General features: G+C 41.3%; 2 protein-coding genes across 2 annotated transcripts; both read right to left on the bottom strand.

Moving 5' to 3' along the window:
• Nucleotides 1–2,587: 2,587 nt before the first annotated feature.
• LOC306784055 (uncharacterized protein) lies at nucleotides 2,588–11,361 on the bottom strand. The gene is made up of 4 exons (XM_079277874.1): nucleotides 11,306–11,361; nucleotides 10,620–10,756; nucleotides 9,270–9,354; nucleotides 2,588–5,305 (listed from the first exon to the last, which is right to left on the bottom strand). Exons 3-4 carry the CDS (start codon nucleotides 9,285–9,287, stop codon nucleotides 4,157–4,159), a joined length of 1,167 nt encoding a protein of 388 aa, XP_079134000.1. The 5' UTR covers nucleotides 9,288–9,354; nucleotides 10,620–10,756; nucleotides 11,306–11,361; the 3' UTR covers nucleotides 2,588–4,156.
• A 9,633-nt stretch (nucleotides 11,362–20,994) lies between these two features.
• On the bottom strand, nucleotides 20,995–136,125 carry LOC306784659 (potassium voltage-gated channel subfamily KQT member 5-like; the record flags this gene model as incomplete). The annotated part of the gene is made up of 16 exons (XM_079278720.1): nucleotides 20,995–25,481; nucleotides 25,976–26,102; nucleotides 26,660–26,767; nucleotides 27,029–27,160; nucleotides 29,050–29,158; nucleotides 32,492–32,712; nucleotides 34,648–34,704; nucleotides 49,487–49,513; nucleotides 51,835–51,929; nucleotides 52,880–52,975; nucleotides 53,226–53,336; nucleotides 55,189–55,314; nucleotides 56,419–56,594; nucleotides 60,425–60,551; nucleotides 61,276–61,366; nucleotides 135,797–136,125. The coding sequence occupies 16 exons, from the start codon at nucleotides 136,123–136,125 to the stop codon at nucleotides 24,243–24,245; spliced, it is 3,171 nt and encodes a 1,056-aa protein (XP_079134846.1). The 3' UTR covers nucleotides 20,995–24,242.
• Nucleotides 136,126–141,399: the final 5,274 nt, after the last annotated feature.

The following is a 141,399-nucleotide window of genomic DNA, read 5'->3' as shown; positions in this document are numbered from 1 at the left end:
GTTTGGCAGGAATGACCCACGTGCTTGTGTGCACAATCGTGCTCTTTTCCTAATCTTAATAAATTGCCTAACTTTAAAAATAGTGTGAAGGATAAATGTCTTATTGTCAACAAATTCCCCGATATGGAGCAAAACCAACAACGTTTTGGTGCATCTTTCAACAGCCTCTGACTAACCTGTTGGATTCTCTCAGCTCCGAGCCCATTGCTTCCAACTGAAGGAACCTTTGAAAATGGTGCACAATTTTACAGTGCTTTAAAGAGGCTCATATATTTACAAACATGTAAAGCTGGTTACTGTCATTTTTAATTAAATGTTACTCAAACTGGGACATTTGTTGGGGACTATTTTCAGCAGCGTATTAATACATATTTGGTGCTCTAGTCTAGTGAATATTTGGAGCAGCAAGACTGTGTATGTGGGATTTAAATAAACTACAGTGTGTTCATGATAATGAAGGAATATGTCTCCCAGTGCAACAGTGTGGCTCACTGATGTGTTGCGGATCATTTAAATAACAAGTACAGTGACAACAGTTCGAGGACACAAAAGATATATCACAATAGTTGTTAGTATGATCAATTCATTCAGTTCGTCTGCACACGGAATTTGTGGACAAGATGAAAATGATATAGAATATCTTCGGACTGATACTTTAACCAGTGGTCTATATGCATTTAAGCCAACTGTTTATAATGTGATGGCAAATTGTCAATTTTGAGATAAATACCTTTATTTAAGTTTTTGAAAAGCTTTTATGGAAACAATATACTTAGCCTACAACCGCTATGACCTCTTAAGAATCTGCAATACATGCAATCACCTTGTGTTTGACTGAGAGCGGATAACAGCGGAGATCGCCGGGATCAATTTGGGCCACTATCTCAGGAGGAAGACACCGGCACTGTTGGAGAGAGCAGAAGCAGAGAAAGCGAGCAGGCCTAAAGAACCTCTTCATCGTGTCAGCACGCGCAGTTTGTAAGACAGCAGTCGTGTATCAATTCAACTGTCAAGTTAATGTTAAGATAACTTTTGAAATGTGGATTCGATGTGTTTGGAAGGGGTTTGGAGCAAATAAATTAGGAAACTGTTTGGAAAAAGACAGACATTTTCAAAAGTTCTCTCTGGTTCTGATGTAACTGATGCCATTGAAGCATCGATGCTAACCTCTTTAGGAGCTGCCATTGTTAGGAACAAACAGCCGCCTCTGTAAGAAGTCAAATAAATGTCTGTAAAATAAAACTCAAAACTTGAATTGGCTGACGAGCTAAAAGTTACCTCACAGGCTTCTCAATTTAAACCTTATCCCTGTGTGGTGGGTAATGCTCCTCTAAAGTTAGTCAACACAGCACCATGTGTAGTCTTGGTGAACACAGCCACAGACCTGGCTCCTCCCCCCACCAATTCTCTATTTAGAGCCACATTATATAAGGCACCTGTTGGCCCCTGTCCTCTGTCGTGACTGTAGGTCAAATTGAAGTAGCTAAAGTGACCACTTAACATATCAGGCTTTTCACACTGCATACTTAGTTTACTGCCTTCTGTTCTTGACGTGTTGACTGTGCTGGAACCCCATTGTTATCCTGCCTACCTTTTTGAGTGATCCCATGTGTAATTTAAGGTTGAGAATGAAGTCACAGAGTAAAATTGTATCTTTTCAGCCTGCAGCATGGTTTATTAATTAATATGTTTCCCTTTTGTATAGGTTCACCTAATGGTTCCCTTTTTCTTCAGTGAAGCAGAGCGAATTGTTGAGAGGCTAGAGGTCCCGACACCATTGCATTTTAAAGCACTAGGACATGACTGTCGGCTGCAACGATGTTGCTTACAGGATTGCTGTGCTGCACAGAAGGTGAGCGAATGGGCTCTCAGTGCAGTCTGGCCCCACCACCACCGGCCAAAGCCAGCCAAGTTTCTTGAGACCACATTTTTTGGGGTGTAATTCCCCAGGTGGCGTTGTTCTTATTGCCGTCGCCACAACTGGATTCCTAGGTCTGCAGGATGGGCTTTGCACATCTCCATGGTAGTTGGTCCCCACCCCCACTCGCCACCGTTGAAAGTAATTCCACATAAAGTCATAGCCCTTATGGACACCTGTTGTTTGGCCAGCAAGAAGAGCTGCTCCTTTATCATATTAGCTTTCATTGGAATTATCTTACTTGGTGAGTATTTCATATTTGAGTTGTGCTAAATATTACTCAGAAATCCACCTCAAAATCATATTACCATTCCCTGAATTGAATAGGTTGTCTTCATTATCAGATACTTCTCCACTAAGAAATGTTGATCCAAGTTGAGTAAAATGAAAAGTGCCTCATCGTTAGCAAGTCTTGAATTTACAAGCCAACTTGTAAATTCCAATGAAAAAAATTCTTATGGTCAGACAATGTTTAAGTGTGTGTTTTAATTAAGCATTTAACTGTCAGTAACCTCTATCATGGTCCTATCAGACTTATCAAAAATGTTGGTGTGATGTATTAGTGGTCAGTCATTTACAAATTCAATTGAAACCTTTTATTTCAGACTTCACTCATTAAAACATTTATTTCAGCAAGTATTAATATATTCCATTTATTAGTGACTTACATTTGTTATCCTCCATGGTATCACAGACTAATACTACACATTGTAATATACACAATCTACAAAACAGTCATTAATATTGAACTGTTTTAATTGTTAGTTTCAGTAATTGACCACTTGCAAACTTGAAATGACAAGTATCGCTCTGATGGACAGCAGTCAAGCCGTGACTCCGTCTCACCACAGTCCACACTTTGTTACAGACAACGGTCTCCAACTGTGAAATGAACTGCAATCTTTGTTAAGACCACGACATTCATACAGAGCCCTGTGCACATTCGTTAGTGTTTTTTTTGTTTGTTTTTTAAATCACACATGCAGTGGGTTGGACATGAAACACTGCAGGATATATGATTTGAAGACCTTGCTGTCAACAGTTGAAACTGGAATGGACAATGATACTCAGCACAGTGAGGTCTGACACGTATGTATGTTTTTCAATGCTGTGAGTAAGTCAAGCAGACTTCAGTTCACTGATAAATTGTTCCGTCGGCTGTTGACAGCAGACAGCTAGGCAGATATATTTCTTTCTACACATGATTAAGGTAAAGCCGAGAAGCATGTTTTTTTTTAATTTTTTTTTTTATAAATTGGACAAACCAATCGGTCATACTTTATACTACCATCAGATGGAGCCAAAGTAAGACATATATAGCCTTTAATCTTAAGAGAATTATACAATAACTCAACTAATAATTATTCATACCTCAACTAATAATAATTCATACATATCCTTTACCAGATTGAAGTTTCATAACATGCTTATTATATTATTTTTCATCGAAAATAAAACTTTGAATTAAAGCAAAGTCCTATTTCTCCGGTTTGACTCAGATCACAGTGGACGGGTCTTTGTTCCTCTGTGATGCTGAGAGTTGTTTCACTGAGTCAATAGGATCTTGATGACTGACTTTGGAGCGTCAGCTTCTCTCTGTGACCGGACCTCCAGATTCCTACATATCAAAATGTTGGCCTTAATGGCCTTGATGTCTTCCCTAAAGTAATCACAGTTTCTTTGAGTGATCAATATTAGTCTCGCGTCCTGCTAACAAATGTTAACATGAGCTGTGTGCCGATTAGCAAGCTAGTGTTAAACTTAAACACAGAAAATGGTAAAAAAAATTTAAATAAAAAGCTTTTCACAAAGCTCAAACAAGATAACATGATTCAACTCACTTTGTAACAGTGTCTGTCACTCGGTCTTTGATAAAGTCATAATTTTTTTTTAGGTTTCTTAAAAAGCTCACTTTTTTTTTATTTCAAAGCTCTTTGGGATGAATTTCTTGTAGGAAAGGTGCCATACACATAAAGCTTGTTTGTCCAGCTCCTTTAGATCAGTCAGAAGAGGTTGAATTGTAGGTCTGGTGATATATTCTATATTACTTGAAGAAGAATCCCACGAAAAGACCAAAACCAACAATTAGTGTCCTAACAAGTTGTGTGTGTCCGTCTGTCCAAAGCCTGATATCTTATTCCTCTGCGCAATAAAGCTCCGGTTGTCTAAAAACTATTACGAACACAAAACAAAGCCCCACTGTTGCACTTGACACGTCCCCTAACTACCATGAACACACTAGTTTATTTTGTTGGTTTTTTGTTGGCTGTCGTTTGCTGGTTCTGTTGGTGAGCAACTCAGTTGTGCTTCTTTTTTACACACAATCGAACTCTTATCTACTCTCTCCTCTAAATAGTCGTCGTCTATTGCAATACAGCGGTGTTTCTTCAAGGACTGGGATCGAGTGAACAGTCTCTTGCACTGTGAACACCAGTATGGTTTCTCTCCGGTGTGCACGCGCAAGTGTCGGCTGTAACTATACGAGCTATTGAAAGACTTCCCGCATTGGTCACAGCTGTAAGGTTGCTCTCCAGTGTGAATACGGAGGTGACGCATGTAGTTACTGAGACGACCAAAACCTTTCCCACATTCTTTACACTTGTATGGCTTCTCTCCAGTGTGCGTGCGCACATGTTGTGTATACGTTTTTGAAACGGCGAAGCTTTTCTCGCACAGTTCACAGCGGAACGGTTTTTCTCCGGTGTGGATACGCAAATGTGATTTGTAGTTGCCTAACTGAGAGAAACTCCTCCCACACTGGTTACAGCAGTATGGTTTCTCTCCCGAGTGAACGCGCAGGTGCATCTTGTAACTACTACGGTCACTGAAACTCTTTTCACATTGGTCACACTCGTAGGGTTTCTCTCCAGTGTGGTTACGCAGGTGCAGGCTGAAATGCCCCGACTGCGTGAAACTCTTTCCACAGAAGTCACACTGGTACGGCTTCTCTCCGCTGTGGCTGAGCTGGTGTCGCTTGTATGAACTTAAAAAACTAAAACTTTTTGGACACTGGTCACAGCAGTACGGCTTTTCTTTAGTGTGGACACGCATGTGTATCTTGTAAATACTGAAGTAACTAAACGTCTTTTCACATTGGTCACACTGGTATGGTCCAGTGTGGTCGCGCAGGTGTTTTCTATATGAACTGTGGTCGCTGAAATGCCTCTCGCACTGTCCACAGCAGTATGTCGCTTCTTCAGTGTGCGTCTGCAAGTGTGTATTGTAGGCATTAAGTTGGCCGAAACTGCTACCACATTGTTCACAGTCGTACAGTGTCTCCGCAGTGTGAGTGAGTTCATGTCTCCTTAGACTGCAAACCCGACTGAAAGACTTCCCACACTTGTGACACTGATGGGGTCTGCTGCTGCCAGTGTCCGTCTGTTTCACCTGAGGGAAAAAAAGAGAAATAAAAGTCAGAGCGGAGGACTTGATAAAATACTACGTACTGTTGGAGTCGCATGAACGATGGATTGTAAATTGTCAGATAAATACCGTATTTCACCGATTGGCGAGAGAACCGTGCCTTTATTAAAAGACATGGTTCGTGTCCTAAATTAGACGGCAGAGGAGGCGAGGCAGGTGATCAGAGAAGGGAGATGAAGAAGTAAATGGGCTTCTTTTTTCTTTTAAATGCTTACACGTGTTTGCGATATAATTTTTTGATGAGTAGAAATCCATTTTGTAAATCAGTTAAACTTGTTTAGCTGCTCTTTCTTTTTCCGTCAGCTGACCCTCTTGTCGGATCTTACTCCTTTCTTACTGGCAACGCTCAGCATTGATGAATAGTGGTTGATGCTCCTCTCTGACAGGTTTGTTGTGGTCACTTTCCTTCTTGGTCTTTTTTGTGCTTTATGTTGGCTGGAAAACAATGACGTAATGCAATACCACCGCTCACTGCTGTGGTGCGTGTCTCAGAACATTTGTTAAGACCTCGTTTGAGTTGTTGTTGTTAAAAGAGAAAATCAGCAGCAGATGTGTAAGTAGGAAGTGACTCTGTTGTCATTTCCTACTTACTCTGTCTGCATTGTGCAAATCAGTGATAGATATCATAACTTTATACTACTTATACTGCAACACTCCTGCGTTTCCATTTTATCCAGATCGTCACAATGGAGGAAAAATGTTACAAGATGCCAGTGGTGTATAAAGTACTCAAAAGCCATACTTGAGTAAAAGTAAAGATACCTTACTGGAAAACTACTCCAGTAAAAGTAAAAAGTCACCTATTAGAATACTACTTGAGTAAAAGTCTTAAAGTATCTGATATTTATTGTACTTAAGTACAAAAGTACATAAGTACAAAAGTAATTTTCTGACATTAAATGTACATCATAACCTGAACATTAAATGAACATCATAACCTGTTCATTGAAAGTAAAAGTACAAGTAAATGCTGTTAATAAAAAAGCAAAGGGTCAGAATTGTGAGAATGATGAAGTTTATTCTTTTAAGTGCTGTGGCACCATGACCAAGGACATGGAGCTGTGTTGAACATAATTGGGTTGGCTGTGATCCATCCAGGAGCAACAATGTTCAACATAATATATTGTACATAAGTATACTTTTGCATCTACTATGAACTTATCATTATAATTCTCCGTAAAGCAATATGACTCTATGAAGGAGTTGTAACAGTGCGTTTATAAGTCTGCTCATTAGACTAGAGCAGCGGTTCCCAAACTTTTTAGGCCGCGCACCCCCTTCTACATCCCGACCGGGTTCGCGCACCCCCCCCCCCCCCCTTAATAAAAAAAAAAAAAGAAGACGCAACAGAGCCTTTTAAGCCTTCATAGCCGCATAAGAATCGGCCCAATGAGAGAACAGTTTGCTCGCGCGTGGCATTTGTTTACAAGATTTAGTCCGCTGTTAAATGTTGCAGGCGAACAAAGGAGCAACTGCAACAAAGCAAACAAACTGAAGGTGTGAAAACGCCCTGAAACACTGCAACAAAGTTTCAATAACTTTCAGTGACACAAGGCGTCACTTTTAAAGAGCAATACGGATGCGAGCACACACGCACAGGCTCAGAGGCAGATTATCACACTTAATTTACAATTAATGAGCGACTAATGTAGCCAGGATGTCTTCGGACAAAGCATCGATGCGGCGCGACACAGTGTTGTTGGACACCGGGATCATGTCCAACTTTTTTGCTTCTTTCTCCCCAATCATACATTCCACCATCTCTCTGGCAGCTGGCAAGCTCACGTCTTCGGCGATTGTGTGCGGTAGCCCCTTTCTCGCTATTCTGTAACCAGATATGAAGCCCGTAGTGCGTCATTTATAGACCCAACACATGAATGAGACTCCAGTTGTTTTTGGCTGTTTTGTAACTCCTCCAATTTCGATATAAACAATGTAAGGGGCTTTTGACTTGCACTGGCATGCTTGGTGTTCTGGTGGCGACGTAAATAAGAGCTTCAGACTGTTAGCCAGAACCTCACTGCACACCACGCACTGTGGCTTTGGGGAATCTGCGTTGCCAATCCAAGTGAAGCCCAGACACACATACTTTTCATCATATTTCCTCTTTTTTTTCCCAGTCTGATGCTCACTCTAGTTTCCTCTTTTTTCACCTTGACTCCGCGATGGGCCGATGTGCTCCCGATTTGTCTGCGCTATCCCTTCCTCCTTTTCGGTTTCCTCCGTCTCATCTTCCTCTGACTCTGGCTCGATTTCTTCTCCCGGTCTCTCCCCAACGCACCTCTCCGTTCCCCTCGCCTCCGATTCCTCTCTCTCTCTCTCTGTCCCTCTCCTCTTTTACGACTGATAGCTTCAGATGTCCCACCTGACAGTTTTTAAATTAAAATTACATTTTTTTTTTATATTTAATATTATTACACCATCAGACCGCCGTTACACTTTTCCTCTCGCGCACCCCCTAGAGGCAGCTCGCGCACCCCACTTTGGGAATCCCTGGACTAGAGGATGTGGAGGACAAATGCATAATATTATGTTCAGCAAAACATATCCACTTGATGCATCAGGTCAGTGTTTAGAGAAAGGACGCCTGCCTTGTAAACTCCTGTGGGCCTGATTTGAACACAAAGGTTTTGCTCAAGCTGAATCTGCAATTGGGCGACTGCTGCCATCATAACTCCATCTGATCATCCACAACATGACTCAAATATCAAAACATGATCAATACTAAAGCAGCACCAAAAGTAACAACCCAGTCATTACTTGAAACTGAAACATGTCCTGTTCATCTTCAAAAGAAGTTGGTTTTCAAAATTGCGAGAATTCCGTCGCGCTCTTCTTGGGCTGAAGACTCGTCCTGCGATGCTAAATAGTCTTTCACAGGCCGCTGAGGCAGGTAGAGGTGTGTTCAGCGTCACAGACAGCTTCCACACAGCTGCGAAGGATTTCACTAATGCTAACGCTAATGCTAATGCTAACGCTAATGCTGCGCTCTCTCGGCTCCCGTCAGTCCTATGGTGTCACAACTGTCAACACTTCCTCAGCTCACTAACTCGCTAGCGATCCACTGGTGTTGGTCTTCGTCACCACCGTAGTTTGTTGCGGGAGTAGCAGGTGCTTCCATTTCTGCTTCCATCATGAAATCAGTCATCGTAGAGTGGAATTATACTCAGGTAGTCGCCCGCTAGCTTATAGCATGTAGCATCCTGGGAATCAAAACGCCACGGCTTTGAGAGCACTTGTTTGCAATTGTGCATTAACGTGATGAACCAATGATTTAACTTGCTGCTAGGACCACTGATTCACCAAACCTGCTTGCTTGCAGTCTGTGTTCCACCACAGTCCCCGACGCTGCTCTCAGGATTCATTTTGTTTCTAAAGATAGATTTGATTTTGTAGTGAGTAACGAAGGTTTCAGGGGAAATGTATCGGAGTAAAAGTATCAGTTTTCTTTGCAAAATGTAGTGAAGTAAAAGTAAAAGTCAACAGAAATATAAGTAGTAAAGTAAAGTACAGACACCCAAAAAAACTACTTAAGTACAGTAACGAAGTATTTCTACTTCGTTACTATACACCACTGCAAGATGCAAACAGACCTGCAGTTCGCTGCTGACAGAGTGGCTGAAGACACCGCTAGACTAAGCTTTACTTAAGAAAGAGAAAAGAATAAGTTTGCTTGGGAAGCTTCCGACACCACTGAAATAGTAGGAAGTGTTTAGTTTTGTTAACAGTTTCTCAACAATGAAAGAATGGAAGAGTATACATATTGCATGTATCTGTTAAATAGAGAAACTGAGAGCAGCAGAGTATGACATGAATGTTGTTAAGCTGATTTAATTGGTGCAGCGGCATGATGGCAGACGTGGTAGCTGGGCTTTAGTCTGTGGTGATGACAAAATACTGGATCATGTTCATTTCTATTTGATCTCACCTCTTCTGAAGAACTCATTTCACCGGCTTATTGGTGAAAGTCAATGTCCTCCCAATGCTTTTCCTCCTGTCAGCACGTTCCAGTTCTGAAATCATGAAAAAAAAATAAAAAAAGGACTGGTCAGAGCAGGAACACCCACTAGAACGGCAATAATACTGCGGCTATATTGAGCCCAATCCGATCCTTCGTTTTACGTCAACTGTCGCATAAGTGTTTTTACTCGCAAAACTTTTATAAACGTCAACTATGGAGTGCAGCAGTGGTCTACTCTTTAAAACTCTCTGCTGTGAGTCTCACCTCCACTTCCCTGTGCTCCATGTATACGAGCACGGGGCGAAACACCACACGCCACTGACGACAGCAAAACGCAGTATGAGGCTGTTTATTTGTTATTCACCCAATTTATGTGCACTCATTTCCACTCCACTGCAAAAAAAAAAAAAAACGCAAACAAGGACACTTTTGAAAAGGGAGAGAGACGGTGACGAGGCCAAACAAACTACAGAAAGGATTATTTATTTTGTAAAAGAAAACAAAAAAATACTGAGGAACTGCTTGGATGCAACGTTTTTCTTAATGCAATGCAGACCTATTCAATGGTCATGCATGTACATTGGAGTGATTTTGATAGTTAATGTACTTGAAGTGTGAACTGAGCAGCTGTATTGGAGTATCGGATTGGTACTCTGTATCGGCAAGATGCTCTTTATTAAATGACTTGAATCGGAGGGTATAGTTTTTTCTGAGGCTCAAGCATCAAACCATGCACTTCATTGTCCCTGGTTGGAGTCCAGCCAGGAACCTTTTGTTGTAGATTGTTCCCCATCTCTCTCTACTCATGACCTTAACTTTCTCTACAATCAACTGTCCAACAGAGGCAATAAATGCCTATTAAAATAATGACTTCATACACGTATACATTATTCATGATGTGTGTTGAGGTGGCCTGCCGTAACTAGAAACCACTGCTAAATAAATCCCTGAGTTACTCGCATTAAATGTACCAATGTTGGGCAGAGCCGACAGCTCAACATTGTTTTCATTTATGCAGAAGCAGCATAAACAAATGACCAGATGTGCACTAAACACAATGAAATGACGGACAACAAGATGCAGCTCCAGACTCAATCAAGTAGTGGAAGACAATGTATTTGAGCTAAACTGATACAAATATACTGTCATTCCTCACATAACCCCGATTCCATTTGTCATACTAAGGACTGAATTGATTTGTTTTTTTCTGCATCACATTGTGTCTGAATGGGGCTCTCCCATTAAAATGCAAAGAGGCGAGAAAATGCAGCGTGATTTCCTACAGTGCCGCTGGAAGATGCCACAGTAGAGCCATACCTGCTTATTCAGATCTCGAATGCAATCCAAAGTGTTCTTGGTGATGGTTATATGGCTCGGTTATTAATCAATAATAACAATCAGGGGAAAGCGAGCCAACTGGAACCAGGAGGAGAACCATGTGTTGCAAGAGGAATCTGCGAAAAGAAAACAGATAACGCAAACATAAATACGATGTCAAAGTAGGGATGTTAGTGTGGGTTAATGTTGAGGCTGAGGCAGTTATGCATATCCTTATATCATGCGGGAAATTTACGTTACACCGGAAAGGAAAGACAACTACGGAAAATAAGGCAATTTTTGTGTAAATTGCATATGAATAGTATTTTCAGTTGACAACAGCACGTGCTAATGTAATCAAAACGTAAATAACTGCATTGAACGCATCGTAACGTTACATCATCCATTTAATCATGTGCCACAACGTCCAACTATGTCGATCACGTTAACACGAGATCGACAAAGAAAACTCAACGCTAACGGGCTATGTCCGAGGTTTATACCAACGAACAACCAGGCTCATGCATACGGGGCTAGTTTAGCACAGCAGCGGCCTAGCATTACGCACCCAAGATAACGCAAAATAATGTGCGCGGAGCAGGAAGCAAGTCGCTACAATGAATCCAGTGTGCGATCACTAATCATTGACAGACCCAAACGTACCAAGAAAACAGTGGAACATATACCTTTCGCTCTCCCACAGTCTCTTCTGCTGCTTGATGATGCCACGCAAATATCACCATCTTGGATACTCTTCTTCGTTGGTGTTTTACGGTAGCCGGCATTTGTTATGGTTCACTGCTGCCATCTTCTGGAACTTGTCTGTTACTGTGCCACTTTCATTCTCGATCATTTTCACTAACTTTATTCATTTAATTTACCTCCACACTCTGGAATGCTTGTCAATGTTCTTGATGTTGTTCCCATTTTCCTAATTTTAATGAACATCACTTCTCTTTCGTGTTTATTGATGGCCGGCAGAGCAGCTTAGAGCTGCATGACAGCCATTTAGCAGACTGATTAAAAGCGTGGAGAAGAAAGACACCAGCAGCGGTAAGATCACCAAGTCCGCACAGAAGGCGCAGAAGGTCAAATGAATGTTGTTTTTGGGCTCATCGTGGCCGTAGACCAGTGGCGGGCCGTGCATTTTATACCTGGGACTTCACTGCTGTCTTACTACCTAATAACCTAATAACCTCATGATGGCGCCACAGCTACGGTTATTTGTTTCTAGGGGTGTAACATCACGTATTCGTTTTAAACTGTTCGGTACAATTCTTACAAACCGAACAATAATACTGGTGCATTTGGAACATGCAGAAGCTTAAATTGTGTTCGGTGGAGACACCGGTCTGTCTGTCTGTTTAGTTTCCGGGTAAGCGTCTGACCCCGGAAGCAAAACAAAACTGAGGCGCGTTCTGCGCAACATTCTCCCCGCAACGTTTAGGCAGCTGTTCCCTACTGATTCAAACAGGGCGAAGCAATCACCACACAATCCCCATTTCTCCAGACCATAAGTCTGTATTGTGTCATCATAAGACTGTTGAGGGCCTCTTACACTCTCCGCACTGCAGGAGGAAGCATCGAGCATCCTGTGGTCCCCGGAAATGTCTTCTTGAATTCTGGCAAACTGAGACTAGACTGATGAGTGCTGAAAGCAGTCTGACCAAAGCCGAGCATGAGATGAAATTGCGACCTATATCTGATAAACCTGTTTTGTAATAGCATGGCGGTACCTCTGGGTCCACCTTCAGGACACAATTCACTTTTTGGTTTGGTTTATTTTTTTCCTCCATTTTTCATCCTTCAATGTTTTTTGTTTAATGATCATCACATCTTTACTGCCAGCATGGCCTATTAGTTGTATGTGTGGAGAAAGCATTGCTTTTTCTGTCTCACAAGGCAAGGCAAGTTTATTTGTATAGCACATTTCAACAACAAGGTAATTCAAAGTGCTTCACATGAAACCATTAAAAGCATGAAGGTAAAGGTAAAGGAGATTTAAAACATACATTGAAACAATAATTGATGTCTCCCTGAGACATTACGCTACATGCAATCAACCATACACTGCCGCAATTCTGCAATTACTCGCACACAAACCACGTCTGGAAAAGATCTCTGCCGATCTGCGCTTTATAGTGTACGCCTTGCACAAACTCGGTCCCGGAGGAAATGGCGATATATTGTGCAGTCCTTTTAAAACCATTAAAAGCATCAAAACATAAGGCAAAAGAAAAGGCGATTTAACAGCAATTAAGAACAGTGTAAGAAATAAAATGCAGTAGTAAAATGCAGAAATGCAGGAAATTGATTAATATATGAATTGAATGTGGTTCAATTAAAGGCAGCAGCAAACAGAAAAGTCTTCAATCTTGATTTAAATGAGCTGAGGGTCTCAGCAGACCTGCAGCTTTCTGGGACTTTGTTCCAGATATGTGGAGCAGAAAAACTGAACGCTGCTTCTCCATGTTTAGTTCTGACTCTGGGAACAGAAAGTAGACCGGTCCCAGACGACCTGAGGGGTCGGGATGGTTCATAAGGTAGCAGCAGATCAGAGATGTATTTTGGCCCTAAACCATTCAGTGCTTTGTAAACCAACAGCAGGATTTTAAAGTAAATTCTTTGTTGGACAGGAAGCCAGTGCAAAGACCTCAGAACTGGAGTGATGTGATCCACCCTCCTGGTCTTAGTGAGGACTCGAGCTGCAGCGTTCTGAATCAGCTGCAGCTTTCTGATGGACTTTTTACAGATACCTGTAAACACACCGTTACAGTAGTCCAGTCTGCTGAAGATAAATGCGTGGACAAGTTTTTCCAAATCCTGTTGAGACATAAGTCCTCTAATCCTTGATATATTCTTCAGGTGATAGGAGGCTGATTTTGTAATTGTCTTGATATGGCTGTTCAGGTTGAGGTCTGAATCCATAACTACACCTAGATTTCTGGCTTGGTTTGTGGGTTTTAACATCAGTGATTGAAGCTGAGCGGTGATTTTCAATTGTTTGTCATTGGTACCAAAAACAATTACTTCTGTTTTATCTTTGTTTAATTGAAGAAAATTCTCACAAACCCAACTTCATGCTGAATTACCAAATGAAATACTTAGTATTATTCCTGAAGTGTTTACAATCCATTTTATGTGTTCATCTTCTTACCTCCCTGACCGTTGATGGTTTCTCACAGCTGTTGAATATGTGGCAATGCTTTGATCTGTGTATGGACTGATTTAAAATCCTGTGTTCTACAAAGTAATCCTCATGACTCGGTGTAGCTGCTTGTTGACAGATGCAAAGCTGTTTTAAGCCACTATACATGTTATATTCGCTATTTAAGAAGCTTCACATGAACTCAACATGACTGAAGTTGAACCAAAAAAATCTCACAATACAAACGTGTGACTTTAGATGACTTGAGTGTTTTATGGAATGCAACACCAAACCAGTGAAGTTGAGAAATGAGTCGGAGCAGTTCACACAATCCTGCAGAAGAATGACCAGGAAACATCTGTAAATAAAGAAACGTCCTCATTAATTATCTCAGTGTTTCTGTGTTTACACAATAACACACATTACTTTATATATATATATATATACACACACACAGGTATATATTTATTTATTTCACTAATAAGGACCACGGCAATAACAGTATGAGTTTCGAGAGGTTTATTGCATAGTGGAATGATTGTTTGATTCAAGAAGCGGAAGGGGTCGAGGGATGAATAGATATAGGGTAGGGGTAGAGGGATGAGGGGATGTGGGGTAGGGATGAAGAGATGAAGGGATGTAGGGTAGGGATGAAGAAATTAAGGGATGTAAGGAAGAAGAAACGAGGCCGGTTTGTAGAAAGGAGGTTAGGCGATCGATGGGGGACCGCTGATGTCCGGCGGCAGGCGGGAACGGAGACTGTAGGGTGGGGGCCGTCTCTTCGGAAGCTCCTGCGGTGCAGAGTCCCTTGTTGTTCCTGTAATCCTGCAAGAGAGAGAGAGAGAGAGAGAGAGAGAGAGAGAGAGAGAGAAAACGGGGTTGGGGGAGGGATGTAAAGACAGAGTCGAAGAGTAAGTGAACGGGTTCGTTGTGCTTAAATACTTTGTGCAGAGGAAATGAGCTGTGTTCTGGGCGTGGCCCTGGTCCTGAACTAAGTTTATAAAACGACATATAAGTATATAAGCTCATACTCATCTTTTAGTCCAGCGTGAAAGGTAGCGGCTCAGGAGGTGGAGTGAGAGAGAGAAAAATAAAAATAACGGTAAGACAAATAATATTGTATTCATTGAATCAAAGATACAAAATGATTCATATGGTAAGTAAGACGGACAAATAATCTTTGAATGATTTTGAAAATGAATGAAATTAATTATGAACAAATAGACGTAGCATACAGTTTGTAGGTATGTTACAGAATATGACTTTGTTTTTATATTGTAAACTATTCTAGGTCACTTTCTCAACAAAACAGAAGCAAGAAACACAATGTCAGCCCGTCCCATCGTAGAGTCAATCCGAGTCGCTCTCTTCAGACGACCTCGGCCTCTTCGCAGCAGCCTCCTCCTCGTCGTCCCTCTCTTCCCTGCGTCGTTTTGTGGAGGAGTCCTCAAGGCCGACGACATCGATCTCCGGGTCCTCCTCCTCCTCAGGTAGCCCATACCTGTACCTGTCAATAATACACTCAAAAGCAGCATTAAAAGCGTCACCATCATATGGGTCAGCGTTAGGGAAATCAGGGTCAGCGTGAATAAAAGATAGTAAATGATTAATATATTTTGACGCTCATACAAACCTTTTTTGTCCACGGTGAACAGCAGCAGCTCAGGTGGTGGAGTATTGTAAAAGTTAAGTGTGAGACAGAATGGTTAATAAAACAATATTTCAATTGTAAAATAAACATACTAAAGGCATAAACAGATTAACATTATAATACATTGAGCTATTTCTAACTTTGCCTTTTCATTATAGATTCTAAATCAGAAGCTCTGACTCACCTTTTTTGTCCACGGTGATGGAGTAAGAGAGGGAACAATAAATCATTGTAAGTCAGACGGACAAATAATGTTTGAATGACCAAATAAGAAATGAATTATGAACAAATAGACGTAGCATACACTTTGTAGGTATGTTACAAAATATTACTTTGTTTTTATATTGTACACTATTCTAGGTCACTTTCTCAACAAAACAGAAGCTCCTACTTACTTTTTCCGGCCAAAGGGAAAACAAACATGGTTAGTAACAGAAATGATCTTTGAATTATTGAATAAAGAATTGAATATACTTTAAATGTTACTATACCTTTTTGGGCAATATTATTAAGGCAATTTCAACCCGCAGACTTTAACCAAACAGTCTTTGGGGAGTTTCCCTGGTCCATCCAGCATGCATATACGAGTAGATACTATAGAAAAGCCCCAGTGCAAGACACTACATGGGGTGTCATCAGCCCTGCCAGAGGCAAAGGCCAGCCCTCAAGAATAAAGAAAGGTTGAGCTGTGAAAAAATGAAGAGATACTACAGAAAAGCCCCAGTGCAAGACGCTACATGGGTTTTCTCCAACCTTGAAGACGCAAAGGCCAGCACTCAGGATGAAATAAAGGTTGATCGATCCAGGGTGCAGATATGAGGCCCTCAGGGTTAAAGTGGGTCAATCCAACGGCCCCAGTGCAAGGCGCTACATGGGGTGTCATCAGCCCTGCCAGAGGCAAAGGCTACCATGAGAACCACTGGTCCTGCTTCGATGTGGACTCAGTGGTTGCTCCGATGACGTTTCTGGGAGGATTGTCAGCCCGTCCCATCGTAGAGTCAATCCGAGTCGCTGTCTTCGGACCACCTCTGTCTCTTCATAGCAGCCTCCTCCTCGTCGTTGCTCTCTTCCCTGCATCGTTTTGTGGAGGAGCCGAGGCCAGAAGTTGAGGGAACTGCTACATCCGTGAGCTCTTCTGAATAATCTTCCAAGGAGAGTGGCCCCACGTCTTCAACATCCAGTACAGGGAGCTCAACTGCAAACTCAAAGTCCTCGTCCTCAAGTCCGACGACATCAATCTCAGGGTCCTCCTCCTCTTCAGGTAGCCCATACCTGTACCTGTCAATAATACGCTCAAAAGCAGCATCAAAAGCATTATAATCAAAAGGTTCAGCGCCACGAAAAGCAGGGTCAGCGTTAGGGAAAGCAGGGTCAGGGTCAGCGTGAGGGAATGCAGGGTCAGGGTAAGGGTCAGCGTAGGGAACAGGGTAGTAAACAGGAAGAGGAACATAGCCTTGTTGTTGTCCCTCCATCACAAAGTGTGGTGGTGGGAACTGCAGCTCACCCTCAGCCTCCTGAAGCCCGTCCACATGATCCGCACCAACGCCAACCTCTTCCTCCTCGTCCTCGTAATCAGGAAGGACCGGGTCGTCGGGCACAAGGGCGGCAGCAGGGCGGACTGAGGTAGGAAGACAAACATTTATTTAAAAAAAGTCACATCCACGAGCCACCAACTAACACAAAGCCACCGCTAGTCTGCTTCAAAAGGCAACTTTTTCAGTATTTATCAGGAGCAAATTATAAAAATGCTATTTCCATGTGAGACCATAGCCACGGTCCAAACTTATTCTCTAGGGAAAGGCCAGTGTGCACATTATCACCAGCCGAGCACTTTTAAAAAACGCTCTTACATTTGGAACTGGATTCAGAAAACGTCATTCACATACACTAATACAATCAGACAACATTTGCCCAAACTATTTTCCACTCCTTCATAGTGTATATGCAACCTTGTACTGTAAGATATGTGTCGGTAAAAGCTGTTGTCCTCCATTGTACCATGCTGTACACACTGCAAAATACTACACAAAATACTCCATCATGCTCTTATAGCATCGGTTTCTTCACTTAAAGAACATATTGACTAGGGTGCTGTGCAATAAACACTAAATTATAAATTAATAAACATTAAAAATTAAATTGTGATGAATGGATCAATCGTGGTTAGCATTTCTGCATTAACGGCAATGTTAATATTAGCTTAGAAGCTAGCTAGTCAAACATTCTTACATGTTGGCTATATGCTGGATTGTTGTTTTGTATTCATGTATGTGTATATGGACAGTTTGTAAGGCCATATTTCATATTGTGTTTCCACAGTTTTACAAATTAAGAATGATTCTAACTAAAGCCCTGAAACTCTTAGTTCGTAACACATTACACACCTATTTCGAAGAAGAAAGTCCAGTCTCAACATTTAATTATTGTTTTACACCAGAAACTGTGAGTGGCCTCAAAATCAGATTTTTTCTAATTGCTAGCTTAAATTCTGAATATTCTTTTGCTTAACATTCAACAATTTAACGTAATTAAATGCACGTTTTGTACTGAAATGGCCTTTTATGGAGTCAAGGAACATTAATATACACATTTGGCATGAAATAAAAAATAAAAATAAAAATGTACCTGTAGGTCGGATGATGCACACTGGTCGGCACACCGGGGGTCCACTGGAAGCCATTATATCAGGCATGTCCAAAGTCCGGCCCGCGGGCCAATCACGGCCCGAGGTCAGATTTTATACGGCCCGCGCCTTCTGTCTTAAAATGCATTATTTATGGCCCGCCAGCACAGTCAAAACGGAATGAATAAATCATACAAATTCAACATGCAATTCCTCTTTTTATCTCATGGTGGCAGCACCACTCTGTAACTGTCTGTCTGTTTGAAATTGGCTCTGACCCTTGAACTGTCATGGCTACGGCAAGTAAAAAAAGGAAAGTTGATAATGAGGGCCGCCGCTTCCAGGAGAGGTGGAGATCGCAATATTTTTTTCACCGAAAACCGAAACAACTGTGTGTCCCTAATTTGTCCTGAGACTGTTGCCTTGTTTAAGGAATATAATGTAAAGAGACACTACGAGACCAAACGTGCTAATGCTACAACAAGCTATCAGAGAGCGTCCGTGCTAGAAAAGTGAAGCAACTCCACGATAACTTGGCCACACAGCAGCGGTCCCTTTCACATGAAAACATCATCAAAGTAAGCTGCGGAGTGGCCGTGGTAATTGCTAAACATGACAAACCTTTTACGGAATGTGAGTTTATCAAAGACTGTGTTATGAAAATAGCAGAAAACATAATTGCCCCGAGAAGAAGACAGAGTTTGCTAATGGTTGCCTGGCTCGTAACACTGAAGAGCTATCATCAGATACGAAGAGACAACTTGATTTCTTCCGTGAGCCTGTTTCATGTGTGTTGAATTTAAATGTGAGACAACTTTTCATCACCCTCACTAAGTCATATTTAAGATTGTCTTGAGGTGAGAATATTGATCGGTTCCTATGTAATTAGCTTTTAGATGGCTTGTTCTTTGTTATCTGACTTTCAAGATGTGAAAGAAAGGCAGAATAGTTGTTGAGATGTGTTCACACATGAATGCTTACATTTGGTTACATTGCTATTTGCTGTCATTGAAAATAAAATGATAAAATAACAATGTATGTATAGGCTACTTGTATTGTTTAAAATAATGTCAGCAGGGACTGTTGGCCCTTGGGCATTTTCACATTATCAAATTTGGCCCTCTTTGAAAAAAGTTTGGACACCCCTGCATTATATCCAACAGGTATTGTTTGCTGTAGGTATTCAACTCAGTTCTCCAACAGTTTGTTTTCAAGGTGATCCGATCTCTGAGAGCTCAATCTTGTAGGTTTTGCAGGTAAACTTGTTAGGTTCAAGTGCAACTCAGACAGGCCGTTTTTCGATGACGTCACTATTATGAGGCCACGCCCCCTCCACTAACGCAGGGTTGCGTGCTTGAGATTTCATTTTATAGTAAATTGTGTCAACGTAAATAGTTTGGACTGTGTTTACAACAGGTGTTTCCATAAATCCGTGATGTGTGTGATGATCTGTCATGATACACTTCACATCATCTTGACCCAGAGCATACATACAAGGTTCAACCAAGAATGAAACATATCAGCAGTTTCATTTGTGTTGTTGTTGATTTAGATATGAATATAAAGGCAGTAGACATGAGTAGACATGTACTCAACTAAACTTGAATCACTGCATGCTTCCAACGACATCATGCAAAGATTGCACAATTCATGAATTCCAAATGTATCGCATTTAATTGAGTACCATGTGGGGCTTTTTATTTGTCACTGGATGATACCGAGCAGCCCCACGGTCTGTGATTTCATTGCTTTGTGAATTAATAAAATCACAGTTTTATTTTTGAATTGTCATTAATATTCAACTTTATATGCACATCGTGAGAAGATCACTTTGTGGTGCATTTTGCGACATATTTCTAAAAACAAGGGACACTAATCATGCATGTATGTCATCTGGACAACCTCCACATGATGGCAGTATTGTAACTTCATTCACTTTTTATTCACTGATATATTTTTGCCAACAGATGGCACCACACTCTCACTTGCAGTACTACAAGTAAGACGCCCTCTTTTCTTCTTCCAAACACAATCATCCCATCTCCCCAATGAAGCAAGACAACACTGTGCGGGGTGAAACTGTAACATTAACTCAGACTGCAGACTGTGTTGAAAGTAAGACAGTATTGTTCTCAGCCGTGACCTCATTTTACACGTTTAGTCTGTTGCTCATTATCAGTCGGTGGGATAAGTCTGGGAGCAGGAAGGGTGGGAGAGTCTTCCTCTCGCTTTACTGTCAAACGTCTGTGTGTGATCATAACAATCCAACTGAGAGCTGGACTGAGATTTATATCCAGTACATATCATGCAAATTGAACACTGATTTGAAACAGCGTCTCCCCCCTGAACCAAATGTATTTACAAAACTCTGTTTAGCTGATGTGGTGTTATATTATGAGTTCTGAAAATACTATCAGGTCACTAATGACTGTTGCTCATTGCAGCAGCTTAGTACCACAGTCACATTTATATCATATGAATACAATCAGTGATAGCTGAATACTTGAAATGCTGTAGAAAAGTGAGCCCATATGTGATAATTTTCCCTGATAATAAGTTTCCCTGCGAACTTGTTCGTTGATCTGGAGATCCACTCGGGTCCTTCCAAACGTTTTTAAGAGCACCGTAGCTTGCAAGTGTCCCGCCGTACTTTGGTGTCGTGTAGCGGCTTTGCTCTGGCAGCTCAGGTTACCAAATCCAGCATGGCTCCATACACCAAGTTTGCAATTTAAAGAAACAGCTTCAGAAACTGTCTGATACCTGGAATCTTAATGTCCTGTTGCAGTTTATCTCATGCACTTTAACCACTGTTATTTGTAAGCACTTGTTCATAAAAGTAAAGATGTTGATAAAGAATGTCTTTGTCGCTGGTATCATTGCTAAGCCTGTAGAACCTCACTCTGTTAGTGAATGATGAGAAAGCAAACGACAAACTCCTCATAGAATTTCCTTTATTGATGAATGAGACTCAAAGTCCACTTGCATTTCCATTACATTACATGCTTCATAAATCCAACTGAGATTATTACGAGTGTGTAAATATGTGCTCATAATTTAAATAAATTAAAAGACACGAGACAGAATGTTAACGTGTTGTATGCCCGTGGCAAAATGATCTTGGAATAACAAAAAAAAAAACGACAACGTAAAATTCCGTAAGTCAGTAACATTTACAAAGAGAGAAAATGAAGACAACCGTTTCTGTTCGGAGGAACCTAATGCACTTTTCTGGAAATTGTAGATATGGAGATGAATATCTACCACAAAAGCAAGGCACCGATATATTACACTGTATGTACTGCACTGTACTGAGGTCCTTTTACTTCTGATGCAATCAAGTTGAACCATACATAGTGATTTGTCTTAATGACACGTGGCATTCGTTCTCAGTTATAGATTTGTATACGACAACCTCTTCATGCAAAATAAATGTAAATATCTGAAAGAAAGTAAAATCCACAAAGCAAACTGACCCCAAGCCTCCTTCACATATACTCTGGTTCTGGATATGGGTCTTTGTTGAGGTACTGCGAGCTGAAGTTCATGATTCACCACTGAGGCGTTGGATGCTTTATTGGTAGTATTTACCTGCCACGTGTGGTGCTATAATTATTCACCTGATTCTGTACCATGCAACAGGAATACATTCTGCAGCAAGTACACTTCAAGAAAGCAAAAATAATCCAACATTACACTGTATGAAAAAAAGCAAACATTGACCATGAATTAAATAATATATCTTCATTTCATGTAAAAACAGGGTGGCAAAAAGCCAAATGCAATACACAGTTAGCATTTCTTAACATTTCTTTCAGTGTATCTGTTTCTGAACCAAAACAAAAGTGCTTTGTTTATATTCGGACAAAACATCAAACTGATATTACGAACCAAGAAATGACATTCAAGATGTGTTTCAATCCATGGCTGTCAACAGCTGGAAACCCAACTGGCTGGTGCATAATTGATAAGAGAATAAGCAACAACTCCTCCTTGTTTCTCTGAACTGTACCCAAGATAGTGCTGGGCGGTGTGACCAAAAATCAGTATCACAGTATTTTTTAAGATTCTGGTAGTAGGCCTATCACTGTTTTTTTTTTTTGGTATGACCGGGCCTTTATATAGGTTTATGCAGGCTTGTTCTACAGTCAGCAGTAAATAGAATATATAAAAAATGTATATACTGAAGGCTTTAATTATCATAGAATTTGCTTGGCCCCACAAAATTATACAATATATGAAGACATCAGAATGCATGAAACAGTTACAGAATGTATACTGTTCTTATTGTGCAAACTGCAACATTGTAAAAACCAAAATGTTTTAAGATAGTTGTATAAACACTATAAACTGTTGTGGCGACTGTAGGTCGTGTGGTTGGTATAATGTTGGGATAACAGCTTGGCTGAAGTATTTGCCCGGACAAAACATAGATCGAATGCAGTTTGATAATCATTGATGTCGTCTTTCTTCACTGTCTGTAGCAGGACCACGTCCTTGCATAGGTTGATTGAAATAGTGTTCGTAATGTCGCTCCACCGCTTGCTTTTGCTGTAGTGCTTCAGGCAACTGCCTTTTCAAGCGATGTCTGACCCTTTGGCTTCACTGGCCCTACTGAAAGCCTCAAATCGCACTTTTATTCTTTCAGCACGTTGTGTGCTGGTTGACGGTTGTTGCTAACTACTGCACCACTGGCAACAACAGTGGCTCCGTCAGATCTTTTTTGTATAACCAGTAAACAAACACAGCTCCTCCTCGCAGCTGTTAAAAGTTATGCTACTAGCTAGCAGCATCACATTCACGGCTCTTCTCCTCTGGCGGTATATGAAAATATGATATTGTAAGGGAAATTCAAACCGGTATACCGCCCAGCACAAAGTTACAGTTGGCTGTGTGCGCACATAGCTGTATACATGCATGTGCTTTGAACATGGGGCACCTCATACAGCAGACAGTTGGCAGAAGGGACAGTGAAGCATCCAAATATTTGGCATTTACAGCAACACCAAAAATTCTCTTTTCTGTCTGGTCTTTCCTGCTGTACTCCTCAGTAACAAGTTGTGGTTGTCCAAGAGTTTCAAAATAAGATACCCAACAATTCAGAGTAGGCCTATAACTAGAAAAAAATGAAAGGACCTGTCCTTTATAAGAAATGTGGATGTATTGTGTCTAATGTATTAGGTTTACAGACTTTTCAAACTGGCTTGTTTCAAGTAATTTATATAACATTGACTTTGTTTTTTGTATTTTCAACCACATAACCACACAATGATTATTTTACTGCTAAAATGACCTGATGTTCACTGTGACAGATTACACAACTCAAGTAAATTTGAGGAGTCTCACTGATTTACTGTACAAACATTATTGCCAACCTGAAACTGTAGAATGAATACTTCAAATGTAAAACTGTGTTGCCCGTATTCAGAAATTGTCAAAAATACAAGAGCTGTAGTATACAAGCTAAACTTGCATGTACACTGGGTGTGTGGTATTTTTGAAACGATTGTGGGCAACCAAAGTCATTGGTTGAGGACAGTAATTCATACGATTTGAGGGTAAATTTTTTTTTCTAAAATAGACTCAATATTATAGAAATTAAATAGAAATAGTGATAATAATGGAGAATCTAAAGTGTGGCAATGACAAGGTAACATTACCTTCAATATGGAAGCCTATCATGTGTTTGGAGAGGCAGGAAGTGGATGTTGAATGGTCACATTTAGGAATGAAGTCCCATTTCTTTTCCCATTACTTACAAAATATGTGAGTTGTGTTCTCAAAGTGTTTGATGGCCATGCCTTCCTACTTTAAGTGTAAACTGTTTCTTGCTAATCTCAGTATCTTTGAATAAAAACATGCAATGCTGATGCTCTGTCTCAAGGTCACATATCAACCAACCGTCTTTCAGGAGGTTTAGTTGGCTTTGTCTAATAGCAAATTCTCAGGTTTTGGGGGCCTGTGTTCCTATTATACAAGTCCTCATCTTTTATCTCATTTGTAAATCACACTCTAAAACTAAGAGTAACTCATGCAATGATATGCCATATGATCCGCCTGTATGAAAATACTGTGATTCTTATCAAATGGATCGACATGAAAATAAACAAAAAAGTTCCCACTGTTATAATCCCCCCCTCCAAAAAGGACAAAAACAGTCTCTGTGAGGTGAGATTTGCGTGTCTTCTGAACAAGTAGGCAAGTTTATTTCAGCCGCATGTGCGGCATGTCCAGCAAATCGGTCTTGCCAGCGGAAGGCGAGGATGTGTGACCGCTGGCCAGGCTACGGTTAGAGCCTTGGGACCCTGCCCCTACTCTGCTGTCAGTCTTCAGGAGCTCCGATGAGTGGGAGTGGGCCTCCGTAGTCCCCAGTGACAGGAAGTCAAATTCCTGCGCCTCTAGGTCCCTGTCGCTGATAAAGAGGTCCTCCTCACCCCATCCTCCTCCACCACTCCTTCCAATACCACCACCTCCCCCAGGGTCTTGGCTACAGCTGCGGAAGCCAATGGGGGAGTCACTGCTTGTACTGGGGCTTGGTGATGAGAGGCTGTGGCTGTGGTGGGCATCCTGGACAGTCCCTGGGGGTGACTGCATCAGGTCCTGCACTGACATGGACTTGCCCAAGCAGTCCATCTGGCTGGGACCAGAGCAGCAGTCCAGGGCTGGCGACACCAGGGGCTGCAGCTCCAGGCCCATATGTCTCCTCCAGGAGCCTTCTTCCTTAGTATTAAGCCTGCTGGTGCTCTGCAGCTTCTGGTCCAGCCTGCCAGGCCCCAACCCAAGGTCCTTCCTAAAACTGCTGTCCTCCATCTGCATTCCTAAACTTCCACAAAAGTCCTCCATGTAAGGGGACACCTCTGTGGAGGTCGCACGTGGCAGGTTGCTTGGGCCCCCACTCCGGCTGGGAGGGGGTGGTGGAGGAAGCCTCGCCAGAAGAGGAAACCCTCCATCTCCAACTCCTCCACCCCCACCACTGACGATATTTGGGGTGAGGATGGGTGGAGAGCTCCCCACTGCCTCATCAGTGCCACTTTCAGGCATGGTGGCCTGAGCCTGGGTATGATGATGGTGGAGATGATGAGCATGACGTTGGTGGTGATGATGATGATGTTCAGGCAGCGGTGACGGGCTGAAAGGGGAGGATGCGAGGCCCGCGGATGACGAGGCATTGAGATTGCGGTTTAGCTCGTTGGGAGGCGCCAGAATAAGATGGAGACCTCCCTGGGAGAGGTGGGAGTTGCTACCAGGGGGGAGTGCTCCGCTGCTGCTGGCCTGGGTGGAGCTGGACAGGTCCTTGCCGAAGACAGAGGAGTGGTAGTCAGAGGTTTGCTCCAACTCAAACAGGGGCAGAGAGGAGAGTGTGAGGGCTGAAGACGATCCTTTACGCAAAGCCTGACGATAGATGTCGAGCAGGGAGTCAAGCTTTGACTCAATCGACTGGACCTGTGAGGAGAGAAAGGGAGGATGGGAGATGAGTAAGCAGGGACTTTTATATGTGATTATAACCTTTTCAAACTATTCTGGTGGCATACCGGGTGGGGTTCGGAGACACAGTATCAAACTAAAAAAGTGACCGTTTTAGGCAGATTACATGCTGTTTCTTGTGAAACAGCCGCTGCTTTACTCTTTTAATTCCCATCAAATCATTTTATGGGAATCACACAATGGGCAACGAGATATGTAATTTGCAAGCCAAAACGTATTTCAAAGTTACAAAGAATATATCAGTGCAGTATTTAGCAAAGTATTATTGTGATACATAACTTCACAATACATTTCGTAGGCCTCTGGTGTAATTAACTACTGTGACAATCAGTGACTGGCCACTGCCCTTCAATGAGAGGAATGGGTCTGTGCCAAAAACGCGTAGAGTAAATGCATACTGGTTGTCGGTTATTGAATACATTATTAGAAAATAAAACAAGCAGAACACAGACCTGCCGCTCCACCTTACAGACTCGACCCAACATGCTCATGTCCTCTAAAATATCTCCATCAGACAGCAGCTTTTCTCGAATCTTCTTATCCAAAGGTATCTGGCCTCTCCCGAGGATCTGGTCCACTCTGGAATACACACACACACACACACACACACACACACACACACACACACACAAGCACATGCAAACACAATAAGACATTAATGATGGAAAGAAAAAAAGTGACAAAGTAGAAATCCACAAGGCAGCCCACAGAAATGAAGAAAGGTTGAAACTGCAACAAAAAGAGATTATCATAAGCATATTTTCTTTTTCAACAAATACAGGCAAGTTAGGGGTTAGACTTCCTCACTGGATGAGAAAACATTGCCAAACATGTAAGGATGGCGTGTTGCTAAATGTGTTTCTTATTTATCAAATAGTCAGAGGTTTTCTTTATCCATTTCTGAATACAATATTTTATTCATGACAGCACATATTCAGTTCCTTTATAGAAAGACTATTCCTGCTCAATCCAGTGAGGTTCAGCAGAATATGGTCGGACCGATTTACCGGACAGATAAAAAAAATAGCAAATGCCCAAACAAAACTCGTGTGCGTGCGTGCGTCCAGATCAATCAATTCAAAGAAGAAAGTTCAACTTTGTTTTATAATCCAGATTTTAAAACTACCCATTCTGACCCCTGGGTGGAGTTCTTTCTGCCCTGGCTGTAATAGACGGGCAGGGAGGGGGAGGAAAAGGTCTTGGCTCGGCTGCTCAGGGGTTGTGGGCCTACTATCATGTCCAGCCTGTGAGGGAAGCAAAGGGAACACACACAAGCATGCAAACACACAGAGGTACACGTGTGCCTACACATACATGCAAAGAACAAACATCCGTATAACACACATCATGTGTTATGCATGTATGAGTGCAGGTGCACGCATACACATGTACACGCACATACACACCAAGATGCAGATAAATCAGTTGGTGTGCTCAAACAGCTCTAGATAGACAGCGAAGTCTGACAGCTGTTGTCATGCAGTGTATGCAGTCTGTCATCACACCTGGTCTGCAGGCTCTTGATGCGACACAGCATGTCCAAGTGACCGGCAGAGTACTGTTCAATCACATCCTTGACATCGTAAGGACGCAGGGTCTCCTTAAACTTCTTCTTGGCAACATGGAACTTCATTATCCTGCACAAACCGCAGAAATTCATGAATCAGCCACAAGGAGGAGCTCTTAGACAGTCAGTTTACACATGGCCTGCAGTCACTACCCAGAAGCTGAGAGATATTTTAAAAACTGTCGCAAATGAAAACACACCAAACCGTACCTTTATTTTCCTTGTTTTATTTCAAAGTGTTTCTTCACAAACAGTCAGAACACCTGAACAATCTCTTGAACATTATAAAAACATCCAGTGAGGTTGTGGCTGCTTATTTTAGCTGCGTAAAAGTAAAACTAACATGCTGAAAAAGCAGCTCTGAATTTATGCACCTGCGAAGCCTCAAGGAAAAATTCAAGAGAATTTGACTGAATGTGTGGGGAAGGAATCTGGGTTAGGGTCCTTAAGGACCAAGAGGAATACAACTAAGCCTGGCTTCAAATGTGAAGTATTTCAACAGAACATCAAATATTCAGGATTAATTAAGCAACAGTCAACATTAGGTATTATCGGTTAAGAGTTTAACTCTTCCACCATAATGTAAAATAACATTTATAGTGGTTTATATGAGTATTCACAGTGAAATATAATGCATTCATAATGCTTTGTAACCACACTCATAAACCACAATGCTTTCTGAAGCACAATATCAACAGTGTGGCTCAGAAGATAGAGCGGGTCATCACTCAATCAGAAGATTGGTGGTTCGATCCGCAGCTCCTCTGGTCCTTGTCGATGGGCCCCCCCCCCCCCCCCCAATTGCTCCTCAATCAGTTTATCAATGGGTGAATAGCATTTAGTGTAAAAGAGCTTTGATTGGTCGAAAGACTAGAAAGGCACTGTACAGCTCCATTGAACATAACTATTTACCATAAATATATATTTTGCTATAATCTATAATAAGGCATTCTTCATCATAGCATTTTATTGTTGACGCTAAGTTTCATGCATTTAAAAGAATCTATGCTGCATCATAAGTGATTATTATAGAAGATGCCAAAATGCAGAGACATACAAGTAAGATTTGTATCCTTTAGGAATGGGACCTTAAGCTATAAAATCTACAGTATATTATACATTAAAAGTAAGTGTTTGTTTAATTTTGCAAAGTCATGGAAACAGTGACTTGGGGTGTTCGAATGAACTATTAACAGCTGAATGCCGCCACTGCAATAGTTGTAATATTTACAATCCTTCTCTCTCTCTCACACACACGGAAGATTGTTTTTAAATATGAGTGTCTTTCAAACAATAAAAAAGCATTATGTGATGCCATACTGTGAAGATTATTGTTGCAAACTTTCAAAAAAGCAAGACTTTAAAATAAAATAGCTTTCTTAAAGCAGCTTTTACTTAAACATGTGGTCCTTTGTATGAAAACTGCATCTGTCCCTAACATTAACAGATGAACAATTAGCACTTTGCTGTTTTCATCCCACAGTAAAAACTTGAAAAAAATGTATTTCTTCTTTTTCTAACTTTAAATTTATAAAACACAAGTATGAATTATGATATTATCCCTAAATCAATCTTTTGTTTAGATTTTATCTGGGTCTTTCTTCTTAAAACAGTTGAACCATAATGTAAACATATTTAAGACTTAATTCTTTCATTCTTTCAATTCTTTCAAATGTCCTGCTCCTGCCTGACTATGTTTCACATCATGGTTCTGTCACTTTACATTGCTTTTCATTGTTAATGCTCCCACTAACCATATTTCCTGCCGCAACACTGTATCCAATCACATGAACCCGAGATGAAACATAAAAAATATATGTCCTCCGGTCACTTTAATCCCCTGAGCATGTTCAATCAGGTAAGCTGCTAGCAGGGGGTTGATATTGGGGTTTGTTTGCATGCAAGCTTGGCAGTATAACTAATACAGTATTAGCTGGATCGAATGAGGCTTTGACTCACCTGACGGCTCTAATGACAGACTTTACGGAGGGCAGCAAGTCCTCTACCGAGATCTCGCAGTGACAGCCTTTCTCATCGTAGCCATCCTCCCCTGCCATGTTGGAGTCTGCTGGGAAAGAGGATACAGAAAAGGAGGATGAATTCAATATTGTTCATAGATCAGACTACATTATGTCCCCAGCAACATTTTACATGAATGCATAAAACAGTTTACTGTGAGGCAGGGACTTAGAGAGTGCATTTACTTGTGTTGCATTAGTCTTACTACTCTGAAACCTCAGCCGTAAGTGATCAGATTCGTGCCACTATTATCAGTCCTCCCTGCGTGGTTGTAGAACAGGGAGGTTTTTACTCTCACAATCATGGCAACATTTCAGTAACTGATTTTTGAAAAAGAACGTAATTCCTTCCATGTCACTTTCAGACGCAGCATTATGTGATATTTAAAAGAATGTTACGCTGCATTTTCCATTTTGTGGGAGGATGGTGGAACAAGCTGAAAACAGAACAGACATATTATCACCTTTTAAAATTGTTACAGTCAGGCAGACTTGCCAGCATGTTGTGTTTTCATCCACCCGAAGAATGAAAATCTAAATTTGTCATTTTAAGGTGTGCGTTTGGTCTCCACCTACTCCGGAGGGAAATATCTGACTTTAGCTGCTAAATGCTCCCCTATGCGCACCAGCTATAGTCGCTAACTTCACCTGTCTGCCATTCGGTGCTAAGTGGGGAGCATACAGTGGGTTTACTAGAGATTTTTCATTGAAAACTGCTGCCGGCTGCCTGCTGCTGCTGCTGGAGACAAGTTTGAGAGCAGAGTTTGTGGGCCAGAAAACCAAAAGCAATGAGCTCAAAGAAGCTAAACTGCTCTGTAGGAGTGCAGCATTGGAGCATCGGTGGGTAATCACTATTAAGCCACCACTTTCACATTGGCTATTGATACACTTAATAAAAAAATTACAATTTGTGAAGCTTTAGGAAACCTGAAGTAAGGGTGTCCCAGAGCAAACATCTAGCTGCATTACCTGTAAAGTAAAGGTCACACGGACCTTATCAAAGTCAGATTATTGTGATATTAGTGATTAAACAGCAATGCATGCAAACAGTGGCGGCCGGCCAATAGAGGGCCACGGGGCCTGGCCCCACCCACCTTGAGCCACAAAAATAAAAATAAAAATGATATTATTAATTGTTTTAAAAAATAATAATATTAATAAATTATACAAATTGTCAATATTTGTGTTTTTGAACTATGTAATATACCTAGTAATATTTTTAAAATAGGATATCTGCGCAAAATAAATGCTTTTCCCTGCTTGTCCTCTCCGCTGGTGCACCTCTCAGCTGTCCCCGTGCAAGTCTCTACTGCGCGTGCACGTGCTGGGGCCAGATCGATTTGGCCCAAGGAAGACGGGTCTAATAAGCAGCTTAGCCAATCACTGATTAAAGAAATAAATGAGTGACTTACAATTTAGCCAATCAGCGCCCTAAAAAAGACTTCCGGGAGGGCCATTCTCATCTGGCCCATGGCTGCGAGTGCCCGTGTCTCTCGCGTCTAGTTCTCATCTCGCGTGTTCTCGCTACCCAGCTGGACAACGGTCACCGGCTTGCGGTAAAGAAACACGAGGAGGTGGATAAAAACCGGAACATTTTTTCAAAAGTATTTGATTGTGTCAAGTTTTGTGGGGCTTTTGAGTTGGCTTTGCGTGGGCATGACGAGACTGACTCCTCGGACAATATATATATATATATATATATATATATATATATATATATATATATATATATATATATATATATATGAATAAGATGTTCTTATTATTATGTCAGTGTTGGAATAAATGACAACAATGTAACTGCAAAGTACTAATGCGTTTTTGATACCTTTTTTTTTTTTTGCATTGAATCATACTATTTGCTGAAATTGATTGGATGGCCCTACCCAAAAAAAAATCCACCAGCCGCCACTGCATGCAAACATGCTGAAAATGGCTGGACTCAAGTGAACTGAATTGTGAGTGGAAGACACGTATATTTTATTTTCATACACTGAAGAGAAACTGTGTTTTGAGCTGCTGTCCAGAACAGCAGACTAGTTGTAAAGAACATGTCTCTGGTGTGCCTGCAGATATATCGCTAACAATGCAACCTTGTGACAATGCTGCTCTTTTTATTGGCCTTCTGAGTTACGACACCTGGAGGAGGTACGCAGAGGGTTACAGCACAAGAACTGGACAGCAGAGTTCAGCCATTTGCTCAGTTTAATGAAATGCTTTAATATATCACAGCCTGTAGGGTCTGCATGTGCTCAAGTGTTTTCATTTGTGTGTAATACAATGAGTCAAAGCTACTGATTATTAAAAGATAGTGTGTGTCGCCTGATGAAAATGTTAAGCAGTGCTCATTAATGATTCTCTCCATTAAACAAAACATGAATTATTCAAATACCCCTCTTCTAACATCTCAGTTAGCCAACATGTCGGTGACAGTGAATGATCAGAAGGAGCGTGGCTGACCAGCCAACCAGTTTGGTTTTGGCTAGCTTGGTTATTGATTCCTCTCCACCAGTAGGCCTCAGCCAGCTGGCCGCCTCTGAGTTCCCTTGTGGCTGCTGGAACTCAACACCCCCACCTTCAATCAATCCATCAGTCCACCCACCACAAACACCAGCTGGCTGTTACCCAGGAGGGCTTGCCAGGCCGGCACCGCTAGGCCGAACGAAGTAAGCACAAATAACCATTAGCATTCCCCAACTCATTTGCCTGAATTAGTGGGCACAACCATTTGTGGGTTGGATGGTCAGTCAATAAACCAATTACATACATGTAGTGATGCTGGGGGGCTACAGTTACCTCATGATTGGACTTGAAGGAATCGTTTGACATTTTGTATTCTCTTTCTTGCTGAGAGTTTGATTTGAAGGATTTCATTTATGTTTGCTAATATGAAGCGAGAGCCACAGAACAGTTAGCGTAGCATAAAAACTGGAAGCACGGGGAAACTTTGCTCAGTCCAAATAAAACCAATGGCACCACTACACTGTAGCTATTTAATTACCTGGCAACCTCACGGTGACAATAACACTCAGTTAAAGTGCCCGCCAAGACAAGACTTTCTTCTTAAGGTGCTAATTAATGAGCTCTCAGCTAGCACTAGGCAAGAAAGTGAACACACGCAATATTTTCAAAATGTTAAACTATTCTTTATGATTTTAGCGTTTTGTAATTAATCAACCTCAAAAAGCTTCTTTTTTTTTTGGTTTAAATCTCATTCAATGTAGCACTGTGCATTCAATGTAGCACTGTGCCAAGTAATGAGAGAATGACAATGAATTCTACCTTGAATTTGTAACAATCGCCACCAAACCTAGAACTGCTAATTAATCCAAAGCTAAGTTAAACGGTGTCTGGAAGGGGAATAATGGGACAGTGTCACTCACCGTCAGTGGTGGAGCGCGACTGGCTCTTAAGGCGGAGTGAGGGTCTGAAGCGCGTGCGGTCGTTGAAGCTCCAGCTCTTCTGTACCTTGGCAGGGCTCGTGGCCTCTGTCCCGGCCTCAGCCACCGGAGACCGCCGTTCGTTCACTGACGCCTGCCTGTTTTTGATGCTCTGACCTCGGGGGCTCGCCATCCTCACCCGGTCTTTGAAGCTCAACTTATGACTGTAGGGTGAAATAGGGATGAATGAACAGTGGTAGGGAGGGGAGTTGGAGTGAGGAGAAGAATAAGAAGGGAATGATGTTGTGAAGAGGTGGAATGACATATGAAGATATGTTAATGTTGAAAGTCTATAAGAGCAGCAACATAAATCATCCAAGCCTCATGTCATGATGCCGTTCCTTTACACAATCTTGTCTTTTGTAATCATCCAGAACTTTATCTTCTAGTATGAGGCTGAGGGGCTGCAGGACAAGATGGAAAAAGACGAGCATGCATCGCAGCATTGTAGCAGGTGCTTTCCACAAAATGCAAGCTCAGGTTAGGTTTGATGTTTCCACTGTGTTGTGTAGGTTGTGTCTTGATGTGTTTTTATCCACTGCATTAGCTAAAGTATGTCATTTGATATGACCAATTATTTAGCATGTTGCAAAATGAAATGTCACATTGTCATATTATATGGTTAAATGTTGTTACTTTCATTTGTGCTTGTATCGTAACACGTTTCTTACCATACCCTCCATCACCATTTAAAGCAAAAGGATTTATTGTACATAAATGCCATGTAACGAGTCATGAAAGGGGAGGTTATGAAAGAAAAGTGATGAAAAAGACTTGTGTAAAGGGAAGGAACAGGACAATGAGAAGAAGAGAAAGTAAGGGAGCGGCTGATTCTGTTATTGTGCCGCTTTATATAATGACTGCATGCAAATACAGTGCACTAGCTTCAGGCATGGCTCATTTAAAAGTGGTATTGTGTATTGCATGAGTAGTTTTACATCAAAGGATAAGGCTTGTATCTATATTTATGTTAGTGTTGGCCAATCAAATGAGAAGACCAAAACCAACTGTTTTTGTGTGTCTTTGTGTCCCTCTTCGTGGCAACTGCTCAATGGTTCCAACTGAAGCAGTCAATCTTTAAAAACGGGTCAAAATATGTTTTGTAGTTTCTAAAAATGGCTCAGTAAATTGTACAGCTGGTAGGCTTTATCAAACAATGCTCAAATGGCAGTAAATGGTTATTTTCAGTACTTTCAGCTGTGGATTAATACACATTTGGTGCTCTAGTCAGGATTTACATCAGCAGGACAGTGAGTGTGGGATTGCGTCAAAATAAAAGAGTAGTCATGTTAATGGTAACGTCACCCAGTGCAACAGTGTGGCTCATCGATCAGTTTTTAATAGATTATGGACAACAATGGAGCTTTATAGACCCTTTTAAGTCACGATTACGTCACGGTGGATGGAAAACAACCAATATCACATACATTTGAGATACCTGGCTATGGCTATGACAAGAGTGTGTGGATGAACTTGTCATGATTTATTCATTCAGCGGCTGGCCAGTTAGCCAGCTACCTTGCTAATTGCTCAATCCATCGCTGGTTTTAGTCTTCTCACTAGCTTTGTTGACAATAAAAAATATAGAATATCACTTGTCTTTGATTGTGGATACAGAGGAACATGACGTGTTTGAGTGACCAGAAACATAGTACAAATAATTATAAATTAAAGTTTGTATCTACAATACGAGGTGTACAGTGTGATAAGAAGTTGAGATGTAACTCCAGGAGCTGCATAAAGAAAAACATGTCGGTCTGTGACGTAAAATTATTCTTCAGTCAGGAAAAAGCTTACAGATGTTCATTATTTCACAGGGGATCGATCTGCTACCAACAATGAATCCTGGTTCAAATATTCTGAGAGCAAATGTAGTTAAAACCAAAATCACAACAAGCAGACATGGCGCATTGCTCAAGCAAAGATCAAACAAAGGCAGATAGTGTATTACTACGAAGGTGACTGATGTCTCCCTGCAATATTCAATTACTCTGCCCTGTCTGAGGGCACATAGCCTCCTACAGATACTCATGCACCAAGAATTAGTCAGCATTCCTGAATAAAACGTCATATAACAGGGGAGCAGAACTGCTTTGTACCTATGTTTCCGAGTGGTACGCCTCCTCAGTAGCTTCTGTTTATTACTAAGAATTTTACTAAAAAACCAAGGGGAGACAAACGGTGATGTGTTACATGATGCAGAAACAAAGGAGAGAAAATATGTAACTCTGAATGTTTTGTGAGGTGAAACAAAGAGCTTCTTTACCCATATTTACCCTTGCCTATTTTTTCTTGTGCTTCTTACTGTTAATAATTTGTTTCATGTTGCATGAAGCCAACCTGAATGTAAATGCAATGATCCTTTGTAAGACTATGTATGAAGGCTACAAAATATAAAGTAAGACCGCAGAGTTTATGTTGACACTTTGATTCGCCGACCATCGACTTTTAGAAGCAGCAGAATGGAGGCAATTGAGCTCAGTAGAGGAAAATGAACATCTACAGCACCATTTGAAAAAGGCTGCAATTTGGTGACTTGCGCACTTCGTGTTCATATCCCCAATTTAACTATGTGGATTCAGATGGGCCATGGCCACAAGTGCCTGAGTCTGCAATTTTTTAAGGTGTGTCAAAACTCTCTTCCTTTTAACAGGTCCATTTAGCCCATTCACATTAAAGCTAACAAATTTCACTCCCCTACTCATTGATGCTAAGTGTGGACATCAGAGTGTCATAGCCTCTTTGTAAATTCACTGTGCAAAAGCCAGTGTATCTCCTATGATCAAACACAAATTGATAAACTAAAGCACCAAGTTTCAACAATCTGGGTCTAAAGAACTTTACCAACGGCTGGTTAACAAAACATTTAAATACAATACATTACATACCTACAAAGTTGAGAACCATTTTACGAACCAAACAAAAATATTATGAATTGGGAGAGAAAGCTCACAAAATTCTGTCCTGGCAATTGAGAGCAGAGGAAAGCTCAAGGTTAATTAATGCAATTCAAACTGAAACGGGTGCAATCTCACACAACCCAACAGAAATTAACGACTCATTCAAACAGTTTTATACAAATCTATATACATCAGAATCACCAGAGGATCGATCTAAGATTGATGAATTTCTGTCCACTATTGAATTGCCGAAACTCGGCCACGAAGACCAACATAATCTTGATTTGCCCTTCACCCAGAAAGAAATTGAAAAGGCCTTATGTTCACTACAACCCAATAAATCACCAGGAGAGGACGGCTTCCCTCCTGAATTCTACAGAGAATTTAAGGACTTACTCACTCCCCTCATAATGGATGTGATTAACTTAGCATCCAAAACTCAAACTCTTCCTGAATCATTTTCCACTGCCATAATCACTGATTCACAAAAAAAATTGAGATCCATGCAAGTGTTCCTCTTTTCGACCCATTTCCTTGTTAAATTCAGATTATAAATTAATTTCCAAAGCACTGGCTAACAGGCTTGGCCAATATTTGCCAAAATTAATAAACCCAGACCAGAGCGGCTTTATTTTGAAACGCTCATCAGCCAATAACTTGTGCAGACTCTTTAATATTATCCATCTAACTAAATCTAAAACTGAACCTAGTGTAGCTGTAGCATTAGATGCTGAAAAGGCCTTTGATCGGCTAGAGTGGCTGTATTTATACAAAGTTTGGATTTGGCCATTTGTTTATCAATTGGGTGAAAACCTTTACCATAAACCCAGAGCCAAAATTACCACAAATGGACAGACTTCGACAGCATTTCCCTTGAGTAAGGCAAGGCAAGGCAAGGCAAGTTTATTTGTATAGCACATTTCAACAAGGTAATTCAAAGTGCTTCACATAAAACCATTAAAAGCATCAAAACATAAGGCAAAAGAAAAGGAGTTCTATTTCATCCTTACTGACCGCCAGAGGCAGTGCTTAACACTGAATGTATTCCGTCGCGCGCATGCGCAGGTCGAATATTTATATCAACAAAGTCACGTGTGACCTCGGATGACCACCGTCATCTATAAGTTCCGGTGTCATCCTGAGCTCAGTCCTTTTTTTCTTCTCGCGTCGCAGGTTAGCTACCATGGTAGCTTAAACAAGGATGTGTCTACGATCAAGACATATTAGAGCTCGTCGCTGTAGCCTTGTGACTACCGGTCGGAGTTGCGGTTCTCTCGCCCTCCAAAGGCTGCGACGAGCTGTCCCTCTTCGGAGGGAACGGTGTGTTCGCCGTGCGGACATCAAGCCCCGGACTGGTGGACGCCCCTATCATCGGTCGTCACCAGTCTGATAAGGGCAGCTAAGTCGTGATGACAGCAATCGGTAAGATCGATTAACATGGTTTTCTATAACAGTTGTTTGTTCCACGGTTGGCAGAGCGCTTCCGCTCTAGTAATCGAGTGGCGCGCTAACGAGAGCGTAGAATTACGCTGTCGGCCCGCCCTTCACAGTGTTACGGCTATCACAGTTAGCAGAGTGTTCCTGCTCAGGCAAACTTTGTGAGACACTAGTCCGCATTGGCGTTGTGTACATGGAGATTTAATCTTTACATCTGACGTAATTCGCAGTTAGCAGTGTCTGCACTCAGGCTAACTTGGATGCTAGCTGGGACTGCGTCCATCAACTTTGTAAACCTTACGGCTGTCACAGTTAACAGAGCGTCCTCGCTTAGGTTAACTCAGTGGAAAACTAGCTAAACAAAGCTGATACTGGGGCTGTAGCCATCAACTTTGTATCCTTACAGCTGTCACAGTTAACAGAGCGTCCTCGCTCAGGTTAACTCAGTGGGAAACTAGCTAAACAAAAGCTGATACTGGGACTGCGTCCATCAACTTTGTATCCTTACGGCTGTCACAGTTAACAGAGCTGTCACAGTTAACAGAGCGTCCTCGCTCAGGTTAACTCAGTGGGAAACTAGCTAAACAAAGCTGATACTGGGACTGCGTCCATCAACTTTGTATCCTTACGGCTGTCACAGTTAACAGAGCGTCCTCGCTCAGGTGAACTCAGTGGAAACTAGCTAAACAAAGCTGATACTGGGCCTGTAGCCATCAACTTTGTATCCTTACAGCTGTCACAGTTAACAGAGCGTCCTCGCTCAGGTTAACTCAGTGGGAAACTAGCTAAACAAAAGCTGATACTGGGACTGCGTCCATCAACTTTGTATCCTTACGGCTGTCACAGTTAACAGAGCTGTCACAGTTAACAGAGCGTCCTCGCTCAGGTTAACTCAGTGGGAAACTAGCTAAACAGAGCTGATACTGGGGCTGTAGCCATCAACTTTGTATCCTTACAGCTGTCACAGTTAACAGAGCGTCCCCGCTCAGGTTACCTCAGTGGAAAACTAGCTAAACAAAGCTGATACTGGGGCTGTAGCCATCAACTTTGTATCCTTACAGCTGTCACAGTTAACAGAGCGTCCTCGCTCAGGTTAACTCAGTGGGAAACTAGCTAAACAAAAGCTGATGCTGGGACTGCGTCCATCAACTTTGTATTGGCCATCAACTTTGTAGCATTACAACGATCACAGTTAGCGGAATGTGCTCGCTCAGGCTAACTCGGTGAATGCTAGTTAGACTAAATCAACATCGAGGTTGTGCCCATTGATGGTTTTTACGCATTACGGCTGTCGAGTTCGCTCCGGCTAACTAGACTAAGCTAATACTCGGTGGGTCCATTGATTGTTGTAAACATTATGGACATATCGGTAGCGGATATCAGTTAGCAGAGTGCCCTCGCTCAGGCTAACTGGTAGCACACCAAGAGTCACAGCACCTGTCCAAGTGGAGAGTGTCCTCGCACTGTAAGGACTGTGAGTTTTTTTGTCCGTTTTCACAGTAGCGGAGTGCTCTCGCTCAAGCTAACTGGTGGGGCACCAATATCTGCAGCAACTATCCGAGTGAAGAGTGTCCTCGCTCCCCTCTCACTATGAGGACTGTTTTCCTGACCTGTTCCACAGTGGCAGAGTGCTCTCGCTCAAGCTAACTGGTCGGACACCAATATCTGCAGCAGCTGTCTTAGTGAAGAGTGTCCTCGCTCCCCTCTCACTGTAAGGACTGTGTTCTTTTTGTCAGTTTTTCACAGTAGCAGAGTGCTCTCGCTCAAGCTAACTGGTGGGACACCAATATCTGCAGCAACTAGCTTAGTGAAGAGTGTCCTCGCTCCCCTCTCACTATAAGGACTTGCCTGGCCTGTTTCCACAGTGGCAGAGTGCTCTCGCTCAAGCTAACTGGTGGGACACCAATATCTGCAGCAATTAGTTTAGTGAAGAGTGTCCTCGCCCCTCTCACTATAAGGACTTTGCCTGACCTGTTTCCACAGTGGCAGAGTGCTCTCGCTCAAGCTAACTGGTGGGACACCAATATCGGCAGCAACTATCTTAGTGAAGAGTGGCCTCGCTCCCCTCTCACTGTACGGACTGTGTTCTGTTTTGTCCGTTTTTTACGGTAACAGAGTGCTCTCGCTCAAGCTAACTGGGGGGACACTAATATCTGCAGCAACTATCTTAGTGAAGAGAGTGGGCTTAGAGAGTGCCCTCGCCCCTCTCACTATAAGGACTTTGCCTGACCTGTTTCCACAGTTGCAGAGTGCTCTCGCTCAGGCTAACTGGTGGGTCACCAATATCCGCAGCGGCTGGCTAAGGGAGGAGTGTCCGAAGGATCACTCGCCACTGACTGCCCCCTGCCTGTTCTCTTAACATTCAGCAGAGCGCTCCCGCTCGGACTGATTTGGAATTCCGCATAAACTAGTGGGACAAGGGTTCCACCAGAATCGCGGCCATGTTAAACTCTCCCGGCTGTAGGACCTGTATAGCTCCTCTTCAGCCGGAGGACGGCCCTGACCTCTTGCCCTGGCAGGGAGAACCCAGGCAGGACCTGCGGCATCACGCCTTGAGCAGTAAGGTCTGCTAGGCTGGCCGAAGTGGAACACCTGATGTGGGAGGGCTACCTCCCCCTGTCAGGGCAGCTGAATCCAGACCAACCTACCCTGGTCATTTGTATGGCGCTTGCACGCCGGGCATACACAGCAGCTGGAACATCCACCTGTGAGTGCCTTCTTCAGGCACCTTCCCGCCCTCACCACCTTTTCTTCCTCCCTCCGAGGAATATCTGAGGGAGTTGCGTGCATGGTGGAGACACCAGGGCTCTCTCTCGCCTTACATCAGACCATGCAGGAGGTGGCAAATCTGGCCTTGCACGTATGCCAGCCAGTTAGACGACTATGGCGTCCATCAGTTTCCCCTGAGGAGACTCTGAGGCCCGATGCCAGGTGCCCTCGACCCAATGTCGGGTCAAAGATGACCTGCTATCCAGGGCTTAGGACACAGCAGCGCTGTGCACCGTATCGACAACTCCCTCTCCCACCTCATGCTTTCCCTCGCAGATTCTCTGCAGCGGGCTACTTCGACGCTTCTGCTCAGTGATGCTTCATTGCAGGCGTTTGCGCTCATATCGAGGGAACGTGGATGTATGATGTCCACCCTGGTTCAGACTCGCCGCCAGGTTTGGCTGGCGCAGTCACCCCTATCTGAGACATGTAGGAGGACCCTCCATACTGTCCCAGTGGAGCCTGGTGAGCTGTTCGAGTCAGCTGCTGTACAGGCGCTTCAGCGGACTGTTAGAGCTAGCCAGACCTGGCAGCAGTTCTCTGGTCTTTGCAGGGACATGCCTGCACCCCCAGACCTAGGGGTCCCATTTTTGGCCCACAAGGCCGTTTCTCAGCCTCCAGCTTACCCTAGTAGCGCAACAGGCCTCGGCGTCCTGCTGAGAGGCCGGACCGCTACCTATACAACCCTACTTACGTCCCCGTCCCCCCCGGAGGGGTGCCAGGAGATGTCTCCAGGCCGGCTGTCAGGGTTCTTTCTCCCATCAGCGGATTTCCAAGGGAGAGTGCTTCACGTCTATCGACGCCTGTTCCCATGGTGCGTCACCACAACTTTCAGTCCTGGGTGCTTCCATTCGGACTCTCCCATCTCCCCATGGGTGTCCACAGTGTGTTACTGCTGTCCTTTCCCCCTGCAATCGCAGGGCGTGAACATACTGCCGTACTTAGACGACTGGCTGACCTAGGTGCCGTCCCGGCTTCAGGCGCCACAGGACACTGCTCGCCTTCTCTCACGTGGCCCGGTAGGCCTCAAGGTGAACATGGAGAGGAGCTACCTGAGCCCTTCTCAGAGCATAACCTTCATTAGGGTGGCCCTATGAGGGCCTGTCTGTCGCCCCAGTGCGGATGGCTGAACAGCCTTCACTTGGATGCCAAGTGGCACAGATACAGGGCAATAATATTATCGAAACAGTGTCTATTCATCTATTCACTATCCCCATGGAGGGAGTGCATATCTGGCGAACAGTGTCCCAGGAACCGAGCCCCAGGGGCTCGGTTCCATTCCACCAGGAGATTGTCACAACAGGTACCTGCCTCTCAAGGCGGGTGCAGGGTGACAGAACGGGACAGCCTGGGGGCAGTTGTCTGCTGAAAGACCGCAGGTCCAGGTTCTAGAGCTAGCGCTCGAGCACTTCCTTCCATGTTGAAGGGAAAGCATGTGCTTGTCCGGTGGACAGCACCTCTGCTGTGATTTCCCATGAACTATCGATGGGGCACCAGATCTGCAGAAGTTGCTACGGGGATCACCGTGGCCTTCTGACTTGGGAGGCCCCTCGCCTGACCAGCCTGTGGGCAATGTACCCACCAGGGGAATGGAACAAGGTTGTGGTTTTCCTGTTCTGTTACAAGCCTCCACCAGGAGAGTGGCGGCTGCATCCAGACGTGTCGACCCACTGCCCCCACTGGGTCTCCCTGACGGAGAGGACCAGCCCTCTGGGTCAAGATGCCCTGGCTCACACGTGGCCAGAGGATCTTCTTTATGCCTTTCCACCAGTCCCTCTGCTTTTGCTATAAGCTTGTCAGAGTTCTTCCCCGACAGGAGGGATCTCCTGTCGCAACTAGAGGGTCGGATTTGGCATTCCAATCCCTGCCGCCTTCAATTAGGGGTCACGGGGGGGCCCGACCGGATGCTGAGTGGCTGCATAGAACCAGTCTGACGGACTATTCTGAATGCCAGTGCGCGGTCTACCTGCCTGCAGTACAAGAAACAGGTGGAAGCTGTTCTCCGACTAGTGTGCGGCTCGGAACAAGGTCCCAGTACAGCGCCCCGTGCCTGCTGTACTGAGTTTCTACAGTCTCTCCTGGATAAGGGCCGGTCTCCCCTGCATGGGACCTACCCTTGGTACTGGACAGCTTATGCTTGTCCTTTTGAACCCCTGGCACAGGCGGAGCCTAGATGGCTATCAGCAAGACGGTTTTCTCCTTGCTGTCAATTCAGCTCAATGTGGGGGCGAGCTGCATGCCCTATCAGTGGAAGAATCATGTCTGAGGTGGAACTCAGATGGCTTGGGTGTCACTTTCTGGCCTAAGGCAGTGTTTCTCCCAAGGGGGTGGATACGTTCACATATAAACCGGCCTATCCAGCTGGCAAAGTTGACCCCCCCCTCCCCCATCGGGAGAGGAGAGGTCAAGGCTGCTGTGCCCAGTGTGGGCCCTCAGAGCTTATATGGAAGCCACCGCCTGCATAGTCAGTTATGGTGAGCCTAAGAAGGGCTGTGCTCCTTTTTTAAGAAAAAAAGGAAAAACAGCACCTGTCCCACTGGATAGTGGAGGCCATTGCCGATACATACAAGGTGAGCGGCTGCGCTCGGCCATCCGGGGTGAAGGGTCACTACCAAGAGTGTCTCCACACCGAGGGCAAGCCTGAGTGGTGTGCCTGTGGGGGATACATGTGCGGTGGCCTCATGGGCATCACCGAGCACATTCACCAAACACTACAGAGTTAACGTTGCCGACCCTCACCCACTGGGGAGGGTTCTTGGCCAATTTTCTCTGCCGGAGCTATAAGGGGTAGTTACTGTGCTTCCTCGTGACTCTTTTGGTATAAGTCATCCAGTGTTAAGCACTGCCTCTGGCGGTCAGTAAGGATGAAATAGAACGAAAGTTACGAACGTAACTACGGTTCTATGAATCCTGGATGACCGCCAGAGTTCTTGGTCACTCGGAATCCCGTGAACTCGCGAGAAGATTCCATAGGACTGAGCTCAGGATGACACCGGAACTTATAGATGACGGTGGTCATCCGAGGTCACACGTGACTTTGTTGATATAAATATTCGACCTGCGCATGCGCGCGACGGAATACATTCAGTGTTAAGCACTGCCTCTGGCGGTCATCCAGGATTCATAGAACCGTAGTTACGTTCGTAACTTTCGATTTAAAAACAATTAAAGAAACAGTGTAAGAAATAAAATTCAGTAGTAAAAAGTAAAGGAGATTTAAAACATACATTGAAACAATAATTGATGTCTCCCTGAGACATTACGCTGCACGCAATCAACCATACACTGCCGCAAGTAGATCGAGTCGACAGGGTTGCCCTCTGTCTCCAGGACTCTTTGTCCTGGCTATTGAACCACTTGCTGAAGCAATTAGACGGGATCCAGATATAAAGGGGTTCAGAGTGGACCAAATAAATCATAAAATTAATCTCCTGGCAGATGATGTAATTTTGTATCTAACAGACCCGGTTAACTCTCTCACTAAATTACAGACTCTACTAAACACCGATTGTGCTATTTCAGGATATAAAGTCAATCTGGAAAAAAGTGAAATTATTCCACTCACAAACTTCGATCACACTGAATACCAACAAACAACCCCATTTAAGTGGCTCCCGAATATTAAATATCTAGGAATAATTACAGATAATGATCTTAAAAATTTGTACAAACTTAATTACCTCCCATTGCTGAGTAAAATCGAGGACAACCTACGCAGATGGATGAATCTACCCATTACTTTAATTGGTCAAATAAACTGTGTGAAAATGAATATTCTCCCAAGGTTGCAGTATCTTTTCCAGTCCTTACCCATTCCATTACCTTAAACCTTTTTTAAAACCCTCAACAAACACATTAGGCAGTTTTTATGGAACTGTAAAATGCCAAGGGTGTCAATGGAAAAATTAACATGGGATTATAGTCTGGGAGGTTTTCGACTCCATAATTTGAAGAAATATTATTTAGCAGCCCAGATGCGAAATATTTTGTCATTTTTTGACTGTGATGCTGCCCCCTCCTGGATACAAATTGCACTTCATCCTCTGAAAGAAGAAACTTCCAGTGATTTTATTTATAAATGGAACTCCAAAACCATATCCAAGAGGACAGACAATCCTATTTTGAAACATTTTATTAAAATATGGTATGAAGTTCACAAAACTCTTGGACTAAATATGAGACTATCACCAAAAACACCTCTAAGACAAAATGAACTTGTGCCCATGACTCTAAGTAACAAGATTCTGGAGACGTGGCATGACAGAGGAATCCAGTATCTGGAAGACTGCTTTGATAAAGGACTCCTCATGCCTTTTGAAGAACTGAAGAGAAAATATGATTTGCCCAGCAGAACTTTCTTTTGTTACCTCCAGTTAAGATCCTTTTTGAGAACCAACCTGGGCCCTGGAATGACTACCTGTGTTAACTAATGTGGAAAAATTGCTTCACCAGCAAATGTGTACAAATTTGTTTCTAAAATGTACTCTATGTTGCTGAATGAGGGCCCAAAACCAGGATTACATAGATCCAGGATGAGATGGGAATCAGACTTTAATATAACAATTGATGAAGAACTCTGGTCAGATTTGTGCCAGAACAGTTTGTCAGCAACAGTTAATGCCCGGCACAGACTTGTTCATTATAACTTTCTTCATCAACTGTACCTCACCCCACAGAAGCTACATAAATCCAAACCTGAATTGTCAGAAATGTGTTTCAGATGTGGTATAGAGGTCTGCTCCTTCCTACACTGTACCTGGCTTTGCACAAAGGTGAGGTCCTTTTGGTATGACTTTTGTAGTATAATTAAGATCACAGGGGTTACCTTTCCATTAGATCCTGAGCTATGTTTACTGGGAAACTTCACAACTCTCAACAGGTCTTTAACGAAGCGCTAAATTAAACTTGTAGAAATGTGTGGCCAGGAAATGTATCGCGATGACGTGGAAGTCTGATTCCCCCACTCTCATCGACAAATGGTATGTGGAAATGAACAATTATGAAAAATTACATATAGTCTCAGAAATAAATATAATTTATTTTTGAAAATCTGGCAGCCTTATTTGGAGTACATGGGTATAACACTAACAGCACCATAGGACTGTAATTATTTAGAGCTCCGATTTACAATATAGTCATTGCATTCGCCTTTGTGTTGTGTTACTTTATGCACCAACCTCTTTTATTCGTTTGGGTGGGGGGAATTATTTATTTATTTACTTTATTTACTTTTATTTCATTTATTTGTGTTTAGTTTTTTTTCTTCTTTTTTTTTTTCTCTTAACTTGTTATGTAGTTGTTTGTAATGTTTAATGGTCTGTGTTCTATATGCTCTCTTGCATTGTTAAAATAAAATATTCAAAAAAAAAAAAAAGTGCCTGAGTCACCAGTGCGAGGCCAGTAACCTTTCGACAGACACTTGTGGGTTCACAGAGGGTATTAAGATGCAGAACTTTGTTCTTACTTTTCATGTAATTATTTTTGTCCTACAGCTGTGTTTTATCACTGCGCATCTGTGATATATTACTTTGAAGATTAATAAATAAATCTAGCTGATAAAGTAAGGCAGCTCCAGTTGTACAGTGTGGCTTTTATTCTCCTCTCCAGCTCTGCAGTGGAAATGCTGCTCTTGACGAGCAGGTGAGGCTGAATCTCAAAAATTCTAAATCTGCTTAATTTGGTTATTTACTTTTTGCATTCTTTGGCTTCCTCTGCAAGAATATAGAGTTCATATATGACACCAGGCTCAAAGGAAAAACAGTACGGTTGATGTGGTTGTTTGCAGACCAACATTTATTCAGTGTTTCATAACAACAAATTACATCACTGAGCCCTCACTGCCCTGCATGCTCCTCCCCTTGTGCTATTAGCTAAAATACTTCCATGAGGATATCATTAGAAAATTTGGCAATATGAATAAAGACTCAAGCTGAATACAATTTGTTATAATAGATGCCTGAGGCAAGAGGATGCTGAAAAAAGAGAAATATGTGCATGCATGTAAGGATGTGTATGAATGCTTGTATTTGAGAGCCTCAGGATGTGCATGTTTTGTATTGGAGAGGAGAACAAGTGATAAAAAGGAAAGGGATGATAGAACCAAACCGAAAGATAAGTCAATGAGAGTCCTGTTCACTCAAGATGGCTCCGCGGATGGCTGCCTCGGTGTGTTGGTGCTCATTGTTTTGTGTTGTTTTTGTTAATACCGTTTTCTGCTGCGATACCCGGAGCTCTTTCACCAGAGATGAGCTCATGAACATCAGGGGAACAACTCCAGTGGACTTACTTATTTATGGATATGCATATTTATTTCAAACGTCCGCTCACTGTGCAACAAACTGGACGAACTTCAGCTACTGGTGGGGAAAGACAGAGACTTTTCTTCATCTTCCGTTTTGTGCGTCACTGAGACCTGGCTCTGTGGAATGATACCGGACTCTGCACTCCAGCTGGCTGGCTTCCAGCTGTTCAGAGCGGACCGCGACACAGAGCTCTCCGGCAAATCGAAAGGTGGAGGAATCAGTTTTTATACCAACAGTGGCTGGTGTAACGATGTGACAGTGATTCTACAGCACTGTTCTCCAGATCTGGAATCTTTCACAATAAACTGTAAACCATTTTACTCCCCCCGTGAGTTCACTTCATTCATTCTGATCGGTGTTTACATGCCGCCGCAGAGCAACGTGCAGGCAGCACAGCGGACACTCGCCGATCAGATACGGTGTGTGGAGCGGACCTACCCGGACTCTCTAGTTATTGTCCTCGGTGACTTTAACAAAGGAAACCTCAGCCATGAACTCCCTAAATACAGACAGTTTATAAAATGCCCTACCAGAGAGAAGAATATTCTAGATCACTGCTACACCACAATCAGCGGGGCATATCACGTCATTCCTCGTGCTGCACTGGGACACTCGGACCACGTCATGGTCCATCTGATTCCTGCTTACAGGCAGAAACTAAAGCTCTGCAAACCTGTGGTGAGGAAATTCAAGAAGTGGACCAGTGAAGGAGTGAAGTGGACCTATGGAGGACCTTCGGGCGTGTTTGGACTGTACAGACTGGGATGTCTTCAGGACTGTTACCAACAGTCTGGATGAGTATACAGAGGCTGTAACTTCATACACCAGCTTCTGTGAGGACAGCTGTGTTCCAACAAGCACCAGGATGAGTTATAACAACGACAAACTCTGGTTCACAGCAGAAGTCAGACAGCTAAGGCTGCAGAAAGATCAGGCCTTTAAGAGTGGGGACAAGGTCTTGTACAAAGAGTCAAAGTACAGGTTTAGCAAGGCGGTGAGAGATGCTAAACGACTGTACTCTGAGAAACTGCAACATCAGCTCTGAGCCAATGACTGCTTCTGTCTGGAGAGGTCTCAGACAGATCACCAATTACAAGTCTAAGACCCCCCACTCCATGAACGACCTCCGCCTGGCAGACAAACTGAATGAGTTCTACTGCAGATTTGAAAGACAATGGGTCAGTCCTAACTCATCCCCCTGCTGTGATTGCAGTCTGCCTTTTAATTCTTGGACAGTTTGATGTTTTTCTTGGAGGCTAAATTTAGCTCCGTGTTTGGTGTCAAAATGCCGACGTGAATTGTATCCTTCATCACCGACACGCCTCATAACACAGAAGACAGACCCGTTGTTCTCCTTGAAGCACAAACATGTATTCGCTTTCCCATCTTTCATTACATTTTCTTCCCTCTGCATCAATTTTTCTCTTCGTGGACATTTTGGGATTATTTGTCGACCTTTTTCAATCGTTGCCTCTCCTGTCCACCTGTTGTGATAATTTTAATGTCTGTACACAGACAACATGCTATCACATAATTTCAACTTTCTATCTCATAATTTCGACCATGGGGATACTTTTATTTTCAAGTCTAACTTTTAATTATTTTTCCAAAAACAAAAGAAGAAAAAAATCTTTTTTTTTTATTTAATTTTTTTTTTTTGCTGGCGGATTCGCGGGCCACATAAAATGACGTGGCGGGCCGGATTCGGCCCGCGGGCCTTGAGTTTGACACATGTGCTGTACACCAACAGCTGCACCTCCAGTCACCAGTCCGTCAAGCTCCTGAAGTTCGCGGATGACACCACCCTCATTGGACTCATCTCTGGTGGCGATGAGTCTGCCTACAGGTGGGAGACTGACCATCTGGTGACCTGGTGCGGTCTGAACAACCTAGAGCTCAACGCTCTAAAGACAGTGGAGATTGTTGTGGATTTCAGGAAGAACGTAGCCCCACCAGCCCCGATCACCCTGTATGACTCCCCCGTTGACGTGGTGGAGTCCTTCCGCTTCCTGGGCTCCATTATATCCCAGGACCTCAAGTGAGAGCTGAACATCAGCTCCATCACCAAGAAGGCTCAGCAGAGGATGTACTTCCTGAGGCAGCTGAAGAAATTCAACCTGCCAAAGACAATGATGTTGCATTTCCACACAGCCATCATTGAGTCCATCCTCTGCTCCTCCATCACGGTCTGGTACGCTGCAGCCACTGCCAAGGACAAGGGCAGACTGCAGCGCATCATTCGCTCGGCTGAGAAGGTGATTGGCTGCAATCTGCCGTCCCTCCAAGACTTGTTCGCTTCAAGGACCCTGAAGCGAGCAAGAAAGATTGTTGCCGACACCTCTCACCCTGGTCATGATCTGTTTGTGCCCCTTCCATCTTGTAGGAGGCTGCGGTCCATCAGAACTAAGACCCCACGCCACACAAACAGTTTCTTCCCGTCCGCAGTCGGGCTCATTAACAAATCCCGGGTCCCCCACTGACTCTGTCATCCCCAGGACATTTCCTTCTGGTCTCTTTCCTTCTGGTCTCTCCCCTGCACATCCCTGTTTCTCTATTTAAACACACTCGTCACTTTTAACATTTCATACACTTCACTTGGTTTACAGCCCTGTTATCTGTTTTTGTTGTGCACTTTATTCTACATTCCATATTTTATTGTACATTTTAAATAAGTTTCTATTTCCTGCACTGTGCTGATTGTTGTTGATAGTTAAATGTTATTGTTTATTGTTACGCATCTCCCGCCACGACAAATTCCTTGTAGGTGAAAACTTGCTTGGCAATAAACGGTTCTGATTCTGATAGAGTGCTCGTGTAAAAGTCGCTATTAGAGGGTCAACGTTTCATTACCCACAGCCTTCAACACCTCCTAACTTAACTCTCTCTCTCTGTGAAAGTGCAGTTCAAACAGAAGTGGAGTGGTCTTTGGCTTTATAATGCTTGATGTTGTTCCCCAAATAGGGCTGGGTACTGTTAGACACAATTTGATAGTGGCGATACAATACCTTAGTTTTGGTACAGATAGCATCATGATGTTTTATTTTAATATAAAACCCACTGTGCACCACCTGTCCAGGACCAAAAAGCAGAGTAGCCAGTATATCAAGTAACAATGGTATTTTCCCTTGGTGCAGACCAGAGCTACAAACAGATAATATCGTCCTGTCAATAAATGAATGCTAACTTTCAAGTCTGCTGGATGTTTAAATAGCAAACGTTCGCCCTAACGCCCTTCAAGGTGACAATATGTAAATGTTATGCTTATAGCTTGTTGCACTTAGTGCATATATTGACAAAAAGCTATATATTCAGGTTTAAGTAATATAAACAAAATCCTTTATTTTGTTAAGCCAAACTTCTCAGATGTTAAGTGTTCTGATACACAAGATCTTTGCTTGAATAAAAATTGGCATTCAAACTGTACATGTCAGTTTTTCATATTCAGTCTCAAAAAAGTATTACGTTTTAATAACCAGATCTATTCAACCTAATAGAAGACATGCTTGTTCAGTGAAAAAGCAGTTACAAACCTTGTGGTTGACTCTCCCTGCTCCTTCCTGGAGTTGGCAGATAGAAGAAGAAAAGATATATTAGAAAGCATATTTTCAAAATACTTCATCAATTGTGCTTAAAGGACCATACTAGTGCTTTTGTATATTTTAGCTGATTTATTACAAATCACAAAGACTTTAAATTACAGCTAAGCATGTTGAAAAGCCAAGCTGCTGTGTTTCTGACATTTTAATGCATTTTCCCTTTTATTTTCAAACAATATAAAAATCGATAAGACTTCTAAGAAGAAGAAAGTTGATTACATAATGTCAAAGAAGCAATTTTGTTGAGTAGAGTGTACAGAAATTATGCAAATCAATGGATGCCCGGATAAAGAAAAAAAAATGTTATAGCCTGCACTAAAGAAATGTAGGTATACGTGATTTGTAAGGAGCTAAAACCTGAAAACACACTGATATGGTCCGCTACGTCAGCACAGTAGAAATATTTTTGCATTAGCGACTGATGCAGGAGATTTGATGGTAGCAACACGTCGATCAATAATAAGCATTCCAGGGGAAATAGACCTCAACAAACAGCAGGCTCACTAAAAACATGCGAAGGAAGCACTTGCAACAAGAGATGGGGACTGAGTGACTGAAGATCACTAACAGTAATCACTTTAAGCAGCGTCTCTGAATAACTGTGTGACTACGGTACATGATATATGCCTTGCAGATGGTTTTCACAGTATTTCCAGGCTCCATAACTCTGTGTAGGTTTGTGTTATTACTGCTACTAGCTTCTGTTTTTCACTCGTGCTACCAAAGCCACTGAATCGATTATGAGCTGTTCTTGCGCCAGATAGTCAACAAAGTACATATTGGTCCCATTTTTCACAAGCCATTCATCTTCCGATATCTTTGGCACTAACGTTTGTAAACACCCGAGCTAACCAATTTCCATAATATAAATATGTTTGTAAGCTGTGTATAGATATGAATACATAATGCAGATATAACCCAATCAGCTTTCAGCCATCCTAACAGCCTTTCCAACACTTCCAATCAAGAGGGAGGATGAGGGGGAGAGGTGAATGTAAGAAATTTGAGCGTAGAACTGTGTTCAGTAGATATAATAAAAGTGTTTAATAATTCATAATTAAGAATTCATAATTTGTCATAAACATAAGTGTTTTGGAAATGCATAATTAAGATAAGCATAAAGTGTTTTAGGATTAGTAGCTAACAGTAGGACTGAAGACATGAAGCTTATGCCAAAGTTGCAAGAGGCTTAACTTTTATACTGAAGGATTATCATAGGAGGAATTAAGCAATAACTGACAGTCATTGAATGTGTTAGGAACTCAGGGAAAGAGACTTGAAGACAGGCGTTTACAGAAGTGCACAGGGAAGTTAGCTAATAGAAATTGGGATAGACGGAAGGGGAGGAGTTTCGAACGGATATGAGGGCGGGATCTAGAAAGCCTTTTCTCTCTGTTAATTACGCCCCCAGGAAATGGACGTGTTTTTCCTGAGGAGCGAGGAGAGTTTTTGCACCGGGTGGGTAATATTGTAATATTTCATAGGAGTAATGTACTCCATTGTATAACTGCAATCGTACTTGCATCAGTGGGATTAAATTCCTTTAAATTGTAAACCAGTTTTGGTAGAGTTATTATCACAGCGTGTCGACTGTACAAAGCAGCTGGACACGTGCTCCGGCCTCCTCTCTGTGGAACAGACTCAAACTTCCACATGAATACGCCATGAACACCCCTGTTTAAGAGACAGGAAGTGTACACCATTTCAAAACACACAGAGTTGTTATAGAGTATCTTTGACTGCACCTCTAAATTACTTATTTTAAGAGTCTTAAGTGCTGCAAATTAAAAAAAAGTTGTATGGCTCATTTGGGGCCACAACTGACATCCAAAAAAGATACTGAGATAATGCTGAAGTCACTGCCTCAGACCCTCGATGTCCCTGGCACATTGAGCACTTAACTGACTTTAGTTAAATACAGAGAGCCTGACTCAGTGCAAATGTTCTGGATGGATACAATGTTAATTTATATAATAGCAGCAAAAATGAAGGGTTGCTCAGAAATACGTTTTTTGTTGAATTCAAGCAAGCAGAGATTAACGGAGCCTGGAAATGATCTGTTTTGGCTGTGAACCAATTTATCATAAGAGAAGAAAATTTGAAAATCAATGCATAAATAATGTAAATAAAGAGGGCAACACAGATACATTTAATAAAACAAAGAAAAACAAATTGAAAACTGTTGAATAATTTTTAAAAAGATAACTTAAACTGGACAGAAGTGAAGTATAGGAATAGATGGCTTGAGTGGCACAGACACCGGTTGCCATAGTGGTACCTACTTTGTAGGGCTGCAGGTATGCAACGCCTTCAAGTGAGGCTTCCAGGTAGCAATGGAAACCGAGTTCTCATCAGCCGCATAACTACGCCAAACACACTGCATGCAGAATACACAAAACCAGGAAGAAGAAAATAAATCATAAATGGGAGGGATAAAAAAAGTAAATAAATACAACAAAGACAAGGGAGAGGAGGGATTAAGAAGTAAAAAGGAAGAAGAGGATGAGGAGAATAGAACACAAATAAAAAAGCTGATTAGTGAAAAAAAAAAACACGTGTGTCACACGTTTGTGGCTGAGCAGAGGTCAGGCAGGAATACATGCCTGTGGGAGGGCAGGAGGCTCTCATAGTGCCGCCAAGTGGCGTTCATGTAGGGTTTGGTGCCGTCGGTGGAGTAATAACGCCACGCGGCCTGGTACAACATGGGGACGGACAGGATGAAGAGGAGCAGGAGACAACAAGAGGTGGAGTACAGGAAAAGGGGGAGATGGGAACATGAGATGGATAGGTGGGAGGGGGAAACCAAAGAGGAGGAAATTGAAGAAGCATGTAGGAGGAAAGTAGGTGAGAGAGGACAATAAGGAGCGCACAGAGACATATATGAGGAGGACATCGTGAGGTCAGCGCCAATAAAAAGAAATGTGTGAATCACATGAAGAGAGGGATGGCAAGAATGGGTTTGACAAACTGGTGTTTCTAGGCTTAAAGCCTTAAAGTCTGGAAAGGGCAAAATAAATTCCCAGAGATGAGAGAGCTTACTGCAAAGTGAGGATGATGAGGGCACAGGGCAGGACAGAGTGAAGCTACAGGCTATGGGCTTTTTATTGGTTGTGACATGGTTTCGGAGAGTCAACGGAGGAAAACGAGAAACTGAAGAATGATAAAATACTTCAAACACATTTTATATTGCAAGTTTACGTTGATATTGTGGTGTATTTTTATTTTTTATAAACAGCAACAACTCATTATTTCAATGTTCATATATTCTAGCTCAAAAACAGTTATGTTTGTCAGAGAAACAGAAAGAGAGCGGGCTGTCTGCTTTACCTGGATGAGGTAGGCGGCTGGGTTTCTCCTTTTCTCAAAGTGCTTCTGTCTGTGCTGCTCCTGAACCTTCAGGGCAAAGCCTGAGCCCAGAATACCCTGGTATGATATTAACAGGATTAAATTCTGGATGTGTGCGCACACCAAAGACTGTCAAGTATCATAAACTGCAATACTGATGAGAACGTCCATTGTGGCTGCATTTTTAGGTAAACCTCAAAGGCCTGCTATCAAATATTATCTTGCTATGTAAATAACTTGCAGCGAGTTAAACACAAACTGATCCGTCAGAATAACACTGAAACATGCATCCTCTCTGACACCTGTAGAATGAAGAACACAGACTTACAGCTGGCAAGGCAAAGAAGGAGATTCCCAGGAGGGCAAACCCTGCGGACAACATCCGTCCTGTCCACGTCTTTGGTGTTTTGTCCCCATAACCAATGGTTGTCAGGGTGATCTGTGAAAACATATGATTTATTATCAGGTCCTGAATGATCATATTAACTTATGCAGATGAGAGGAAAAACGTACAAGTATAAGCTTTACTTGTATATCATTTAAATATCATCTCAGAAAACAACAGCTGACAGGAAGTTGTTTCTTAAAAGACATGCTGCTTTTAGTACCATTTCTTTTAATAGACACTCTTTATCAAGGTTTTATAAGATAACTAATTAATGATTATTAAACTGCTTGCCAGTGTTGTATAGATCAGTTATAAACCATTAATAAGAACAGCTTATGGGTTATCAGTTCATTAATAAGTTTTTTCTCATTCAGCAGGACTCTTGTCTTTCTAGCTTGCTTTTGCATTTAGTTTATTAAGAAGCATTACCATTAATCATCCTTAATTTTGTCTAAATGCTTTAGTAAATGATTCATTATTAACATTAGATTTATTATTAACATTTCATTGCTTTGTGCATCAAAAACTAAATTCCACTCAGTGGCATATTACTGAGGTGGTGGCAAATGTTTGTGAAGCATCTATTTAACATTCGTGGCAGACTTGAACGAAACTGCTGGTTACACAGTATTTATCTAAGAGGGCTGAACTTGATGTGTCAGTATTCTCTTAAATTACACAAATTATTTAGACTTAGTCAACTAACCTCGTATGTTCAGTATTTGCCTTCTTTGACTACTTTGAGTTATGCGTCTTGGTCTGGTGTTCTAACTGTATTATATTTGCACGCTGTTTCGTTTGCACACTGCTGGAGTTTGCCACATAGAGGCATGATTTGAAATGATGCCTTCAGGCCGTCTGACTGATTGGATCTGTGTGGAGACTTTGTAAGAGAAAGTCTGTACAGTGTGGCCTTGGCTCCAAGAACAATGTTGAAAGCCTGTGGTTGAAATGTATTTTGAAGCACTGCATGTCTGTTCTTGCTGTCATTTATGTGTGAAGACTTACTGTACTACAGGGATGGTCTTTCAAGACACAATGAGAGGGCAGTTATATCATATTTACACCTTTGACTGACTGCACCGAACAAAAGAGATGATTAAAATGTCTTGATAAAATTGAGGTAAATGTCATAACGATTCTTTCTAATGGGAAAACCTAAATATGAAGAGAGCTATTCAAAGCAGGACCCTGAAAAGGGGTATTTAATATATATTAGTGTATTCACTATTTAATGACAGAAGCAAATATAGTAATATCCATCCATCCATCCATCGCTCAGTTTTTTCAGACTAATCAGTCGGTATTATCTTTCATTCAGGCTCTTATTGCTTTGCATGACAAAGGCGGCTGCAACCTTTAGGTATCATTATGATTTTTTGAGCCGTTGCCGCTGTCAATGCTGAAGGCTATGACAAATCGAATAGGAGAAAAATATTACCGTCTAATACTGGACGTATTTATGTGAAGAGGTAACAGTGCCGATTTGTAAGAAGTGTAACTGTGAGATCTCCTGTTGCACAAGAAACGAGACTGTGTGTGTGAAAAGAAATTATAGAAATTCACGAGATTGTGAAATATATTGGAAGTGGAATGAAACTGGTCTGGCAGCTGTTAAAACTTCATTTCCATCTTCAATTCCATATTTGAATGTTAAGATGTCAGCCATATTGCCCAGAGAATTGATTTGATGCTGCTGTTTTCATTCCTCCTGATGCAAGTTCAAAAGATGCACAGGGATGCACTACAGTTTTTGTTTTGTTGTTTGTCAGGTGTAGAAAATGGTTTACAACTACATTTCTTTGTGTTACCCTGTGTGGCATAATGACAATAAAGGATCCTGGAATTAGGAGATTTTACTGAATCCTGACAAGCAGAGCAACAGATATTCCGCCATACTCACCGTGCCCCACCACAGAGCATCAGCGTAGGTAGCAAACTCCTTGTTGAACTTGTTCTCCACAAGGTAGACAAGGAACGAAGAAAAGATGAGAACCAAGAAGCCTATGTACCAGGCGGTCACCAGTTCCTGGAGGCAGAGATCAAAACTGACTTTCAGTGAGTCATTTTATTAACACAAAAAAAAAACACTTTGCATATGAACAGTTCAACCTTAATCCACCTTTTATTGAGGTTTTCAAATCGGCATCAAACGCTGTAGATTATTTTAAAACACCCAGGTAGTCTCTTTCACAAAAACTCAAATATAAAAGTGCACAAGGGCAGGTACATGTTGTTACGGTTATCAGGCTGGCACTTTGCAGCATTTGTCATCAAATAAACGCCAGCTCCGGCAGGCTGAACAGTGAATTCTGATAGCAAAGCAGATGTAAATGAAGATTCTACCTATTCCAACATCGACCCATCAGTAAGACTGGTGAAAAATTGCCCCAAATTCGACAAAGCACTCCCATAGGTTCCCAGCAATACACTCACCTAGTATGAAGCAGATCAGATGAGCAGTTCTTGAGCTATGTAGACAGACTGACTGACAGAGATTCCTTGATTTATACTTGGGTGATATCTACAGGGCAGAACTCTACCCTGACCACCAGTACATGGTCCTTAACATAACATTGAATGTAAATACCCAGGTCTTTTGCTTACTGCTCTAGCAGTGTTGATGTTGATCGCTAGCAACTGCCTCCACTGCACTGCAAGCTGAAAACGTACCAAATGCCACCTCAGCCGCCACCTTTATGTCAATTGATTTTACCCGCTGCTGCTCTTACTGCTGCTCACGGCAACTAGAGTGGATGCTGTTGCCAATACACATCCTCTACTCCAGCATTCACCCTTCTACAGGTTATAGGATTCAAAAACGTTTTGAAATATATCCTTTCAAAACTGTAGACTGTACGAACACCACAGATTAAATTCAGTTTACCCATATTATTTTGGAGAAAGATATCTCAAAACAAAAACTACCTGCGACTGGCTGCATAATTGGTTGTTTTTGGTAATACAATAACACAATTTCAACATATGTACTAATATAGTGTACTATATCTACAGTACTTCACACTGGAGTTCACACAAAGTTCCCAGCGATCTTGATCTATGCCTAACAACGGCGATGTGTGTGTGTGTGCGTGTGTGTGTGCGCTTTGGCCATTCCTCTGTGGCAGCTCACCTTGCTGTGTGCGTAAACCACAGAGCCCAGCAGCTTCCAGGTGCCTCCTCTTCGGTCCATTCGCACCATGCGAAGGATCTGCAGGAAACGCAGGCTCCGCAGCACCGAGGTGGCAAAGATGTTGCCCTGGCTACCCGCCGAGACCACCGCCACCGACGCAATCAGCACAATGATGTCTTGAGGGCAGAGAAGATACATGCACAAGGGACAACTATAACTCGTTATGACTCAACCCTGGAAACAAAATACAGCTGTCTGGCATCATGATCATACATTTAAATCGTATACATTTCATAGTAACCGAGTGGAAATAATATTCTAGATCTCGGCTTCTCTGCTACGTTATTTTGTAAAAGTATGATTAAAGCTCTCTTCCTGCACGCTTTTTTAAAATGATCTTTGTGTTAATTTTGTGCATTTACTTTATATTTCTTGATAAACATTCAAGTCAACTGAGGTCATTCAATTAAAAAAAAAAAGATTCATACGAGCAGAAAAACATTCACCCCGATAGCTTAAGAAGTTCGACCTAAAGGCAGGTATATCTTACGAATATTAATCTTAATGTGAAACTGGCCCTTTAAACAGACAGGCAGGATGGCTCATCCAAGCCTGGAGGTCAGAATATCTGGGACTTGCTTGATGTCTATCATGTAATAACAGCAACTCACTGTTGTCACCTTGTTCTCACCCCTCACTGTGGCAACTTATCCCAACAAAGGCTCCATATTACTGAAGCTGACATAATCTGCCGTGGGCATCAACTCAACAATAATGTGGTGGCCCGTTCTTGATTCCTCTTCCTCTGTACTGAGCCACGTTATGGGGCTCTGTTTCTGACTCACACACTATACAGTCCAAATAAATACTCTTGCAGACGCTGCTTTCTTTGCCGTCACTTGATTGATTTCATTTTCTCTCTTGACAAATTTAACAGCTAAATAATATCTGTTTAACGTGAGGTCAAAGACTGTCCCGATGCCCCGTTCCACACAAAGGAAAACACAACTCGAGACTCAGTCCCACCCCTTCCTCTTATACCAGGTGATCCTCATCTGCTTGATCACGGAAGTTCCTAAAGAAAAGTAATTATACAGAATGCAAAATGTAACCTTCGTTCATAAATTAAAGGAATCACACAAATATATCAGCAAAAATGAGAAATTATGATTTGGAATCAAAACTAAAAATATGGCTCTAACAAGTAACAATAATGTTCTGTGTGCTCTTATATATGCTGTTTGTATACGTCGCCTGGCTACTACATCAATATTGCTGTGGACAGAAACAGGAAAGTGTGGAAGATAAGCTGAAGCTTCTATGAAGATTATATTTCCACGCAGAGTAGATCTGAAATTATCAAGATCTCCACATGACATGTCAGTGAGATTCTCACGTCTACAAGTTGCAGATGTGTTTCTCATTTAATTTTGATGTTGCCATGTGAAACACCCTTGAGTAGTGTTATCTAGTTCACACTGTGCAAGATGTCAGCTCCCGTTCTTCCGCTAAACCTGTTTCTGAGAGAAAATGCTGACCACGGTCTGTCTAATGGCTTCTCTTCTAAACCATGAACCAGTGGGCAGACCCAGAGTGGGAAGAGGGAACAGTCAGCAGCAGCACCATGAAGAATACATTAATGACACCTCGGAGATGAGAGTCTCTGGGGCACCCGCAGGGCAGCAACGGGTTCACTCCCTTTGACGGTGCAGAGAGAAAACGTGAGGAAAGTGAATGATAGAACGGTGAATGTGTGTGTGAATGTTCAGCTTCCAGTTGTACAGCGTTTTGTTCTCCATGTACGAAACAAACCCTTCATACAATATAACATACATTTGTAAAGACAACTTTCTAAAACCTAAAAGCATGAAAGACCATTCAAAGATATTAGAGCAGTCCTCTCACACATCTGCCTGCATCCAATGAAGCTTTTGTGGCATGAGATTTCGAACTTTTGAACTCACTACCTCAATTTGTTCAAATACCGTACCAAATTCCCATATTGTTTAATGCCGGAAGAGGGACACATAAGGATAAATAAATCTGTTGGTAGCACTCTAACATCAATTCGGCCCTCTAATCTCTCAAGCACCCAAATCGATTTTTATTTAGAGGTGTACCGACTTCCCCAAGCTTCCTCCCGACACACAGTGCCATCGTTTGCGTCAGGCATTTTATTTCAAATTGAGATAATTTACCATTTGCAAAAACAGCAACAGCGATGAAATGCAATAACAGAAAATCAAAAACAAAGTTTTTTTTACATCTTGTATTGAATGAGAATTCAAGGTCATAATTTTTTTTGCACAGTAAGATATATATAAACATTTGTAAACGAAACACCCGATTTGCAGCATGAGGTATTCTGACCATCAGGCAAATCAAACACAAACATATCAGGAAAAGTGTGTGGTGTTACAATCCATCCTCAGTCATTCAAAGAAATTCACAAACAGATTTCATGAGCAGCCCCAGTGAAGCTGTGCAGCAGGAGTTGTTCGTTCAGATGTTTATTTCTAAGTTCCCAGGGAGTGTCCATGTAGACGGATTTGCCCCGATTGGGTGACTGCAGAGGACAACTCCACAGCTTACATCACTTGTGGTGATATTGCCTTCAGTAAGTTAATTCTGTTCACTCTGGGGCTCCAATAAGTTTGTTGATGCACTCGTACATATAGGAAACTACACTTAGACATACATGAACAGAAACACACACACACACACACACACCCTCAGTCGTGCCAGTGGGTTTTCACAGAAACAGTAAACAATCTTTGTTTGTTTGCTTAAGGGTACCGTAGTCAATTTAGACATTGGTTGATTATTTTTCAAAGGGCATGTCAAATAGCATATATATATATATATATATATATATATATATATATATATATATATACGTATATATATATAGTCACAGAAGCAAGAACACAGAGAAAGATGAATGTCAAAGCCACAAACACATGATGGGACTGATCATCATGTCAATTAAGATATTTTACGAAGTAAAAACTCGGAACTGAATTTGTACCTTCAAATGGCACATTTAAATTTTTTTGAAGGTGCTATAAAAATGTTTTTCTCAAAAAAGCCACACAATGACTAATGCATAAGTTCAGGACAAAAATGGGTAATATCACAATATTTGAGGCGCTACAAAAATATTTTTCTCAATAATTCCATACAATGACTGATATGTAATCAAGGCATCGTTGACTTAATAATTGTTAATAGTTTAAAACATTTAATAATAACAATAAATAACCACAAAGAAATAAGAATACAATTGAATATGATTGTCTGATTGATGTTTGTTTTTTGTTAAATAAATCTAAGAAAACACTTTGAATCTGTAGACTACTGCCTAATAGTCTTATTATTGCCATTTGATGACAATTGCTCATATATTGTAAGCCTAAATAAGTATATGTATTATTTAGAACAAAGGTTAAATGTTATTTCACAAGTTTCAAAAAATGCCCTCAATTATTTGAAAATGCCCCTGGATTTCAGTCAGTGGGGAAAAAATTGCCCCCAAAAGAATATGTGAATTTCCTACCCTGACCCAGTACAACGTGTGACTACGGAGCTCAAGGCACCCTGCGTGACGTCTAAGCCCCGGTCTCCCTCCCTCAAGCGCTCTTCTGTAGTTTCCAAGAAGGAGCAGAGAGATCCATGTTTAAACAGTGGAAAGAATACAAGTCAGTTAATGCAACCTCATTACGTAAATGCTCTCTGCTCTTATGAGCTCTGACCACAACTGTAAATGACAGGAGCAGACTATGGTCAATAGCGTGCAGTGGAACAGTGCTCACGTCCAACATCTGACTGCCTTCACAGAGAGCACAACTGAGGTCCAATAGAGGGCAAGTAAAAGGCAGCTCAACGTTGAAACAATGAAGGAGAGGGAATGGTGCTTTTACTGGAAAAGATTACTTTTTTGGGGAGGGTTATCTGTATCTGCTTCCACAAAATAGACTCAATAAAAAGGTGTGCTCCAACAACTCACCTATGACACAGAAAGGCTTCCTGGCGAAGCGGATTCGTCCCTGCCATCCTCTGTAGCGACAGCAGCATCCTGACGACCAGACACGGGCGATGTACTCCAACCCAAACACTACAATCATCACAAACTCCTGTTCAAAAACACAGAAACAACAGTTGTTTTGTCAGCGTGTCAATGGTGGTAACAGAAGATCGTCATGTGGTTTTCCAGGCATCATGCTGTATGTTAACCATTACAAATACATCATCAAACATTAAAATACACGCCAGGTTAACAAAGTATTGTATCTGGTAATGACTGTGACAGGTCGTTAATGCACACACATTGAGCTCCCATTAGATAACAACGATACAATTTGTGAAATTGTAGCTACAGCTGCAGGTGCAATCATGTACAGTAAATGGTCGACTGAATAAAAAAGAGACCTCTCCTTTCAGTAAGAGGATGTTTAGTCTTTTTAAAAGCATCTTTGCTCTTGTGCCCACTTTGGATAAAAGTGTCTGCTCAAAAAAATGACTGTAATGTACTGGTAGTAGCTTGTTTAGCCCGTCTCACTTTCTTTCGGAGGGTAACTTTGAACTACATTTAGTGTTATTTGGACTTAAAGTTTCCAGTTTGAGGGCAGATACTTAAATAAAGACCTAGAAGTCTAGGTCTGCTCTCAATTATAGAGGAGTTTCTCTTCATAATACAAAATTAGTACTTCACATTGCCCCTATAAACTGCAAAAATCCCAATTAGCATGTATCTCCTTGCACAGGACTCCCTAATAACTGGGTATTTCACACGGATTTGCAAGGTTTTGCAGGGCTTAGCAGTGTACACTCTTAGCTGATGGTTTTCCAGTTTCTTACCAGAATGAGGAGACAATAGGAGGAGAAGTCCTGATGAGCTGGGATGGTTGAGAACACAGAGAGGACCAGGCAGTTGAACACCAAGACAAACCTGAACAGAGCAACAGAAAAACAAAAGGAAAGAATCGTAAATACAATACGCACAACATTGGAATCTTTTAGAACTACCGTACATCAATGGTCTGACCTCTGAAACGACCACACTGACCAGCAGATCAAATCTCAAACTCCAAAACATAATTTTCACTGGACACAAATATGCTGTTGATCACAGAAAAGTGCACTAAAGTGGAATCGTCCACATGCATTTTCCTTTGTGACAAACTCTTGAACCCATTCTGGCACTGAAGTAAGAGCAGAACACGAACAACCTGGCAGCACACTCACAGAACCTATTTCCTCTCTGCAGTGAACCATGAGGCCGACTATTATTCAATTTCCTGAGATATCAAGTTCATCATGCTTGTTTGTGTAACACGATTTGCAAGAAATAAGCAGTGAAACTGCGGCTATTGGAAAACAAGCAGAATCCAACCATTTCCACACTCCGAATGTCGCTCCCTCCACCAGGAAACCGTAGCCTGCCATCTTCATAACCATAACATGTTTTTTTTCCATCACAAAAATCTTCCAAAAATACGTCATTGTCTGAAATAGCAGCATGGGGTTTAGAGCTACGGTGGCTCGTGATGCTAAACAGGGAGAGCACATCTGTGTTTTATCATCTGAGATCTCCTCTCAAGCCTGCTGGAGAAAGACCGGTTGACATGCTTTGTGCAGGCTTTTAGAGAGCAGGCAGTCAAGTCATGTCCTGCTTCATGTTTGTACAATTACACATTAACTATTCAAACTGCAGAACATTCGCTAAGCTCTAACCTTTATGCATCTAGATTTGTAAAAAAACTTTCAGTTAAAAACGTTCACTTCCAGGGAACTGGTGTCACGATAGTATGAGCCAGCCTGATCTCCTAAAAATGACGTTGCCATACAACAAAACTGCATTGTCAGATACGTTTAGAGGAAAACGTATTTTTACAATCGACCAGGAGACCGCCGTTCGTATCTTGTGTGAAAACAAAAGCTGATGTCGACTTATTTTGACATTTTAATATCTGTAACTTAAATAACATAACATAGCCAAACGTTTTATTACTAAAAAATAACCAAGTAGTTTTGTTGCGTTTTGTTTTCCATTTCAAATTACAACAATTCAAAGTTGAAAGGAATTCTTTCAAGCTTGAAAATCTGGAGCCATCAGGATTTCATCCAGTGTTTGAAAGGCGCCTGTGTGAAAATGGTGGGTGTGCAGAGTGGGTCAGTGTCCCATAGCCTACAGTACAGTACAGGACGTTGCTGCTCTGACCCAGTCAGGCCCTCTTTGACATCCAGAGAGTCAAAATGGAGATCAACATTTTCCACAGCCATGTGGATGGTTATGTCATTATTTCTCAACCCATACGTTCTTGTCTTGCTCCGTCATATGGCTGAGAGCTACTGAAGGTTCGGAGTGAAGCAAAAGCGTTACGTATCAAAAGTTTGCTCTGTTCACAAATACAGGATTTGAATAATGTGATTTTAATTGGAGGAAAACATCCAGTGACAAGCATTGTGGCGCTGTCATCTGAAAAGCAAGTCCCTTGTCACCGGCACACCTACGCCTCTCGCACTTACAAGGTTGTCAGACCGAAAATTACAGAGTGACAATCAACTCCCTTCATCCATAGCCAACCTCGTGTTACGATTTTGAACATATTTACTTTAAAAGGAGGGTCGAGAATAACTGAAAAGCACCCTGACAGCATCATTAAGCTCTCAACCAAGTTCACTAATTAATCCCACAAACTAGCATTCTCAGCCGGCCTTGTGTGTCATCATTCCCTGCGCTCATAGGCGGCAGAATTAATCTGGAGTGTCTCGCACTTGTAACAGAGTGATCGCTTTAACCTTTCAAACAGCCACGGCTGAAAATTAAGCTGCACACACACACAGACACACAAACGCACCTTCACAATAGCAACATGGAGACATCTGTCCTTCCACCTACTCATCCAATTACCTCTTCAAAATGCATCCTCCACCCTCCTCCACTCACTTTTAAACAGATCCACTGAATGAGGTGGTAAGTGCTGCTCTGATTTGCATAATCTAATTCACTTATTTGACAGGAACAATGCACGTAGGCATTGTCACATTTAAATAAAGTGCCATCGATGCAATGTGTGTAGCACTTCTAGTCGTAGCTAATTTGCAGATCTTGTCCCTGGTTAGGCTTTTAAGAAATAAAATGAATATTTAAATGAATCACATCTTTTTGTTTGGAAAATGGGTTGTACCGTACTTTTCGGACTATAAGCCGCTACTTTTTACCCCACGCTTTGAGGCGTCGGCTTATAGTCCGGTGCGATTTATATACCGATTTTTCCGTAGCTTTTCTCCGCCACAACAACAACCGCAACTTCCGGTTCCGGTCTAACACAACATTTACTAGCTCCCGACACAGAACAGTTGCTACCAGCAACCCCTCTGCTACCAGCTGTTACTGACAGGGTCGCTACAATATGGATGAAGTACCTTTGACCTACCTCTCACTAGGACTGTTAACAAAAAAGGTTGAACGGCAAGATGCTTTTAACAGTACATGTCCGACTCGCTAGCTTCTAAGCTAATTTTAACATTACGGCCAATGGGGAAATGCTAACCGCGATTAGCATTAGCGAATATATAATATATCTTTGTACATCTTTTCATGCAGACATACTTGCATTACAGACTAAGGTCTCTCAAGGCTACCAAACGAAAAGCAATGAGGCAATAACTGTTGTTGCTCATAGCTCTGAATAGCTGTTGTGCTAGCAGCAACTGGCCAAGCCAGTTAGCCGTAAATGCTATTCAGAGCTATGAGCAACGTAGACACGCTGCATAAGAAGATCAGCTTTTTCTCAAGTCTGCCAGTGGATCCTAACAGCGCGGAACAGTGTGAAAGAATCCACCATCACCAACGGGTTCCGAAAGGCTGGGATACTACGAGATTAAGGGGACAGCGCAATGCGTGTTTTTGTGTGCGTGTTTTTGAGTGAGAGAAATAAATGATCTTGGTTTGCAATATAACTCTGCTGTCCGGAGTCTGCATTTGGGTCCTTGAACACACCACATCATGTACCGGTACCTTCATGGCTGAATGGCTGAATAACAATGAATGGCTGAGATAAAGCACACTATGAAAACACACATATTACTCGCATGCTGTGGGGTGGGGGGGGGGGGGGGGGGGGTACAGTTAGGACAATGTCTAGAAAAGTGTAGCATTCAGCGTGTTGTTGAAAGCATTTGTCACGGAGAAAAATACCAGAAATAGTCCAGACATATTAAAATAAAAGTCAGAAAAAAAAGTCTGCGGAACATCATCATACCAGCCATTGTAAACACAATTATACATGAACTACGATCATATCTGGAAGATATCTAGAAGATTTGTCACAATTGTGGCCAACAATCGACGAACTATGATCGCTGTACGGCGCTCTCTCCGCTGTCTCACCACGGAGCATGGTGAGACGGCTAATGCTAATGCTAATCGCGGTTAGCATTTCCCCATTGGCCGTAATGTTAAAATTAGCTTAGAAGCTAGCAACATGTTATGATGTTCATAGAAGAAGACAACTTTAGTACTGTTAAAAGCATCTTGCTGTTCAACGGGGACACCTGCGGCTTATAGACCAGTGCGGCTTATCTATGTACAACTTATTTTTTCTTTTAAAAATCAGCTGGTGCGGCCTATATGCCGGTGCGCTCTATAGCCCGGAAAGTACGGTAGTTTTAAGACTAACGTCCTCACACAGCATCATTTCAAATTTGATTGGTGGATAAAAAATATATGGCAACTCTGTGTACAGAGGCAGGGCCAGACAGGTGTCGAGAAGTGGAACAGAGTTACAAATAGCAGCTATTTATGAATATTATTTTGTAATAGAATATTTAAAGTTGTTTCTAGTTTCTAAATCCGCCCCATGTCTGAGAAAGGTATACGCAACCTCTAAACCAACCGAAAGAGTGTAACATGTAAGGAAACACAACTCAGTCGAGTGCGGTTGAGTGTTAATTGGGTCGCAGAGCACTAATAGATTAATAATGCTGCAAAATCATATCTGATTGGGTTTATTATGTCAGGTTGTTACAGAGGAAGATCTAACTTACATGACCTGCAGACTGATGCTGTCCGTGGTCCTGAAACCAAATTCTCAGCTGGTTGTTGATTAATCATGAAGTATTGGTTTCACAGTACGCCTTCGTGGTATTTCATTTGAGTTATGTCTTTTTAGCTGATATATCTTTTCTTATAATCCTGCCAGTTAAACTGAGCTGTGCCTTGGTTTCAAACCACATTTTTTTTACAAACAACACTTGAAATAATGAAGGCACTTGAAAATGAATAAGTAGTATAAAATGTATACCATACTTTGGTGTTTTGTTTTACAAACGAATCGAAGCAATGACAATGAGAGAGATAATATTGAGAACAGATTTTAAACAAATCAAAAACTATTACAAAACGTGTTTACAAGATATCTTGTAGAATTAGTCCTTAGCAGTGGCGCATGTTCCAATCCAACCTGCAGTCCTGCATGCCATCCATTTTTACTCCCCTTTTCCTGTCTCTGTAGGCCAAGACGGAGATTTCTCATGTTGCCAGGGTTATCTTATCTTTGGCTTATCAGAAACTACAGCATGTGTTTGAAAGGGCATTTACTAGGTAGGAAAGGTCAAACTAATAAATAGTTGAATTATGGGAATTGTTGTTTCCAGTGTTTGAGTTTGGCCCATACTAGTGACTAATAATCAGGAAATCTTGGCCTGTGCTGCAACATTACAACTCTACCAATTTTAGGTGAAATACTACATTACTGGACAACCCCTTTAATGGTTTGACTTATTGACTGTTTCTAAAAATATTAAAAAATATAGTGAATAGTGCCTTAAAAGATCCCCTGGGTGATGTCCGATCTACAGTTCAAAACCCAAAGAGATTTCATGTGCAATGTTATAAATCCTATGATCTTTTTTTCGAATGCTGAAGTTTGTGGTTTTAAATAAATAAATGTCTCAAAAACGTTTGGAATACCACGACATTTGCTACAAACTTTGAAGCCACCCTCAGGATAAATTGTAATCACTTTGGAGATCCCTTTATGTTTCATTTATCACCATCAGTTCAAAATTACGATTTGTCCAAATTGGTTTTATGAACAAATACCATCAAAACTAACATTCCCATCAGCCTTTGGATGTATTGCTATTTAGCAATATTTAGCAAATGCTAAGATGGTGAACATGGTATAAACATTATAATTGCCAAGATTTCCAATTACATTTGCTCATCTCCTACTTTGTAAACATAGAACTTCCTTTTCACGACATTTAACTTTATCTTTCGTATGTGCACACAGACTGAACCTCCTGACTGACACTCCACGTTTTGGGAGTAACTAAGCACAGGGTTGCAACTTCCATTACATCCGTGATACTTGATGCTCTCAGTATCACTGCTTGGCAAAGTTTATCTCTACTGACATGTTCTGAAAGACTACAGGGAGAGTTGGGCTGGGATAATAAGATGAATTTGCTTCATTCAGCCTGAGGGCATCACAAGCTGTATGTGTTTCTAGAATTGAGAGCCTTCCCAGGATAGCTTAACATTGCAAAATATAAGCTGACTTTAGAATGAAGGTAGAAGCTCTTGTAGCAACAAAAACTGTGCTCATAGCAAATTCAACCTAAACAGAGTCAATGTACATATTTCACAGTTGAGTTTTGTTGTTAAACCTGCTGTCATACTTATTAACCGACAGTTGCTTATTAACAAAACCAGCAGTTAAGGAGCAACTTTATCCTTTATTTGGCGTAGTGTTGTTTTTGGCCATCTGACGAATGTAGCTTGCATTTTCTTTGACTTTGTTCTGTTTTTGGACTCAAATTTGGGGGAAATATCTGGCTCTTTAGGTGCTAAATGCTCGACTGTGTTCACCAGCTAGTTGCTAACTCACTTTCTGCTCTTTGGTGCTGAGCAGGTAGTGGAGGTATCTACTTCCGAGGAAACAGCTAGCCTAATGTTAGTGCCTGTTAGCGCACGTTGCAGCAGAAGTCTCCTCTGTTCACACATACTTTGAATCAGGGGATCCCTGGATGTCATTTTTAAAGCACTATATGATTTAAGTAATGTTACAGAGCACATATTAAACAGTACTGATGTATGACTTTTACCAAACATTAGGTTTGATGAGACTGCAAATTTCTGGCAAGAGTTTGAGATGACAGCTGGAAGCTTGCGTCAGCAGTTTACTTTCATTATTTAAGTGTAGACAACTCTCGCCCCAGCATCACTTCGCTGTTCTGCTTTTAAATATTACAAAAATAATGTGACATAACATTTCGTTGACACTTTAAATTTATATTTTATGAGCAATGACTGATACCAACATTTTTATAGACTGATAAAACAGTCCCAGGAAGTGCTGAGAATACAGGATGAGTGTGAAATGGAATATTGTTATGACATTAACATGATTGCAATGAATGACAGGGCGCTAATGTGGTCTGATGTTAAATGCGAGTACATTATGCAGACAGTTTTTTCCTGCCTCAGCCTGCTGCTAGATGCACCTGTCAGCATCTTTTGTGCCCTTACATCCTCCTCCTCATCAAACTTTTGATCGGTTCAAGTGGTGCACATTCTGCTGGCTTCAGGCATGGATCCCCTTCATTTATTTATTTTATTCAACTTAATGTCCCCAATATATGAAGCTTGGCTTTGGACAGAGAAGGCAGCAAGGGCTGATGTTCAGGTCTTCATCAATAATATAACAAAAGGGATCTGGACTTAAAGAGGCAGAAAATACACAATCACGAGTTAATTTTAATTATTTGGTATTTTTCTGAAGTTTTACCATTCAGTTTGCAGTATAAATACAGTCTGTGTTTTAAGAAGTGTAACATTTGTATTTGTGCTCTTACTGACACGATAATAACTATCTTAAAGCGGTACTTTAGGTTGAGACAAAAAGGCCCAGCGGAGCTTGCTTTCAAACATCAAGTTTAAACAGTTTAAATATCACCGATCACATCATGTCCTGATGTCCCTGGGAGATACACACAGGGACAATTTGTTCTCTTTTAGCATCTAGTGTCTAGAAATATATTGCAACTGTAGACATGTAGTTTCAACCACAGAGGAATGCTCTGTGGTGTTTATTTTGCTACAACTTTGATATCTGAATAATTACCTGAATATTGTCCTGGTTGGTGTTATATTATAAAACCAATTACTCCGTCATCTCACTTAATTTTCTACTGAGCCCCAAAAAGATAATTAGTGCAAAAAGCAAATGGACAGGATCCATCATCTTGTTATGTTTCCCCCTCACAGTAGCACTGGAGATAGAGTTAGCTACACAGCTAGGCAGTGATATCACAGATCAACTCACAAAAAACAAACACAAGAACAAAACAAGAGGAGCCTGTGTAAGGACACGGCACAAACTCCTCTGCTGTGGATTGATGTTCTCTTACAAAAACAGAATGTGAAGGCCCTATGAGTAATACAGCCACAGAGACCACCCACAGTGCACAGCTATCTATACACAAGTGTATAATGAGAAGTTAAGGGCCTTTAACACGCTTCGTAGAAAAGGAGGGAAATATACATCTGGATAAAACCACAAGTGTGCAAACCCGTAAAGCAGCTTCACTCCAGTTTAATATGTCATGTTTTCTCATGTCGAGGCACATAAAGAGGCTGTGCAAATTAAAACTCCATCAGCAGAGCTGTAGGGGGACTTGTAATGGAAAGTGAAGGGGAGGAAGTGAGCAATTCTGACTTGATGAAAATGAGCCAGACCCTGATTGTGTGGCTTTTCACGGTTCATGACAAGAAACAGTTCTGATTATGCTTGGTAAGTGCATCTTATTTAAAAGGTATAATATGTAACATTTCCGCATTAAAATGTCTGAAAACGACTAGACCCACGTTATATATTTTGTTAAGTTGTGTACGCAATATCCCAAATGATTCCAACAATGTTCAAATTCAGAGAAATCTATGATTTTATTCAAGGGAAAGGTGTGTTTCTTTTTGTCACCTCTCAATGGAGTCATATCCCCTTTAGCCCCTCTAGTTGCTCTAACTTCTGGGGAAACACCAGATGATACATCAAAAAGTAAATCATACAATGTCACAGATTAGCAGCATTTTTTTCCATTCATTTTTATTTTGCAACACAGTAATCTATTTGAGATACAATTTATTTATATGTTAATATTTATATTTTAATATCGATCCAGCTTACTACAATGTGCTACTATGACAAGTGGCTCATGCCAGCTACTAAGATTACAATAAGACTATGGAGCCTCCTTTTGATTGCATTACCTTCATAAGTACAGGTGCAGCTCTGCTGCACCTGTACTTAACTCTGCTCTCCCTGACCCTGAATCCTTCTCTCTCCTATCCCCTGATATTGCTACTGATCTTCTCCTCTCCACCCTTTCCTCTTCTTTGGACAACCTCTGTCCCTTCACCTCCAGGCCTGTACGGCCAACCCCACCTGCCCCATGGCTGTCGGACTCAGTGTGTACTGACAGACGGAGCCTAAGAGAGGCTGAGCGTAAATGGAGAAAAGGAAAACTCCCGGAGGACCTTCTTAACTTCCAAGCTCTTCTTTGCACTTCTTCCTCCTCTCTATCTACTGCTAAAGCTGCGTTCTTCCGCTCTAAAATCCTAACCTCTTCTTCCAATCCTAAAAAACCCTTCGAAACTTTCTCTTCACTCCTCCAACCCCCACCCCCTCATCCTACTTCCTCCCTGGCGATTTCGCCAATTTCTTTGGCATGAAGGTAAATATCAGCTCCTTCTTCTCTCAGCCCCCTGTCCCTGTCCACCCTCTCCCTCACTCTCTCAGTGTCCCTGCCCACCCTCTCCCTCTCTATCTTCTCCAGCTCTTACCCCACAGCTATCCTGCCCCTCTGCATGCCCCATCTTACCCTATCTGGCTCCCCTCTCCCCTAACGAGGTCTTCAACCTTGTTACATCTAACCGCTCCACCACATGCTCCCTTGACCCGATCCCCTCCCCTCTTCTTCAGTCTATTGCGATTGAACTCACTTTCCTCACCCACCTCATCAACACATCTCTCGTTTCAGGATGCTTTCCCACGGCTTTTAAGACTGCCAGAGTCACCCCCCTTCTGAAGAAACCATCACTTGACCCCTCTGATGTCAAGAACTTCAGACCGGTTTCTCTTCTACCTTTTCTATCCAAAACACTTGAATGTGCTGTCTTTAATCAACTGTCTTCCTCTCTCCACCAGAACAGCCTCTTGGACCCCCACCAGTCTGGGTTCAAAGTGGGTCACTCGACAGAGACAGCCCTCCTTGCGGTGACGGAGTCGCTTCACGCCGCGAGGGCTAACTCTCTCTCCTCTGTCCTGATTCTCCTGGATCCTCCTCTCCACCCTCGAGGGGATGGGCGTCTCAGACTCTGCACTCTCCCAGTTTGCATCGTACCTAACAGGTCGATCTACCAGGTGGCATGGAAGGGGGCCGGGTCGGAACCACGCATGCTGACTACGGGGGTTCCACAAGGTTCAGTCCTGGGCCCCCTTCTCTTCTCGCTCTACACAACATCTCTGGGTTCTGTTATTCGCTTGCATGACTTCTCTTACCATTGTTACGCCGATGACACCCAGCTGGTCTTGTCATTTCCCCCCGGTGACACTCAAGTGGAGGCACGCATCGCTGCGTGCTTGGCTGACATCTCGAAGTGGATGGCGACACACCACCTCAAGCTCAACCTGGACAAAACCGAGCTACTGTTCCTCCCGGGGAAGGGTTGCCCGCACCGAGACCTGTCCATCACCATTGATGATACCGTGGTGACGCCAACCCGGACTGCGAGGAATCTGGGTGTGACCCTGGATGACCAACTGTCATTCTCAGCAAACATTGCATCGGTTACACGCTCCTGCAGATTCCTGCTCTACAACATCAGGAGGATTCGCCCCTTCCTCACTGATGAGACGGCGCAGGTGCTAATCCAGGCTCTTGTCATCTCCCGCCTGGACTACTGCAACTCTCTACTTGCCGGAGCCCCGGTGTCGGCCACCAGACCTCTGGAGCTTGTCCAGAAAGCAGCAGCCCGTCTGGTGTTAAATCGCCCCAAGTTCTCCCACACAACTTCCCTTCTCCGTTCTCTACACTGGCTACCTGTATAAGAGCTCGCATTCAGTTTAAGACTCTGGTGCTAGCCTACAGGGCACTGAATGGAACAGCTCCTTCCTATCTCCAGGCCATGGTCAAGCCCTACACCCCCGCCCGACCACTTCGCTCTGCTGCCTCGGGGCGATTGGTTTCCCTGTCGCTCAGAGGTCCCTACGGCCGATCGACCCGGTCACCGCTGTTTTCTGTCCTGGCCCCTCAGTGGTGGAATGAACTCCCCACTGACGTAAGGACAGCAGAGTCGCTGCCCATCTTTCGACGCAGGCTGAAAACTCACCTCTTCAAGAAGGCCTACCCTGAGCCTTCCACTTCGCACTTACTTAGCATTTATAGTATTCATACTTGTTTGTTGCACTTATTGTATTAGTATTAGTTTGTGGCACTTATTGCATTCGTTTGTTTCTGCACTGTACTTTGGCTCTGGTTTATGCTCTTAGATGCTTGTTTGAAGAAAGGAGATGCACTTATGACTCCTGGTGACTAGTAGTTCTCTTGAAAACCGATATAAACCGAATACACTTACTGTAAGTCCCTTTGGATAAAAGCGTCTGCTAAATGACTGTAATGTAATGCACTGTCTCACTGTGTATCAATAAGGGCTTTTTGATCAATTCAGGTCTCTCATTACTCAGCTACAGAAGAATTACAATCAAGAAAACCTGTCTCCAATAAAGACTAATGTGACAGCAAGATAAAAGGGCCCTTTAGGACACTGGCAGGCACAATGATCCATCCTCAGATTCCTCACGACTTTAATTTGAGTATCTCACACACACTGATCCCATTATCCCTGATATGGGAGAGGATATTATCCAGAGCAATCATTCTTAGGAATTGATCTGTGTAATTTGCAAGCTTATTGATCCTTTTCCAGAGTTGAAAGTGTCCACAGTGACTTTCTCGTACAGTCTCATGTGTTTAGTAAAGTAGAGTCCCACCGCGACTCTGTCCATCGATCAACATCGAAGAAAATTGTCTACTTTCGCCAGCCAGTGACGGGTCAATACGTGGACCTTACGGCTCCACTTCTAGCTCCACTCTCACTCTAGACAAACAAGTATAAATGGTGCCAGGTGATGGGATAATGAGGCACACAGACATAGACTCACGAGGTTGAGGCGTGGCAGAGACACACAGAGCTCTCATTGTCACACCATAATAAGAGGCGTACATGGAAGAGGAGTGAAGCGGTGTCCTGGACTAACCCCACAGAGTTTAGAAAACTCATGCCTTTATGCAAAACATATAGGTACCTGCCCAGATGGCGCTCAGGCCAAAAGCCCCTGGAACTACCACACCCACACTCCCCTGTGGTGTGCACAGCCACCGACCCAAAGGTCAAATTTATAGATAAATACACCTACTGTATGTGTGGAAGATGAATCAGCAAAGGGGAAAAAAACAAAGTTAGAGGCTTCAATTCATTGAGCTCGGCTGCAGCGGAAAACAAGAATCTTAAAAGGTCAGCAGAGTTTAGATCAAGAGTTTCAGCAGAACTGTGTAGCGCCAAAATGAAGGCGATAGGAAAGACAAATTGACCCTGTGCTTCAAACTGTATGGCTTTAAACTAGATCAAAAACCACTCTTTAAAAAAGAGTCAGGACCCGCTCAGGAGGGTGAACCACCACACACTTTACTTTCATTTGAATAAGGAGAAGAACAGCAGAGCCAAGTGCTGTGGAGCAAATTCATTCACTGTGATATCCGCTCAGGCAAACTCCTGTGACCTCAAAATAGCAAGGACCCCATTAATCAACAATGCAAGAGTGGGCCAGTCGATGAGCTGATGTCTAGCATCCATCTCCATGCAGTCTCAAATTGGGTGATAACGAAGGACAGGGCTGAAAACATTAAAATAGGCTGAGCTGCTGTTCTAGAGCTGAATTATTAATCCTATACAGATACATGTTGTGACCACAGCTTTTCAATCAAGCTATACATTTTAATCTTCAGCTCCTCTTTTTTGCTTATTTTCCTCCGCTGGCATTTGAATATAATCAATTTGGTTTGCCACAAAAGTCTAAAAAACAGACACAGAATTTTTGACAGTTTACACCAATCGGTGAATCTCTGCTTTTCAAAAAGAACAACACACTACAGTGCATGTCAATTCAATGCATCTACATATAACCATAATGGCATTAAATACCCTCAGTGCAGTTTGTACAGTTTCTGAGCATAAACATGTCAGTAAGGAGAGGGAAAAAACAGCTTGAAGGGAAGCTGGGATTGTCTGTGAAAAACTCAAGATTCATTCACAAGGCCAAACACACCAGTGTTTCCCAGTGGAGCAGAAAACCTTGAGCAATAAATCAAAGCATGCAAAAACAAAAAAAAGGTTCAGGGGTGCCGATGGGGTTGCAGACAAAACAGCTATCAGAAAAGCAGGAGTTGAAAGTAGGGTTAAAATGGACGAAAAACAATCATGACAGAGAGAGATGATGGAGTAAGAAAGGCACAGAAGGGTGGAAAGTGTTTTCTCCATTTCTAAATCAAACGCTAGGCTTTTATTTTTTGGTTTATCGGACCTAAACCCACCACTGACATTCTGGCTATACATTAAAAGAATAATCTTCCTATTTGTTGGAGTGCAAAACATTTCTGTCAAGAGACAGATTAGTCTTGCACATGTCTGATGATAGAATGTCTCATAACCTGCCCAGGGATGGAACACATATTTCAGCCGTTAAAACCCGTTTCAGAGAAATACTACCACTCAAATTCCATTCAGTTCTTCAGTGGTAGACAGGGACTACAATCATTAGAAATGTGATGATGCTGTGATAAATGACCTCTGGATGACATGACAAATGACCTGCAAGGGAGCAATAATGACTTTACAGAGAAGCCATAACCCCAACATTGATAAGATAACACATCAACAGCAGATATCTGATCAAACAAGGACAATGATTGAGTGTCAGCGTCTCTAATGGCAGCTGCAATAAACCAGAGATTCTTTTGATATGAATTCAAGCAGATTCCTTCTTAGATTTTTTCCAGCAAAGGATCAACATGTCTGGAAATAGTTCAACTTTTTGTTACTTTTACCACATTTTGAATTAAAACTATTCACATAATCTGGATTCAGTGTGTTTTCCTCCATGTGAGTGAATGAGAACAAAACCATCGCTCCAGCGTCACATCAACCATCAACATAGACTCACAGAAGCAGGCCAGTCATGTCTGCAGACCCCAGCGTGTAGGCAGTTCAACAGAAACAACCATTTACAAATATGGTATTTACAATCTCATCTTTTTTATTTCTATTCTAAAATAGATGCTGGGCGGGCTTTTTGGTGGAGCATCTGTGGCTAAAAAAAGTTTGTTTAAGTAAATAAATATACAAGAATATGTCAAATTTCTGTTTTGGAAAGAAAGTCAAAGGAATTAAAAGGATTCCAAGGTCAAATTAAAAAAAAGAGCAACAATCACAGATTATCCACTTTCTCTGTTACTCAAGTGCAACACAAACATTTCACATCACTGAAGAGTCATCTCATTAGGTGCCTGTCACACAAACACGTTTAGATTTAGAGAACGAAGGTAATACAATTGCTGCTTTTCTTAAAGGTTGATGTGCTTTGATGTTGGAAAATTGGACATTGGCAGTGATGTGCCTCAACACGCAATGATGCACATCAAGATGCTGCTGCTGTGCATAAAAACATGAGCAAGAGTCTACAGCTACAGCCTGTGAGGCTGCAGAGCTTGTGAGGTTTTATTTTATTGAACTCTCTGCGACCGTAATTTTGTACTGCGATGTATATATTTTCATTTGACTTAATTAACTCTACTACGTGACAAAATAACACAATTACCAAAGAATTCAACTCCTGCTGTCAATTAAAGGACTGTGTGTGTGTGTGTGTGTGTGTGTGTGAGAAGGTTTGAACCGTTTTTACAGAGTATATTTAAAAACATGTGAATCTTAAGTTATCCACAAGGTTTTGTATTATAAATACACACAAACGTAGTCGAAAAAAAGCGTTGCTATGTTGACAGGTTGATATACAAACAAATTTAGAACATATTTGCCGGCTGTGTAAATAGACCGATGGTGACGGTACACAAGAAACATCAGTACATAAAGTGCAGCTGAAGAAAAACACAACCTCCAACTTCAACTTCTGCCTTACATGTGTCATTTTGTCAACAACAGCACAATCAGCTACCTTTTGTTTCCTCATGATGATTTACACCACTTCCTACAACAAACAAGATCTACACACGCACAGTCATCCAAACACTTGTATCACAGACATGCGGTGTCTATTAAGGGGGTGGTTGGAAACTACAAATCAGCACATTTCTACTACTGTGAACATTTATTTCTCTCTTTATATTTAGCTTCATGATAAAAAACAATTACTGAACAAAGCTCCCAACGAGGGACTTGGGAGTGTTTTCTATATACTGTACTATAGTTCTCTCATCATTTCATTACATTGGGTGGGTCCTTGTAAACTGTATGCTTAGGCTCTTTCATTATAATTCACTGCAGAAGAAGAAAGACATCTACACAATGGCTTTATAAAGCATATTCAGCACCGAGCTATAATATCAGGCTCGGGTTTTACATTATTATGTCGCAAAATGATGAGGAGACCCAGCCCCTGGTTCATCCCTTTGCTCTTGGTTTGCTCTTTTATTCATAAATGTGAATAAAAGCAATTACAACAAACATCTGAAAAAGATGAATAGACAGAGAAAACAAAGAGTGAGGCTGCAGTGAAGTGATGACAGTGTATTCTCAGTGTCTGATGCATACCTTCCCGCCATCACTAACTTCCAGCATCATCACTGCACAAAGGTGGAGGGCAGACATTGTTAAAGAGGACTATTTGCTCTGCTAATTTGGTTACAACAGCAACACGCGGTTTTCAGCACCTTTCTACCATGATGACAAATGATTGATGGGAGTCTAACTCATCCCCGACGCTGCTCTATTGATCTCTCTGGCTCGACTGACAGCAGATATTACGACCAAGAAAACACATGCACCTGATTGCATGCCACCACTCATTGGAAAAAAAATTTCTGCGGAGTCCTGTGGAAAAGCAGTACACTTCCTGTTCAGTCGCAGAGTGGTGAACAGCACTTTGGCGGGTGCTCAGTGTCTCCGTTAAAGGGATTTGTTACGCTGTTTTTACATGGGTACCCTTCAGACCAATGCGTGCGACTGAGAGAGCTGCTCAGATTTTGTGAAAACAATAATTGAGGTGCAATATAATGTTGCTCACTGTTTTCTGGAAAAACCTTTGACTTTTCTGTTCAAGGTACTTTGAACTTCAAGCCACCGTGGCATAACACAGGAATCAGAGATCCAAAACAGAAATCAATTAGCAAATAAAAAGGCATTGACAGGAAAGACACAGCAAGACATTCTCTGGTGTAAGATTGGTTTTCAATAGCCACACTTGTGTTTCAAATGAGGGGCATTCCCAGGGTGAGGAAGATAAAACACACAAATACAGGAGCCGGATGGCTGTTTATGTTACAGTAACGATAACAACCTCACTGTAAATTACAACCGGGCTCAAGCCGTGGCCATGATGGGAGACAGCCCGAGGAAGCCAAATGGAAAGATGATATAAATCTGAGATACTAAATCTATTCACTTTAGAATGCACGAGTTGGAAATTATGAGAAGTTTTCTGGTTAAAGGGTATGGGGAGGATGAGGTCAGAGATGGAGGTATTTTCCATCCATTAGAGGCATAAGCATGAGATACACACATAATTCACTTTCCACATCTTCACCTGATTAAGTAATCGCATCATAATTGGGCGAGCTCTGCCTGGATGTTTCACGTCAGTGAGAAGTATTCAAACCCCGAAAGCTAAGCAAGGCTTTTCTCCCTCAAACACACACACACACACACACACACCACACACACACACACACACACACACACACACACACACACACACACACACACACACACACACACACACACACACACACACACACACAACAGGGAGCTAAATCTTGTGCTCTAAAATGATATGAATGATCACAGCTGATGCAACCAAATTAACCCTTTTCAAACACATTTTGGCAGACGTTAGCTTCTCAGCTGAAGAGTTAATTAATGTGTGTAATTTTTTAAAAGCCAAAAATTTGAATAAATGTGTGGTATGGATGTCTTTGGTAGCTTCTGTGGCTAGCATTGCAAATTCTTAGTGAAATTGTTATGTTCATAAAATGCCCATAAATACTGAAGATAAGACTAGAAACCAGGAGCCGCAAAAGCACATTGGTAAGAGGGGAAAGACAGATGCAGGTGTGAAAAAACATGTTCACATTCAGGCATTAAATTCACAAAAGCCATTGACATTAACCATGGGACCAAAAAGATGTAAGTCGGAGAAGAATAGCAGCAATTCGAGATTTATGTTTTTCATGAGTGACATATGTTGCACTTCACCTTATACAGAAAATCTAATCTACAGCTTAGTTCGAAAAAGGTCACCAAGACCGTCAGTGACTAAGAAGACTGTCTGCTGGCTTTAGTGGATCTTCCGGGGCTCTGCAACCATTATTGAGAGGGCAACCGTCTTCTTCATTTTCTATCATTTGAGGCCTTATCAGAACGGATACAGATGGGTGACAAATTAAAACCAACATAATGTGTCATTGTGAGGTGCACAACATAACAAACTGCTTCTTGCGACCACATTTGCGTTGACTCAAAATGACATTGATGGGACGAATACATCACTCCCTACTAATTAGCTGTAAATGAAATGAAAAGGACACTTAATGTCTGAGAAAGTAGCAACGAAAAAATGAAATGTCATTTGAACATTTGTCACATTTGCTAAAGAATGATGCTGTGATGATTCTTGGGAGGACAGTCTTGGTAGGTATTTATTTTGAGAGGATAATGATTTGAAGCCTCAGGTGATTATCCAAACTGCAAACGTAAAGAACAGGGATTTATTTTTTCGAAAATTTGTTTCCAAAGAACATGTGTAGAGAAGCACATTTAATGTTTGTTCTGCTCGTTTCTCTGTCCACAGTAAGTTGTAGGGCTGCACAAGATCATTATGATCAATAATTGGATCACGATTATTTATCATTTTTATTCATAGATTTTAGGGACAAATTATTTTCATTGCATTTTTACTTGTTGTGCTACATTCATGCTATTGTACAATTGTATGCATCAAAATAAGATATATTCACAGTACCAATATGTTTTACCCAGTATATTATTAACAAAGAAGTGCTTTCACTTTCCTGTTGTGCTACATTCCTGACCATTTAAAAATCGTTTCTTATTATCTTTCTTATTTGTTTTTCTTTTGTTCTAGAGCAGGGATTCCCAAAGTGGGGTGCACGAACTGCTTCTAGGGGGTGCGCGAGAGGAAAAATGTAATGGCGGTGCAGTCCTGTCTCCTAAAAATTACGTTCCCCCAAAACTAAAATGCATTCTCAATTACGTTTTACCACGAACGTATTTTCTCCCTGATTACGTTTGTGTTTGACGTACAAATACGCTTCTCATCAACATATCTTTGCCATACTCCAGTCTTTATTATTTTTCTGTGATCTGCCTCGCCTCTACCCCGCCACCCACGAGTTGTTGACCCGCGGCCTGTTCCGAGGGCTGAAGACCTGACGATCGGGTGCCTCACGGCGGGGGCGGCTGGAGACCTCGCGTCCCAGCGCCAACGAGTGAGCGCCCCGCCACTCGGAACCATAAAACCAAGTCCCGGATTTCACCCGGGGGACATTCTGGAGGTATTGCGTGAACCCGGTCGGGATGCGTGTGTGGGTGCGTGGCCTAAAAAGTTTGGGAACCGCTGTTCTAGAGGCTTTTTTAACCTCCGTCTCTGTTTAGCTCAGAGTCTGGTCAGTTTGGTCTCTTATTATCCTTGAAGCTGAACAAAGTGCTTGGTCCCACAAAACCATAGCAGTGAAATATCGTCAGTGTGATCAAACTAATCACAGCAAAGAAGGTAAAAAGTACAAAGAGGATGCAGAGTCTAGATGAATGTGTAGATGAATGTTTGGTCGACGGCAGCCCAGCAGAGAGACATTTTGAGCAGCAACAGAGAGGAAATCAACAATGGCAGTGAAAAAAATGCAATGACCAAAGCTGTTTAGCTTAATGCTTACTACTATATTTGAAAATTAGATTCAGTGATACAGAATGGCCTACAGTTCTTTGTCCCTGTGACAATGACATTCTCGTTTCCATCTCCTGCATCATTAACCTTAAATCAAAACTCAGACATCCATTCAGATAGCCTCTCAGGTTCAAAGCCAAACAGCCCTCAAAGCAGACATTTGACAACAATGTTCACTAATCGACATATTTGCAGAAGAACAATACCTTTTTCCTCCCATGTCTGGATGGGTAGTAATGCAGCAGGTACAAAAGGTACATACAGATTCCTTTTCTTCAATTTCACTTTCAGAGGTATCAGAGTTTAAAAAAAAGGAAAAATCAGTTTGTGAATAAAACAATAAGCAGCGATTGCTTTCAGCAAACAGAGAGCAATAAAGTTGTGCGTTCGTGCAAAGCCGGCACCAGTGATAATAAAGTAGATAGAACAAATGGACTGGCCTACAGTGCTTTGACTTATCTGAGGGTCTGGATGGGACTGGCACCGTTCTATCACGCCTAAAGCATCGATTAGAAAGGTTACTCAGCTGACACGTGTGTGTTTAGAGGATCAATGACACAAACTCTTGCTTCTTACCTTTCCTCTCTGCTTTCCTTTTCATCTCTGAGGTTTCCCTGCTGCAGTTTGAAACACTGAATCACAACAGCAAAGATTTGGATTTGTCTTAAGACCGCTTATTATGTTGAATTACTCCCACTGATTGTCTGTCAGGCCCTGGTACTGCATGTTTGTGTGCATATATGTGTGTACTGTGTGTCTAAGGGTGAATGTAGGTGCAACTTCAAGCAAACATTATGCCATGTCACACTGCATTCAAGTTTTACTTTATGTAACCACACGCTGTTATTTCAAGGTGGATGTAGATTTTCACAACACCAGCATGCCGAAACAAACAGCACGTAGAGTTATATAAATATCCTCATCCCTTAAATAAAATCCTATCTGGCTGTTCAACGTTATTCTCTGTTGCATTATTCATGTTAAAAATCACTTTTTATCTTTATCCCAGTTCAGCTGTTAACTTGAGTCTGTTTCAAACGATACCAGTTGACACACATTTGCACATTATTGTCCTTCTATTGGATTTTTATAGCATGATTGCTGTTTTCTTTTCTTTGACCTTTAACTACAGCAGGTGTTAAAGCACCTGTATCCAACTGGTGGCTCCTTGGCTCAGGGCCTGTAGCAGCTCAGCTACTTCACACTACGGTACAAGTCCAGGAGAGTTTACATCTGGAAGCCGTTGCTTCACAATCTCATTATCAAATTACCGGGCTGAAAACACACTCGAGGCTGGAGAGTGAGAAGTTGCCAGCATTACTCTCAACTACTGTATCAGACCATAGACTGTATATATATAAATGGACGACGCGTCTCCATTTCCTCCCATTATGCAAAAGTGAGGCCAAAAAGGAAATGGATACCTGCCATCTTGCGCTTTTGACATCATATTGGAGTCAGAGTCCTAGCTGCTATGTCAACACTGTGGTTGCTGTTTGGCTAGAAAGACATAAGAACTAACCACAATAGCTCAAATAATAATCTCACAAATAATATATATCTATATAAATTAGGGATGCTAATGTAGATTCTTCTTTTTTTCTGACCGATAGCCAACCCTCGTTTATCGATCGTTAACGGACAAGATTGGTGTCTTGCATGCAGCGGTGCTGTGGTTGAAGTGGTAAAAACCCACCCAAACAAGTTGAATCCATCGTTTAATACCAGCAGGAGTGTATGCGCAAACCAGGCAACCTTGTCTTCAGTTAACCAGTTCAGTCCAGGAGAGTTAAGCCAAAGTGTTGAATGCGTTGGACACATGCAGCCACTTTCCCAGTAAGTCTCCACAGTCAGGCTCACTTAAAGTGGGCTGACCTTAGAAGGGCCAGCTATTTTCCTTTTATAGATGTATTTATTTTAACTGTTCAACTTATAGATTTAATTGGTCAAAATTTGTATTGCCAGTTAACATTTAATTATTAACATCCCTACTATAGATACATTTATGATACAATTGATGCATGTTCTGTTATACGTGTGATTCAGAAACGTTATCAACAAATGGATATGAACACACATGGTGGTCAGACAGATAGAATCAGGCACTTTGGTGAAGTGTTCTGGTTAACACTGATAAAAAACATGTTTGGGGCCTGCAGTTATGCTTTGAAGAGATTCTGTCCGTTTTATACTTTTTAATCTAAAGGCTTGAACATATTGTACATGTTCTACCACAACAGAAAGGCATGATGTGTTACAAAAGATTGCTGAACAGCTGGATTAAGTTAAACAAATATTTTGAAAGCAAAAACAGCGCATGCAAGGATAAGGTTTTTTACAACTTGGGTCTTATTTTTTCAATTTATTTTCTCTCAGCACTTGATGGAAACACATTATAGTGACATCTGCATGTTTGTTGTGCACCAATGTGTCGGAGTATATAAGTTATATTGTCATGAGAATATTGTATTATTTCCAAAACAAAGAGACACTCAGAAATACACACTTTCTTCCAAAATAGGTTTTTGCTTTACTTTCAGGTCAGCAATGATTTAAAAGCAGAAGAGTCTGCGAGTCTGGCAGGAAAAAAAGAAAATAAAGACTGCGCTTGATCATCTCCCGGTGAAGTGGAAGATGCCTGATCTCTTTTTGCTTGCGGCTTTTGTAGAAATTGCTGGCTGTCAAACTCATCCTAACCCCCATGTGGCTATACAATGGCCAAAGACTTCACTTGCCGTTGTCAAATCTCTTTGTTTATCAAACTAGCAACGAAATTCTCAAATTGAGATCGTTGACACAGAGGAAATGATACAGCGCTTGTCAGCTCATGACTTCTACACAAACAATGTTGACTGCGCACTTTATGATGTTGCTGTATGCCGATGGTCGTCTGGTGATCAAGTACCATAATGATGCTCTACAAGAGCAGAAGTTCATTATGCTTTAAATAGACTGGTATGTATGGGGTGTCGTCCAACGTCTAAAGGCAAAAGTATTGCCAGGCACATTCCAAAGAGGAGCAAAAAGCCTGTTGCCATGCCCTCGATCACACTTGCTGCCTTTCCAAGTACTGTGAACTTTGAATAGGGCTGGCCAATATCTCTATATTATATCAATACCGTGATATGAGCCTTGACATACTCTTAGATTTTGGATATTGTAATATGGCAAAAGAGTAGTCTTTACCCTGTTTTAAAGGCTGCATTACAATTAAGGAATGTCATTTTCTGTTCTAACCATTCTATCATTTACCATCACCCACTCAGTCATTATATCCACATTATTGATGATTATTTGTCAAAACTGTCATTGTAGTAATATTTTGTGAAAGCACTAATAGTGAAAAACAAAATTCCACATTCAAAAATAAAGTACCGCACAGTATAAAGTGACTGCATTGCTGCCTCTCAGGTTCAGTAATTGCACCTATAATAAATAAGGTCACAGCTCTGTGAGGCTGCATTTAAGCGCATCACCAAAGTCATGGATCATGGGACCAAGAATAACACATTTTCTGGGAAACCCACAAATATTTGGTGAGATTTTTCATCTGTAGGCTACTTTGTAAAATATTAAATAAACCTTCACTAAAAACAGACAAACTTGCACATAAACTCACAAACACATTAAAATGTATCCACTCACAAATGCATACTGTCACAACAAGCTGCATGAAGAGGAACTTGAGGAAAAAAGTATTCAAAAGTTGATTTAGGATAACGATATGTGTGAGGTCTGCATCCATGGGGAAACCACTGTGTTAAACAATCCCATCTGCTCTATGGGCAGACAGGTCAGAAACACAATTACCGGTAGCTGAATGTCTGTCTCAGAGCCATTGGACACACAGCACTCGCATTTGCATTCACTAAGGCTCAACGCGAGACATCAAAATGGACCCGAAACAAACAACGGAGACAAGAGGGTCAAATCCCTAAACACCCACAGGCTGTGGAAATGAATCACGATGAAAAATCTAGCCAAGAGCACAGACAGACATCTCCTCTCCTCCTTTTGCCTCTGCTTCATCAGTCCTCCTCTATCTGCCGTATCAGGACTCCCTCTGCTTTTCTCAGCATTACTCTGTCTCCGTCTTTTTTGCCTTTTCTCCCTCAGTTTTCTCTCTCAGTTTTCTCTGGCTCATTTCCAAGGGTTTTTCTTATCCCTTGGCGCTGTCTGCAGCTAGCACAGTAGGGGTAGTTATTTTAGTTTGTCATGCTTATTAATACATCCAACTCATAGAGGCAATTAGGGCTCTTTAAATCCCGTAATCCAATTGTCTGTACATTCAAGGATACCGTGGAAACAGAAACCACTTATAGCAAATTCAGCATACTTTTATGGGGCTATTTTGCCGAAGTATGAGTATAAATTATAAAAACGGGGCTCAGGTTGTAGCCTACAGCATTCAGCATGTTTCAAAAACCAAGAGCATTATAATCCACCAAATAGAAATCGTAAATTGTTTGTTGAACCATGAATATATTTTTGTTGTAGTTGTCTAGATTTTGTTGGAGGGTAGGGAACACGAGGTAAGACTTTTTCAGAAATAATCACCGTCTATACTAACTCGCCTGAAAACATATCCCGTGACCATTCACGTACACTGGGCATGCGAGTGCCGGTGTAAACAGCAAGCAGATTCACTTGTCTGTGATTGTTTGCTTAATTGCAGAAAAAAGTTCTGATATAAAAGGTCTTATTTGATACTTACGGCTACCTCTATCTTTCCCACACACACTCAAACAGAGACAGATTTAATGGGAGAAAAATAAATGTTTGCAAACGCAGTTACAAAGCTACTACAAGATAACTATAGCTAGGTCTTGATCTCTCTTTCACACACTACATTTACTTTAAAAAAGTGACAAATCAAACTTTTACTACATTATTGGACAAATAATTGGGATTAAACAGGATTTGCAGCACTTTCAAACATCTTTTATACCTGTGGAATCTAGGCATGAATGTAGCAAAATTTGTGATTTAAAAAAAGCAAAAACATATTAGCATAGTTAGATTGATTATAATTATTATAATATATTGGAAAAAGATATTAGGAAACGTCAGCATTGAATATAAAAGGAGACATTAGGATAAATGAAAATGGGTCCTAAGTGGTAAAAGCTTTTATTGTCTGTCTGTTTGTGCACACATTCGAGCCTACCGACCAGTGTGGACGGGGGCGACAGATTGTGAGAGACATGTTAAATAATTCAGGAGCAGCTGAAATGCTTGCAAACAATAAACTGCTGTTGTCTCTGCAAAATTACACAAAAGTGTCTTTTTGAAAAGTGCAGCCGTGCCATAGAGAGATAGTAACGTTTTTTTTAAAGTAGGGGCTTTAAATTTTTAATGAACGTCTATCATAATGTGATCATAATATAAAGACAGAAGCTGGCCACTCCCTAACAGCACACTGGTGTGGAAAAGATACAGTAAACAGCATACTTTCCATTTAGAAATAAAGATTTGGCATAACAGCAGATCAGGCTGATTAGCCAAATTGCTTTCTGCTGTAAGACACTTCTTGTTGTCATTCATCAGGAAATCAAAAGACTCCACTCTGTGTACTGCACATTTGTTAAAGGAAAGATATCATTTTAGCAGTGGCGGGCCGTCAGGGCCTACAAGGTCTTCTCTGCTGGCCTAAACAGAATCACAAAGCTATATATATTTAAAAAATAAAAATAAATTAAAAAATAAATAAATACATTTATTTTATAATTTAATATTTTTTCTTAAATACACTACATGTATGATCATTTCTAAAAATATTTTCCCATGATCTTATTTTCTCATTGCACAGCTACTGTCTTCCTCAGTTGCTCTGCTTCCAGTGCAGCTTGTTTTAAGTCGCGCTTTTATCCAATCAGATTTCACCTCTGTGTCTCTAGGTAAGAACAGAGCCAGAGGCCTGCAGACTCTCACCTGCAGCCAGTGCAGATTAAAGTAAATGGGGACGATATTGTTGATTGTCATAGTGTTCAACCAATCAGATCTTTAGTTTGACATGTTGGGCGTATTCTTTGACGTGTCAGCGCCTGCTAGCCGGCCTATAACGACGTCAGCATTACATGCCACTCAGTGTTCATCTGTAGCGTTCCCGCTAGGTGCAGAGTGTGCTGCGATTGGTCAGTGGGCGAGCACGTGACTATCGTGAAACGAAACTTAACAGCCAGCAGAGGCTGATGGGTAGTGAAGCACATCACGTGATGCAGCTCAGCCAATCAAAATGCATTCTGACTGAGTTGAGCTGCACCATGACAGAGAGTGGTGAGCCGAGGAAAGACACTGCAGAGCAGTACGTTCAACGTTCAAGTTGTGAAAGTAAAATCCTATGATAATCTCTTTGGGTCACGGCTCATTCAAGAATGACGGTGGATCCCACAGCCAGACCAGCTGAGGACATTTTCCTGAATGTAGGCTTTTGCATTTTTTAACTGCTCGAGCGTTATTCAAAATACTCGTACCGGACGGTTTAATACAAAGATGTACATAGTTAGAGCATTAAAAATGAATAATAGCTGTGGCGCCACAATGTGGTTATAAGGTGGTATTTCAGCTGCAAGGACAGCAGTGAAGGCCCAGGTATAAAATGCACGGCCCGCCACTGCGTTTTAGACAGAGCAAATGGCACTTTGGGTGAAAAGCTCTATTGTCAAATGTTATCTTAAATGAAGAAACAAAACACTAAACTTTACCACAAGGGCCAGCAGATCTTTAAAGGAGAATCAGCGGGAAAAAAAGATCTGTTCAACTTCTTTCATCAGTTCTTACTTCACTCATGGATTTTCCAGTCCTTGAATTATTAGTCTAAAATCTATCAACCAATACACTTATCATTTTTCAGCCTCAGATTGGTATGTATATGGATAATAAGGTTGTCAGTTAAAAGTCAGTTCCTGTCCCTCCACATCGCTGCTCCAGACAGCATGAACTCACCAGAACAGCATGGTAAGCTCATGAGATGCAGGCCATGGTGGCTTTGGAAACCCTATCCCCTGACATTTTCCATTCATAAAATTCCTGGAATTGAGATGAAGGAGGGAAAATAAATCAGGCTGCAGCCTGGTGTCTGCGTTTTTTCATATATGTTTGTTTTTCATGTTGCTGTGATTGGCAGAATGAGGGTTTAGCCATATGTTTCCTCCTGCTACCATTCTCCACAGCCTCCTTTTGTTTTTCCTATTGACATTAAATAGACATAAAGAAGAGATTTGCTGAGTGTGCCTTGTGGTTAGAAATGAGAGGCTTTTACGACATGGAAAAGTCTTCATTCCTCTGCATATTACCAAGAGACATCTATTGATGGAAATTTCCGCATCCACTCATTGAACCCCCCCCCCCCCCCCCCAAACACAACTATAATTTAAAAAATGCATTTTTACTCTGTCCCCCAAATACCCTTGGCCTTGTTTTAGTTCTTAAACACTCCGTCTCTGATGTACAGTATGTGGACCACATTGTGGCTTATTTGGTTTTCATATTTAGTGAACAAAATTGGTGAGCAGGATTGAATAAGGCAATTCAATTCCCTTTTCTAATCTGCAATCCTTTGAGGTGGTTTTTAATCAGTTTTTAAGGGCCCTCCCGCTAACATACCACCCCTGCTGCACTGTAAAGATAAAAGGATCAACTTTGAAATACATGGAAAAAGAGAAATTTGTCATTTCATCAAGCAGACAGAAGCAATATTTTCTTCTAGACCCTTTCAACACAGACTCATCGGACCAACACTAAAAAGCTGATGAACTTTCTTGTCACCAACGACATCCCACTGAGCCCAAAGCAGTTGACCTGGGTCAAGGTTGGAAAACACAATTGGAAGACGAATCCAAGCATTTGGATCCCATTATGTGTAAGTGTCCATTGTTTTTCCTTTACATGGCTGATTTGAGCTTGGAACGCTGAGCCAATCTTATAAATATAAATTGCCGGTCATTACCTCTGGATAGAGTTAGTAAATCACCTTGTTCATTAGTTTATTCATCAGTCCATACAGCAACTTTGCGTCATAAAGTCCCCCTCTCATCCCTTGACTTATTGATTTTAGTACATTACTGATACAGTGCCAAAAGGTGGAAGCGTTGGGTCACAGGAGGGAAATTAAATGCAAATCCAGATGCAAAAATCAGAGCGGTGGTTAAATGTGCAAGCCTACAAAAAATAACAAAGAAATATTCATACATTCAGACCAACACATCAGTCCGCCATATAAATACACCATGTGGTGCTCAATATTGAAGCAATATACTGAGTTCATTTGAGGCAGGAAATATAGTGAACCTATAAATCATTGCTGTCCATGATGGAGCATGGGTCAAGCTAAGTGAGCCGTTCATTTCTTAACAAAAGAAATACAATTTATTTTAGTCCAGAACCAGTTAAACCAAAGTCCTCCACAGGGAACATTGAAATGAAACTAACTGGGCTCAATTGATTCTGAATGCTTTGATACCATGCCCTGAATTTAAAATTGGCATTTATAAATGTTTTGTAATGTAGTTACATTTATTCTTGAGGCTGCAAGTAAAATTCAATTGTATTGGTATTAAACTAGTATAATTATATTCTCAGAAACAGCTAAGCAGTCTCAGCTGCAAATTAGAAAGAAAGAAACTTCCTGTGAGCCTTTACTGTATTGGCCTCGAGTGTGACCAAATACAAATCAAATCATTTGTCATTTTTGTTCCTTGCTCCTTGCTAGCCAAAAAAAAAACTGAACTTGGTTTCCAATTTTTGTGATGCCTTAAAGGAGCAGTGTGTAGGATTAAGGGGGAATTATTGGCAGAAATGCAATATAACATACAAAATGATGTTTTCATTTGTGTATAATCGCCTGAAACTAAGAATTGTTGTGTTTTGTATCTACACACAGAGCAGGTCCTCTTCAAAGAGTCTACAGTGTTACACTGGAATGTTTGTACAGCAGCACAGAACGGACAAAACAAACACTATCTGCCCATTATGAGTGCCCGCTGGCTCTGGCACCTCCTGCAAATCCCATCATGGCCGATTAGCTCTCCTCACTGATCCTTAATGCCCAAGGATTAAACCCAAACAGCAGCAGAGCCCGAGTGTACAGAACAAAATAGAAACACACAAGAATGTCTGTCCTCACGCATGCACGCTTTATATCTCATGCTTTTATTCTGTTTAATTGTCATTTTATTGTGTGCTTTATTGTGCACTTTTATTGTGATGTGTCTCCAAACCAAATTTCCCTTATGGGACAGTAAAATTTGAATGTGCTTTGTATTTGATCCACAGAGCATCTTTCTGCGAGACTCTAATGGGAAGCAGAACACAAGAAAGTAATGACATGACACTACTGGTGCCAAAGCAGTGGGACACAGAGTTGTTGGGATTGCTGTCTCTTTTCTAGAAGTCACTTTTTAAAAATATAAAGTTAGAACGAATGAGAAATATGTAATTTTTTCTCAAAATAATTTCCGGTCCTAAACTCTGTCAAAGAATTGACGTGGTTCTGTGAATTTGCACTGCCTCACTTCAGTGACAAGCTAACGCAACTATAAAGCAGGTGCACTTTACAAAGTCCGCTAAAAGCCAACCTTTATCCACAATTTAACCCTCTAGTCTATGGTGATGAGTGCTTTCTAAAATCACTTCCCAGATGCTTTAGTGTCATTATTATCCATACAGCACAGCTTGCCAGTTTTTCATTTTGTATTAGCAAAGATAACAACAATAGCCTAGTTAGCTGAGACCAACTGGGCACTGCAATAGATCAGTGATTTTAACATCCAACGCTGGAGTAGAAGACACAGCTTGTAACACTGTAAATCTGTGAATCCCTACAGATTACAGATTCAATATTTAATGTTTCCCTTATTTGAAAGGTAGTTCAAATTTTGAATAAAACTGACAGTCCTACACACTGCTCAGATTGCTTCCAGTGTATCATCACCCCCTTCGATGTTCAGAATTTTAGCAAATAATGCAAAATCAGGCTATTGGTAACCTATCAGAGTATACGATGACACTTTGGTGCTGCTGGCTGGTTGCCCTCAAACAATGAAAAGCCCTCTCAAACAATGAAAAGCCCTCCCCCTGGTACTGCTGGAAGGCTGCATGTTCTCATAAACTCTGCACGAGTCCAATGTGAGTCTGATGCAGGGAAAATCACGCTATAATGACGTACATAACAGAACATGCATTGTCAAACAATTAAAGTGCTGCACAGTAGAAAGCAAAAGAGCTCATTGCTGTTTTTTATCGCCATTAGAGAAAGTAAATCTGCAGCTATGACACAACATGAAAACATAGAAAATATACATACTGTACAGAATGGCATGCATGCAACAGGTTCTGAAACACTGGTTCATCTTATCCTCCACAATATAAATCATACTGAATGTGCATATCTGTGAGTAAGGATGGGATATTTATGTGCTTGACTGCATATTCTTGTCCCAATATGGAAATTAACACTATGTTCAGGCACCCAAACACGAGGAGGCGTTAGCTGTTACTCATGATGGAATGAAGACAGAATATGTATTGCTGTATCTTCATGGTTGATGTTTCGACTACAGTAAGGAAGTCCCTCAGCTGATTGAGAACATGGTAGAATTAGCATTATTATTTTACTCCTCATCTAAGATAAAGAAGAGTAGGTTATCGCTTGGTCTGCTATGTGGGACAGACAGTAAATCTGTGTGTAGTGTCAACTATTTCCCTCTGGTTCTACAAACGGTTTCAAGATGGGTCAATATCGCTGTAAAGCTGTTCAAACCGGTTAGCTGCTGGTGAAATGCATTAAATTGCTTGGGGCAGAATAGCCTGGTATCTCTGCTGAATATGTACCAGGTAATAAGTGCACCAGACCGGCCTTTCTGTTTATCTGGCTCAAGATCCGATGGTATCCATGGTCTGTCTTGCTGTTAGGGAGAATGTCAAAGCACATGAGCCAAGGCCTCGAGCTTAGATTACCAGAAAGAGAAAAAATGAGGAGTGAAGGAGAAAAGACTCTATAGGTAATGATAACTAATGGTTACTGATCAATACCAAGGATTTCATCAAAGGCACACTTCAGGGGATGTTGATGGGGTTACGGCTCCCATTCTATACTCCACTATTGAAAAAAACTGATGCTACATGAGAGGCTTAAGAAGGGAATGCTGACCTGAGTAGTAATTGTCAGAAATCAAAGCTTTATCATAATATAGTTATATACAATGTTCCCTCTAATTTTTCATGTGTCTGGGCATACACACAAGCTCCCTGAGCACACTGAGGACCACTGTGAGCAACATCAGATGTGCACGCTGTGGCCACACACCAGTATCACACCTGTTCAAAACCTTGGATCATAGCAAGTTACATGGCTTATTAAAAGAATCAAATTACAGCAGCAATTTTCACTAGTTTACTTTTAATATAAGTGATTTGACAAACTTTAAAGGAAAAAGACAAAAATCTTGTTGTTCATGAAATGTGTAGTATGTTTTATGTGAGAGTCTTGCTTTGGCCATGGGAAGAGTCCTGCTTTGGCCTGTGTGAGGTCCTGTTGTGGCCTGTGTGAGGGTCCTGTTCTGGAAGAAATGATACATATACACCTTTCAGACATAACATTTTGTTCACATTAAAACATTCACATTTTGCACAATGACGTGTGCTGTAGCTTGTGATACAGTGTCAATTCCTGTAACTCTGTCTGTAAAATATGTAATTACTCAGTTTTTTATTATCATTTCTACTACCCATAAATTATCTAGTAGTAACATAATTTAATGATTAATATCCATAAGTAAAAAATCTTAATAAATGTCACGAGAATATGCACAAATCTGACTTAAATTTTACCTTATTTTTCACGTCTGTCCTTCTCACTTCTCCAATGGTTGTACACTTTGTCCAGGTTGATGGATTCGTCTGCTTCTTGCTTTGACTTTATGCGCATCAGCTGGTCCAAATGTGCCACTTCAAGACGATTTCTGGATGCTGTTTTGATTTTATTTTTAGTTTTTTCTGCTGAATGTGACGCTTGAGGTAGTCCAACTTCCATTCAGTCCACATTTTTCCCTCGGAAAACTCATTTGCTACTTTAGCTTCGCTGCATGTTTTGCAGAGTAGACCCTTCCCCCTCGAAAAAGAAAAAATCTCACCCAGTTTCACCGCTTGTTCTTCTATTTGAACATACTCCGACAGCCATTCCATCTTAAAAGAACCACATTTCTTTTTTCCAATGGCTTGGTGAGTGGATGTGTCGCTGCCCGTTCGTTTCGCCATGATAAGGGGTTAGCATTTGCGTCTCGTAACTCCGCCGCACTGTTGTTAGCTAGCTAACCTGCACGGCGCGAATGGGCAGGGCAATAGTGTCAATGCTATGATTGGCTGCGTAGCGTAAGTGAACCAGAATCGTATCATTGGCTGGACACCTGTCACTCACTGAGTTACGTTGCAAAATAGTACAGAAAACAAAATTATTATTATTATTATTATTATTGGTTTAATTGATTAGATAAGATTAGGACTAATATTAGATATTAATTAATACGTTTATGTTGAATTTTATTTTATGCGCTGCATAGATTTTCTTGTGCGCTGAGAATGTGCGAGCAGTGCGCGATTGCTCAAGCGCGCAGCTTAGAGGGAACATTGGTTATATAGCTTTATGATTGCTTTGTTCCTGCCGGCCAAGTAGACAATTGTTTTTCTTGTATGAAAATTGGAATCGGAAAATCAGAGAGAGTTACATAGCGCCGGTATCTCTCCTCCATTATTCTCTAAAATGAAATTGGCACCATCCTAACCTTTGCCTCCTGTCAATACCAGAATGCCATTGTACACAGGGTGTGGAGGTCAGCATATTTGGGGGTCAATTTAGTTGAACTATAACCCAATACCTGGACAACAAAGACATTGGACACCACATGGTTTACACAGTTGTTTAGAAAAATACTGCTGCACTCTTCATTGAAAATAAGGCCTTGCTCTTGGTGTGAATGCAGGGTTATCCTAATATAAGTAGTCTTTTAACAATAACAAATGTTATTAACGTGCAAGGCTTCAGCACATTTTGGTGTACCACCCATAGATTTTCAAGAGACACATCTGCTTAACTGTGGCCAAAGGCCACAACTAGAAAGACGGGAATGCTAGCAGTAATCACTCTACCTAACTTTCCACCCTGTAGAAGCTCTCAGATCATTCACTTCAAGGACTTGTCAATAATAAGTTATTGATAGACTGTGTACAGTCAGGTCAGATATAATGCAGTATCTTTACAAGGCATCTCAACTCTTGTATAAGAGCATATTGTTGATCCAGTCCATCACTATCAGCCGTGCTTTATTGGCCCCAAATCATTTCGTCAGAAGACTTTGTAAAACCTTTGAGCCTGTGTATATCAATGGTGGGAAAAATGCTGGTCGTGACTGAAATACTGAAAAACAAACAAACAGCACCACGAAAAAAACCCCACTTATACTTTGTGTCATATCCAAGCCAGACATGTAAATGCTTGGTGAGTGATGAGCAGGGAGAAAACACTACATGACTCAGGGGCAGAGATCCATCTGTCCATTTTCAACTCTTTCAATCACTGAGGAGCACTAAGTCATCCCACAGGGCTGATGGCAAGTCACTTTTCTGTTCTGGCGAGCAGAATGTTCAAGCATGTGGAGTTTTGGGAACATAGGGAGATTTCTTGGATTTGACACAAACTGTGCAGTCAGTGGCACCACTTTGAGTAGCCAGTATCTTTGCTTACGAACAACGTTGGCTTTCAAACAAATTAAATCTATGTAGAGGACATAAAATGCTTACACAACTACATGCACAGAATAATGAGACCCTGACGTGATGCTGTGTAAACTGAAGGATTAAAAGGTCACACATGGTGTGTAGTAAGATGAAATAACATTAGTCAGTTCTAAATTCAAAAGAAATGACAGCCCAGTAATGACCTCATTACTCACTTTCAGTCAATTTTGTGGAAAATTAATCTGGACACTGCCCTGTTTCCGGGCTACTCCGGCTCCAGACAGGACTGTAAATAGCATCACACCCTGCTGTCTATGATGGAAGAGGAAAGGTACAGGAAGGAGCCAAGGAAATGAGGCCAATTTCCCTGTGGGGCCCCAGTAACCAGGAGTACCAGGTTCCACATAGAGGAGCTATTAGACTACAGCCTTATGGCAACCAAGACCCACCCACTTCCTGCCAGGTGTTCAACAAGGGTGTGTTCCTGAACCTTTGAGTTCCTGTCTGGGTGTCTTTCTGCACGTCATTGCATTTAATCTGCAATTCTGCAACACACTTCTTACAAAACACTACTCCCTGTTTCTTACGTTAGACACAAGTTCAAGAATTGCATATCTTGGGAAAACACACATACCTGAATTTGGCAACACATACATGATAACACTTATGCACTAATTTAACACCAATCAATCTAAACCTTAGCATTACAAATAAACCTCATGGAAGGTCACAGAGAACAAGAACAAATAAGGGGACCAGGGCTGACTTTACTTGTAACGTGGGTGGGGTAGTTGGGCCAGAATCCAGTAATCTAGCACCATCCAACATCCCTTAAAATACCATTGTTTTTGATTACCATTGAACTGGAATTTTACTGAAATTATTTTTGTTTTAGTGAGTTGACAGTAACTGTTACTGTTCTATAATTATACTTTTCCTTGTGTTTTTGTTTTTGTAAAACCTGCAATGGCAAAAAAAAGAATCTATTCTGAGGCCTCATTTTGTGTGCCGTAAAAAAAATCTTTCACAGTATGTGAAAATTTAAAAAATTAAAATGGTGGAAGTGTGTATCATTTTATTGTATAAATGCCATTTTTGTGAAGGTTTTGATTGCAGAGTTTCATTTTAAAATAGAAGCAGAGCACAATTAAGTCCCGCCCGCACAGGATCGGAAAACAGTGAATCGCTCTCCAATGACTTTGTATTGTGTGAAGGTGTCTCCTTGTGAATTTCATCTGCTAGCAAACAAAAGAAAAATGCCTAAATGTTAAGTTGTATGATTGGATGCACTACCAACAGGGTAAAGAAACTAAGACTAAGTTTTAATAAGTTGCCGAACCGAAAAACTGAGGATGCAAGCAACAAGATATCAGGCATCAGCAGGAAGAATCCGAAAACTGTGGGACCCTGACACTCAGAATGCCTAACGTCATGTGTGCAGGAAGTATTTCATCCAAATATACTTTAGGAACACTACATTTCTCTTAGTTACCCTAAGGCATTTTGACAGTATGCTACTTGTTTTATAGTGGAATGTGGATATCAGAAAACTATGCTGTATCCTATTTACAAGTGCCTTAGCCAACTACAGTACCGTAACTTGCTTACACACAGTTTACATAGCTTGCTAACAGCTTACTTTGCTGAAATCCAATGTTTTTAGCTTGCTACAGGCATTTTATTAGCGTTTCAGCCCTTGCTACATACTGTTGCGTCGGTTGTTTCGTTAGGTTTTTAGAGTATGATGCCTTGCGCTCTGTCTCTATGGAGATGAAATGTTTATCTCCAAGTGATGTGTTGTATTTGTATTTGTATGTGTGTAAAGTTTTGCAACAATGAGCTAAATGCCGCAAGTGAGTAAGTGTGCAAGTAATCCCGAAAAACTGTAAAGGCTAAATAAACAATATTGTAACGGACAGGAGTTGAACTCAGGCTGGAAAGAAAAAAAGAAATTGGAAGTGAAATTTCACAGAACGGCTACTGTGTAAGAAGAGAGGATGCTTTGGCCAGACTACTGGGGCCACTGAGGGAGTCTCAGTGTATTTCCAGAGGCAGTAAAAGGGAACAGGCCAGAGCTGCAAGCACAAAGAGTGCAGGGCAGACTGGAAGTTGAAGAATTTCCGTCCCAGCGTGAGTGTGAGAGAAAGAGAGTGGGGCTTGTGTCTGCCAGCAAGAGCAGCACTCTTTTTCCACAAGGGAGAAGTTATGGTGTGATTTACATGTCATCCAAACCACTCCATTTGGCGGGGAATTGGTGTGTGTGTGTGTGTGTGTGTGTGTGTGTCTGCATGTGTGTGAGGCCATATCTAGTTAGTAAGATCTACCCAACTGACTGCACACACACAGACGTGCACACAAGTACACCCACATCATTCAATTTACCACCTAAACAAGTGGTAAATCAGCACTCAACACTTGACATATCCGGCTGCAGAATCACAAAACTGCCACAGAATTCAAGCACACACCACCGTCAATCAAACACAAATAATAGCTTTGCCGCAGTTCAAAATTAGAGTTGGGCAAGGTCATTTTGTGTCAGTCAGCTCCGATGTCTATATTTCCTATCTGCATAGCTCACAAGTGCATCTGCAATCTTATTGGTTGTATTTCCATATCACAGCTGCTGTCACAATGCAGGGGTGCAGGGTCGCACTGCTGATCGGGGAAAGTGCGTACAGTGTCAGGACAGCAAAATAAAAACTGTGTCTGAGGACCATCATCACGCTCCTACATTCTATTAGCTACTCTAATATGACCGCTAATGAGAAGGCATTACAGAGGCCAAAAATAACCGAGCAAAGTGGTGAGGCTTCATCCCAGCCCTGGGTGTTGTCGGTTATAAGGAAATATGGACTGTGGCTGTGGCCAGCTCAGCTCTCCCACTCCTGTTCACCGGGCCTCGTTATCGCACAATCATGCCTCACTAGCTTCGATGCTGCATCGGTCCGCTTAACCGTCTGTCCAGACAGGTGGGAGGGAAAAAGAGGAAAAAACTCAGACTAAAATAGAGAGAAGAGAGAGATGAGAGAATATGTGGTACAAGGGGGAGATTAAGGGAACGCAGGTCACAATACGGAGAAGGTGGCAAAAGACAAGAGGTAAGTGAGACAAAAGAGGTTCAATTCACAGGTAAGAAAATGAAAAATGCTGAAAAACCAAAGGAGAAGGTAAAACGAGAGGGTAACTGAGACGGAGGCCAAGAAAGTGAGGGGGTGCAAGAGTTTGTGGATGACTGTGGCAATGTTTTCCTTTTTCCTCCCCCTCCTTATTTTCCATCTGAGTAACACGGTCATTTGGCGGCACTGGCTGAGACCACCAGTGTGTTTCCACTTTGCCGTTTAGTCGTCTGCTGGCCTGTCTGTCTGTCTGAAGGTTCTCACTGTTTATCTGGTCATCCACTCAATTTCTCTTCCTGCCTGTTGTCTGTCTGTTTGACTGGCTGACAGTTTCTCGTTGTGGTCAACACAGGAAAGCAAAGCCCAAATTTCCCCTCCACCATAGAGTTAGAACCTCTAGGGGGCTGAGCTGAGTGAAGCAATGAACACACACACGGGTTAATTGAAACAGCCTGACATATGAAATGCGTACGGAATATTGCTGTGAATCTTCCTGTGATTTCCTGAGATGCAGACAATGTCTCCGTCTCCTTTCTTTCAGGAATATTTCTGTTTCTTCTCTAAGAAATCTGCTAAAAGGGAAAAATGTTTTGAACAGTGTATCCGCAACTTCAATGCCATTTTAAATAATCTCAATCCAGCATTACATTCTGGAGGCTTCGATAAGTGTAAATTATTAATGCCTCAAAGTCAAAGTGGAAGATTGCACTGAAATTGCAATGATAGAATCAGCAAGATCATTTCTCTACAGAATAATCGCCACTCAGTCCACTGATTATAATGCTATAAAGGTATGCCTTATTCTCGAACAAACCTAGTGACCAGCTTGCAGATAGCACATTAACCAGGTGACAGCTAAGTTTAATTTTGGTCTTTCTGCAAGTTATGTTAAGCCGACAATGCTATCTAAAAGAGAAAAATCTGAATGTTTTGGACAGAGCAATGAAGTATTAGCATTTGTTATTTTCTACGTATGTTCTGAGGAACACTTTTGTTAACTATCAGATTTGTTAGCCTCAGAACATATATAATTTGTTAACATCAGAAGATAGAAGATATGTTAGCCGCAGTATCATCAGAATGCAGCCGTAACTGCAACAACTACTTTTTAGAGACACTTTAAATGACAGTCAAGTGGATCAAACAACACACAAATGTCTGACTTGTGATAGAAAAAAGTGGGTGAAAGTTGCCTTCCACCAGGAGCAGGCTTTGCTGTGTCTCCATTAATAGCTATGTTTCAGATTTTGGGAAGGAGGGAGACAGATTTCACGTCAATACACACATGTTTCCACACTTTGCTCTCAACACCCAAAACTCTTAAGCATCTGGAAACACCACCCGAATTCCAAATTTAGCTCATTATAGCCTCATTACCATCACAAACAGAAGAAATGTGGACTCCAGACAGAACAGATGGATTTTGTGAATAGTTAACCATGCATTGCATTGGTTTTATAAAACCAAGAATCCACTCAAAAGTGTCCGGGCCAATTTTTAAGGTATTTCTTTCTGTATGAATAGTGGAGACATCATTCTGGATCGCACGCAACAGAGCAACAGCAACACGTTTAACAGTAGCATCTGTGCATTATATTTGGCATCAGATGCAGTGTAATGCGATTTCTTTGGTTCAGCATTTCCATTTGCCAAAACTCCGGCTGAGCGGAAAATGAGAGAGGGAGAGAGACACGCAAAAGAAAAATCTTCTGCTGATCTTTCTGTTGTTTTTATAGTGGAAAACAACAAAAGCACCCAAAACCTACCACAGAGGATACAATTTTACAACCAAAAGAGAGGTGTTAGAGGAGGGTCAACAAGCTGACGAGGACCAGGTCAACAGTCCTCTGGATACGTGGGGGACTGTGATTCAGATTTGGTTAAAAGGCTGATAATATACCTTTTCAAACTTTTCAAATTTTCAAGGTTATTTTCCTTTAAGTCTTCTCTCCTCACCCACTCCACTCCTTGCCATTTGTATTTCCCTTCTCCTCCACATTCTCCATCAACCTGATGTAATACTTTTTTTTTCCATTTCCCCAATCTGTCAAAAGGCTCTTAGCAGATGATGGAGGGAACATAATAAGTGAGAAAGATCGCAGTGATGGGAGCAGGAGGTGATTAGCACAGTGGACACTGTGGCTTCCAGGTGTGGTTAGAGCTGACAGCTCACCAGGCTATTCCTTGCACCACACGGTTAGCCAGCATAGAAACTGCAACACTGCATTCATCCGGCTTTAGTACCACAATAGTCACTAATTTGTCCTTTATGTTACCGAACTGGCAATCGAACAATGACTGGTTGTAAATGTGAGCACTATTAATAACCTTAAGCAAAGTCTTGTGGACTGGACACAGTGACATTCGCGTCAACATCTGTCATGTCTTGAGGTGAGAATAATGCTTTAAGAGCAAAACCCCATTGCCAATATTGCCATTTATCTTTTGTTTTACAAATAAGCTAATTATTTAGTGTTAGCTTGTGTCAAACTTTCAGTGACCCTATGGATTTGCAAAGTATTGGACTACTTTGATTTCCTTTCATAAGCCAAGGGACGAAAAATATTTATGGATGGTCAGAAATAAGAGAGAAAACAAAGCAGATAGATGGCAAGAATGATTTCATGGTTAGAACCGGATTCATTTGAGTCGGGTGCAGCTTGTTTAATTTAGTCATGAGAGCAGAATTGACATCGGTGATTGGCTGGTCCAGGAAGTTGATCACCGGGCTGTTTTGGTTGGGTGCTTTGGGTTAAAACAGATATGGTACTGCAATAACAGCAACAGTGGTAGCAGAGAACAGCTTGTTTTAATTGCCTCTGAAGTGGAACAGCTGGCTGCGACAATTGAGCCTCACAGCATAACACACAGAGCGAGAGGAGGGGGGAGAGAGAGAGACAGAGAAAAAGAGAGAGGACTGGCGCCCATGGCCAAATGTCATTCTGCTGTTCAGAAGTTAAGAATTTGACCTTAAGATGACTTGGCCTCCATACCAAACTTAATACAGATTCCACTTGATGTGTAATTCAATGAAAAATACAGCTGAAAACACTTATGCTAAACATAACAAGTGTTTACCAGTTTCAAGTAACAAACATATCTTAATACCTTGAACACAGCTACTGCAAAATGAAGTTGTCGTATAAGTCCCGTCATACAATCTTGTCAAAAACAAAATGAAGCTCACCAAGCTGTGTGTCTATGTTAGCTCCGTTAGCCAATAACACATTATCGATACCGCAAACTGTTATCCCCCACTGTGAGCGCAGAGCAGCTGATGGGGGGATCGGAGACGCACTCAGCTTTGTTATCCCTAGCGGCTCCTACTGGCCGGGGAGCCAATTAAGAGTGGTGAGTGAGGAGTCAGCAGGCAGTCAATGGCAATACAAAACAGGCAATAAAAGGTGAGTCACCGAAAACCATGAGAAGTTTGAGCATGCAGCCATTACTGTCCACCTAAAATATTATCCAGTTTTCTGCAGCAGAATGAGAGGTTAGCTGTAGGCACACAGAGGTGCACACTCACTCATTCACAAACATACAGACGCACATACTCGACCAATTGCATGATCCACTGTTAAAGCTGATTAGGGAGCAGTGATTGCACAGAGACTGCTTTACTTCTCTGTAGCTAGCTGCACTGCTCCCTAATCAGCTTTAATGGTGCTCGTAAACTCTTTAAGAATTGATTATGGAGTGTAGTTTTGCAAAACATAGCAGTGCACACTTTGGTGAGTTGTGACCATTTCCACCCATGCTTTAAGTGCACATTCAATATATGATAACCTGCGTGCACCTTTGTAAGAATGCAGAAAAAAATCCTGAATTACTTTGGTTTGATGAAAATAAGTTGGACAAATGGCAAAGTATGGGCTAGTTTCAAAAGCTTGGAGAATTAGGCAAACTAGCTGAATACACACACACACACACAATATCAGATCACTTTATCTGATGCATGTTAAAAAGGCTGTCGCAATTTGTTGGCGTAATCAATGACATCTGCGCTGAAAACATCAACATGTAAAATCGACACTTTTTAAAATTGTATCTTTTGTCCTTGGAGCTGCTAAATAAACGTATTAAGTCATAAAGTCGTCTGCCTGCTCCCTTAGAAAATCCATTCAATAAGTGTTTAAAGAAAGACTTGCACAGTTACTGCAGTAACCCCAGACACAGGTAGCAGCTAGTGTTAGCAAGTCAATAGTTGAGTAAAAATGACAACCAGCTGGCAGATATTTAACAGTTGGAATCTCCTCATTTTAAAGCATCCCATATCATTGTTTTAAACTCACAACACTGCTGCTGCATGTTTTCACTTCCTGTTCTCATAAAATGTTGCTGGAAAGTAACAATGGATCCATCAAGACACGTTATCTTCTATCTAATGCAGCAATACATACGTAATGTGTGCATTTGCGTGTGTTGTGATCCTCTGTGTATTAAGGTTGGTGGCAATTAGAGCTGCTGCCAATGGGACATGGCATTTGAAAACCATATGAAAGAGAAAGTAAAAATACAAACTCAACTTAGTTTGCTTCCTGCTATTAATCTACATGTTTGCAATGTCTTGGAAACTAAGCGTTAAAACTCTTCCGGACATAAACCAGCAGAAAACTAATTATGTTCTTGCAACAAGGCACTTCTACGGAGTATTTTACTTGATATATTGCACCAAGATGCTTGCGAGACCAAAGGCCTCTGTTCCCCAGCCATGAATATTCAAATGAGATGTTCAATTTGTGTTGTGGAGATTATTGGAAAGCTACAGAAAGCCTGGTTGAAACCACGTTATGCACAAGATTGAATGACTCTCTGAAATTAAAGTGGGATCTCCTCCCTGTTCCCTTAGGGAAAAAAAATCCAAGTCAGCCTGTTGGCATTTTAAGCCTTTGACAAAATCCAATATGTCTGCTGAGGTAAAGTTATCAATCCACAAAATCTAAAACCGTTATGTTCCATCACTGATTTAAAGAAAGAAGAAAAATAAAAAATAAACACAAATTATATAACAGTTCTAAAAGCATAGGAATATATTCCATACATTTATTGAAGAACCTTGCTTCAAAATAATTTGTGTCATCTTTGTGCCTCAGCCTGCCCACCCAGCCTCAACAATGTTGAAGAAAAACTGTAAAAAAAAAAGTAGTATCAAACTGCACAGCCCATCAAATTAATTCATAAACCCTTTCCAGTGACATGAACAATAGACAAATCGATTTCAGAATAAATAGCTTTAAGAGGGTCAAGGCCGAGTCCATTATGACCAACATGGGTTTTCTGGAAACTTCACACATTGAAATTGTGACATTCACATACATGCAAGCCTTCCCCCGCACATTCAGACTGCAGCACTTACTGAGTGAGCATGCTCATAACCTGTGTCGTGACTCACCAGCACCTAAGACATGCTGCATTTCAATGTGTCCATTAAAAAGGCAACAACAGCCGTTCCCTGCACCATGGAAGACAATTATTACATATTACGTGTGGCTGCTGGTTCGTATGGTTATTTAGTGTGTGTACATTTGCCATTCATGCCAGTCACTTAGAGGTCCCCCCCCTCCCCTCCTCACACCCCTTCACTTCACACAGAGCACTGCTGAAAGGACACACGCATCTATCTTGCTTGTAGCCATTCGGTGTGTCACTGCATTATGGCCAAAGAAAGGGGACTTGTGCATGTATTATCAGTTGTATAGCACGAATAAACTCTCACTGAAGAGCAGGATTGAGGGCAAGATATCTAGAGAGATTAAAGTCAAAGAAGAAAAGAGAGGAGGAAAATAAATATGGTGGTGAATACACTGGCTGAGTCCATGTTAAAGGAATACTTTATCCCCAAAATTATTATTTGTATGTCAATTACTCTCCTTGTGTTATCTTGAATTTATGAGGAAAACTTTGTTTTCCATGCATGCCTCCACAGTAGAGATGCACCCATTGAAATATTCTTGTGCAATTCCAATTTAAGATCTTTTTAAAAGTCTGAGTAGACAATTTTTATTTTCTTTCTGAGAACTATAATTGACAGCACATAGTAGCGTATTAACTTACACCTGTGTAAGCGTGAGACTGTTCATGCGGAAGTGTTTTAAATAGGCAGGTTTTAGCGAAGATGCATGTGTTTGAGAAGTAGTGAGCATATCACTGGATAAACGACACCTGAATCATACTGCAGGAAATGTGAAAGTTTGATATAGTTTTGCTGTTGTTAAACGTGGCCTGATTTACTCTAATTCATCAAGATTTCTTCTTGAAATCAAGGTAACACAGGGTAAGTAATTCATATACAAACAGGCATTTTGAGGGTAAAGTATTCCTTTAAGTTACAGCAAGAGTAAAAGAAAAGTGAAGGTAAATCTAAAGAATATCAGAAGAAGAAGTCACTTTCACTGTATTCGAAGACACATCAATGTAATAGCTGCGTTAAAGCCCTCTCTGTAAGATGCACCAGCAGCAGTTCAGCGGAGGTAACCCTTGTTTCTGAGAGCTGGTACGCTCAGAGGCAACCCCAAAGATGTGTGCAGAGGCATCGCAGTGAATAGAAAAGCTCATTTGCTGAAATGAAGCGATGCCCTGGAGCCAGACCATTATGCTGAACAATGCACGAAGCAGGAAGGAGTAAGGGCCAACGTGGCACAATGCTGCAGTTATGTTAAATACTGCAATACATGCAGAGTGACGATGACCCAGAGATATAAATCAAAAGCAGACATGGGCGACATGTGGGAGGCAGACACATTGTAATTCTGGCCTGAGTGTGATGATGAAGTGGGTTGTATTGAGAATAGGCAATCAATATCTCATTATAAGATATGTTCTTGGATGAGGGCATCATGATTAGCTACTAACACATACACTTCATATAATACTGCCGGCTGCCTACATTTTCTGCTGATACTTGTCATTTGGAGGTTTTGTGTTTTGATAAACAAACAATGCTGTCCAGCAGTGTTCAAGTGTATCAGAGATTACAATAGATGTCCCATTTTGTCAAATAATAACTACTCTATGTACCAGCTGTATATTATGATTAGATTGATTTCTTGTCTGTTCAGGAAAGTTATCACCAAGACCTTCAAGTCGTCATCATGATATCGTGTTAGGGCTCCAGTCAAACTGTATATGTTTGGTCACTGCAAGGTTTTCTTTGGCCCCACATGAAGCTAAGGTTGTAGTTGTCCAGAAACTAAAGTTAGAGCTTTACCATCCTTTTGGTGCTATGTGACACTTTGTAGAGATGAAAACCTTCCATAACCTCAGAACCCACTTGCTTGATTGGAGGCTGTGACTCAGAGTAACAGTGGCTCAGGTTGTCTTACGAACAGAGGAACGGCGTTCGATACCCAGGTCCTCCACGGAGACTACTGAAATAACCAAACAAAGAGTCTCTGGCTGTGGTTCCACTTGACTTTCAATGCGACTTTTGTGATGCGCCTGATCACAACTCAGCTGTGTCTGCATATGTGTGTCCACACTTGACACTTCAATGTGACTTGCCTGATCTGATAGCGATTAGATATATTTCCCACATAAGTGTGTGCGTGAAACGGTGGATTAACATATTTCATTTCCTTCAAAATATAAGTCCCCTGTTATTTTTGCTGCTTCTTCTTCCTCCCTGCAGGATACTTTTTTATGAAAAGTTGCTGCTAATAAAGCTTTGTTTATTTGCTGGTGAACACATTTTCCTGTGAATTCTTGATTATAAAAGTCCCCCATTATTTTGTCATTTGAAGCCTTTATTTTGAAGAAGCAAAATCAGGAAATGTTGGATTTCTATCAGTCACACAGCAGGTCTCAGCTATACTCCAGCCCCGGTCATCCTTGTCTCTTCCTTTGGCTCTTGCTCTGGAGAGGAAATTCCGTGTGGGGGGAAAATGATGAGACCTACCATAAATTGTCCACATTGTGCCCACATGCTGTCCACACCTCACTCAATGAGAGCAAGAGCTGATCTCAGAGCGTACAGTAAATGCGTCCTGGCACAATCGGACGACAAGAGTCGCATTGAAAAGACAAGGGTAACCACAGCCTCTGTTGGTGCTGGCACTTTACATTCAAATCAGATTGAGAGACTTCAGTAAAAAGAGTTAAGAGTTTTCATGATGCCTTGTGCTCAGAGGCTATGTTTGTCTGCTATTTAGCAAGTTATCTCAGAATTGATTTAATAGCATTCAGTTACATTTTTTGCAAGGCAAGTTTATTTGTATAGCACATTTCAACAACAAGGTAATTCAAAGTGTTTGAATTTGAATAAAACCATTAAAAGCATCAAAACACAAGGCAAAAGAAAAGGAGATTTAAAAACAATTAAGAACATTCATTGAAACAATAAAAACAGTCATTAAAACATTAAAAAACAGTGTAAGAAATAAAATGCAGTAGTAAAATGCAGAAATGCAGGAAATTAATATATTAATTGAATCGGGTTCAATTAAAGGCAGCAGCAAACAGAAAAGTCTTCAATCTTGATTTAAAGGAGCTGAGGGATAGTTAGAAAAACAAAAACAGAGTCAATTATGAGATTGTAGTGTGGTTTAATGGCAATACTGCAACCCTGTGACCATTTATGAGGTACTACAGCATTTTTATAGTTTACAGTTTATGGCTGTCAAATGGCAAGCGTCAAATAATGCCGCTGAGCTGCAATGTGTTCTCAGCCTTCCCATCTAATTGAATCCACTACGGGAACCATGGATTATAGGTCGCCAACAACTGAAGTCAACTGTGGTAAAACAATTACCGTATTCAATTAAGCCACTCAAATATTGTCATGCTGCAGGGAAGTCCTGACCAACACATCATATTCTACAGACTCAAGAACATATCTTTGTTAGGTACAGATCCCCGCAAAAATCACACCAAAAACATTTAATATGTTTTGCAATGAAAATGAAAATAATGATGTAAAAATGATTATTCCCTCTAATATTGCAAATCATATCACAATTGCAATATAAATCAAAAAACAATTCGATATTTTTTCAAAATATTTCAGCCCCACGATAATACTCAACGTAGTCTAATCCTCCATCACGGATAGAAAATGCACCAGTGCATAAAACTCAGAGCTATTTTTTTTTTAAAGCACTCTAAACAAACCATCGTAGACTGAATGAGGCTAAATTCCCCAAATGACTGTAAACGATGTAAATGAAATGTCCAAAATAACATTTAACTGTGTGTAACTTTTTGCATTGGTGAAATGTTAAAACATGTTTCTCACAGGTGCACAGTAACAACACAAATTAAATCATGAATCACCTGTTGGTCTGCCAGCAGTTCTAGTCGGGGGATAACAGCGTTGGAAATCATTTTCTTTCTGCACTTTCTGTTTTAGAGCCTAGTGTGAGCTGCAACAGACGGAAGCTTTCAGCCGCACAGCAGTAGCTCTGGCTGTCAGTCGCAGCAGCACACAAAGACTGGGAGGGGGTTATCATTCAACACCTCGTTAGTCACAAATGAAACATTTCCAGAAAAAATAATCCTCCATTGTTGTGCTTCCATACAGACGTTTTTTGGCATTCCTTAGCATGTTGTAAGCTAGAGAGAAGCAGGGGGTTTTGGTAGGTGTGTGTACAGTCCGCTAATTGTAAGTGTTTGTGTTTTAGTCTATTAAATACCTTAAGTCCATCTCTATCATTTTCTATGATGAGTTTTTCACGTGCCATTTAACACCTCACTCTCATTGCATTTTAAGTTTTCCACATGTTATTTCACACCGTTCTGAGTTCATACAAAACTATTTGGTTTTGTCTCGGAAGTAGCGGCTGAAAAATGTACGAAACGATCTATTTGGCTGTTCCCGTGCTCCAAAAGTGAAGCAGTCTATAGATTATTTAAAAAAGCAAAATGAGGAGAGGGAGGAGGGGGAGGAGGCTGGTGGGGAGGGATGGAGAGGTTTCTACTCACTCACCACTAATGATGAAAGTGACTGAGCCATTGTCATTTATTAATACCAGGTGTGGAAGAAGTAAGCTACTCAGATCTTTATCATGTAACTCCTATAATACCACAATTTCAAAACACTGTTACAAGGTAAAGACCTCCATTGAAAATCTTTCTTGAGTAAAATGTACATATTATATATTATAATGTTTGATCATTAGTATTTGAGGCAGTAACAAGTCAGATGCATTTTAATGTTTTAGCTGGCTGCAATAGAGCTAATTTCATGAATTATTTATTCCATTGGGTGGTTTAATTCACTGTTTAATAATGCAGTGTATTTCATATACTCTTTATAAATATACTTAGTCAAGTAAAAAGTATATATTCCCCTCTGAAATGTAGGATAGTGGGGTAAAAAGAGTATGACCAAATCATCTGACCAACTAAGAAAGTTGGTAGCGAGGAAAAGCTAGTCTGGAGCCCTGCTACAAGAACTTTGCTGCTCTTTATACTAAGTCACCCAACTTCCAGAGCACTTGCTCTACACATGTAATATTAACCAGCATTAAATAACCATAGACTGTAGGAAGCGGACGTAGTCATCGTGATGTCACCCATTGGTCTGTGAACTGCTGTTATGAAGCCTTGAGTTTGGTGATTTCGCCATCGCCATCTTGGAATACGACCATCGCCATGTTTTTTTTGCAACCGATGAATGGAAGTTATCCTATTTGGAATGTGGAGGTATGACGTAGTGACACCGGATACGGCTCTGGTAGCGGCAGCGACGTGTCAATAACAGTCAGCCTGCCTTAAAGCATACTCCGCTTTATGGTCTATTTGACTCTAAGTAGGACCATAACTTACTAAATGATGATCATACGTTAAACTAGCAATTTCTTGTAGACGTCCATACAGTCTTCTTTTTGCATCTGGAGGAGTCGCCCCCTGCTGGTCAGTAGAGAGAATGCAAGTTTTAAGACACTTCTGAATCGCCTCCACTGTAGAGGTTAAGGTCCATGTTAATAATTAAGAGTTGACTGCTTTGGGAAAATAGCTTGGCTGTGCAAACGAGAGGCGAACGAGAGAGGAAAGGGAGTGAGAAGGGAGACGGGGTGAAATAACTGGAAACCTGCAGCAGTGACAGTCTTGAAGAGACAGTGAGGAAGTGAGAAAGGGCCTGAGAGAGAGAAGATACTGTGTGAGAAGACATATGTTACATCTAAGAAACAAAGAGAGTAAGTGTAAGAGCAGGGGTGTAATTTCCACTAGGGAAGGGGGAGGGGCATGTCCCTCTCACTTTTCAAAATCAACTTTTTGTCCTCCTCACTTTAATGGTTTTAGGGTTCTTTTTTTTAGTGTCGAAATCTGAGAAGAGATAAAGATTGTAATCTGGACGGTCATTATCCCAAGTACATCATCATTCTAAGTATTGATTCGTTTATAGCCGCTTTAACTTTATAGGTGATAATAAGTCAAAGTCATGTTTAACAGTTTGCTTTGCTGGCAACAAGAGACCAAACAAAGCTTCCTCTCCTGTCCAGTTTTGTTGATCTACTCTTTCCTTCATCCATTTATCTTCATCCCTCCATCATATACTCATCCATCTTCATACCCATTCATCCTCTCCTCCATCATTTTGTCCTCTTCCCTCTCAAAGTTGGCTATGCAATGCCTGAGACAGATCCCCCACAGATCCTTTTCAGCCTCCTACACATCCCAGACCCAACAACCTCCTCTTCCCCATCAACATATTACATCTATTCATCCTCAACATCTAAAAACTCCTTACATCACCAAGACCTTAATCACATCCTGGTGTGACTCATCAACCTCTTGGTATTGAGCTGCAGAGCTTGCAGATAGTTTCAGTTTGATGTGCTGAGGGTTTGAGTTATCTGAGATGTCTGCCACCAGGACCAACACAGAGGAGATGAATGCAATGTTAGTGCTTAATGCATTGAAACATTACATCTGAAAAAGTCAAAAAGTAACTTGTCTCTCAAGAAACAATTTCCCAGTTACTCTGAAAACCAACAGACTTCTGTGGACTATGGACAGCAAAAAGGACACTGTCCCTGAAAATTCATTGGTAAAGGTACAGAATTCATGGCAAAAAGAAGCTACATTATACTGTATATCTCAGGAGATACGAGAGACGGGGAGAGCATTTAACAGCAACTAAGTTTGCGGCAGCGGCGGCCATGATGGGGGTATGATTTGGAATGGAGGGGGCTCCTAAGAGAGATTGACTCAGGCGTGTGGGCTGGCGTCAGCAGCCTGCGCAGCTGCTGTGTTTTGGTCCCCTGGAAGGTCACATGGTGCAGATGACGGGATGATGTTTGGTGTTGGTGGGGGGGATTTAGCGGGCAGGGGTCTATTTTTATATATTCTCCTCATTTCACCTCCTCTATCCCTCTCTCTTTTCTCCCCTAGCATCCTATGTCCCTGTGTAATTAGGCTTTTAATTAAGGCTGTAGATGTTTAGAGGATGGATGCCCAATGTTGGCTCTGCCTCTTTCTCTCTGCATGGAGCATGCATACTGCAGCGTAAGTCTGCAACACAAAGACCCAGCGCTTGCTTCTCTGACAAATTCTGTCTTTTGTGTATTTAATACTGAGCTGGGGTTTGGTATATTCAGCCTGCTCATGAAATGATAATGTTGTAAAATGCAAATATGTCCCCCGTGCATCAAAAAGGAGAGAAATACAGTATATCTCCCAACCAGCAAAGGATAACATGGAGCAGGCACAACTAGAAACTGGCATCAGTGGTATTAAAATAGCACAATGAAAAGATTATGGCGGATTATGAAATCATTCATGTCCACAACATGAAAAATATATTTTAGAAAATATGCTTTTGTCATGTGACACAACAGTTATGTCATTTTTTGTGAGATGCACATCAGTGCCCAGTCCACATGGACTTAAAAAACAAGTATTGTTACAGTGGTGAAACGTTTGTCAGAAAGGAACAGCAGCAACAACAATTCCTACCTTTAACATCAAAAACAGGAGGTTAATATTGCATGGCCAGCCCCTTAAGCCTCTAGGCGATGAGGTCGTGGTTTTTTGCATGACGGACAGGTAAGAATGGCCTGGCCCAACATTGTCCAAGATGGACAAATGTCACATATCATCACACATCATTCATGTCTGCAACATATAAGCTGTTTTTCAAAGTATCTGCATTATGTGACTAAATGTATGTGATGCTAGTTGATTTGACTGAACCAGTTGGTAGAACGTATCCCGACATACAAAAACTAAGGAGGAGGTGTCAACAGCGGAAAGCCACCGTCTGTCATATGGGCGCTGACCTGTTGACCAGTGATAACACACAGAGAGAATGTGCATGCAGAGTGGATGCATCTGTATATTATGTAGGTGATTGTGTGTAGTGTGAACAGATGTGCATATGGATTAAATGATGTGTGGGTTTCAAGTGTGTGTGAGTGTTTTTGTGCCTGGTGGGTTTAATGTAAGCATGAGTGGTCACTGGGTAAGTATTTGTGTTGATGTATTAGATGATACATGTGCGTGTGTGTATTGATGCAGCACAGGGTGCGAAACAGCTGATGGGTTCAGATTTAAAGCGTGACAGTGAATGTGTGGGAGAAGCGAAGAAGGCTAAGTGGCTTGCCAGCACAGGCCTTTCACATTCAAATGACATAAATCAATCTCTTAACATGGTCCACTCCTTTATTTCATACTGAGGGAAGGAAGCATGTACCCTTTTTGTTTTCTTCTGGTTTTTCCATATTAAAGAGCAAATATATTACATCATCAAAGCATTTCAGTCTCGTCTATAGCTCACAAGGTAGTGACCAGAAGAAAAAGTACTACTACCGGTAATAGTATAACAGTACAGAAGGCAAGAGTTAAATTAAAGTGTTCAAGTAAAAGCCAATTCACACTTTTGTTCTCTCTTGCCCTGTGTATTCACTGCCTGTCTCTTTCTGTCTGCAACTCCTCACTTCGCATCATGGCCAAAATGTCTATGATTGTCTATCTTTACATTACAGAATCAGAATCAGCTTTATTTGTTTTAAAATAAGAAATAACACACCTATACACAAATCAAGTGTTCAGAAGGTTGAGACGAGGGTTAGTTCCATTGTAAAGGACTTTACACAACAGGGGCGAGACAAAAACACGAAAATGCAAAATACTCTACTGAGAAAAAAACGTTGATGCCTTTTAAGGGGGATGTCTGACAACACTATCAAGGGAGGCAGAATGTGTGTACAACTGAGGAAGTTTTTCCAGACTAGTTGAAGAGCAGAGAAGTGTCCTCTGACAACTTCCTGCTTTATCTTCTTGAGAAAAGGGGTGCAGTTCTCTGGCGGGAATAGGAGCCCACTCCCATATTAACCACTGTCTTGATTATTTAACCTTATTTTACAGAATTAATACTGTGCTTACTAGTGGTTCAATGGATCCTAAAACTCACGGTTCAAATCGTATCACGGATCAGAGTCACAGATCGGATCAGCACAAAAGAAAAAAGGGAGTGTATATAACTTTTTGTTATCCTTTTACTTTGTTATAGTCATCTATGGTGTTTTAAAAGATTGTAATTTTATTGATTAAAACAAATCTTGTCATTATAATCACCTTAGAGCTAGTGTTAACAAGTCATGATTCCCTCTCTAATATCTATTTTATGTTGCTATGAAAACATCTACTTCCAACAATTTAGTTTAGTTAACTGCAGTCTATTTAATTCTTCCATATTTGAAATCTTGGCTTTCTCAGCTGCAAAACGGTACCAAATAGATTAATATAAATCGCTGAATAAAACCTGGTCAATTAAATAGAGAATGAATTAAACAATCATACAACATAGATAGACATTGGTATCATGACACAGACAGATGTAGATGTGTATCTATAGGCGTAATAAAATTAATGGATAGGATTATACGCAACATTTCAGCACAAATCAGTGTCCTGTGAGAGGCAAGATAGGGAAGGAAAGAACGTCCCTTCCCCCTCTCGGAGAGACAGGCTGGAAGTCTGTGTTGTGTTGAAATAAAAGTTGCAGGCAGAACAATCAACATCCAGTTCATATGGCAGGACAGTAAAATAATTGTAAACAGAGTTGGCTATCATGAACTTAACACTTAACTATACATAACTTATGAACTTAGATGTTTACACTGTTCCAGATTTGGTAAACGTCAAGCTTGCATAATAATGTATAGAGACACACTATAAAGAGTCAGTAATGTAAGAGGAGTTGTGTATGACTAGATTAGAAAAAATTCAAAGAAAACAGTAAACAGTTTAGTTCTTTTGAATATGTGGCTCTGAATTCCACTCAAGCTTTATTCCTAAACATTTACAGACCGCCTAAATACTGTGCAACCTTCTTTGATGAGTTTACTGAACTGCTGTCTGTAATCTGTATTGATTTTGACTGTGTTGTTATTGTTGGTGACTTTAATATCCATGTTGATAATCCCCAGGACACAGAGTCTATAGAACTATGTGGTGTCCTTGATAACTATGATCTGACTCAGCATGTGACAGGACCCACCCACAACAGGGGGCACACTCTGGACCTAATCATCACCAAAGGTGTAAACATTTCCAAGGTTGCTGTGACTGATGTTGCACTCTGATCATTTCTGTTTTCTTTGAGAGTGCAATCTCCTTGCACACAAATGTCCAAACCAAGGTTGTGACAAAGCGTTACATCTCTGAAAACACCAGTGAACTATTTATTCAGAGGTTCTCCTCCACACCAGCCCTCTCTTGCCTCTCAGTCAATGAGCTTGTAGCTTCAATTTTAAAGTTAAAAATATTATTGATGCCATTGCACCTTTGTCTCGGGTAAGCAAAGATCTCCTTGGAGAAATGCTACGCTGGTCAAAATAGAGAAACGAGAGTGTCGGAAAGCTGAGCGCAGGTGGCGAAAAACTAATCTCCAGGTTCACTGTGACATCTATAAAGAGAAACTTCGCAATTATAATTTGGAACTTAGAAATGCAAGGCAGTCATTCTTCTCTGACATCATAACCAAAAACAAAAACAATACATGCGCCTTATTTGCTACCGTCGACAGGCTAACAAACCCTCCAGTGTAGGTAGCTGCTGAACTCCAATCCACCTGGGCATGCAATCAATTTGCCTCCTTTTTTACTGACAAGATTCAGAAAATTAGACAAGCAGTCAGTGCCTCCACACCAACCACAGGATATGTGTTGTCCCGATCTCTGAATAACATCCATTCAAATATCATGACACAATTTCATTCAATTGACCGTAGAAGCCTAGAAGACATTATACAACATCTGAAGTCATCCTCCTGCTGCTTGGATATTCTACCAACACACTTTTTCAAAAATATTTCAAACTGCATGACCACTGATCTTTTACAAATTGTAAACACATTCCTTCTCTCAGGTGTCTTCCCACAAGCCCTAAAAACTGCAGTCATTAAACCACTCCTAAAGAAGGCTAGTTTAGACTCCGCAACGATAAAATATTATAGGCCAATATCAAACCTCCCATTTTTGAGTAAAATAATTGAAAAAGCGGTTTTCCAACAGCTGACTCTCTCTCTCACTCACTCATTCTTTCTTCTCTCTCTCTCTCACTCATTCTTTCTTCTCTCTCTCTCTCACTCATTCTTTCCCCTCTCTCTCTCACTCATTCTTTCTTCTCTCTCTCTCTCTCTCTCACTCATTCTTTCCTCTCCCTCTCTCTCTGTGTGTCTCTCATACAGTCATTCAGGTCTTAGGGATCTTTAGAGGTGTCTCTCTCTCTCACTCTCTCTCTCTCTCACTTTCCCCTCTCTCTCTCTCTCTCTCTCACTCATTCTTTCCTCTCTCTCTCTCTCTCACTCATTCTTTCTTCTCTCTCTCTCTCACTCATTCTTTCCCCTCTCTCGCTCTCTCTCTCTCACTCATTCTTTCTTCTCTCTCTCTCTCTCTCATTCTTTCTTCTCATGAATTCTTTCTTCTCTCTCTCTCTCTCTCTCACAAATTATTTCTTCTCTCTCTCTCGCTCTCGCTCACTAATTCTTTCTTCTCTCTCTCTCTCTCTCTCTCACTCACTCACTCACTCATTCTTTCTTCTCTCTCTCTCTCTCTCTCACTCACTCATTCTTTCTTTTCTCTCTCTCTCTCACTAATTCTTTCTTCTCTCTCTCTCTCACTAATTCTTTCTTCTCTCTCTCTCTCTCACTAATTCTTTCTTCTCTCTCTCTCTCTCTCTCTCTCTCTCTCTCTCTCTCTCTCTCTCTCTCTCTCTCTCTCTCTCTCTCTCTCTCACTTTCCCCTCTCTCTCTCTCTCTCTCTCACTCATTCTTTCCTCTCTCTCTCTCTCTCACTCATTCTTTCTTCTCTCTCTCTCTCACTCATTCTTTCCCCTCTCTCGCTCTCTCTCTCTCACTCATTCTTTCTTCTCTCTCTCTCTCTCTCATTCTTTCTTCTCATGAATTCTTTCTTCTCTCTCTCTCTCTCTCTCACAAATTATTTCTTCTCTCTCTCTCGCTCTCGCTCACTAATTCTTTCTTCTCTCTCTCTCTCTCTCTCTCACTCACTCACTCACTCATTCTTTCTTCTCTCTCTCTCTCTCTCTCACTCACTCATTCTTTCTTTTCTCTCTCTCTCTCACTAATTCTTTCTTCTCTCTCTCTCTCACTAATTCTTTCTTCTCGCTCTCTCTCTCACCAATTATTTCTTCTCTCTCTCTCTCACTCATTCTTTCTTCTCGCTCTCTCTCTCTCACTAATTCTTTCTTCTCTCTCTCTCTCACTCATTCTTTCTTCTCACTCTCTCTCTCTCTCACTAATTCTTTCTTCTCTCTCTCTCACTCATTCTTTCTTCTCGCTCTCTCTCTCACCAATTCTTTCTTCTCTCTCTCTCTCACTCATTCTTTCTTCTCGCTCTCTCTCTCTCTCTCTCACTAATTCTTTCTTCTCTCTCTCTCTCACTCATTCTTTCTTCTCGCTCTCTCTCTCTCTCTCTAATTCTTTCTTCTCTCTCTCTCTCACTCATTCTTTCTTCTCGCTCTCTCTCTCACACCAATTATTTCTTCTCTCTCTCTCTCTCTCTCTCACTAATTCTTTCTTCTCTCTCTCTCTCACTCAATCATTCTTCTCTCTCTCTCTCTCACTCATTCTTTCCCCTCTCTCTCTCACTCATTCTTTCTTCTCTCTCTCTCTCACTCATTCTTTCCTCTCTCTCTCTCTCACTCATTCTTTCTTCTCTCTCTCACTCATTCTTTCTTCTCTCTCTCTCTCTCTCTCTCACACTTTCCCCTCTCTCTCTCTCATTCTTTCTTCTCTCTCTCTCTCTCTCTCACTCATTCTTTCCTCTCTCTCTCTCACTCATTCTTTCTTGTCTCTCTCTCTCTCACTCATTCCTTCTTGTCTCTCTCTCTCACTCATTCTTTCCCCTCTCTCTCTCTCACTCATTATTTCTTCTCTCTCTCTCTCACTGATTCTTTCCTCTCTCTCTCTCTCTCACTCATTATTTATTCTCTCTCTCTCACTCATTCTTTCTTCTCTCTCTCTCACGAATTCTTTCTTCTCTCTCTCTCTCTCTCATGAATTCTTTCTTCTCTCTCTCTCTCTCTCTCTCTCTCTCTCACAAATTCTTTCTTCTCTCTCTCTCTCGCTCTCTCTCACCAATTCTTTCTTCTCTCTCTCACTAATTATTTCTTCTCTCTCTCTCTCTCTCTCTCTCTCTCACTCACTCATTCTTTCATCTCTCTCTCTCTCTCTCTCGCTCTCACTCACTCATTCTTTCTTCTCTCTCTCTCTCACTAATTCTTCATGCATAATTTCTGGATGTAGAAGTAGCTACTATTGTCCTTGTCGTAGAAAAATTACTGTGGAATCCCACAGATTTCCACATTTGACACGGAAGCCGTTAATTGAGAGGAAAACCAACTTTCTGCTCCATAGAGACCAATGTTAAATTTTGCTTCAAAAACATCTTCCACAGAACACGGTACCCCATTTCTAGATCGCCAGTTAAGCAACATTTTTTATACTACAGACACAATTTTTACAGAATCTGTTCTTCAACTCATTCTTCCCCTCAATTATTAATATCGGAGCAATAGGAGCTACGGTTATGGGAGTTTTGATGATTTGTTTGAGAGGTGTTTCCCTGTTTTATCTCCATGAAATGGCTTCAGGCGCACAGGTGTTCGCGATTGAGCCAATTAGTGATGTTGGTAAACACACAGACTCGCGCACATACACTCCTCTCCCCCTCTCTCTCTCTGTGTCTCTCATACAGTCATTCAGGTCTTAGGGATCTTTAGATGTCTTTCCCCCCTCCTCCAACAAATATCACTACTGCTGGAATTCTTTTAAGCTACAGAAATCGTTCGAATATCAAAATGTTCAGCTCTTTCAGGAGAGGGGTGATATAACTTCACATTTGTAATCTTTCAACTTTTTGAATTATTCAGCTTTTTGCAATTTTTTATAAATTGGATATCTATTTTCAGCAATGTTTTTGAGATTCATTTCAGCTTTCAGCATTCCAACGCATTTTGAGCAGGAAATGCATTTTCTAGTATATTAATCAATTTCCTGCATTTTACTACTGGATTTTATTTCTTACACTGTTTTTTTAAATTGTTTTTATGTTTTGATGCTTATAATGGTTTTGATGTGAAGCACTTTGAATTACCTTGTTGTTGAAATGTGCTATACAAATAAACTTGCCTTGCCTAAAAGAAAAAGTGAATAGTTTACAAATAAAGTGAGTTTGTTTCTCTGAGGTATATTAAAAAAATCTATATATATAATACAAAGTCAAACTAAGACGAGGACTAACATATCAATTCAGGTACAGGTTATACTGCATCACATTTCTTTGAGATAATTGGATGTGTCTGTGTCTTTCTGCTCCTCAGGAATGTCGAAAATTGGAAGTTATTATATAAAACCTTTTAGGGTCAGCCTTAACGAAGGTCTGTTCATAAATTGGTTTGAGTGTCAAGATTGACCCCAAGTCGTATTTTGAGTTGGTCCAGGCATATGGTAAACAGAGTTCAACCATTAAGTGACCTATAGACTCCTGAGTGCCTGGACAAATTGTATTCGGTCAGATTGTGTCATTGGCGTTTCAGTTTCAGCATTTTTCCGTGGATGTTCATGTTTATTTCTGCTGTAAAGTTGGGCATTTTAACATTGGGGGACTATGGGGATTGAATTGGTGTGGCTGTGTTCTTTCAGCTACCTGTCATATAATAGAATACAAGGAAGGCTGGTTTGAATAATAGATCCATCAGTTTAAAGACTTATAAGACGCTAAAATGCTTTTTAGGAAGGATTCCTACCTTTGAAAGCAATCACAGTAACAATCATTTTATCTTTCATGGTGAAGATCACAAGGTAAATTGATAGAAATACATTGCTTACATTAGAAAATAATCTAGCAGGAATGTGCCTGTATTTAATTGGCCACAGCAGCAGTGCTTAAGGCTGCAGCATCTCTTATCTTATCTTTTCAGTACTATAAGTTTTAATACAGATTTTTAACTTGTGAAAAAACTGCCATTACTCAGAAGGTTGAGCGCACTGTATGACTCAACATACTAGATGCTACACAGCCTGTTTACACATCTTGGAGTGGTGACACTTGACTTGAGACAATATGTCAAGTCAAGTGTCATTTACCCCTTGAAAAAAGAACTGCACCAGTGAGCACACAAGGATGTCACAGACACCATGGGGCAAGGTGAGTTATATAGCCAAGCAGCAACCTCCGATGAAGCCTCACTTCCTCACGAAATGAAGCCAACACAGAAGTGCCAAAAACTGCAGTTCTTCAAATGGCCACTTGAGGTTGGTTTCAAAAGCAATTCAATCCCCATAGTCCCCCAATGTTAAAATGCCCAACTTTACAGCAGAAATAAACATGATAACAGTCTGGCATAAAGAACGTTTTGGTCTTCAATCAGGAGATTGGTGGTTCAATCCCCGGCTCCTCCAGTCCATGTCGATGTGTCCCTGAGCAAGACAATTGCCCAGCAAAAGAATCGGGAGCAACAAAATGACGTGTATGGGTGTGAATGGGTGAATGACATGTAGTGTAAAAGCGCTTTTAATGGTCGAATGAATAGAAAGGCTTGCTCCTCTGATGATCCACCTATTGCACATTTTTAGAGTTACACTTTGCTGCAGCAACCCACTTTGAGCTTAACAAGGGATCTTCAGAAATCTCTGGCAATGTCATGGAAACTAGGTCCATAGGCTTACAGTGTAGGGTTGAACCAGTGTGTAGGCATTACTATTATCATCTAATCAATCAAACACTGCCATGAAACACCCGTGTCGCCGTTTTCTTCCACCAATCAGTCCATAATAACAGAAAGGACAATGCAGAGCATAGAGAAATGAGTTTGGTGTGTTGCTATGTGTCTCAAGGCAATAGCAGCAGTGGAGCTGCTGCCACCCTCTATGATTTACCATGACCCTACATAATGATCATGTGGAGCAGATGCAAATGGCGCCCAGCTGAGCCTTTGGAGGCACACACTGCAGGTGGACAAGGTACTTATGCTCCAAACCCCTCTAAAAACCCCCAGCAGAACGATCAATTGAATTCAAACAGACATGGCAATGTAATATTTGATATTTCTGCACTTAAGTTTGTGTGATTGAAAGTGACTAGAGATCTGTAAGAGTCATGTATAATTTTCATATATTCAATTCAACAGTCAAATAAAGATAATTTCATCTCATTTCATAAAAGCAAGTAGAACAAGCCTACATAAAACAGCAGTTTACTATATGTTGATTGTATCCAATGCTGTGTTGGTCATACTATATAATAAATAATGTATTACTTATGCATAATGAATAATACGGCCAGTAGGGAACGTTTTCGTTCGTTTTTTAAATTGCGTATGTCAATTGAAATATTTGTCAAAAAATAATCGCAAATAGATGATTTTCTCATATCGTTCAGCCCTACCATCCACCATGACATTTACGTTACATATATCTACAAATATTAGCAACAGACTGAAGATCTATTTCATGGCATTTCCCCACACTCCTCACTTCATATTCATTAGAATTGTTGTGCTAGTATTTGCTGTCAACGCTACTCAAATTGAAAACATGTCTTCTCCAAGAAAGAAATCTTGTAACATTTGTCATGGAACAATAACATGGCGGTTGTCTGTAGAGCCTGGCTGACCACATGTGAGTGCTGTTTTTAACTAGTCCTCCGCTTTACCAGTTTAATTAGAGATAAGCCAATAAGCATGCAACTTCAAACCGTGTTTACAGTACCATAATAAACAAGGCCTTTTTCTCTCCATCACTGATGGGTTCAGTTGTAATGAGTCTTGCTCCACAATTGAATCACCATTACACACTCATAAGACACATTTTCTCCGCAGTTATTTAACCAAACCTAAGTTCTAAAGAAACAGCAGACACCATAACAATGTAAAAGTTAACAACAGCAAATTAGTTATCCGTAAAAATGTACATGTAAGAGGAAAACAGTGTGTGAAACAGTGAATTTAACAGCTGTCAGTGATAGTTTTACTGCTCGAAATGCCGAAGACAGACAAGTCTTCTAGACGCTTCTAGACACTTGCCCACAAGCTTCAATGCTTGTAAACGCCAGTAAGAACAGTGGGTGGGCCCAGTTAAGAAAGCTACAGCGAGAGTGTGTGATAGAGCATGGAGCATCATTAAGTTACATTGGAGTGAGCATGATATGAGGCAATTTTATTCATTTGTGGTCTAGTGGGTGTTTAGCTGCCTGTGATTAAGAGGGGTAAACAGCAGCTGTTCACTGGAGTGAAAGTCGTTCCGCCGGCGAAGGTCATAACAGGATGACCGCAGTTTTATCTGGACACTGGTTCTTCAACCAGCCATGGCCCTGCTGACACCTACTACGATCTTCATTATTAACATTATTAATCCGATTACCGATACCATTTATGCACAGTACTGATTTTGTCTCTTCCCCGGAGTCCTTGTGCTTCCTCTCCTCACAGGTTTCCATGGAGCATGGTTTCATCTGGACCCTGGTCCTTCCTCCTACCATGGCCCTGCTGACTCCAACTGCTAATATCACTTTTATTATTACTCACATTACGATTTCATATTACCGATATCATTAATGCACATTATTGACCTGCTTCTTCACCAGAGTCTCTGTGCTTTCTCGCCTCACAGGTTCCTGTGTATCCGGGTTAAACCTGGACCAGGTGTTGCCTCCTGTCGTGGTTGTGTCATACATTGAATGTGCTGTAATTACATTGAATGTGTTGTAATTCACTATCCTGTTCTACACATGACATCATTGCACTTCTGTCCATCCTGGGAGAGGGATCCCTCTATTGCTCTCCCACAGATTTCTTCCTCTTTCCTCCCCATTAAAGGGTTTTTTTGGGGAGTTTTTCCTGTTCTGATGTGAGGGTTCCGGGACAAGAGGATGTCAAATGTGTACATATTGTAAAGCCCTCTGAGGCAAATTTGTAATTTGTGATTTTGGGCTATACAAAAATGTATTGAATTGAATTGAAATTGAACTCTGTCGACACGGAGGAAAAATAGAGGCTGCAGCTCAGGACAGGATACAGCTCTTTCATGGATATTAAATGCCGTCCAACTGCCTGACCTGACTAGGTGCATTAGTGCAGTGATTCCCAACCAGGGGTACTTGTACCCCAGATGGTAATTCTGCAGTTGCCATTGATTTAATATAAAATAATGGAACAATTTGAAATTACAATTTGAGGAAAAAAAGATATCAATATATTGAGTCCATTGTAACAGACACTATATATTTAATGTGAGAGTGCATGAAAACCAGAGATGCACCAATCGATCAGTGAATAAACAGGTCGTTTTTCAGCTGATGGGTCATGACCAGTGATCGCATGTCAGATTCATATTTTCTATTTTTGTCGGTCACATTTACAGTGTGACATGATATGTGTAACACAGCGGCACAGACATTAACGTCACAGACACAACATGCGTTGACTGAAGAAGACATAAAGCTCACGATTTTTCCAAAAGTCCAAAATAGGTTGTGTAGGAACAATCTAATCAATGAAGGTGCTAAGGAAGGGGTACTTGAGCTCATCTGCCGAACAAAAGAAAATTTGGGAACCACTGCATTGGTGGTTTGATCATACGTTTGATTGATCCCAGCTCCTTCTCTACAGCTTTGTAGGGATTCTGAGCTTGCAAGATGCAATCTGGTGATAGAAATGCTGAACTTTGCACTAAATGGCCCAAGCATGTTCAGGTTACCGTAAAGGTTAGGTCGCTGCCTGGAGGGAAGACGGGTAAGTAGTTAAAGCAGACTAAGCATAAGGCCGAGGATCAGACGCCTTTCAGGATGAAGCAGCAGATGGTTGAGGAGGAAGCTGCTTGGCATGCATTAATGTTCATCCAGGTGCACAAAGAGAGAAAGAGACAGAGAGCAAGAGCGACACTAATCCATAAGCAGTGCAATCTGTTCAAAAGTCAAAATACAAGATTGCAGAGTCTCAGGTTGAAAGAATATATTCATTATGACAGAGACTGTATGGTCTCTGTATCTCGCGTGTCCCTTAACAGTCTTGCAAGATGCAAAATATATTTACCATTGTTAAACCTTCTCAGACCTGACTACTGTGTTTTTAGGAAGCTGCAATCATTTTCACTTTGCTTTTATCAGGCATTTTATAAGTATAGCTAACCGGATTCAGTAATAAGGGAAATAAACTGAGTAAATCAACGTAGTGCCAAAGTTGGAATATGAATCAATGCATTGCAACATGCATAGTGCCAGAAAATCAATAACATGTATTTTCACAATTGGATATAGTATAAATAAATACTATGACAGTAATACCTACTTACAGCTGCGTAATTGGTAGAAACTATTCAGTGTGTAATCAGTCATAAACGTAGAGCATAAAATTCACACTAAAACAAGACACTGGCTCCAAGCATGATTATAGGCAGAACAACAAGTTATGCCACACTTTGGCAAATGCACTGGCCAAAGTCACAAAGGAACAGAGCTAGTCAAAACAACCTAACCCTGTAAGAATTCCTCTGTAATCCCATGTCAAAAAAAGGCCAGGGAAAAATTTACTCAATTAGCAACAAAAGCAACAAAAAATAGGTTCCGAAAGAAAGAACTGGGATGATGTTGGATTTAATACATGCCAGCTGGGTGGGAGCTTTTTCTATTTTCCACTGTGTGAAGGATTCATTTGGCTCAATTGATGTTTTTCAATGGGCCAATGGGCCTTCAAACCAGAATAGACCTGTGAAGATAGTATGTTTTGGGTTCCGTAAAGACTTGCCTCCGACACCTCTGACAGCATCATTCCATGATGTTACATAAAGGGCATGCTGACCATATTTGAAGTCACACGCCACTGTTTGTTAAAAGGTTATTCTGAGGGACAACAGGCTGGTTCCTGAAAGCAGGATGAATTATGAACAACAATACTTTGGGTGATGCTAAACATGACCAGTGGTTGTGTGTAGAGGTGTCATAGAGAAGCCCCACAGCGTCTTTGCTGATGACAGCACATATCAGGGAACCTTTATATGTCAGGGAAGTTAGGATAATAAATTGAAAAAAATATTTCTAGCTGTTGAGACCTTTGAGAAACCATATTTTTTATGACAGCAAAATTCCACCAAATTCACCAATTCATATCTGGCATAACTTGGCATAATAAAGTTATTTTGGTTTTAAGAATGTTTGTTTGACAGCCTTTTTTATGTTTTTCTTTTGTACCAGAGTGCAGGAATGAGTCCTAAAAGCCGGTAATGATTTAGCATTTTTGCACTTCCTGTTCCTCAAAGTCGATGAGTTATTTAAAATAGATTTTGGGTGAGATGCAACTCTACGCCTCGCAGATACTGTGAATACTTTTAAGAACCAGCTCAAAACACCCTTTTTAGGCTGGCGTTTGAGTAAAAACCCATGTCCTAGACCTGCTCTTAAAATATGTTTTAATTAATAAATGTTTTTATTTTTTATTCTGTGTATGTAATTTATTGACCCTAGGGTCACATTGTGTTTTTTTATGGTTTTAAATTTCTGCTGTTAAGCACTTTGTGATGTCATGTCTGTGAAAAGCGCTCTATAAATAAATTTCATTTCATTCCATTTCATTTAATTTCATGCCTGAAATAAGGTCTGCACTTCACACAAATATACGAGATTTTAAAGTTTTACTTTACGTTATAAAATATGTCAGTAAATACACCTCTTGTCTCTTAAAAAGGGCGGTTGCTAACAAGTGGCTAGAGATAACGGCTCATGTGCCTTTACAGCCGTTGTGTATACTTGCGCTCATGCGACCGTGGTATATTCGTTAATATCAATCAATCAATCAAACTTTATTTCAGACTCAGGGTCCATATAAGACAAATGCATAAAAATACAGCCTAATTATAGCCTAACAAGAGCTTTTTACTTCATCCGATTGCATTCACGCTTCAAAAATCTGAAAAGTGGTGTTGATTTGTGAAGATTATCTTGCTGAACAAAACATGTAAGCATCATAAACTTGTGTTTGCCACATTCGCTTTGCAGAGTTTATTCTCCGCAATAATCAAAAATCGAATGGAAAAATCTAATTGGCTTTTTGTTGAGGGAACCAGTGTGATGAGAACATCCGGGGTTAGCTTACAAAGATATGTCATCCCTGTAGCACTCTATGACCGACCCACCGGCAGACGTAAGTAAGTATTAAGGATTTACAAGCATACTGGTAAAAGATATGCAGGGACGAAAAATTACCTAAAACTTTATTATCTTAAATCCTGTATAATCTTACTGTACGATGACTTTAGCATCTAAAAAGTATCCGATAGGGCATAGTGTCTTCGGAGTTATCCTATTGCAAAAAGTTTTTATTTTCATCATCACTATAAAATTGCTAAATGTTCAGAGGAACGCAAAATGGTATTCTTTCATCAGTAATGACCGATTTTATCAATGTTTTCATACTTTTACATCTGAAGTTATATTAAATGTATACTTGACATTATATTTCTCAGCTGGTATCACTACTCTCATGTGGGACTGTTTGATTTGTATAGTAGCGTATCCTCCTTGCATTTATTGCTTCATTTATTCACCAACTTCGATCTACAGTCCACCACATAAGGGATTTGTTTGCCACTTGACTGTCACAAGTGGTAATCTGTCGGAGGAATATTCATTAAACGCACACACACACACACACACGACGCAACCCCAAACGTAATGGAATAGTATTAGACAGCTGGCAAAGCTATGAGAAATACTGTACGTAGACATGCAGCTCACGTACGGTAACTTATGATTTACTTTAACAATTTAAAGTGAGATTATATTGAAATGCCTGTGGTTTTGGGGTATTTACAAAGTACACTAGTGCTTAATCTTGACAGAAAATTGGCAAGAGCTGAGGGTGTGCTTAACAATTGGCTGTGTCTTTAATGTCAATTTTCCGCAAAGGAGAAAACGGACAAAGCACATGCACGCTGCGGAGAACAAATATGCAGAATTTACAGTTTGAGGATTAGATCTATACAAGTTATGAATAAAATCTCTCATTAAAATAAATTTAATTCTCCTATAAAACCAATAATGACGTTTGGTTTTCCATCTCCCTGCAAACTGCCAAGAGCAATAATTCTATTTCACAATCCTCACCACCACAGCCAGTCTAAAATATAAATGACTTTGACAAATATTTTTCCAAAAACCACATTAGCCATAAGTAGAATCGAGCTCCAGTGGAGCAACAGCATGACTTAATCGCTGTGACAAAACAGTCTGATGGAGATTCAATGAACTACGGTATCAATATTACCTCCTAATTAGGAAATATCTGAGAAAAAAAATCATTTGGGGGAGAACATGTCTGGAAAAGTGCTTCGTCCAAAGCTTCTCAGTTTACAACAAACCTTTACGAAGAACACACGAAGGCGATTTGTTCCTCTGTCAACACACCTTTTGAAATGCTTCATCGATGATATGTGATCGGGCTACTGTACGCCACACTAATCTTTTCTCCCTGCAGTCAAGGTAGCCTATTAAAAGTCTGGGTGGGTAACATGACCCATGTGGTGCAGTCATTTCAGCCACTCTGTTATTCCAACAAGCAGCTGTTCTGTGCTCCTGCTCAGCTTGATTCCCAAAATCTAACCCACCCTTCCATCCCTCCCCCCGACACACGAGCTGCTGTGCTGTGGGGTCAAGCTTATTTTGCAAAGACAAACACATATGAGTTGATTTGTCGAGCAACAGGCAGACATGACTTGGCAAACAAAAGCAATGGGCAGCAGCTCAAAGTCAATTTAACAGACTTATGTTGGGATAGTAACTGACATTCAAGCTGCTGTCTGGGATTCGTCGGGAATTAGGGCCCGGATACAAGGTTTCTGCACGCACAGTTTGTAACAAAGTTAACATCGGTTATGCTGGATTTAGAGTGGACGTGATTTGACCCTGGCTTCCAGAACATCAAGTACGGCGCAGTTGAGATATTGTATCGTATGTAAAAATATTAATGTTGAAAGAAACACAGTACACACTGACAGATTGCCATGCTCCCACTGCTCTCTCCATCATATACACACACACACACACACACACACACACACACACACACACACACACACACACATTCACTTCTTTACCCTTCAAAGCAGCAACTGTCACTACTACTAGAACACAAATACACACACTGGCCACCCTTAAGCTTTGATCAAGAGGTGAGAATAACAACAAGTATCATTTTACCATGCGGTACAAGAATAATCTGTCCTGGTGATAAATGAAGCATATCACAAATGTGCAAATGATTAGAAGCATTTCAAAAAGTTCAGTCATTAGGCAATCCTGGTTAAAGGCCATTTTCATTTCCCTCATCTGCAGACTTAAATCTTCAGGTGATAGGTATTACAATTAAAGAATAGTTTGATAAAATATGATATCGTTTGGGAAATACTTATTCACCTTCTTGCTAAGAATTAGATTGATACCACTCTCACAACTGTCCAATATATGAACTACAGCCAAAAGCCAGTTTGCTTAGCTTACTACATGAAGACTATTGCTGCCTTTACATGGGGTCATGTATATTGTGTTCACGAGAAGATTTTGTCGAGGGAAAACTGGCATGACGATTTGTCGAAGAGGTCCTTTGACCTCTCCCCTCGAGATGTCTGAATAAAAATAGGATATATGCATACCCACGAGTCTCCCCTTTACAGACAGAGCTTTTTTGCATGCAGTATAAATGTGTTATTTTCGCAAATTATAGAAATAGTGTATTTTAATATTTATGCACATTGGTGCCCCTAAACAGTCTTGGAATTGCAGAAATTGAGTATGACCGGAAAGCTGAGCCCAATTGTATTTATGTACAGTGATGTTAGTCCCCAAAGAAGCAATTTTATTGTCGTGAGAGAATTTTTTAAAGCTTGACGTCACTGTATAAAATAAGTGTTGTGACCTCTAGGATAATCACTGAAACGTTATAAGCACCAAACTAGAGATCTCGGACATTCAGAGGATGTATGGCTTTCCAAGGTATATTGACAATAAGGGGGTTTCTGAAAGAAGTTGCCAGAACAGAAGTGCTCGCCATCCAATCGGGAAAAATGTAATTCTTACTGAAATCTTAAAATGGCAGACAAAGTGAGGAAATCATACTTGATATAATTAGCAAGCTGAAGACCCACATTAATGTTCTTCTTTGTCACAGCAGTGTTTGGAATAATTATCCTCATTATTTCAGGGACCATCTTCTCAATGGCATATTCAATTATTTTTGCCTTTTCTGATGCACCTGTAATATGGGCCTAGATGATTTGAGCCTTTATGAAGCTCTTTTATTCATCTCATATTGTAATGGAAACTCATTGCAGCTATAGAGGAGCTCTGGTGATATATGTTGAGCTAACCGTCATTCTAGCCACCATTGTGATGTTTGTGTATGGGATTCATTTCACTTGAGAGTTTAAGTCCTTTTACAATAGATGGTGACATTATGTGTACTCATCACATAACATACAGTACATACAATAGCATTAAGAAAGGCAGAGTTGCTGCAGCTGTAGGAGCTGACATAACACTACTGATGGAAACACGTTGCGCACACACACACACACATATTGCCAGAGGCCTTAAAAAAAGTTTTAAAAAGTAGAGGCACATGAAGACTTCTTTATGCGGCAGCATGTGCGCTCCTTCAGCCCCCAACCCCCCTCCTGAAATAAAAAACCCACACAACACTCTGTATTTAGATGACAGAAGACATTGCCTGAGGTGACCTCGGGGCCAAACTCACCACTAATATGTTCTGACAAGTGAGCTACAAGAAAGTGCGAACAGAGAAATGTAATGGTTGAAACCATCCCGGCGCTGATCCATACCTCAGCACTTTCAGTCCTGTAAACAAAGCTGACCATTTTCCAGTACATTTTTGTCTCTTTTTTCCAAAGACAAACGGGTCGTGTATGTGGGACTGTAAGCCTTGGCTAGGTTCTGTAGACTCTCACTGGTTCAAAACGCCTGGGGGCGGGGGCATAACTATGGGAAAAAATTGTAGTTGACCAGAAAATATGGCTTCCTCTCACAGAATTCAGACTCAGAAATGAGTTGACCCCTGACGCTTGTGACTTTGGGTCATAAAACACTAACCTGGCTATGGCAAAATCCCAGAAGATCACAAAATGACTGACTTCAAAAGGATAATTTGACAAGACAGCTCGAGACCTGAGTACTCTGCATTACCTGGTGATCTCGACAAACACATACTGTATTATCCAAGCTGGCTATTGGTTTTGGAGTTGAGTGAGGTTGCCCTTCACGGAGGTTCCCACACTGAGCTTTTTATGTTCCCAAACAGAGGGGATGTGTATGGGCTCACTGCTACATTGGGTAACGGGGATAGGACTGATGTTTATTTTTTATTATTTTGTATGTCTGAACTTCAACATTAAGACAGGGACTAGAGGAGCAAGAGCAAAGAGGAGAGGGAAATAAAGGCCACAGAGCTGTAGTGTATTTGCAGAAGGGGCTAGAAGAGGGGACAGGAGGGGCAAACCCATGAGTTTTTTTTGTCATAACATGCAGTGCAAACAAGCCTCACAAAGAGACAATTTTGTTTTCACACAGTGGAGGAAAAAAGGCCATTTTGATGGGCATTTGGGATTAAATTCAATATTGGAAAACAGTTAAAGATTTCTCGAAAAACTGCTGTAATGCAACAGGAAACAGGAAGCAATGACAGCATCACAGGCAAACAGAAACCAGAAAAAGGTTCAACTGTCTTAACATCCCCCTTTTCTGTTTTCAGTCATTCATTGTTTGTCTGCCTCCATTTTCCTTTACCCTTCTTATTTTCACTTCTTCCTAGCGTGAACACACATAGGTCTTCAACAGAAGACATTGTGACATGTCATAATAGGAAAAGCACCGGTGTATTAAATAATATTTATAGCTGCATTCTACTTTTTGTGCATGCTGGCTTACTGGAATAGCTTACTGGGACACTTAATGGTACTCAGCCATCGTTAATGTCATCAATTTCTTTTGAGTTTAAAACAATGACGTCACAAAATTCCTGCCGTAAAAATGTCTATTATTATGTTGTGGGGGCGGTGAGTTGGGGTCAGCACTGCTATCCAGCTGCAGTGGTGCCCCTGTGGGTAAGAGAGGGAGGTCAGAGGGCCTCTGGCATGTCACCAACTACACGGCAGCATTACCAGGCTTGTGCCAAGCAGAATGCCTTGGAGCAATGCCTGGACCTGTATCCCCCTGATGTGCTGCCATGCCGCCCCCTACCCCCACCCCGGTAAGGGCCAATATTCAGCACGCATGCTCACCCTGGCTGTGAGTGTAGATGGTGGTGAATCCTTGCATAGAACCCCCAACCCGTTCGCATGTAGTGTGCACATCAGAACAAGCCACAGGGTAGCTGTGTTCTTCCCATAGGGACATGACAGGCCCACGGACCCATGAACATTAAACTGGTTGCTGCATGTCTAAATATAGTATCGTAGCAGTGGCTAGGGCATGGCTTGCATCAGCCATAATTAACTGCTTGCCACAGTGAAACAGCAGTGACAGCATGGCCAGTAGGGCCAGCACCATCAGTGGATGACAGATATGCACACAGAAGGCAGGAGCGCTCTCTGATTTATTTGATTAATTTCTTATTGTAACACTCATAAGACGTCTTATTTCCCCTAGTGTTTAGCGATCTCAAGATGGCAGCATAAATTGTTATAGTAACATGAAAGCACTCAAAATGATATATTCTACTTCTGCTAGCACAACAGCTACGGTATTCAGAAGCTACGAGCTACGAGCAACAACAGTTATTGCCTCGTTGCTTTTAGATTCTAATGAGAAGACGCGCTGCTTCGTTTTACTTCTTCCGTTTGGTAGCCTTGAGAGACCTTAGTCTGTAAGTATGTCTGCATGAAAAGATGTACGAATATATATTATATTCGCTAATGATAATCGCGGTTAGCATTTCCCCATTGGCCGTAATGTTAAAATTAGCTTAGAAGCTAGCGACATGTTATGATGTTCAGAGAAGAAGACAACTTTAGTACTGTTAAAAGCATCTTGCTGTTCAACGGGGACACCTGCGGCTTATAGACCAGTGCGGCTTATCTGTGTACAAATTCTTTTTTGTTTTAAAAATCTGCGGGTGCGGCCTATATGCCGGTGCGCTCTATAGCCCGGAAAGTACGGTAAATATGAAGGGGTGAGAGAAAAGAGTCAATAAGGAAAAATGGTATGATTGGATGAGATGATTGCACTCTGTGTGGCAAAACACATCTCAACAAACTGTAAAAATGACTTGCAGGGACAACCAGCCACAAAACCTTCATATTAGGTATAAAGGGCAGCCAGGTGGAAATAAAACCTCACCTACGATTGCAGTTTCAGTTAACCAGCACTGGGAGAATGCTGCAACCAGTTTTGATGCCAACTGGTTCGTCATGGGACTTGTTGGAGACAAAAATGTGTCTACACTATCAGGTAGGCATCTGGGCATTCAAGATTTGGAGGAAAATGTGAATATAAAGCTGTGAAAATTGGCATTTTTATTTAATACAAGTGAATAAACTCCTTGCCAGCTTGCTGTGGGAGGCGCTGAAGCCCAGCAGCCTGTCAAAGGAGGCAAACAGGTGCTGTTTATGGAAATTAAGTTTCTCTTAGCTGAAGCACAATGCCCACAATGGATGTGTACTTGCGTGTACTGTATCAAGGCCTTGTCTTTGTGTTTACAGAAAGAACATCTCTGAAAGCAGAGCGAGGGGAACTCCCTCTGAGTAAACGCAAGACTGAAACATGAGCCCGACAGCAGGCGAGCCCAATAAGCTGCGACTGTCCTCTGATTGGATTCAAACTTCAGTAAATGCATGTGATCGGTTGGTTTTAATCACTTACATCATGATTGGAACTTAATTTGTTCATGTTCCAAATAATGTAAATAATCACCAACAAGAAGACCCGTTGTGAGTTATTTGTTTTGATTGAGCTGAAAAGTAAGTAAGGAACCACATTAGAATTGTTGCAGGTGATCATAACGTTGAGAATTGAGTTTTAAATTTCCGATTATTGAGTTTTCTGCTTCGAGTCATAATCGTTCATGTGGGAAAGGCGATGCATCTAAAAACCAACTGAAATGCAGGAACTTCATCTCTAAAAATGATGGTATGCTGGGAATCAGTAGTGTAATATATACATTGCAGCTAAGGGAATAACATATGGAAACCTAAATAATTGAAGACATGCCTAAACACATATTGACTTAAAGCATCACATAACCACAACTAAATGCATACACTACCATAGCAACCAGTTACATTAAACGGACAAATACTGTCCTTCCACATCTGAATCAGACTTTCACTTCCTCTCATCAAGCCGTCACTGACAAATTTCCAACACATGTATGCAACGCCCATGACCATCTTGACACAGCTTCTGCTGCCCCCCCCCCCCCCCCCCTTTCACTGACACAGTGTCAAGCAACCACCATTTGGACAAAGACGTCACACCTCTGCTTTATGTCTTTAATGTGCTGATCAACCCAGCCAGTTTCTCTTCGAAACGTGTACTGAAGTAAACTCTCGCTGTTCATAAGAAGCTTCTCTTTTCTTTGAGTCACAAAAGACGAAAGTATGGGCCCCGACTGTGTGCTGACACAAAACGCCCTTATGTTTCACACAGGTTAAGAACATCGCCAGATGAATGGAAAATAGGCATGTATATAGACGCCAGCACCTACAGAGAGGGCTTTCTAAATTCAGTACTGAGACTTCTACCGCACCAGAGGGCATAAGCTTCTCACAGAGATAATGTAGACAGGGTTTACAGTGAAAACAGATATTTCCAAGTGACAGAATGTCAATGGCTGGACTATAAACAGTTTAAAATATAATACATAACAGCACTGAGTTTCCGAGCTGCGTCATTAGTCATTCAGATGTCTACTGAACATTGTGTAACATGTCTACTAACAACAAGTAACATGTAAACATGTAACATGTAAGTAACAAGTAACATGTCTACTGAACATTGTGTCTGTTGGCTTCAAAAACCCAACAATGGAAAACAGCTTTTAGGACGTGCCAGCATCCTTTACTGCAGCCTATAAATTCAAGTATTCCTAACAATAAAGCGACTGATAGTTATTTAACAAGTGAGAGCAGCGAGTTCATGTCACCACTCCGGTAGTTCAGCGTGCCAGTTCAGAAACCTGAGGTGAAGGAACACCTTTTCCCCCCACATTTGCCTGCCCCTGAACATACTTGCAAGGATAAGAGCTTGTTAATCCAGAGGTGAGATGAATGGCAGCACTGTGTATGTGTGTGTACAGGCAGGAAGGAGGGCAGGCTGGGACCCCAGGCACAACTCAACTCAGCACAAAGACTGGCTCAGTCCTGCTGTCACACATTGGGAAAGGATACAAATATACATGTTTGCCATAGCGATACAGTATATAGGAAAATACAACCGCCGAGAAGAAACAGTGCACACGTGAGCAATATATTTGCATTTATTTAGCCACCAATGCATAGAATAAAAGGTTACAGGGTCAAATGGGCCGGCAGTAGTCTCTGTAGTCTTTCTTAAATGCGAACATTGCATTTCCTGCTGGCTTGTATTTTGAAAAATCTAATAATAGCCATACAACTAACATAAACGTCAAAGTTGATACCTGATGTTGGAAATCCTTTATGTTAAAATTTTAAAGGCAAACACAGTTGAAGGTAAAATATCTCTTTGAGCATCGAGGCCAATGAGGATATGCTGTGTGAGCATGTCAAACAGAGGATAACTGGATGCTGCTCGTAAGCGTATTTGCTCCTCTGACCTGTTCCTAATGTGTCGGCTCAGACGAGGCAGATAAGGAAGGAAAAGAGATTTTTGTATTGCCTCCTGAAAGCAGTGGATGGTGAAATTTAACTTCTGTGAGTTATCCAAACGGCACTTCAGCTGTCCAGGCAGAACAGCGTGGCCAATTTAGTATCATTCACATGATCCTCATGAGGAAGGAATGACAATATTGCATTTTCACCACATGAAGACTTTTATCACAGAAGCTTTGATTAACTGATTTATGAGATACAGTTGATAAATAAGGATGATGGACCACTACCATTACTCTCATAGCATTGTTTTTAGCTTAAAAAAGTCTGTTTTGTCATCGAAAAAGCTCAAATAACTACCAACTCAGCACCAACACATTTTGCAACTAGCGGGTTAACATGGTGGAGCATTTAGTGCCTAAAGAGCCAGATATTTCCCTCAGGAGTTGGTAGAGACTAAAGAAAACTAAGCTAAGAGAGGGTGAATATTGGGTTCACATTCCTCAGGTGGATACACACAGGACCCAAGGTTTGACATATCAACCTAAAAGGTGATTATCCAATACTGTTTTCACAACTTGTTTCTGCTGCCATTAAGTGGCCAAAAAACTTGAAAGTCATTGCAGGATTAAGGATCTTTTACCTGTTTGTATTCTGATTCTAGCTTGTACACTAAAGACTAGACTATACAGTAAAGAAACATACAGGTTTCTTCTTTACTATGCAGCTCCCTGCAGTGACAACCGCTTTACTGTAATCATCATTTTCATGCACTCTGGTTATAAAAGGTATAGTAGTGTTCTACAGTTGGTCCGTGGAAAGGAAAAACACATCTTAGCTCTAATTTATGCAAGAAATGTAAAAGGTACAAAAACAGTTAGTACAGCAGCAGACTAGATTATGTTCTAAAACCCTTGGTGGTGTAACAATAAATCAATGCATACATACGCTTTTTAATGTTCAGAAATCACAGAACTACTGTACTTTTAATTACACTGTATTAAGTTCATCTCACTAACGGCCAGCCTACCTCCAATGCCAAAATTATGAAAACGTCACGGCAGTCGTTTTTCTAGTCAGAATTGAAAATGTGTGAGGTAACGGCCGGTCAGGGACTGCAGTTAACTTTTCAGGAACGGCTTCTGGCAAAAGCAAACAAGGCAACCTAAAGGCAGAACCCTTCCATTGGAGTCCCTAACACACAGCACATCTATTTTCATATTAGTAGGTTTTTAAACACATTTAAAACCACCTGTTAAAGACTTACGTGGTTAAAATGTAAAGAGGGCCCCAAAACAAAACCTCCCCTTGGGCCTTGAGGAGATAAGGCTTGCCCTGTGGGGTATAGTTACTATTCTGAATTCCAGTAAATTTCAATTTATTCCTTCCTTTGTACAAACTGGCTGCTAAAAAGCAGTTATTGAGTGCACCATTTACATACATTTGGTTAAAAGAAACATTGATACATTTGAGTTTTTTTTATTGCAGTAAATTCAATTCAATTCAATTGATTTTGTACAGCCCAATATCACAAATTTTCCTCAGAGGGCATTACAATCTGTACACAAGCGACATCGTCTGTCCCGGAAATTTAAACCACAACTAGCTTCATCATCAGCTGGCCTTGAATATCATCTTATTATGTAGCTGCAAACAATGACAGTGAGGCTCTCAGCTGCAACAATTGTCATATCAGCAGACCAGTGAAACTTTCAAGACCACTGACCACAGCAGCATTCATCACAGGAGAGAGAGCAAAGGCCTGAGTGGGAGTTCAGTACCTCCATTGCTCCAGTTCAAGCTCGCTGCCACAGGAATGGAAGACAAATCATTCACCAAATTGCCAGCCACCCATCCGTGAATTCCTAATGTTCATGAGCGCTCATGTGAAGAGAAAATGAGTGCAAGTCTGATGACGCTTGTGGGTGTGCGTGAGTCAACACTTTCATTCGGTATGTAAATTAGCATTTTTGACTCAACATTTAAGCAAAGGTGTAGACCAAAGTGGAGCTGCAATGGTGTCTCTTTTAAATGATGGCCCTAATAATAGAGGATAAGGGAGGTCATCATTGAACAGGTTGACCCCCATGGTGCTCATTGACATCATTGCAAAACCTCTTCGCCTCATAAAGGACTGGGACTGAATTGATGTCCGAAACACTTTCACACCCCAAAAATGTAATCCTCCTGTGTATGGAATTATGACACGACAGTAAAATAGAAAGGAGAGACTATATATTATCTTTAACAGCTAGGACGTTGTGTAAAAAGTTAATTTAAAGGATATCCATATATATATATATAATAATATAATGCCCAGTCACACATTCCACATAGTACAGCATTTAAAAATAGCTCAATGTTGTTGTAAGGTCAATTGGAATTACTGCAATCAGTGTATTCACTCACAAGAGTTGAATAAATGTGTCCGTATCTCTGTGTGGAATTCAACTTCGTAGAACTTTGACACACACATTTTCACTGTTCCCTGAGTCACCCCAAACTCTTGACCTTAGTCGGCACTGTTAAGACAGGTTACACAGAGCCGGAAGTCTAGATTGAAGGATGCTATTGCAGCTTAATTGCTTTGTTGTGCCATCCACTTTTATGTACCACTAAGCCTGCTCTGTTGGAGTATTAACTGCTCCATTAAAGAGACCGTTTTTAGACAGTTGTTTGACAGTCAATGGTCCAAATACGTCTTTTGAATTAAAATAAATAAACATATTGTCCCCCTTAAAAAAACGGTATTGAATTAAAAAGATGAACAATCCTGAGAGCTAACTGCCAGAAGGAGTAGGCAGTGCAGGGTAAATAAAAAGAAGCTCAGACCAGCGGTAGCTTTTTCTTGACTTGCTTGTGTGTTTAGCCATATGCTTGCCGGCTACTGTAGTTACATCACTAACCTTCCAGCACTTCCACTTTTCACTATTAATTTGGCTGTGCCACTGTGACTGCGTCTAGAGTCTGAGTCTGCCTGTAAAGAGGTGCACGTATTGAAACAGTGGTAAAAGTGAATGACAGTTGCACACGTATCAGGCACACACACATGTGGTGTTGTTCATTTTATAGAAGCTGCTTCTTCAACGATGCTTTAAATATCAAGTCATCAGTTTCATGAGCTGCATGAATTTAGTACAATAGCTCAAGCAGCACACCATCACTCTTTCCAACCACTCCTCCTGGTGCACAGACACACACATAAACTCACACCCACACACCAAAAAAAGATGGTGCTCTAGTCTACAGTCGACATGTGTTTCAACTTCCTTCCTCTCAGAGACAGTCGTGATGCCACAAACACAAGTTGCACGTGTAAAATCAAATGCAGCTGCAAGAATGATGGAGAACAGACAGAAGGCTGAAAATGTTCTCGATTCTTGAACTTCAGGAGACCCTGAGTTTAGTTTTTTTACTGTTCGATGTGAAAGTGACTTTATATATGCAGCAGACAAAGAAGAAAACACCAGTCTTTGATGTTTACTACAACACATTCATAATCTAGTGAAACTGCAATTGCACTAACCCCAGAGTTGAGTGTGTTCAACATAACATGTTTAGATCCACTGCAAAAACAAAGAGTCCCATACAGTCATCAAGGGACATAATGTAAAGTTCAGATATCTTTGCATCACTGCACATGGATTTCAATGGGTTCATTCAAACAGCACAGAGGGGATTTCCTGTGCAAGCTGTGAACCCCCCTGTGGTGATGGGGTGCTCATCCAGTAACATAGGCCTATATTGTTAAAGATGAGCTGTACATTCACGTGTCACATGTCGGCCATCATGTCGGCCACAAAAGTGACAAAGTGATGTGTAAAAACATATGTGAAACAAGATTCACGCAGCGATCTGTTCCTGTTAGATAAACCCAGGTTGCATTCTGCATTTGTGTCATTTTCAGTGTTTCCGTGCGAAGACAGCTCCTGCAGAGTGGGTGGATAACATCAACAGGTGTGCGACTCCAGAGTTTAACAACAGACTAACCAACATGCAAATGATGAAAATAAACTTACACAAAGGCATGGTAGATGAACGCCCAGGCTCTGGGTCTCTCCAGCACGTTGTACAGGTCGTTTTGGAGCCGCCGGTAGTGCACGTTTCTCCGGCCGCTCTGCGCGCTGTATATGAGCGGCTTCCCCAGGAGGCTCAGCCGGGCTCCCTGCTTCCCCCTCAGGCTCTCCGACCCGGCAGCACCTGCTGACAGCAAACCGTCTCCCGCGTTGCTCATCATCTTTCGTCCGGACTCAACATCTTTCAAGCCGTAGCCTTCGGTACGGTTACCCGGCGATGTCCTCATCCAGAGCCCGGTGCCGCCTTCGTCTCCGCTGTGGTTGCGGGGCATGGCATCACTAAAGCAGGCATCAAGTGCGCGGAGGTATTTTCAAGCATGCGTGTGTTGGGAGCTGTGCCCTGGACTAACAATACCTTCCACGTGCGAGGCGCAGTTGAATAGGCGCTGGGAGTGAAACCGTTGTCAGAGCAAGGCACTCTGTTTACCGTCACTCTTTGACCGCCCTCTTTCCTCTTGCATCAACCTCTTCTCAAGCCATACACCACCACGACCGCCGCGCGTAAAGGTATCCACGTGCCTGCCCTGTGCACGATGATGCAATGTTACAAAATAACAAGTGGTTGTTACAGTTTGTGTGCAGCGGAGCTGAAGGGAAGATATTTTTAGCATTCATTTTCAGCTCTCCTCTTCCAGTGCGCTGTATCGCCTGTTGCTTCAATAGTTGCGCGTCCACGGCAGAAGCACATCAGTGCCAGCGAAGACAAAGAGTTTGATTTGATCTCACCTCCACATTACTTAAGAATACATCTTTCATCCTCCAGGAGTTTCTTTTATGTGGTGGTGTGGCGCCAAGCAGAAATGCAAATGGTAAACCGTCGCTCAATTGTGTAATTTAAGTTCCCGAAAAAGTTCCAAATTACACCACGTTTCTGAAAAACATCAGGTGACATGGATTCTGATGATTTTCCACTTGTTCGGCTCACTGAACATCTGCAGAAAAAATTATGCCGTAACCAAATTCAAAGACACTTTTATTTAAAAAAAATAGAGGAGGCCTAATGTGTAAATAGCCTACAGTTCCATCAAGCTTTGCACTCAATGTTTTAAGACTGCTCCGTCACCTGCAGTCGCTAACACCATGCATGTGTGAAATACACATTTCTGCTGTCTCATGATTCAGCTGTAATATTGCTAATATATTAGAAACGACGCACAGTGACGACCCGTGTCAGTCTGTTCACAGTAAACTGGCTTGTTGGTCATGAAGTGAAAGTGGTTCGACAACATATCAGTTATGCCTGCACGTGGACTTCTCCTGCAGGCGCACATGTAGGCTACACAGTCTCTTCTAGACTTTTTGTGTGCGCTTTGTAATCATTGACCGGATGCATCAGAGCGCTGAATACTTTCCACCACAGAAAACACTTGATGAACACATTATTGGGCTAAGCGGACTCGCTCTGTATTTGCGGCTGACAGCCTTATCGACACTAATCAGCATTGTGTCTCAAATATGAAGTATATAACAGCCGGCCAGAGACCACGGTGTATTCTCATATTTAGAAGCTGTGAGAGTGCAGGACTCTACCTTCAGAGCATTGACTGACTGAACGTCTCCCACTGTCTTCCAACAAAACTACTCCATCTACTGGAGGCCGCAGCACCATGCAGTCTTTGTAGACACGACAATCTCTCAGGGTTTGGATGCAAAACTTTTCTTTTGCTCTCAGTTCTGATTCTCAGTTTGCTCTTTACATATATGATACTACATAGTAACGGGAAGACCATCTGGGCAGTTAACATCACACAGTTTGATGGAGGTTGCGTGTAATATTGGTGATCTAGGGTGTGATACATATTCTTGTTGCACTAAGTGACCATGTTATTTCGAATCATCTAATCTGATCACGTGATGAGTTGGCTTCCTGCAACCAGCGCATGCCGACTGTCATGCACTTTCAACAAGACATTCGAATGGAGAAGAAAAGCCTCACGTTGAACACTTCTCAAAGAAAACAGTCTTTATTCATGTCTGGAGACATGATTCGGCTCAGATGTACTTTTTCTCAAAGTTTTTGTTTTATCTACTTTATTTTTGCCCAGTTTCTTTTGAAAGGTCATCTCAACAGATAATATAAAAATTGAAGTTCCAGTCATGGTCCCCGTTTCCGTCGATGTGTGTGACCTTTGACCTGATTAGAAAGATTATCCCATTTCCTGGGAGCAGCATGGAAATTTCATCATGGCCTCTGACATGTATGATCTGTGGTTCTCTTTTCCACCATAATCCATATCCATGCTTTGTACATGGGGGTCGTGACCCCTGATGCTTTGACATCCCCTGATGCTTTGCCGGGGAACCGGCAGCCCGGCTGCCATGGCGGGGCTGGTGGGAGGGTTAGTCGAGATTGCATGCAGATGTTGTTTCGGGGGGCCCTCTGCTTATGTAACGAGAGGATGTGGAACATAAATCTCCCAAGCCCTCTGCTGCACTGTATTATATGTTAGGTCACACATGAGGCCGCTTTGGTTCAACTTCCTCTTCAGTGAGACTCACTGTAGCAGCAACCGAGGCATAGAGTTTTGGTGTTATAGTACAGTAGTACACGGCTGTCATGTGTTTTAATCAACAACAACTCGATAATAAAACGTTTGCTGTCCAGAAATGTACCTCTCCTACATGAGATTCTATTTTTCCTTGGCATTTTCTTTCGCCAACAAAAGACAAAACCCTGCTGATAAAAGATTAAGAAAATTCACTTTAATGACATGCTTTGTATATATACCATGAAGGAAAAACTATTCCTTTACAAGTAAAAGTATGCAACTCAATATATTACTTTAAAATAGAACACTTTAGTCGTTAAATGTTCTGCAAGCTGCTTTTTCAGATGGTTTGTTTTTTTGCAGATGGGAGCAGGGTGCATATGGGGAGTTAAGTTAGGATGATTCAAAGGGCCTGTGACTGACAGGGGCCTTACAAATATTGGAAGAGTAGGGTTTATTATCCCGAAAATTATAGCCTGTCATCATTATTATAATATTTTATTTACAATGGACTAATAAAACTAAAGTGTTCTTTATTATTTTTATTTATCTATAAAATAATTTACTACATATATCTATACAATTCATTGCTGGAGCAAACACGTTTGAAAATGCACAACTTTTACTTTGAAGGCGAGCTGTCTCTGTTTCTGACACTCAAGTTCCTTTTACTGTGGGGCACGCACATAAACTCATGCACAAATAGTGTTGCCAACTTGGTTACTTGTTTGCTGGACTTTTCAGAACCTCTTAACGCCCCAGAAAACGCAGTTACCACTGAGCCGCTAAAAATGCTATGTTAACTGTCAATGACTCCTTCCCTATGTTGTTTCAAGACCAGTGATTCAGAAACACATATGCTACCTATAGATGAGGAGGGCGTGCTTACAATTGTACAATCAGCATGATCAGAGATCAAATGCCCATCCACGTATGTATGTCTGCCGTGGGGTCTGGCCTGTGATGGTGGGGCCCAATGTGATATTTTGTTATAGGGCTCAAATTCCCTGGCGGCGCCCCTGCTTGGGAGCAGTGCTATACGAACACAACATTGACATATCTTTAGGTTGTTCTGACAACCATGTTAGCATGCTGACTGCAGACACAGAGCAACATTGTCATTCATTTTAAGTCATGTTTGTATCCAAATGTCAATTTCTTTCTCATTTGAGCTCATTTCTTTGCTGCCCACCATGTCTTGTGAGAAATGTCTGGCTGCCTAGCTGCTAAATGATCCACAACTGTATGTTGACCAGCTAACTTTGTATGTCTGCTGTTTGGTGTTGGTATAGCACTCAACAGGAACACTCTCTTCATAGATGTTTAACCTTTTATTGCAACAAATGGAAATGCAGTTCAACTTGACGCTGGTGGCTCCGCTCTTAAAATGCTCCCTGGATTTAGCCAAGCAGCTACCAAGCCACAACAGGGATCACTATGCATAAACCCCCCGGGAATGAGCCCAAAGTAAACTTTGAATACCATTTCAACCCTTTGCTATTCAGAATGAACTCTGAACTAAAGAAGGGTGGAGGCTGGGGTGGAGGAGGCAAAGCTTTGCCAGCAGTATGGTGTGTAACAGCATTGGTGTCTAAAGGATCAGTGAGGAGGAAGTCATATTTAAATGAACCTCGTTGAGGTGAGAGTGGGCTGTGATTGGTGTGTGGCCGATTGGAAGCGATGATTCAGTCGGCTGGCTGTCAGCTGGTTACAGCTGGGGGCGTATGACTTCCGTGTCCTGCATGAACTAACGCGATTCTTCATTTTTCGCTGAAAACAGCTGCCTGCTGCTGTTGGACACAAGGTCGATGAGAGCTGTGGGACTGAACCAAAACAATAAATGTGCAGGCTGTGAATCAAAACCCATTTAAAGTAAAGTGATGAATGTAAAATCTATGATATGGTGGTCTTGTTTTTTTCAAAATAGGTTTTTCACTTTGATCTTTTGACATTATGTCAAACTTAGATGCAGGCTGAAAAAAAATTATAAATAGTAAAAAACAGGATTTCTTTAGCGTCGAGATTTATGGGAGACACTGAAAAGGCGATTTGAGAGGCAGGTTTCTTCCACACATTCTTTTTATTTGTAAATAATAAAAATTAACTTTTTTTTAAAATATAAAACATACACATCATTTGAGCCACATCTCTTATACAAACAAGTAATGTTGCAGTGAATGCTTTACTTTTTTTCTAATTCTCTTTTTGTTTCAGTGGAACACAGAAGTTGTAAACAATCAGCAATTTTTTTTCCTGTCAATACTGACAAAGAAAAATAAAAAAAGGAAAAAAAACCAGCTTCACCGGACGATGAAAAGAAAAGTCAACTCTTCTGAACATGGCCGGGGGGTTCAGACATTGGGTTTGAAGCACAAAGTGTTCAGACGACAACTTTTAGAATAGTGGTACACCTGTCGTTTTTGCGGCCAGTTTGTGGCCCAAGTCCATCGTCTTGTTTTGTCCCACTGCATGGTCCCTAATGACGTATTAATCGCTCCTCATTATATGACTTGGCCCCTTTGCAAATATCACTGAACCCAATGAAATTCCAGTGAATGGCTGTTGAGTATTTACAGTGTGACTCTCTGTGCATCTGTGTTTATTCTTTATATAACTTAACAGTTCATGTGTTAGCATATCTGAAATCATTATGTTGAAACATAATTCATATTTCCATATTAGTGGATCTGATTTGTAGATATTTATTTATACATAATATCAGCCCCTTGGAGGTATACTCTGATGTGGAATAACAGTAGGAGGGGCTGTGAGGTCTGCTCAGTTCTACTGTACAATACTGTGCATCTAGCAGAGGGTCTAGGAAAGACATCACCGTAATCTTGGGATTTAGTTTGAGAGACATTCAGCACCGGACTGAGGGATGTGGAATTGACTGCAGTTGTGTTCATATGTCTTTGTGTAATGGGAATGGCTTCGGTTTCTTGGTTTTATCTCTTTAATATTCAAGTACGAGCAAACTGTACAACTGCATGCAACATACAAGCGGCCCTACAGTATGTGGAACTAACACACGTATCTAGTTCAGCATCTTTTTTT

This window comes from Melanostigma gelatinosum, assembly GCF_949748355.1.
Source record: "Melanostigma gelatinosum genome assembly, chromosome: 11".
Lineage (NCBI taxonomy): Eukaryota > Metazoa > Chordata > Actinopteri > Perciformes > Zoarcidae > Melanostigma > Melanostigma gelatinosum.
The sequence above is the reverse complement of the archived record's forward strand: the minus strand, read 5'-3'. Positions and strand labels throughout refer to the sequence as shown.